Source organism: Ursus americanus, chromosome 10, assembly GCF_024610735.1.
Source record: "Ursus americanus isolate L20-20 chromosome 10, mUrsAme1.1.p, whole genome shotgun sequence".
Classification (NCBI taxonomy): Eukaryota; Metazoa; Chordata; class Mammalia; order Carnivora; family Ursidae; genus Ursus; species Ursus americanus.
Genome location: NC_142136.1, coordinates 78931749 through 79052080, shown reverse-complemented (window position 1 = coordinate 79052080; position 120332 = coordinate 78931749). Strand labels below are relative to the sequence as shown.

The window sequence follows — 120332 nt, the reverse complement described above, 5'->3', positions numbered from 1 at the left end:
ACAAATCCTAACTGATGGATATTCCGAAAACCACTGCACCAGAACTCCTCAAAACTGTAAAGGTCATGAAAAACAAGGGAAGACTGAGAAACTGTCAGATGCAATGGGGGATCCAGGGTGGAATCCTGGAATAGAAAAAAAGGATGTTAGCGAAAAAATTGGTAAATTCCAAATCAACTCTTGATTTTAATTAATAATAATTGCTTGTGATTTTTAGTTTTGATAATCTCACCATGATTATGTAAGACATAAACATTACAGGAAACTGAGTGAAGAGTATACTAACTTTTCTGCAAATTTAAAATTATTCCAGGGGCACCTGAGTGGCTCAGTCAGTTAAGAATCTGCCTTCCACTCAGGTCCTGATCCCAGGGTCCTGGGTGGAGCTCTGCATTGCAGGGAGCCTGCTTATCCCTCTCCTACTCCCCTTGTTTGTGCTCTCCCTCTCAAATAAATAAATAAATCTTAAAAAAATAAAATTATTCCAAAATAAAAAATTTGTTTAAAAAAAAAGACAATGGAGGAGAAAAGGGAAATGTTAGTAATCTTTACTGCTAAACTTTTAAGATGCTCTTAAGCCCCTGTGGAGCCTCTGGGCTCAGGGTAGGGACCCTTCTTGGGAAGTGGCCTGAGGGAGCCTCCCACAACCCTACTCCTGAAGGGTGAATTTTGTAAACATTTACTGAGCTGTACACTTAAGATTTGTTTTCTTTTCTGTGATAGTGAACATTTAATTGAGTAAGTTTAAAGATCAAATTGATTTTATTCAATGATTCCATGAATTGGGCAGCATCACATCTAGCAAATAGAAAGGAGCTCCAATGAGCTGTAGGAAAGGAAAGTTAAAGGTGGAAAGAGGATAGGAAAAGAAAGTTATTAGCAAAGAATGCATTGTTTCAGGAAAGTTTGCCTTCCTAAAGAGATCAAAAGGGGTCTGTCAAGAGGATTATCTCATTTTGCTTACCAGGCAATTCCCTGTTGTCTGGCTAAAGGTTATTCCTGGGAGGTTGAAACTACAATTAGATTAGGTATTAAACCTTTTTTTGGTAGTGTGGAATTTTGCACAAATGACTCCATTTTGGGACCACTTTCTCATTTTTAACATTTGCATGTGAACTTTCACTCTCTTTCTCTCTCTCTTTCTCTACACACACATACAAACACACATTTAAATACAACAACAACAATAACAACTTTGGGAAGGCCTGTAGTTAATGGTCTTCAAAACTCCAAACCGTGATGGCAAGAGCTCCTGTCTTAACCCAGCTCCTCTCTGAAAAGAAATTCAGGGTGGGAAATATTGTGATGCCTTCCAATCTAATCTTTTGCAAAATTGCATGACTTAGTCAATTGAGAGTTCAGAGATTGGAGTCGTCTAGAATTCTTCCTGGTCCCAGTATCCAAGGATGAGCTTGAGCAAATTGCCTGACATCATTGAAGTTCCTGACCCTCTCTTAGTAAAGCAATAAGACTAGCCCTATCTTCTGTGTTAGTTTTAGGTATCTTTCAAGGCTTGGATTTGGAGTGTTCAAAAATACACAAACATTGCCTTCAAGTGATGGGTCTATGGATGACTTATTTCTTCTTCATACTTCTGTATTTTCCAAATTTTCTTCAATTAATCACTTAACACTTAATTAGATAGATAGATAGATAGATTTTTTTTTTAAAGTAGGTCCACGCCCAGCATGGAGCCCAACACAGGGCTTAAACTCACAACCCTGAGATCAAGACCTAAGCTGAAATAAGAGTTGGCCGCTTAACCAATTGAGCCACCCAGGTGCCCCAGAAAAAAGTAATATTTGAATCCAGTTTGGTTTATGTAGATGTTCCAGGAGCTGAAGCAGGAAATATCTTCTAGTAAGTTTTCTGGTTTAGTAAAATTGGCTTGCTTTTCTTTCTTTCTTTCTATCTTTCTTTCTTTCTTTCTTTCTTTCTTTCTTTCTTTCTTTCTTTCTTTCAATTCTCCAATCTCTTTAACACGAATTCAGGTCAAAATAGTTCTCTTAGGCTATTAATACACAATTTTACCATAGGTAGAAAAGCTCATAAGCACTCACCAGCACCATACCTTGTGCATAGTTACAAACACAATTCAATAAATATGAATTGAAAAATCATAGTGTACCAGTCACTGGTGATATGACAAACAGCAATGTTCAGATCCTAATCATCCTGGACTCCTGGGATTTCATAAATGGAGGTAAATGAAAGTCTTCTCTGGAGTGTTCTGACATGCTCGCAAATCACCTAAGTCATTTTGACCCCAGCACACCCAACTTTCTGCCACCGGACCCAGTGATGCATTTGGATTGGAGGATGGTTGCAGGGCACTCTCACAAGGAGCAGTGCCCAGTAAAATGGGCTTTCTGTCCAAGTTTGCTGACAAGAAAAATATAGGAGGAAGAAGGCCAACTGTGGGTAAGAACACCTAATGTCCAGCCGCACATCTGCCAATACTGAGTATGTGGCCTGTGATCTAGAATTGAAATGGGGTTTCAAGGAGATACACTGGGACTCTGCATTCATCAGTCCCCTGGCTCCATGGCACTATAGAATTTGTGGTCCTCAGCTCAATCAAACCAAATTATGTGCTGATTAGCCCCGCTCCCTTTTTTGCCCTAATTACTAGTACTGAAATTGAAAGAAAGTGTAAGTTTTTTTTGTTGTTAAAAAAGAAAATCTAAATAAGACATAGGGCCCCTGGCTGGCTCAGTCAGTAGAGCATGTGACTTGTGCTCTCGTGGTTATGAGTTCAAGCCCCATGCTGGGTGTAGAGATTACTAAAATAAATAAAAAGGGGCGCCTGGGTGGCTCAGTCCCTTAAGCTTCTGCCTTCAGCTCAGGTTGTGATCCCAGGGTCAGGGGGGAGTCCGCTTCTCCCTCTCACACTGCCCCTCCCCCCTGCTCATGCTCTCACTCTCTCAAAGAAATACATAAATCTTTTAAAAATCGTTTAAAATAAATAAATAAACTTTATAAAAATTAATAGGACATGAAATAATATGTCATGCCCTTCCATGCCGCACCCCACATCATTTAGAATGAGAATCCTAGTGAGAAACAGACTTGGCTCTTCGGTCAAGGCAAAGCCGAGCCTAGTCCAGGACTAGGAAGCTCTTCCACTCTGCTCACTGCACCTTTGCTGTTCTTAAAAGGAAATTCTGAAACTTTCTTTATTGGGTAGGAAATAATGAGTTTTTGCATGTTTAAATTTGATTTTATTTTGCCCTCAACATCTGCTGAAAAGTGTTATCTTTCTTCAGATAGTTGAGCCCATTTCTTTTGAGGAGAGCGGTTGTGTTTTTGCCCACTATAAACATGAAACTGTCCATGCACACAAGAATGGGGAAGAGAGATGGGGCACAGCTGTGGCACGGGCAGCCTGCTGTCACTGTCCCTGTTTACAGGCCTATTTCTCACCACCCTTCCCCCTCCTGACCTCACACCTGCTCTGACTCTTTAAACCATCCACATGAAAGTGAGTCCCTCTCCTCCCCCAAGCCTCTACTACTGCTTCAGCCAGCTGTGTTGCTTATTATTTTTAAACACCTAGTATCTATTTCATAGAACTCTAAGGAGAGAATAGAAGACCAAAGTGTGCCAAACCCAATTGCTTTCTATCATGCTCAACTGTCTCTAAATGTCTAGTTAACTGATCATACCCTTAGCTTATTTTCCAGGACTATTCAGGACTCATTCTTTTAAAAATACTTTTGTTTTTGCGGGATGCCTGAGTGGCTCAGTCGGTTGAGCATCTGACTCTTGATCTCAGCTCAGGTCTTGATCTTGGGGTCTTGAGTTAGAGCCCCACATTGGGCTGGGCATGGAGCCTACTTAATAATAATAATAATAATAATAATAATAATAATAATAATAATAATAAATAAAAATACTTTTTCTTTTGCCTAAATAGGGTTTGGAAGGGAAGGGAAGTAGATTCCTATGTTCAATCCTATGTGCTGAACCAAAACCAAACCAAAAATTGTTTACTCTTAAAAACTTTGCCTCCAGCTAGATAGTGAACAGAAAACAGTGCTATTTTCCTATTAACCCCTCAATTTTTATGTAGAAGGAGTTCAAATAGATTGGCAAGAAAAACAGTCAGACTCCAGTACAAAAACAGGCAAAAAAATGTATGAGTAAATCATTCACATAAGAGAAAAAGCAAATGCAACGAACATTTTTTTTCTTTTTTTTTTATAGAGAGAGAGAAAATGAGAACGCAGTGGGGAGGGAGTGGTAGGCAAAGCAGGCTGCATGTCCATCCAGGGGCAGAACCTGACACAGATGCAGACACAGAGCTCGATCTCTTGACCCTGAGATCATGACCTGAGCAGAAATCAAGAGTTAGATGTAAACTACTGAGCCCCCCAGGCGCCCCGCAACAAACATTTTTAAATGAATCTTGCCTGTAATCTAATAAATGCAAATTAAAACAAATGAAATAGATTTTTAGTGATCAAATTTTAAAAGATTTTTAATGAAATGCTCAATATAAGGAGTTGATGAGACAGTCAGTGGTACAGTGTTTGTGCAACGGTAGATTGGTGTAACCCTTCTGGAGTGAAATGTGATACTATAAAGAAGTTCAAGTTCATACTCTTTATTTTTTTTAAAAGATTTTATTTATTTATTCAACAGAGATAGAGACAGCCAGCGAGAGAGGGAACACAAGCAGGGGGAGTGGGAGAGGAAGAAGCAGGCTCATAGCGGAGGAGCCTGATGTGGGGCTCGATCCCATGACGCCGGGATCACACCCTGAGCCGAAGGCAGATGCTTAACCGCTGTGCCACCCAGGCGCCCCTCTCTATCATATTCTTAAGCCTATAAAATTAGCAAACAATAAATCAAGCCCTGATTAGTATTACTGGACAAGTTGCATGGTGTAGATAATCTGACCATGGTTGATTTCAGGCTACAACGTGACCTCATGGAGGAGAGGCGGGAAAGGAAGCCCCGTAGCCTAGTGTTACAGAACATTTCCACCAGGCAGTTCCAACAGCAGCAAAGAGCCTCAGGGCACAGGCAACAACAAAACACAAAAATTAGGAAAGGATAAGTTTTTGAATTTTTTTTTTTTTTAATATCAAATGTCTACAACTGTTAATAATGTCCGTCTTGCCAAATGTCTTGCCAAATTCCTGAAAATGTATCCTTAGGCTTTCAGGAGCCAGTACAGGTCATTGTAAGCAGACCCCAGGCACCCTACCAAGTTTGTTCAGCTATTCTCCTGATGATATTTGTGTGTACTTTTTTCAATTTTTAGCTATTATGAATAAAACTGTTATAAACATTTTTGTAAAATTCCTTTGCCTGGATGTATGTTTTCTTTTCTTTTTTTTTTTTTTAAAGATTTTATTTATTTATTTGACAGAGAGAGAGACAGCCAGCGAGAGAGGGAACACAAGCAGGAGAAGTGGGAGAGGAAGAAGCAGGCTCATAGCAGAGGAGCCTGATGTGGGACTCGATCCCGGAACGCCGGGATCACGCCCTGAGCCGAAGGCAGGCGCTTAACCGCTGTGCCACCCAGGCGCCCCTGGATGTATGTTTTCAACTCTCTTTGGCAGATACCTACAATTTATTAGGTGATAGGACATGCGTGTGTTTAGTTTTTTAAGAAACAACCAGATCTTTTTCCAAAATGATTATATCATTTTACAGTCCAGGAAGTATATTAGATTTTTATTTATTTATAATTTAATTTTAGCCTATGTGATACATTCATATATTTCAAAAGAAAAACAAACCTTGAAAATTATTCTTCTCATCCCTGTCCCCCATTTGCTCAGGGCCCACTCTGTCCCTGGCCTAAAGGTAATCACAACTGCTAGTTTCTCGGATTTTAGAAATTAATTCTGTATTTGTTTTTTTTTTTAAAGATTTTATTTACTTATTTTTAGAGAGAGAGAGAGCGCAAGTGGCAGAGGAGTGCTTGGAGCCTGATGGGGGGCTTGATCCCAGGACCCTGAGATCATGACCTGAACCAAAACCAAGAGCCAGACACTTAACCAACTGTGCCACCCAGGCGCCCCAGAAGTTATTTCTGTATTTGTACACAAGTAAATACTAATATGTATTTTCATCTCCCCTTTTTACACAATGTTCTTTAACCCAGTTGTATTAGTTGACTAGGGCTGCCATAACAAATACCTCAGACAAAACAGCTTAGACAACAACAATTTATGTTCTCCCAGTTCTGGAGGCTAGACGTCCAAGATCATGGTGCCAGCAGGGTTAGATTCTCCGGATGTCTTTCTCTGTGGCTTGTAGATGATCACCTTCTCACTGTGTCCTCACACGGCTGTCCAGTCATCTGTGTTGTCTGTGTCCTAATCTCCTCTTCTTATAAAGACATCAATCAGATTGGATTAGGGCCTATCCCACTGACCTTATTTTAACCTAAATATTTCCTTAAAGGCCCTATCTGCGAATACAGATTCTGAAGTACTGGGGGTTAGGGCTTCCACATATGAGTTAAAAGTGGGAGAACACAATTCAGCCTATAAGAACAGTTCTATCCTTTGCTTTGTTCATTTGACAGTCTACCCTAATGATATTCCCATTTCAACATATAGAAAGGTTGCTTATTTGTTTCTTGAGTTAGAGGGTAATTTATTGTATGGAGACCAGTCAGTAAATCAGTCCCCTATTGATGGACACTAGGGTTGTTTCCAATATTTTGCTACTCACAACAATGCTGCAATGAATAAGCTTGCACCTATTTCATTTTATACCCCAGAGAGCATCTCTATAGACAAATTCCCAGGAGTGGAATTGTTGGGTCAAATGTTTCGTGTATACTTCTCACAATACATCACCAAACAGTCCTTTCTCCAGTCCAGCAGTGTGCCTGCTTCCCCACAGCCACATCAATATAGTGTACCATCAATTTTTTTGGATATGTGCCAATCAAATAGGGGGAAAATGCTATATCAAAGGTTTTAACTTGCATTTTTCTCTTAATGAGTAAGATTGAATTTTTTTATAGGATTAAGAGCTATTTACTTTCTTTTCTGTGAACTTTCATCATTGTTTTTTACTGGCTTGTAGGACTTCTTACTAACTTTTGAAATTCCTTTATGCTAGGGAGATTATCCCTTTGTCTATCACATGTGTTGGAACTATTTATTTCTTGTTAATCATCTGTCTTTTGACTATGTTCATGGTGCTTTTTGCCAAACCAATATTTTTCATAGTCATGGCTTCTGGATTTTGAGCAGGAGTTAGAAAGGCCTTCTTTAGGGCACCTGGGTGCTCAGTCGGTTAAGTGTCTGCTTTCCCCTCAGGTCATGATCCTGGCGTCCTGGAATCGAGTCCAGCATCGGGCTCCCCGTTTCTTCCTCTCCCTCTGCCCCTCCCCCCTGCTTGTGCTCCTTTGCTCTTGCTCTCTCTCAAATAAATAAATCTTAAAAAAAAAAAGGCCTTCTTTACTCCGAGATTAAAAAGGATTTTCCCCATGTTTTCTTCTTGTCCTTTTATGATTCCACTGTTACACATTTGTACCTTTTTTGATTTGGATTTCACTCTGGTATGGTGTAAGGTATGGACCCAATTTTATGTTTTTTCAGGTGGCTATATTTTCGTCCCAATAGCATTTATTGAATGATCCATCTTTATCCTTGGTGATTTCCAAAATCATTGGGGTGTATTTCTGGGTTTTCTGTTATATATCACTGGTCTGTCTATTCATGCATCAATGACACACTGCTTTATTTACTGAGGCTTTATTATTATTTTTTAAAGATTTTATTTATTTATTTGAGAGAGGAAGAGAATATGAGCAGGGCAGATGGAGAGCAAGAGGAAGAAGCCAACTCCTCGCTGAATGGGGAGCTGGTCATGGGGCTTGATCCCAGGACCGTGGGATCACAACCTGAGCTGAAGGCAGACCCTTTACCCACTGAGCCACCCAGGTGTTCCTTATTGAGGCTTTTTTTTTTTTTAAGATTTTATTTATTTGAGAGAGAGAGCAAGAGCAGGGGTTGAGGGCTAGAGGGAGAGGGAGAAGCAGACTCCCCACTGAGTGAGGAGGATTCAGGGGTCTATCCCAGAACCCTGGGATCAGGACCTGAGCTGAAGGCAGATGCTTAACCAACTGAGCCATCCAGGTGCCTCGTTAAGGCTTTTAAATATGTTTTCTTATCTAGTAACCAGCCACCACCCTATTACTCTTTATTTTCAAAGTTTTCCTGGAAGATTATTTCTTTTGATTCTTTTTGATTTTTTCCCATATGTAAATTAGAATCACTTCCTCTAGTTAAAAGTAATTATTGGTGTTTCATAGGAATTGTATTTAAATTTATAAATTAATTTAGGGAGCATTGACATCTTTTTGATGTTAAATGTACTCATCCAAGGATATGATGTTTTTCTCCATGTGTTTAAGTGTTCTTTTGTGCCATTCAGGAATTATTTAAAGTTTTATTCACATAGATCTTGTGCAATTCTTATATAAGTTTATTGCTGGCATTATATCATTATATTTATATATTCCTTGTATAATATTGATATTTTGTATAATTTAATTGTATTGTAATTTAATTTAACTGGTTAACTAGATGCATGATAGCTATATATATTTTTTTCATTTTGATTATTGCTTGTCACTGAATTCTCTTATTGTTTGTGTAGTTTTTCAGGTGATCCGACCTGTTTTTGACCTGATGCGTATGTTGGAAATAAAATTCTGTTGTGTGAAGATACTGAAATTTTGGGTTTGTTGTACTGGAGCATTTCCTAGCTATCCTGAACAGATACAAGTGATCAAAAAAAAAACAATAACAAACCAAGTATATTAGGGCAAAATTCTGTGGGGGCAGTGAAATTGAAGCAGTCAAGAGAAAAGGGAAAAATTTTTTTTGTTATAGAACTTACTCATGTATTTTAAAGTGGAAAAAGGTGGGAATTGAATCGCCATAGCGTTTATATGCTAATGGATTTTTAAAGAGTAACATAATCTTACTTAAAACTGTCAACATTTAGGGCTTCTAACTGGTTCAGTTAGTGGAGCATGCTACTCTTGATCTTGGGGTTGTAAGTTCAGCCTCACTTTGGGTGTAGATATTACTAAAAAATAAAATCTTCAGAAGCGCCTGGATGGCTTAGTGCCTTAAGCAGGCAACTCTTGATTTCTGCTCAAGTCTGGGGTTTCTGGGATCCAGCCCAGTTCAGCAGGGAGCCTACTTGAAGATGTCTCTTCCTCTCCCTCAGCCCACCCCCCCAATAAATCTTAGGAAAAAAAAAAAGTCAACATTTACAGCTTACCAGAAACCATGTCCCTTGCCACTACTTTAACCTACTCTGAGTTCTTACAGATATGCCCGGCAGTGTCTTTAGGAACTGTATGTACGGAGTGTCCCTCCATATCAGGTTATTCCTCTGCTTGGTCGTCAAGGTAAACTCCCCGGGCTTTCTGCTGAGTACAGGCCCACAGGGTTGTCCTGCTTTCTCCAGGCCCTTCCAAAGGACCCATCCCAGCCTGCATCACAGGTTCCTCCACCACTCTTCAAGGCAGACTCACTGACTCTCAGCTCAGGCAAGGAACTCGTGGGTCCTATCAATGTCACACAAGCAGCTATAGCTGTTCTGGGAAAACTAAATCCGAGAATTGCATGCACTCCGACGCCGGATGTTGGGGTTTGAATCCTGAGTGGGTTTCCTAGTAGCGTGATCTTGAAGGCTTATCAACTTCTTTGTGTTTTAATTCCCTCGTTTGCAAAATGCTTTATTACGACCTAATGAATGCAGAGCTTTGGAAACAGTGATCAGCAGAGCGAGCGCAGTGTCCTCGTTGGCGACCTGTACTTGGTGCTCTGGCTGGCGGGGCTGGGACGTGCTGTGCTGCGACCGTCCCTGGGATGTTCCAGGCCGGGCTCCCTCGCCATTCGGTCGGATAGCACTTCGACTGCGGCCACCACACCAGCCCTGGCTACGGTGCTGAGCCTTGCCCTCAGTAGTCACCATCGAGCATCACAGCCAGGACCGAGTCACAAACCACCAGCACACCCTCGTGTCTTCGTTTACACACAGATTCCTGTAGTACGGTGGCTGTTTTAAAAATACGAAATCGAAGACATATTTCTCATAAGAAATTAGTAAAACTATAATTATGTTCCAATATGTTCCTTCCATATTTCATTAGTATAAGGGCAAAAATAGCGTAAGCAGGAACAGTCCAGAGGAGTGCTTATTCCGAAAGGCGGACACAGATGTCCGGCGTTGGCCGCTCGGGTTTCTCGCCCTCACCCACCGCACGCGCCGCCCTAGGGTAGACAGATCCACCCTGGGTCGCTCGCCGCGCAGCTACCGGCAGAATCTCCATCCGGGCGCCTCTCAGTCGCCAGCGGGAGCGCGCACGCCACCACCCGAGTCTGGACGCAGCCCTCCAGTCACGTGCCCAGCGCGCCCTCGCTGCGGCGCGCGCCAGGCGGAAGTGAGGTCGGAGACTCGGTGGCCGCGCAGCGTCGGTGGGTAGCGCGGGCTGCGGAGAGGCGGGTCGGGCGGAGCGGAGCGACTGGAAGCGCGGGCCGGGGAGGCGGCGGCGGCAACGGGGGACTTTGAGGCTCAGCTCCCGCATCGGAGCAGCCCTCCGCGGCGCTCGTCCCTCGCCGAGCACCACCGCCGAGCCCACCCCGGGCCGGCGTGCGCTGGTCACCGAGGCCCAGGCCGCCGCCGCCGCGGCGCGGTGAGTGCGGGCGGGCGCCCCCGGGCGGGGGCGGGGCGGAGGGGCCGCGGCGCCCTCTCGGGCCCGGGGCTGCGCGTGGGCCGGGGTGGCGGGGTGGCGGGCTGGGGCGGAGGCGCTGCCCGGCCGGAAGTGCGGCGCTTTGTGCGGCCGGCCTGGGGCGGCGCCAAGGTCGGGCTCGCGGCTCGGGGTCGCTTGGCGGCGCGGCGGGGGGGACGGCCTATCGGTCCCCGCGGGACGAAGCCCGGCTGTGCTTTTTCCCGTGGGGCAGACCGGGCATCTGGGGGCCCGAGGGAGGCGGAGCTGGGCGCGGACCCGCGCTCGGGCAGGTGCGGTGTGGGCGGCCAGGAGCGGGAGGGGGGGGCTGCTGCCCAGGTGGCCGGGGAGAGGTGGCGTCTGCACAAGAATGTTCTCTGGAGTCTGCACAAGAATGTTCTCTGGGCCTAATTGCGGTTGGTCTTAGATCGGGTCAGGAAAACGTACGAAAAAATGGGGAAGAGGCAGGGTGTTGTTTTCTGTAACTTAGATTTAGGATTCTTGTGGTTGTAATCATTTCGAATGTGTAAACTATTCAGTTTGTCTACTCACAAAGTGAAAAATTTTCCATTTGCCTGGCAGAAGCTTAGTGTTCACCCTCCAGCTTGAAAGGCTTTTAATTTCTTCAGAAAGGACGTTTCGTGGCCCAGTCTGGGTTAACTTTGAAAAAGAGGTGTACCTTTGCAATCTGTCCACAAACGGGGTATTTTTCTTTCATAATATATGTATGTGTGCGTGTAATGGATTGTATGAGTTAATGTTTCATTCAGGTCATGCATAAAAATATTTTGGAGTGTTTTTGGCATGGAGGAAAAATTTTTAAATGAAAAATTTTGTCTTGTTCCCAAACCTTAAATTCTCATGTCATCCTTGTGTAATTTGAGATTTTCTCAACTATTACATGGAAAAGTTTAGATGAGAAGTTTTTGCTGTGGACAGTAATAAGGACACATTTTGCAACTTTGGTAAGTAAAGTAGTGGACTACTTTTGCTTTGACAGCCAGTTGGACAACTTAAGGCTTTTTTTTTTTTTAATTTGACAGAGAGAGAGACAGCCAGCGAGAGAGGGAACACAAGCAGGGGGAGTGGAAGAGGAATAAGCAGGCTCCCAGCGGAGCAGGGAGCGTGATGCGGGGCTCCATCCTAGGAGCCTGGGATCACGCCCTGAGCCAAAGGCAAACGCTTAACGACTGAGCCACCCAGGCGCCCCATAAGGCTCTTTTTCCTAATGCCGAAGCTAGTGTGTGCACATTGTGAAGATTTTTTCCCCCAGCTTTATAAATCTGGCTTGCTTTCGTCGGGGTGTTTGCATGTTACTTATATTTAGTTGTGTTTGTGAGTGAATGGAAGCTGAGGGTTGGTAGAAGTCTCCGAAGGCCTTCTGAGTTGGAGACAGCTGGCTGCCTGTGCGTTCTGCCGGGTGTTCTTGTGCAGCAGTCTAGAAATGCTGAGCAGGTAGCAGCATCCCCTCTTTGTATGTGTGAGGCAAGTGCCTGCATCTCAGGAGGAAGCACCATCTGCTGCTGTTGCTGTTACTGCCCTCTGCCCTTTTATCAGGCCCTGATATATTTGTTAGGATATTTAGTTATTATTCTGCTCTACACGTGCCTTTCAACTCATTTTCATTTTAAGGTTAGAATTATAATGCCAAAATCATTTGAATTTTTGAACATCAGGAAAATTAGTATAATGTCACAGAGGTAGAGGATTAGAATTGAAAAAAAAAAAAGAAACTTAAGTGCACTTGAAAATATTTGAAGTTTTTGTAGACTATGTAGTTAAAAAAAAATTTTTTTTTTGAGGTGGCTCCATGGCCAGGGTGGAGCCCAGCATGGGTCTTGAACCCATGATCCTGAGATCAGGACCTGAGCTGAAGTCAAGATTTGGAGGCTTAACAGACTGAGCCACCCCGGCACCCCTATAAATTACGTAGTTTAAAGGGAAATTTTTGTCTGCCAGATTTGTCTCACTTAAACACCTTCTTTTCCAAGATCAGTTGAAACACTTAAAATAGTAGTACACCAGTGTAATAGAGTAATAGTTACTTTTCTCATGTCTGTGTTCCACTTTACATCTATGTCTTTGAAGTCTCTTCAGTCCTGTGAGAAATACATGAATTTCTCCCAATAGATTGCAACCTCAGTAGTGAAGGTAGAGTTTGAGGGAGTTGAGAAGAACTTTCTCCTCTTACATGCTTTTCTTGATAATATCAGACGTTGCTGAGAATTACCAGTGTTGGTTGTACTAAAGGGTATTTTATCTTGTATATTGATGTCTTTGAGAGAAGTAAAATTTAAGCTTCTTGAAATTAGTTTTGTTGATATGAAATACTAATATAAAAGGCCTTCAAAGTTTTATATTTACGTGTGGGAACTTTCTTTAGATCATGGTATCTTTTGAAACTGGAGAAAATAATACAGTGATGGGTCTTAAATGTATTTTATTTCTGATTATTACTGGATTTTCAAATTCAGAAATTTTTGTTGTCATCTTTTTTAGAGGTAATTCTGAGATTTGTCTTTCCTGGTGCAGGTGTCAAACCATCCATAGGTATTCTGACAGTTGAGTCATTCCAGATGGGGGAAGAAAAAAAGTGGTACTCTCTGGATCTAGTATTGGAATTGGGATCCTTGGCCCACAGTAAATCAGACTGGGAAATTGGTGGTTTCTGGGTGGTCAGTGGCACTAGGATCCCAGGCAGAATGATGATGATGTGTTTTTTCCTTATATTTTGTTATGCAAACTTAAAAAGTATAATAATAGAATATATAGCCATAACCCAGTATCTCAGCATATCAGTTATTGGCCTTACACTGTAATTTCCCTTTTTTGTAAGAATACTTAAAGTTAGAGACATCATGTCATTTTTTAGCTTAGCATGTACTTCTGAAAAATGGTGTCTTTACATAACCAAAATGCTATAACCACACCTAGCAAAATTAACAGTTGTTTAATGCCATTTGATACTTAGCCCATATTCAGTTGTGTCCCTAAATCCTTAAAATATCTTTTTACAGTTTTTTTTCAATCTAAACCAAAATCCAAACAAAACTACCTAATGGTTTTTATGTCTAAATCTATTTTAATCTAGAACTGCCCTCCCTGCTCCCCACCCCCCTAATCCCCACCAGTTTTCAGACCATTGACTAACTGAAGAAACTGGGTTATTTGTCCTCTAAGATGCCCCATCTTTTGGGTTTGTCTGTTTGCTTCATGGTGTGTATTCTATTCCTCCAACTTCTTTTTCTGCAAACTAGAAGTTGGATGTATAAGATTCATTAGATTCAGGTTGTAATGTTCTTGTAGTAGTACATGTTAGGTCATGCAGAGTAATTCTGTTATATGAGCATGCACATAATGTTAAATAGTTTGCTTTCTAATGTTAAGATTGGCTGGTGGGTTCAGCTTTCATAGTCACTAATCAATAAACAGATACGTTTCAACTGTTCTGAGTTACAGTTTAAATAAATATCTCAACTTCATATATATATGCATATATATACATATATACATATATATACACATATATACACATATATACACATATACACATATATACACATATATATACATATATATACATATATATACATATATATACATATATATATTTTTAGTAAGCTCTACACCCAGTATGGGGCTTGAACTAAACTACCCTGATATAAAGAGTCACATGCTCTGACTGAGCCAATTAGGCTCCCCTCAACTTCATATTTATTGCTGTGAAAAGTTGTATTTCCTATCATAACAAAAACATTCAGAAGTTCTTCAAAAACATTCAAAAGATACATGTAAGCTACCTGTGTGCCAAGCACTGGTGAGATGCAGGAAGACAAAGCTGAACAAAGTATTTTCCCTATCCTCAAGGCTCAGAATCTTGGGGGAATCTCATTATTTGAACAAGTAACCTGAGAAGTTGGTTTTTTGTTTTGGTTTGTTTTGTTTTTTTTTTGACGTTAGTTCACCGACTTTGTCTTTGTATTACTCAGGCAAGCCCTTTTATTGGATAGGAGAGGAAACTGCAACATTTTCTTTCATCAATCTTGTTATATTTTCTCGCCTAATATTTTTAATGCATTAAGATTTTTCAGTCTCTTTAGAAATGTTATCCTCTGGGGAGGTAAAAATGCTTTTAGGAGATACAACTTCTGGGTAGTTTGGAACTTACGGTATTGAGAATTCTAATGCAATTCGTTTTTTTTTTTTTTTTTTAAGATTTTATTTATTTATTTGACAGAGAGCCAGACAGCAAGAGAGGGAACACAGGCGGGGGGAGTGGGAGAGGAAGAAGCAGGCTCCCAATGGAGGAGCCTGATGTGGGGCCCCATCCCAGGACTCTGGGATCACGCCCTGAGCCAAAGGCAGGCGCTTAACGACTGAGCCACCCAGGTGCCCCGCTAATGGAATTCTATACGCTTTTTAGTGGCAAGCGTATAGTAGAATCGTGTTATTGGTTTATACTGAGATCCTTATGGCAGGAGAGCCTTGTGGTGTTCAGTGCTTCATTTGAGTTGTTTATGGTTTTTGGCTGTTACAAATAATAAACATTTGTGTACAGATTTTTGTGTAGATGTATGTTTTCATTTCTCTTAGGTATTTACCAAGGAGTGGAATTACCAGGTCATATGGTAACTCTTGTGTTAATTTGCTGTGCTATTCATGAGTTTCATTGCCTATCAGATGACATATACTCAGCCCCACATTTAAGGGTCTCCACATGATGGTTCTGTGAAACTAAACTGTGTTTCCATGATCATCTTTGTTGATTCCCTACAAGCCCAATTGCCCAATATTCCTAAAGTACATCTTGCATTTTCTCACTTCTATGGCTTTTTGGGATTGTACTTGTTCAGAGCTTATTGGAAATACTACCTCTGTAATCACGTTTGTCCTGACTCTTCCTCGCCTCACCTGTTGAATTATTGCTCTCTCCACTCAACCCTCAGAACACTTCATTCCTTTATGGTATTTAATGTGTCTATTAATACTCTTTGCCCTGTATCACCATTATTCATGTCTTTTACCTTATAGGCCTGAGTTCTCCAATACAATAGCCATCACCTACACGATACATGTGACTGTTTAAGTTAAAGTAAAATGCAGTTCCTTGGGGCATCTGGGTGGCTCAGTCGTTAAGCGTCTGCCTTCAGCTCAGGGCGTGATCACGGCGTTCTGGGATCGAGCCCCGCATCAGGCTCCTCCGCTGGGAGCCTGCTTCTTCCTCTCCCACTCCCCCTGCTTGTGTTCCTCTCTCGCTGGCTGTCTCTCTCTCTCTGTCAAATAAATAAATAAATAAAATCTTAAAAAAAATAAAATGCAGTTCCTTCATTGTGCTGGCCACACTTCAGGTGTTCACTAGCCAGCCATTAGTGGCTACTTTACATGGATAGTTGCCATACATTTGCATCTTCACAGAAGGTTCTATTGGACAGAACTTTTCTAGATTGTAAACTTAGAAGCTTGTGACTTGCTCTTTTTGTTTTCTCTGTGGCCTTTGCATGGTGCTTTGCTTATCTTGGATTTAATTGAGAAAACTACGTTCTGGCACAGAATGGAGAAACAGAATTTTGGAAATTATATACTTTCTCAACAGATCATAGTTGAAGCTCAGAGATAGATGGATTTATGAGGGCTTCCACAATTCTTCTGTTGGAGAGCCACCAAAAATGGGTTAAAAGTACAGGATAATAGGGATTGGCAATGCCAGATGGTTGTTCTTCCTTTTTTTTTTTTTTTTTAAGTAGGCTCCATGCTGGGCGTGGAGCCCAGTGCAGGGCTTGAACTCAAGACCCTGAGATCAAGAGTCAGATGCTTAACCAACTGAGCCACCCAGGTACCCCCAGTTTGTTTATTCTTAAACTGTGTGGTAGGATATGTAATCGATTCTCCTGCTTACTTTCTGTGCCTTCCTATCCTTGTTCTCTCTCATCTCTATTGTAGACATGTGTTGTCCATGTGGTAGTCCCTGGGCACATATGACTATTTAAATTTAAGTTGAGGCTCAGTTGGAGGAGCGTGCGACTCTTGATATAGAGGTCATGAGTTCAAGCTCCACGTTGGATGTAGAGATTACTTAAATAAATAGATTTTAAAAAATAAATTTAAGTTGAGATCAGATAAAATTTAAAAACCAGATCCTGCACTAGTCACATTTTTGGGTGCTCAGTAGTTGCTTTTAGCTAATGGCTGCCATATTGGAAGGCACAGATAGCATCTTCATTGTCACAGAGAGTACTGTTGGTCAGCACTGATCTAGACTAATCTCTTAGCTGTAATTGTGGATGCCATAGTAAGTTTGGCTTAGAAGTTTTTAAAATAAAGTTAATTATATAAGTAAGAATGTCCCAATCACTGATGTTCCCGATTTATTCCTAATTTAGACTGGAACTTGTTATTAAAGGCTAGGGATGTGACTGGGTATAGGGTATTTTTTTTTATGTGTACTCAGCTGCTTGATTGTGAATATTTTAAATGAGTCAGGGAAGCTGAGACTTTGAAGTGGTTAATTTTTGCAATATGTTTTTGTAATGGAATTTGATACCTACAGTGTTCGAAGGTGCGTGTGTTTTTACAAAGTCAGCCCGTACACGCACCTGTTTTGTGCCAGATACTGTTGTTGGTGCTGCTATTTACTGCAGTAAATAGGACCAAGTCCCTGTTCCCTGTCTGCCCCAGGCTACTTTCTAGTTTGGGGTGTGGTAGGGGAGGCAGACACTAAATGAGTATATATATATGTACATTTTATTTAATTTTAATTTATTTTTAAAGTAGGTTCCAAGCTGTGCCTGGAGCCCAACATGGAGCTCAAACTCACGACTGTGAGATCAAGACATGAGCCACCCAGGTGCCCCTTTTTATTTTTAAGTAGACTTTTTTAGAGCAGTTTTAGGTTCACAGCAAAATCGAGCAGAAGGTACAGAGTTCCCAAATTACCTGTTGCCTGCTATCCCACTACCCTGTACTGTTTTTGTTTTTAAATTTAACATCCCCTTAATCCTTACTACCCCATAAATCAATGAGTGACTTACTAGGTGAGGAATAACAGAGTAGTCTTTTTTTTTTTTTAAAGATTTTATTTATTTATTTATTTGACAGAGAGAGAGAGAGAGAGACAGCCAGCGAGAGAGGAACACAAGCAGGGGGAGTGGGAGAGGAAGAAGCAGGCTCCCAGCGGAGGAGCCTGATGCGGGGCTCGATCCCAGAACGCCGTGATCACGCCCTGAGCTGAAGGCAGACGCTTAACGACTGAGCCACCCAGGCGCCCCAGGAAGACAGAGTGGTCTTAATTAAACTCACACTTTCAGAATACATTGGGTGATAGAATTCAGAGGAGCTTGCTGGAGATACTGATGGGAATCATGTATTTCTGTTGGGTAAGGGGTAAAATCATGGTTGTGGCTGTGCAAGCTCTTGAACTTTTTAGGGAGAAAAAGATGGAAGAACATTGGATGGGTTAATAGAGTTGCTGGGCTATAGCTGCTTTGTCTCTTAAAGAAAATATATACATATTTAACAAAAATTATTTAAAAAATAGAGAAAAGTGGAAAAAAACCACTAAACCTACCCCATCTAGAGATATCTCTGTTCATATTTTTATATTCTCCCAGACCTTTTCTGTTTGTGCTGGAAGTGCACATGCCTGTTCTATATGTAGGTACAGATTTGAGATCATACTGCATAATGCAGCATTGTTCTTTTCCTTTTGTTACATAACATATCAGTTGTGTTTTCAAACAGTTTAAAAAGTAGCTGTATAATATTTCATATTCTGGATCTGGTTTCCTTAACTATTCTTTGTTATAAGGACATTTAGATTGTAAGAACTGTTTTAAACAGGGACATAGAGAACACTTTTTCCCTTAGTTTCTGATGGACAAAAGACGTAAAGGGAAGCGTACAGTGTTTAGGTGGGCTTTCAGCAGGCCTTGTGGCCTTCCTTTTCTCTCCTGTGTTGGTTGGCAGCTGCACGAAATGCCTTGTTTTTAATCAACTAGAGAAGGGACTCTTGCTGCCTTCTCTTTTACGAGTGACATTAGAGAAAAACCGGAGAATAAAAGTGCTTGGCTAAATCACTTATTTTTCCTTTTTTAGTTCTTGAAATCATGAATCCTGTTTATAGCCCTGGTTCTTCTGGGGTTCCCTATGCAAATGCCAAAGGAATTGGTTATCCAGGTAAGCAACTAAATTTCTGTTTCATTATTGAACTTTAAACACTTGGTAAATTCCCATGTATCTTCAGATTGCTTTCAGTTGACAGACCTAGCTCAAAGTGATTTATACAAGGAAGAAAATGTTTTGGGTCATGGAACTGAAAAATCAAGAGCTAGGACTGGCTTTGGCCAAAGCTTGATCTGGTGGCTTTAACAGTTGGACTAGATTCTAGTTTCTACCTCCTGGGCTCAGCTTCACTTCCTCAGGATTGCCTCAGTATTGGTCACAGGTTACACTTCTCCCCATTGTGGTCTGTCTGTGGTGTTCAGGCGCCCCCCCCCCCCCCGCCCCGCCCAGCAGTACCCTGACTATGAGCCTCTTTATCTCTGCTCTACAGGAAACCCCCCAAGGGCTTCTTGTTCTCTAATCAGACCAGTCCTGGGGTGTGTTCTGATTTCACTCAGCTTCCATCCCAGGGCCAGGAAGGGGATTCTACTAATTAATTTAGACCCGAGCCACATTTCCTCCTTATTGGAATCAGCTAGTCGAACATGGGCTGTGTGGGAGGCGATAAAGCAGAATTTGGGGGAATCGGAAGGAGCTGGTTGTTTGAAAATAGCAAATGGTCATCCTAATTGGTGACATCCAACAAGGAGTAATTATTTGTAATGTTACAGTTTTATTGTGGGTTTGGATAATGTGGTGGAACAGATCATCTTAAAATCCTGTTGCTAAAGAAAGTCTCAAAAATGGAACAAAACATTTGAAAAATGTATAATTGAATTTGCGGTGGTAGTAAGCAAAGTATCTGCTGAATATGAAAGTGATTTAAAAACCAGTGCATTTGGCCATTGAGATGATGATGATGTGCCTGTTCTAGGGACATTTGCTTTTTGTGGGTTTTAATAACCCACATGGGGAGAGAAAGTGAAGCCTTAGGGCCTTATGGGTCTGGGGCTTGGAGGTGGGACCTGTCATCAATCTGGTTCCTCCAGAGTGTGATACTCCCAGGGAAGAGGTAGACTAAAAAAATCCATTTACTGGTTCCACAAGGGAATTTTGTCTCTGCTTGGGCTCTAGGAAGGGGAACTCTTTCCTAAGACTTTGTAACCAGTCAGGGATGTTGGAGGCTCTACTTTGTATTACTTGTGCTGGGGGGGTGGGGAGCAGGGGGGTCCATAATTGAGAAACTAACATAAAAAGTAGTCTGCAGCTTGCATTACCCCCAGCAGAAGACAGCAGCAAAAACAGAACTGCTGTGGAGGCACATGTTCTCATTTCAGGTTGTGTGGGTTTCCCACAAAATTCTGCCTGTTAACAATGCAAAATTATTATAAAACATGTGACTTCTTCATCAAGTAAGCATTACCAGTCAGGAAAGATTGCAGGAATAGATATTGCATCACACAAGTTTAGAATAATTGAAGATCTAAAAGAAAGAGTCAGAATATAAGAGGGGACAAGACACGGGGGAAATAAAGAACCAACTGAAACTTAAATGAAAAAGCAATGGCATTTGAACAAAATTCAGGTTAAATCAGGTAAAACACTGCTAAATGGGATGCAAAATAAGGAAAGGGGGCAATAGGAGACCAGTTAAGAAACGGAGATGTCAGAATGAGATTTGGGGAGAATTAAGAGCTCCAGCAGGACTGAATAGACAAGAAGAGGAGTGACAGAATTTAGTAATAAGACCTATTGTCTCTAAATTATCAAACACTAGTTTAAACAGAATGCCAAGTAGCTTCCTGAGACTCCTGAGTGGATCTAGAGCAAGGGAAATAGGCAAAACCCGATGGCATTAGTTTTACCTGATAGTCTTTTTAATAAAGCAACGCCTGTCATACTCCTGTTCTATGCAGGGTGTCTAATTTTATTCCAGTTGTTTGGTTGGTCAAAAGCAGGGTTCAACCTTATATGAAGGTCCAGGTGTAGTACATATTTCAGGCTTTGTGGGCCACAGTGTCTCTTTTGTAACTCCTCAGCTCTGCCTTTCCAGAACTAAAGCAGCTTAGACAATACTGAGTGTGTCTGTTTCAGTAACGCTGAAAACAGCCTCAGTAGGTTGATTCCCCGCCCCCCCCAGGCAATAACAGTGACTTTTCAAATACTTTTTTTCTGCTCCTTTCTCCTCTCCTGGGACTCCATTTATAAATAGTATTAGATCATTTTACTCTGTCTCACATCTCCTGAATCCTTTTTTGTATTCTACATTTTCTTCTGTGAGTTTTAATGTGGATATTTTATACTGATCTGCTTCCATTTCTCTAACCCTGCTAATTCTTCTGTAATTTGCTATAAAACCCATTTATTGAATCTTTTCATGTACTCCCATTTTCTTTTTTCTCCAGCATGCTTGGTTGACTGCTATCTGTGAATCACCTGTGGGTTTGTTTCTATTGTCAGTTTGTCTTTTTCTTTTGTTTTTCAACTGTGCAGTTCTGTCTCTTGGCATGCCTAATGTTTTTTCATTGAATGTAATACACAGTGTATTAAAAATTGTAGGTGGCCCAGTTGATGTCTTCCCTGTGAGGCAGATAGCATGCTGATTAGCTTTTTTTTTTTTTTAAACTGAGCTTTATTGAGATATGATTGACAAGTAAAAATTATATATATTTAGGTTGTACAATGTGGTTTTTTTGAAAGGTATATGCAATGATTTAATGTATGTATACACTGTGAAATGATTACCACAGTTGAGTATCTTCAAATACTGTCACATTTGTGGATTAGAATTTCAACACATAAATTTTGGAGGGGACACAAATATTCAGTTCATATCATGCCCCCACTCCAGTTTGTCCGTATGTTTTAATTTCTCTTTTGTTATGTAAAAGGTAATGGACACTGAGATGAAATTAGGGAAGTTGGCATTTTTGGGGAACATTTGTGAAAGGCCTAATAAAGAGGATGTAGAATCAGGTAGGGGGAGCCTCAGGACTGTGCTACACGTTGCTTAATTCTTCATGGGGGAGCTGTGAGGGAAGAATTGGAGGTTAGAGGAGGCCCTCATTAGGCAGAAGTGGCCTTTGGAGGTGCTGCTGCCAGAGGTTGTCAGCGCACATATTGCTGCTCATGGCTGAACAGGGGCGGCTTTTCTGGAATAGAAGTTCAGGTGGTGCTTTGCTTTGTCAACTCTGTATATTCTAGAAATCATTCCATGTCAGCTTACAAGGGTTTGCCTTGTTCTTTTTTATATTTGCAGAGTACTGTTGTGTAGCCCTGCGTCATAATTATGGGGTTTCCATAGTTTATTCAATTCTTTGGATAGATGTGTTGTTTGAAGTATTTTGGTATTCCAGTAATATTGTAGCTTATGTTGATTGTGGAAATTATCTTCAGGGTGGGTTCCTTGAGATGGGATTGCTGGGTCAGAGTGTAAATACATATGTAATTTTAAGATGCTTCTGATTTCCCCTCCATAGGATTTGTACTGTTTTGTATTCCTCCCAGAAGTGTGTAAGGCAATGGTTTCCCCACAGTCTTGCCAACAAAGTATGTTTTCAGCTTTTGGAGTTTTGCCAGTCTGATGTTAGAAATGAGATCAGTTTAGTGGTAGTTGGCAGTTATGTCCATGTCTTCTATTGATTGTTTTTTTTTCTATTGGGTTTTTGTTTTTGTGTGTTTTTTTAGTTTTAAGAATTATTTATATATTAAGAGTATTAAGTTTTTGTCTATATAATTTGCAAGTATTTTTTCTTAGTTTGAATTTTTTTTTTACTTAGCTTATGGTATCTTCTGTTTTGAAGTTTTTTTTTTTTTTTTAAAGATTTTATTTATTTATGTGACAGAGAGGCAGCCAGCGAGAGAGGGAACACAGCAGGCGAGTGAGAGAGGAAGAAGCAGGCTCCCAGCAGAGGAGCCCGATGTGGGACTCGATCCCGGAAAGCCGGGATCACGCCCTGAGCCGAAGGCAGACGCTTTAATGACTGCGCTACCCAGGCGCCCTGTTTTGAAGTTTTTATTTTCATGAAGTGATTAATCTCATAAAGTGGTTAGGATTTGGGATCACTTACAGTCTCTTACAAGAGAGGAGTCTGGGCAGAGTAGTTTCTAGTTTTCCATGTTTCTGTCCCAGAACGGAGCTAGACCAGATGTTGAAGGACCATAGTACTTGCTGTGAGTGGCATTTTTAGGAAGACAGTGCTGTGGCCAGAATGATTGATAGGGATAGGAAGGAACAGTGCTTCTCAGCCTTGTAGTTTGGAGCCCTGCAGGTTAGAATTTTCTAGAAAAATGAAGAAACAGAAGATGCTATAATCAGGACCAGTTAAAACAGTGTTTGTGGGGGTCCAGGGAGGTAGTTTTTTCAAGGGTTTCCATGTGGGGGTTTTGTATGGCCAAGGTGGAAGGTCAGCTATGCTGGGGCTCTGGGTCAGGGTGGTGGTGTATGTGTGGGATTTGATGGTGTGTGAGGGTGGTGTACTTCTGTGCACAGGCATAGAAGTAGCAGAGGATGTCCTGTTGCTGGTGGTTAATTATGCTGTTTTAAATACTTGTTATTTGGCTTTTCTCTCATTTTAGAGCATGTTAACTCATTGTTAGAAGGTTAGGATAGGAAGGGCCAAGCAGACATAACAGTAGTGTTCTAGGAACTCTTAGACGCAAGGTAAGTACAGAAGCAGACAATGCCCCTGGAGGATTTATTGGTAGAATTTATGGAGAGATGAGGATCTCTGAGATCCAAAATCTTTGGATTTTGAGGAAATTGTTGCAGAAGCCTACAGGATATGATCTAGGTCAATAGTATTTTAAACTTTTTTTTTTTTTTAAAGATTTTATTTATTTGACAGAGAGACAGCCAGCAAGAGAGGGAACACAAGCAGGGGGAGTGGGAGAGGAAGAAGCAGGCTCCCAGCAGAGGATCCTGATGTGGAGCTTGATCCCGTAACGCCGGGATCACGCCCTGAGCCAAAGGCAGACGCTTAACCGCTGTGCCACCCAGGTGCCCCTAAACTTCGTTTTTAACAGTGAAACCTTAGAAAAGATTTGTAAGTGATTCTTTAGTACTAAGATGAGTTAGAGCATCTCCCAGGGTGAATTTCGGGCAGGCTCCAGAGCCTGCCTTGGCCTTCTGCTGCTCATAGTTGAGGTCTCTTAAGGAAATGCTCAGGGTTCATAGAACACAGGTTGAAAATCACCTTCCTGGTCTTTTAAAAATAGCCATTTTAGGACTGTTTCAAGTGGAATCTGTCCTTGATGTCCAAAATGAAGGTATCTGGTAACTATTTGATGCCCTCACACTTTTCTAAGTAATTGGACAAGCAGGAAAATGATAACCTAGGAAGGAAACTGAAAATAGCTTCTTCTGAGGTAGGGGAGGATCAGTTTTGAGAAAGAAAAAAGCTAATTTGAAGCAGAGGATTTGTATATGAGGTGAGAACTGGGCACTTGCAAGTAGGGATTCCTTGGGAGCAGTGGGACTGAACACTTCTGTCCCTGCCCTCGAAGGAGACCCATGGAACCTATAGGACAGCTGGATCAGGAGGTGCAGCAGAGCAAGGGCATCCAAGCTGTGCTGGAGACTGCAGGGATTCTTCTAAGGCAGTTTATCCAAAATCTTCACAAATGACATCCAGACCCACAAAGATTACCTTTGGAATTCTACTCTAAACTCTATTTTGTTTTCTTATGTTATCCTACTACCCTTACGTTTTTTTTCACTTTGGTTACTCTCAATGACCACAGTACCTTAAATATCCGTAGGAGACACTTTCTCTAGGAGTCTCCCCAGCATGTCTTTTGAAGTCTCCTGTCCCATTTCAACTTTATTTACAGGTGAGGGGAAACAGGATAGAGAAGTTAACATTTTTTTCACAACTTGCTTGTGACAGTAGTAAAGACTAGGGAATGTGGGTCATTTTTATCTGAATATAAGGAAGTAGATTCTAATGCTGCAACTGTCACATGAATGGAGCATCTTAAACTGTGAACCAGACAGGTCGGGGGAAGGCCTAGGCTTGGGCCTTACAGGGATCCCTAGGCTCTGAGGAGGCCAGGAGCAGGTAACAGAGGCCCCTTTGCTGGTGGATGCCTGGTAGCCAGGATTTTGACTGTAACAGTGTCTTATTTGAGGTTTTTGTTGTATTCACGTTGAATTAGTTGTGGTTATGGTTTAGTGTTATTAAAGATTCCTCATTTATATTAATAAAAATCAGGCTGCTTGCAAGTGGGTTGTGAGATTGAATTTTTCCCATTTCCGTGTGTCGGTGCCAGTTAACAGCCCCTTCGCCACACGATTTCTTAGCATTCTTATAACCATTGCTAAGTAATAAATTATGTGATGAAAATCTACAATAAAACTGCTAGAAGTATTAGAAGTTTCCTGACTTTAGCTTAGATTTGATTTTTTTGTTCTATTTTTTGGCATTCTAACTCAGTTTTCTGCCAAATTTTTTCAATTGTAGGAAGTTCTGAGCATCTACTTAACAGGTTTAAAAGACTGATTATGTTTGTGACCCATTCCAGTTTTTTTAAATTAAAATTCAAGTTAGTTATCATATAGTATATTGTTAGTTTCAAGTTAGAGTTTAGTGATTTATTGATTGCATATAACACCCAGTGCTCATTACATCAAGTGCCCTTCTTAGTGCCCATCACCCAGTTGTCTCCCCCCCCGACTCTGTTTGTTCCCTGTAGTTAAGAGTCTCTTACAGTTTGCCTCTCTCTCTGTTTTTATCTTATTTTTGCTTTCTGTTCATTTGTTTTGTTTCTTATATTCCACATGTGAATGAAATCATTGTATTTGTCTTTCTCTGGCTGATTTATTTTGCTTAACGTAATACCCAGTGATGTTCCATGCATGTTGTTGAGAATGGCAAGATTTTATTCTTTTTCATGGCTCAGTAATAATTGTGTGTGTGTGTGTGTGCGCGCGCGCACCACATCCTCTTTATCCATTCATCTGTAAATGGACATCTGTGACCCGTCCCAATTCTGAGGAAAGGAGACAACTAGTGACAAACTGCTTAGCATGTGTAATACTGTTGGGCTCCTTAAGTCAGTCTGTGGAGTTTGATGAAGAAGTTAAGAACAGCTGGGTCTGTGGGAGCCATGGTTGTAAAATTATGTTACTCCTTCAGGTGGTAATATCCCATTGTTGTGTTTTTCTCCAGCTGGTTTCCCCATGGGCTATGCAGCCGCAGCTCCTGCCTACTCCCCCAACATGTACCCTGGAGCGAATCCTACTTTCCAGACAGGTATGCAGCCTATATGTGCAGGCTGGCAGAAGTGCTTTGTCTGCGTGGCTGGGGGAGAATGTAAAGTGGGTGGGTTTTGAGAAGTGTGGTTATAGAATTAGGATTTGGGGTTGAATTGATTACTTGGTTCATAAGTTTAGCCTTGTTGAGGAGTGTGATAAAAACTTTATTCTTGCTGCACGTAAAACTTTAGAGATTGCATTTCTGATGTTCTTCCACAACATAGATCTTTATCCTAATAATATGTTGTTACAGTTAACTAGTGCCAAGACACATGTTTATGAAATAGTGTTGATTACTAGAAACTAAAGATCATTTTGGCTAGTTAATAGGTGAAATTTCCATGTTGCTCACATTTTTAGGGATGACTGATTTCTCTCCAGTGTTATAGCACTGTGGTTATAGTTTTATTATTTTTTCTTTCAAGTGTTACATTGGTTTCAGGTGTACAACATCGTGATCCTACAAATACACTTTATGCTGTTCTTAACACAGGTGTAGCTAGGTGTCTCACCAGACAACCCTGTTACAATACCATTGACTATATTCCCTATGCTGTCCCTTTTATAGTTTTAAAACAAAGTCTTATTTCATATGCATGAGAATATTTTTAGATTTTAGATTTATAGACCATCGAAAGTTAACTTGGTTTGGGTGTGAACTTTGTAAAGAGAGTGGGACTTCCCTCTGTGAGCTTGTACTCTGGTGTGGGCTCGTTCCAGGCTTTACTCACCGACACTGGACTTTGTGATTCTCCTATAGCAGTGGTGGACCACACTGACCTGAAGTCTTGGCCTCATGGATCTGCAGGGGTGCTTCACTTTTTTCACCTTGGAACCCCTGGCCTCACCCAGTTAACTTTGACAGAAAAGGAGATAGGAATAGTGTCCTTTCCCGGAATTCTCCCTATTTTGCTAATCATAAAATTCTTCCTTCTGTGACCCTTCTGTCCCTTTTCTCCTTTTCTATTCCTACTCTGACTGCATTTGTTCAGCCTGGAGCTCACACCCAGACAAAGACCTTGGCTTGCTCCCAAGCTTTTTCTCCTGTAGTTCATGTTCCCTGCTTGCTTACACCAGAGTAATGTTCTCAGAAGAAGGTTTCCTGTGATTGTAAAGGCGAGACTCTCAACTTTAAATCTCTGGTTCTTTGCCACATTGGCCTGTTCTTTCCAGAATAGTTTTTGTTTTGTGTTTTTGCTAGCTTTTACTTACGCTCTTTCTCTCTCACCTGTCCTAGAGTACCTGCTACTTTGTTGCCTATCTTTTGGGATCAGTTATGGAAATCCCTTCCCTGGGATCAGCAATATTATGTTACTACTCACTGGATTCTTTAACAGCTAAATGGCACCGCCCATCTCCTTTTATAAAACTTCTCGGGATGTAACTTTTTAAAAGTAGTTCTCTTGAGATGTAGACGACATACAGTAAATTGTACATATTTAAAGTGTGTAGTTTGATAATTTTTGATGTAATGTGTATCACCCTCACAGTTGGGAGTGAACATAGCTCTCATCACTAAAAGTTTTCTCTTGTCCTTTTGTAATCTCCACCAGGATATGGGAAATCACTGATCTGTTTTCTGTCACTATAGATTGCCTTATTTTCTAAAATTTTGTATTAATGAATCTCATGGAATGTACTTTTTTCTTCTTTTTCTTTTTGGAGTGACTGCTTTCATTCACCGTAACTAACATCCGTGTCATAGTGTTTATCAGTAATTGGTTCCTTTTTATTGTGGGGTTCCGTTGTTTGGGAATACCACAATTTGCTTATCCATTTGCCAGTTGATGAACATATGGATTATTTGCATTTTGGAGGTGTTAAAGATGAAACTGCTGAGAATATCTCTGTACAAGTCTGAGTGGATATATGCTTCATTTCTCTTGAGTAAATACAGAGGAGGGGAGTGGCTGGGTCTCAAGGCAAGTGTATATTTAACTTTGTAAAAAATTGCCAAACTGTCTTCCAAAATGATTGTACCATTTTATGTTTCCATCCACAGTATATGAGAGTTCTAGCTCCTTTACCTCCTTGTCAATACTTGGTATAGTCGTTCTGTTTAATTTTAGCCATTCTAGGGGGGTGTGTAGTAATGTCTCATCCCAGTTTTAATTTGAACTTACCTAATGACTAATAATGCTGAGCATCTTTTCATGTGCATATTTGCCATTTGTAATGTTTTTGGTTAAGTGTGTACATCTTTACTGTATGTCAGTTTTTGAGTTTTTCTTATTCTTCAGTTTGAGACTTGTTTTACAGATACATGGTTTGCAGCTATTTTCTCCCAGTCTGTGGCTTTTTTCATTCTCTTAACAGTGTCTTTAAAAGAGCAAGATTTTTTATTTTGTAATTTATTCTATTGTTTTAAAGATTATTTGTAAGTAATCTCTACACCCAGTGTAGGGCTTGAACTTACAGCTCCAAGATCAAGAGTCGTTTGCTCTACCGACTGAGCCAGCCAGGTGCCCCAAGAGCAAGAGTTTTTAAATTTAATGATTTTCAGATCATCGTTTTGTTCATTTATGGGTCATGTGTTTGGTGTCATTTCTAAGAAATGTTTGTCTAACCCAAATCACAAAGATATTCTCCTGTTTTCTTCTAGAAGTTTTATAGTTTTAGGTTTTAGATTTGAGTCTGTTGCCCATTTTGGTTTAGTTTTTGTATATGATGGGAGGAATAGATTGAAGTTCATTTTTTTGCTTAAGAATTGTTTGTTACTCATGTTGCAGGCCACCATAAAATGGCACATTCTAGAATTTTCCGTGGTAGCTCACTTGTATTCATTTTCTTCTTGGAGTACAAGTTAACATAAAATTGTACTAAAAGCAGGGTTGCCTTGGTGGTGCAGTCAGTTAAGCGTCTGACCCTTGGTTTTGACTCAGATTGTGATCTCAGGGTTGTGGGATCAAGCCCTGCATCAAGCTCTATGCTCAACACAGGGTCTGCTTGGGATTCTCTCCTCTCCTGCTGCCTGTGTGCCCCCCCCCTCCCGTGCATGGTGCATGCTCACGTGTTCTCTCTCTCTCAAATAAATCTTTAAAGAAAAAATGTACTAAAAGATTCCAACTCTTTTTTTTTCTTTTACAAAAAGAGCCTCAGGCTTGTTTGAGTCTGGCAAAGCTGTTCTCCTTGCCCATAGTGTACAGTGCTCCCCCAAGAGGAAGTTTGGTGTTTTTAGGCCTGGTTAGCTTCCTTCTTTGGGGTGCCTTAGGCCAACCTGTAGAACCAGTGTCTTCCATCTTCTCTTGGGAGATGGGTCCTTTCTTGCTACTTTTCCAAGACTGCTCTCAAGTTGGTTTTGTAACCAAGAAGGTGGGGCAGGCAGGTGGGAGTAATGGGATTGTTGGGATTGGTGGCTGCCAAGAGGGCCTGCCTTGTTCAAAGGGGCATCTGCTGATAGATGGCAGAGAGTTGTCAACCTCCAGACTGCCCAGTATTGTCAGACCCTCTGATTTTTAGGGAAAACTGGTAATAAGGATGTATGTGAAATTTGTAAACAACAAAATAAGCTGAGAATAAAAAATGAGCTGGGAAGAGGCTGGGGATAAAGATGTGTATGAAATTTGCAAATGAGAAAATAAAAGCACTTTGAAGTTTCCATCAACGTCCGGCAGTGCTACTAGCTACCTGATTTGAGTCTGGGCTATAGGTGTGCTCCCATCTTTTTCTGGGATCTGCCCAATGTTTGATATTGTGAATTTTAAAGTTTTCCATTTCAGTGGGCCTTTCATCTTACCTGATGAGCAAGCCAGAGTTGTCAATATAAAAAAGTTAAGCAAAAAAAAGTTTGTCTCCATTTCTGCTTCTTTCTCAATCTGCCTTCTGGTTCTTTTAGCACCAGATTTGTGGACAAAGCTGATGTGTAGTACAGGTGATGTGTATTGGCTCTTTAAAGCACTTTGCCATTCCTTGTACTGCTTATTTCTTAGCTCTTCTAAGCGTGACACAGCAAGGGTTTAGAGAACCTTGTGATGAGATGTCATGGCTTTCGCTGAAAGATTCCATTACTCTGATGGAGATGTCATTCATTTCATCCTCATGAACAAGCGAAGTAGGCTGAGTACCCATGCAGCCAGAGTGGACTGTCTGTTTTTGGAATCAAAGCAATATATTGGAAAGAATTTGGGGTGTGGAGTTTGCTAGATGTGGCTCAAATCGTGACTGTCACTCCTGGGAAAGTTATCTTATTTCATTTTTGACATTTGTATAATGAATTAAGATATGCTGCCAGCTGTGTTATTTGAGGATTCTGGCAGGCAGCATGCACACAATCAGGCTCCCATGGTCCTGAGGCTGCACATTTAGGCTTCTCTTCTCCCATTTACGGTCCTCAGTATCTACAATATTTTCAATGATCACCTGAAGTCCTCAAGAAAACATTCAGTTCTTTATAATAAACTCTATTTAAGAAGTGGTTTGAACACTACATTAACATACATTTGGGGGGTATTCATCTTTGTTTCTTTTCAAATTTTAAAATTCCAGTTAACATAACAGTGTAATACTGGTTTCAGGTGTAGAATTTAGTGATTCATCACCTACTTAAAACACCTGCTGCTTCAACACAAGTGCCCTCCTTAATACCCATGAACTATTTAACCTATCCCCCCACCCCAGCACACATTTTAAAGGGAGAAAAATGTTGCTAAGAGTGGTGAAGTAGCTTCCTTGGTTGTTGCCATGCATGTCTGGGTGGAGAATAAATTGGGGAAGATTTGAATTATGTCCATGAAGTAAGACCCCAGGTTTGTTTAAAAAAAAAAAAACTTCACTTACAGCAGCCACATAGGAGAGAAAAGCCTTAAAATGTTACCAGGTTGTGGGGTCATGGGATCTGTTTCTTTTATTTAAATTAAAGGTTTACATGCACACAGTTTAAAGGTAACCTCACTCCTTCCTATCCCTGTTATTGGACCCTGTGAGCATCCTTCGGTGAATATGTGGCTATTTTCTTCTGCAACTGCCTTGTCTTCCCTGGACCTGATATCCTAGATTAAGCCTTACCCTGGGGTTGTTCTTCTCCAACATCTCAGGGATTTCTTACGTCTTTTCCTTCCATTCAAGTCCTTGTCTTTTTCTTAGTTTACCTTTTGGTTTTAGTGGAGAAACTCCTTCAGTCGTCTCCCAATAGTATGGGAGGGTCACAATTTCGAGATTTTTTCATGTCTGAAAACATTTTGTTCTGCACTCATACTTTAATAGTTTGGTTATAGAAGTCTAGGATAGCAGTTATTTCCACCCAGAATTTTGAGGACATTGCTTAATTGTTTTCCAGCTTCCATTGTTGCTGCTGAGAATTGTGATACCTTGCTGATGCTTGACTGACTGTAACCTGGGTTTCTTTTTGGTAATCTGTAGTATTTTTGTCTACAATGTTTTGAAATTTCTTGATGCTGTGTCTTGGTGCAGGTCTTTCCTTCTCGCCTACATTTTATGTTCTGAATTTTCTTTTTTCTTTTTAAATATTTTTAAAATGTATTTTTTCTAAGTTTTTATTTATTTAAGTAATCTCTATACCCAACACAGGGCTTGAACTCATGACCCCGAGATCAAGAGTTTCACACTCCTCGGACTGAGCGAGCCAGGTGCCCCTACTGTTCTGAATTTTCTAAATATCTTTTATGATGAGAAACTTACATTAAATCTTGTGTGGTATGCAGTACTTTTGGAAGAAATTATCTATTTGGATATAAAAAGCTTTTGGCACCTCACAGTTAGCAGTCTAAGAACAGTGGCCTTATGCATGAATTTTTCCCTGAGAAGTTAGCTAGTGGTGACTGACTTTTGGTAAGAGGGAAAGGAGAAAGGTTCTAATCATTTTGTTGTCTGGGTTGCATTGGTATGGATGGTCTTTAGGAAAGGATAGTCTGGAAAGCTGTTACTGTATTTAAAAGACTTTGCAGTGAATGTACTTTGTGTGTGTATGTGTGTTTTAATTTCATTTATTTATTTGAAAGAGAGTGTGTGAGAGAGCATGAGTGGGGGGAGGTGGACTCCGCACTGACCAGGGAGCCTAATGTGGGGCTCGATTTCACGACCTGAGATTAGGAGGATAACCTGAGCCGAAGGCTGACCCTTAACCACCTGAGCCACCCAGGCACCTCTGTATTTGGTTTTATATTGTGAGGGGTTGACAAGTCTAAAAAGTATTTTAGAGAGGCCATGTCAGTTTTGGATACTATGAAAGGTGTGTGTGTTTGTATTTTCGGTTTCCTGTTGAGGTTCTGTGTGATACGTTGAAGCTAATGCTATATAAAACAAAAGAAGGAAGATGCCTGGCACATACTCAGTTTTAACTGGGGGACATGTTTGTTGTCCTTGAAACTGATTTTGTCTTGAGTGTTGGTTAGAAAGTATCTGTACAAGAAAACAAAGTAAATTTTCTGGTTAGTATTAGGACATAACTCACAGTTACAAAAATATGCAGAATGATAGCATATTAGAAATCATTGCTGGGGCACCTGGGTGGCACAGTCCGTTGAGCGTCCAGCTCTTGGTTTCTGTGCACATCATCATCTCGGGATCATAAGGTGGAGGCCCGGGTTGGGCTCTGTACTCAGCACAGAGTCTGCTTAAGATTCTCGCTGCTTCTCCCTCTGTCCTTCCCCCTCATACTCCCTCTCTCTCTCTCTCTCTCAAATAAATAAATACATCTTATAAAAAAATCATTGCTGTCATTAGTAGAAATAGTAGGTGACCGTTTTTCCAACATTTTTATTGTGAAATTTTTCGGTATACAGAGAAACTGAAAAAAAAGTTCACAGTGCCAAGATTCCACAATTAAACTTTTTTTTTTTTTTTAAGAGTGTATGCGAGAGTGGGGTGGGGAGGGAGAGAGAGAATCTTAAGCAGGCTCCATGCCTAGTGCAGGGCCCCACACAGGGCTCAATGTCACGACCTTGAGCACATGACCTGAGCTGAAATCAAGAGTCAGATACTTAACCGACTGAGCAACCCCAGCACCCCACCATTAAACCTTTAAAAGTCTTTTATTTTTTTAGTTTTATTTAAGTAATTTTTACCCCCCATGTGGGGCTTGGACTCTTGATCCCAAGCTCAGGAGTCATATGGTACACCGACAGCCAGGCAGGCACTCCTAAAATCAACTTTGAAAATTAACATTTTACTTGTATCACATGTGTATCCCTCCCTCTACCTGCAGTGCATCTTGTTTTTTGATGTGTTTCAGAGTAAGTTGGGACATTAATACACTTCACCCCATGTAGTCCAGTGTACATATCATTAGTATTTGCAGTACTAATTTTGTTTTCTTTTAGGTGAAATTTCCATATAAGATGCATACATTTTAAGTGTACCATTCGGTTGCATTCTGACAGGTGCATATACATAGACGTGGAGTCATATCATCATCAGCAAAGCATACATATGAGGCAGGTGTTACAAGATACCTTTAGATGATTAAGAGACCTAGGGCCAACTGGAGGGATTTCTGCAGCAGTAGGCCTCGGGCCTCCATTAGAAATGAACGGCATTGTAGGTTGACTATTCATTGGTTGTGAGTGAAGGACTTCACCTTTTTTAGTGGGTGTGGTTGGTTAAAGCAGTGCTTCTGAATCAGAATCTCTCTGTGGAGGGCTGTATGCCTAGGTCTTCCTTGTTTTGGTTTTATACTGTATTTCCGGAAGCTTGTTCAGGTTGGCAGCTTCCATTTTGTATGCAGTCCAAGCTCCACGCTCTTTCTGCAGTTTGAATAGTGACAAAATGGTCTTGGACTTTCTTATTAAGAATAGTGATAGGCTTTTAAAGGCTTTGTTTTCTCCACTTTTTTCTCCAGGTCATGAATTAATTGCTTGTGTGTTTTCACTTCTTCAGGAAGCTGCTGCTTTTTCTAAATCAGTTTATCAGTTTGGGATCCGTGAGATGCTGGTGCATGATTGGCATACTTGTGACCAGTCATGGTGATGGAAGCACTGCAACTGAGCAGAGTGGCTATTTGTTGTTTTTACTTACAGTTAACATAACAGTTAAAATGAACTTCAGAATAATATAGTAAAACCTGGGAAGATCTTTTTACTCTTCAAACAGAAAGCAGCTGAGCCTGGGAGTTGCCTGGTTTGGGCAAAGGAGTCAGGACTCACAGCCAGATCTGGGGTTGTACCCGCGCTGCTACCTATGACTGTGTGACATTTTGGGCAATAGTATCTTTGCATCTTTGTAATGTATGCCATGCAGGGCATTTTGGGGAGTGAACCTACATAACAGTTGTAAGAAGGACCTCTAGGACTGACTTGATCCTTGTAGAAAAGGGGGATTTTTTCTTGTGGCTTAGAAAAAGCATCATTGAAAACGGGTGCAGAGAGGGAGGCAAGATGGTGGAAGAGTAGGGGACCTCGTTTCCTCTGGTCCTTTGAATTTAGCTAGATAACTATCAAATCATTCTGAACACCTGTGAATTCAGCCTGACATGTAAAAAGAATTGGTGGAATTCTACAAAGAGAAAAATGACCACTTTTTGCAAGGTGTAGAAGTTGTGGAGAAGTGAATCTGAGGGGATATAGTGGAAGATGATAAATGGTGGGGGGAGGGAGCCTCCATAAGCTGTCTACCGGAAAGTTATATAGCAGCAGAGTGCAGAATCGGAATTTGTAGAAGTTTGCTTCTGTGAGGGACGTCCCTTCCTGAAAGGTGCTCAGGTTGGCAAAGTGGGGCAGAATCCTAGGTGGGACAGTGTGGTCTCAGGATCCATGGGGTCAGAAGGAATGGAGATGCTTGAGCCGGCAGAATTCCCAAGCACTGGAGGGGGGAGACCTGCTACGGTCAGCGAGCCCGGGAGTGGGCTCTCAGCTTGGTTTATCATTAACTGCGAACCGGGACTGGATCGGGCGACTGCTCTCCATGTGGGTGCCCTGCAAGTGGCAAGGAACCCTCCTTCCACCTCCTGTGAGGATCTGCACAGGTGTGTACCACAGGAGTCTGTAGAGTTTGGGGCACACAGAATTGAACACTGCTTTTCCCTGAGGGTTTACTGAAGAGAGAGGACAGTGATCTTTCAGCTCTGGGGCTGGAGATGGGGTGTGGCCATTTTTATTTTCATCCTTTAAAGCAGCAGGGAAAACCTTCAGGGAACAAAAGCCACTTAGAACAATCTGAAGCAGCTTACCTGACTGAGCCCATCCACCTTGTAAGGGGCGGTACAACTCCACCCAGGCAAAGACACCTGAGAATCAGCTCAGCAGGCCCCTCCCCCAGGAGGCCAGCTGGGACTTAAGGGGGAATACCAAGTTTACCAAGCACACAAAACTGCAAAACTCCAGCACTAGGGGGAGATAGCATTATAAATAGAATTTGAGGTTTCTTTCTCATGATTCTTTTATCCTTCAGTTTAAAATTTTCTTTTTTTTTCTTTTCAGTTTCTTATTTTATCATCTCTTTTTAAGTTTTTTTTTTGAACTTTCTTTTTTACATTTACATTTTATATTCTTCATTTTTGGCTTCCTTTCACTGTATTCAATTTTATTTTTATATATACATATCTAAGTTTTGCTTTCTTTACAAATTTGGGCTTTAGTGTCCTCTAACAGACCAAAATACACCTAGGACCAAGTGGATCACCCTGTTTTGTCCATCTGGGAGATTATATTCTCTCTTTTTTTTCCTTTTTTTTTTCTTTCTTTTTTTTTTTGGTTTCTAACCTCTTTGGATTTGTCTGGTGTGTATCTTGCTTGGGTCATGGTTGATATTTTTGATCTTGTTCTCTTATTTATTCTTCTCTGAGCAAAATGTGTAGAAAGAGGAATTCAAAACAAAGGAAAGAACCAGAGGTAGTACTCTCAGCCACAGATGTAATTCGATATGGACATAAAATGTCAGAGCTGGAATTCAGGATAACTGTTATAAACTGGGGCATGAAAAAAAGCATAAAAGACTCTAGAAAATCTCTTAGAGCAGAAATAAAATCTAATCAGGCTGAATTTAAAAATAGTTTAACTGAGATGCAGTCTAAAATCGATGCTCTGACTGCTAGGGTAAATGAGGCAGAAGAGAGAGTTAGTGACTTAGAAGACAAGATGATGGAAAGGAGAGAAGATGAGGAAAAGAGAGAAAAACAACTAAATGGACCATGAGGGGAGACTTCAAGAAATCAGCGATACCATAAAGTGAAACAATATTAGAATCCCAGAAGAGGAGAGAGGGACAGAAGGTACGTTTGAGAAAATCATAGCTGACAACTTCCCCAATCTGGGGAAGGAAACAGGTATTCAAATCCAAGAGGTAGAGAGAACACCCCTCAAAATGAGTAAAAATAGGTCAACACCCCAACATATAATAGTGAAGCTTGCAAATTTCAGAGATAAAGAGAAAATCCTGAAAGCAGCTTGAGGCAAGAGCGCCTTAACTTACAATGGTAGAAACATTAGACTGGCAGCAGACCTATCCACAGAGGCATGGCATGAGAGAAACATGCAGCCAACAATACTTTTATCCAGCAAGGCTGCCATTCAGAATGGAAGGAGAGATAAAGAGCTTCCAGGACAAACAAACTAAAAGAATTTGTGATCACTCAACTAGCCCTGCAAGAAATACTAAAGGGTATCCTGTAAGCAATGAGGGAGCCCAAAAGTAAAAAAAAAGTAACCAGAAGGAAAACAGAGACAGTCTACAGAAACAGGGACTTTACAGGTAATATATTGGCACTAAATTCGTATCTTTCAGTAGTTACTCTGGATGTAAATGGGCTAAATGCTCCAATCAGAAGACACAGGGTATCAGATTGGATAAAAAAGCAAGACCCATCCATAAGCTGAGACTCATTTTAGACCTAAAGACACTTCCAGATTGAAAGTGAGGGGGTGGAGAACGATTTACCATGCTAATGGACCTCAAAAGAAAGCTGGGGTAACAATCCTAATATCAGACAAATTAGATTTTAAACCAAAGGCTGTAGTAGGGATGAAGAGGGACACCGTATCATACTTAAGGGGTCTATCCAACAAGAAGATCTAACAATTATAAATATTTATCCTCCTAACTTGGGAGCAGCCAGTTATATAAACCAATTAAAGAAACACATTGACAATAATACAGTAATACTAGGGGACTTCAACACCCCACTGACAGCAATGGACAGATCATCTAAGCAGAAGATCGATAAGGAAACAAGGGAAACATTATTATTTCAAATAATGAAATCAAAGAAATAGATCGACAATAATACAATAATAGTAGGGGACTTTAACACCCCTCTCATTGCAATGGACAGATCTTCTAAGCAGATGAATAAAGAAACAAGGGCTTTGAATGACACTGTGAAGGTCCACCAGATGGACCTCACAGATATATACAGAGCATTCTATCCTAAAGGAACAGAATAGACATTCTTCTCAAGTCCCCATGGAACATTCTCCAGAATAGATCACATACTGGGTCACAAATCAAGTTTCAGCTGGTACCAAAAGACGGGTTATTCCCTGCATATTTTCAGACCACAGTGCCATGAAACTTGAAGTCAACCACAAGAAGAAATGTGGATGGAGCATAAATACATGGAGGTTAAAGAACGTCCCACTAAAGAATGAATGGATCAACCAGAAAATTGAAGAATTAAAATATACATAGAAGCAAATGAAAATGAAAACACAACAGTCCAAAACCTTTGGGATGCAGCAAAGGTGGTCTTAAGTGGGAAGGCCTTCCTCAAGAAACAAGAAAAGTTTCCAATACACAACCTAACCTTACACCTAAAGGAGCTGGAAAAAGAACAGCAAATAAGGCCTAAATCCATCAGGAGAAGAGAAATAATAAAGAACAGAACAGAAATCAATGATACAGAAATGAAAAAAAAAAAAAAGCAAAAACAAAAAACAGAAGAGATCAGTGAAACTAGAGTCTGGTTCTTTGAAAGGATTAGTAAGATCGATAAATCCCTAGCCAGACTTATCAAAAAGAAAAGAGAAGGGACCCAGATTAATGAAATCATGAATGAAAGAGGGGAGATCACGACCAATGCCTTGGGTCACTAATCAGGTCTCAGGTGGTACCAAAAGATTGGGATTATTCCCTGCATATTTTCAGACCACAGTTCTTTGGAACTTGAACTCAGTCACAAAAGGAAATTTGGAAGGAACTCAGAACACTTCGAAGTTAAAGAGCATCCTACTAAAGAACGAATGGGTTGACCAGGAAATTAAGAATTTTAAAAATTCATGGAAACAAATGAAAATAACACAACTGTTCAAAACCTTTGGGATGCAGCAAAGGCAGTCAGTCCTAAGAGGGAATACAAGCTGTTCTCAAAAAATTAGAAAAGTCTCAAATACACATGCTGACCTTACACCTAAAGGAGCTGGATAAGTAACAGCAAATAATACCTAAACCAGGCACGAGAAGAGAAATAATAAAGATTAGAGCAGAAATCAATGAAATAGAAACCAAAGGAACAGTTAAACAGATCAATGAAACTAGAAGCTGGCTCTAGAATTACTAAGATCAGTAAACCCCTAGCCAAACTTATCAAAAAGAAAAGAGAAAGGATCCAAATTAATAAAATCATGAATAACAGAGGAGATATCATGACCAACACCGAGGAAATACAGTTTTAAGAACATATTATGAACAACTATATGCCAACACATTAGGCAATCGAAGAAATGGATTCATTCATAGAAACACAAATTACCAAAACTGAAGCACAAAGAGATAAGAAAACCTGAACAGACCCATAACCAGCAAAGGAATTGAATCAATAATTTCAAAAGTGTCCCAACAAACAAGAGTCCAGGGCTGGATGGCTCCCCAGGGGAATTCTACCAAACATTTTAAGAAAAATTGATACCTGTTTTTCTGAAACTTCCAAAAAATAGGGATGGAAGGAACTTCCATACCTGGCCTCTATGAGGCCAGAATTACCTTGATCCTAAAACCAAAGACCCCCACTAAAAAGGAGAATTACAGACCAATATCCCCAATGAACATGGATGCCACAGTTCTCACCAAGATACTAGCCAGTAGGATTCGGTATACATTAAAAGGTTTATTCACCACGACCAAGTAGGATTTATTCCTGGGATACAAGGGTGGTTCAACATTAGCAAATCTATCGATGTGATATACATCACATCAATAAAAGGAAGGACAAGAGCCATGTGATCCTCTCAATTGATGCAGAGAAAGCATTTGACAAAATACAGCATCCTTTCTTGATTAAAGCTCTCCACAATGTAGGGAAAGAGGGAACATACCTCAGTATCATAAAATCCTTCTGCGAAAAGCCCACTGGGAAATCCTTCTCGATGGGGAAAAATTCAGAGCTTTCCCCCTGAGGTCAGGAACACGACAGTGATGCCCACTCTCACCACTGTTGTAGTACTAGAATTCCTAGCCACAGCAATCAGACAACAAAAAGAAATAAAAAGCATTCAAATGGCAAAGAAGTCAAACACTCACTCTTCCAAGATGACATGACACTTGATGTGGGAAACCCAAAAGACTCCACCCCAAAATTGGTGGAACTCATGGAAATTCAGCAACGTGGCAGGATATAAAATCAATGCACAGAAATCAGTTGCATTTTTATACACTAACAATGAGGCAGAAGAAAGAAGTTAAAGAATCAGTCCCATTTACAATTGCACCAAAACCCTACGATATCTAGGAATAAACCTAACCAAAGAGGTAAACGATCTGTATTGAAAAATCTACGGAACACTTGTGAAAGAAATTGAGGAAGACACAAAGATATGGAAGAACATTCCATGCTCATGGATTGGAAGAAAAATATTGTTAAAATGTCTGTGCTACCCAGAGCAGTCTTCTCATTCAGTGCAATGCCTATCAAAATACCATCGACATTTTTCAGAGTTGGAACAAATAGCCGTAAAATTTGTATGGAACTAGAAAAGACCCTGAATAGCTGGAGGGATGTTGAAAAAGAAAACCAAAATTGGTGGCCTCACAATCCAGACTTCAGGCTATATTACAAACCTGTGATTATCAAGACAGTATGGTACTGTCAGAAAAACAGACACATAGGGGTGCCTGGGTAGCACAGTTGTTAAGTGTCTGCCTTTGGCTCAGGGCGTGATCCCGGCATTCCGGGATCGAGTCCCACATCAGGTTCCTCCGCTGGGAGCCTGCTTCTTCCTCTCCCACTCCCCTGCTGTGTTCCCTCTCTCGCTGGCTGTCTCTCTGTCACATAAATAAATAAAATCTTAAAAAAAAAAAAAAAAGAAAAACAGACACATAGATCAGTGGAATACAATAGAGAACCCAGAAATGGACCCTCAAAGCAATGGACAACTAATCTTTGATAAAGCAGAATAGAATAGCCAGTGGCAAAAGGACAGTCTCTTCAATAAATGGTGCTGGGAAAATTGGACAGTCACATGTAGAAGAATGAAACTGGACCATTTTCTTACACCATACACAGACATAAACTGAAAATGGATGAAGACCTAAATGGGAGATGGGAATTCCTCAAAATCGTAGAGGAGAGCACAGACAGCATCCTGTTCAACCTCGGCTGCAGCAACTTCTTGCTAGACACATCTCCTAAGGCAAGGGAAGCAGAAGCAAAAATAAACTATTTGATCAAGTGAAAAAGCTTGCACAGCAAAGGAAACTTGACAAAACTAAAAGGCAGCCTACGGAATGGGAGAAGGTATTTGCAAATTACATAATCAGATAATGGGCTAGTATCCAAGATCTATAAAGAACTTTTCAAACTTAGCACCCTAAAAACAAATAATCCAGTCAAGAAATGGGCAGAAGACATGAATAGACATTTTTCCAAAGAAGACATACACATGAAACAGACACATGAAAAAATGCTCAGCGTCACTCAGCATCAGGAAATACGAATCAAAACCACAATGATCACACCAGTCAGAATGGCCAAACTTAACAAGACAGGAAACAACAGATGGCAAGGTCATCCCTTTTATATTGTTGGTTCTTTTGCAAGCTGGTACAGTCACTCTGGAAAACAGTATGGAGATTCCTCAAGAAGTTAAAAATACAGTTATCCTACATCTCATCAATTGCACTACTAGGTATTTACCCCAAAGATACAAATGTAGTGATCTGAAGGGGCACCTGCACACCTCAGTGTTTATAATAGCAGCAGTGTCCAGAGTAGTGAATCTGTGGAAAGAGCTGAGATGTCCATTGACGGATGATGAATGGATAAAGATGTTACACACACACACACACACACGACTATTACTCAGCCATCAGAAAAGATGAATACTTATAATTTAATTACATGGATGTGCATGGAGCTGGAGGGTATTATGCTGAGCTAAATAAGTCAATTAGAGAAAGATGTTTATATGGTTTCACTCATGTGGAATATAAGAAACAGCACAGAGGATCATAGGGGAAAGGAGGGAAAAGTGAATGGGAAGTCTTCAGAGAGGGACAAAAAATGTGAGAGACTCTTAACTATAGGAACAAACTGAGGGTTGCTGGAGGGGAGGTGGACAGGGAGATGGATAATTGGGTGATGGGCATTAAGGGAGGGCACGTGATGTGATGAGCACTGGGTGTTATAATGTAACTGATGAATTATTGAACACTACATCTGAAACTAATGATGTACTATACTTTGGCTAATAGAATTACTTAAGTAAGTATATAAGTAAGAAAATATATAGGTAAGGAAATAAAATAAAACTGGTGTATTTCGGGGCACCTGGGTGGCTCAATCGGTTAAGCATCTAACTCTTGATTTTGGCTCAGGTCATGATCTCAGGGTCATGAGATCAAGCCCTTCATTGTTGGCCTCCACCCCTTAGCGGGAGTGTGCTTGAGATTCTCCCTCTGCCCCTCGTCCCCAATAAAGAAATAAATCTTAAATTCCTGGGAGTCATTCATTCTCTTTCTCTCCTTTAAATTAAAAACAAAATATATGTACACTTCTAACCACAGTCTGATAATGTAAATGTTTCTAATTTTAATTTTTTAATACTCAGCTTGTTTTTGTTTTTTAATTTGAGAGAGAGTGTGCATGTGTGAGCTGGGTCTGGGGGGCAGAGGGAGAATGACAGAATCTCAAACGTACTCCCCAGTGCGCGCAGAACCCAACATAGGGCTTGATCTCAGGACCCTGAGATCGTGACCTGAGCCGGAATCAACAATCAGACGCCCAAGTGAGTGACCCATGTGCACCACTCAGCTTATTTTTTAAACTTGAGGTATAATTTGTACACAAACACCCATGTATTAAGTGTTCAGTTAGATTTTGACAATTGTATGTACTCATGTAATCACACCTGAAAGAAAATACCAAGCACTTTGATCATCCCAGATGCTTTTGTTCTGCCTTCTCCAAACTACCCCTCCCATTTCTCCCTCCGTAGGTGTATTTATATGCTATGTACTGAAAATAAAATCATACAGTGTGTGCTCTCCTGTGTGTCTGTTGTCTTTTAATTGTTCAGCATGGTTTGAGATTTGTGTTTTTTCCTTTTGATACTTAGTTTTTTTTATTTGGATGTATCATAATTTATCCATTTTCCTTTTGATGAACATTTGAATTATTTCCCAATTTCTGACTATTATGAATAAATTTTGTGAACAGTTTTTATAAGTCCTGTTGTGGATGTGTGTTTTCATTCTTCTAGGGCAGATACCTGAACGTGAATTGCTGGGTCCTATGGGAAGTATTTCTCTAGCTTTATGAGAAGTTGTACTATTTGACACTTCCATGAACTAAGTGTGAGTGAGCCCTTGTCTTGTAAAGAATGAGAAATAGTTTCTCAGACACTTTTTTTAAAATTTTTTGACGATTTATTTTAGAGAGAGGTTGGGGGAGGGGCAGAAGGAGAGGTAGAGAATCTTCAAGCAGACTCTCCCCTGAGTGAGGATCCTGAAGCGGGGCTCAGTCTCATGACCCTGAGATCATGACCTGAGCCAAAACCAAGAGTTGGACGCTTAACTGATTGTGCCACCCAGGAGCCCCTCTCACTTTTAGAAAGCAGTTTTATTGAGGTCTTTTGTGGTTCCACATACAAGTTTTAGGATTGTTTGTTCTAATTCTGTGAAAAACACTACTGGTATTTTGATAGGAATTGCATTGAATCTGTGTATAGCTTTTGGTAGTGTGGACATTTTGATGATATTCTTCCAGTTCATGAGTGTGGTGTATCTTTCTGTTTGTGGTGTTTTCAGTTTTTTTCCATCGGTTCTCAGAGCACAGGTCTTCCACCTCCTTGGTTAAATTTATTCCTAGGTATCTTATTCTTTTTGGTACAGTTGTAAATGGGACTGTTTTCTTAATTTCTCTTCTGCTACTTTGTTATTAGTGTGTAGAAACGCAACAAGTTACTGTATATTCGTGTACTATAGTTTTATTAAATTTATTTAATAGTTTTTTTGATGGAGTCTTTAGAGTTTTCAGTGTGTAGTGTCGTGGCATCTGCAGATAGAGACAGTTTTACTTCCTCCTTACCATTTTGGATGCCTTTATTCTTGTCTGACTGCTGTGGCTAGAACTTCCAGTACCAAGTTGAATAACAGTGGTGAGAGTGGACATCCTTGTCTTGTTCCTGACCTTAGAGGAGAAGCTCTGGGTTTTTCACAGCCATTGGCTTCTTTGTTTCAGGTTACACTCCTGGCACACCTTACAAAGTGTCCTGTTCCCCCACCAGCGGGGCAGTGCCACCATACTCCTCCTCCCCCAACCCCTACCAGACCGCTGTGTACCCTGTGCGAAGTGCCTACCCCCAGCAGAGCCCCTATGCGCAGGTATGCCTGGGGTGTGCTGTGGGTCTTACAGCGGTGCTCATGGGCACTGTGCATATGGGAAGGGTTGGTTCTGTCTGGGCTCTGATCCATGGGGTGTGGAGCCCTGTGGCAGTTGTCTCTCCTCTTTTCCACAGCAAGGCACGTACTACACACAGCCCCTGTATGCAGCACCCCCTCACGTCATCCACCACACCACAGTGGTGCAGCCCAATGGCATGCCGGCGACGGTGTACCCTGCTCCCATCCCTCCACCTAGAGGCAACGGCGTCACCATGGGCATGGTGGCTGGGACCACTATGGCCATGTCAGCAGGTGAGTCCTTGACCCTGGGTTGCCTGTTTTACAGTGGCATGAGAGCCGGGGGAAGGGAGAGCTCACTAAGTCTTTGACCCTTGGTTTGATTTTTCATGGCTCAAGTTGTATGGAAGGACATACTCTTCAGGAAAGGAACAGCATATGATCTTTTTCTTTCCCTTCCCTTCATTTCCTCCTCTTCTCCTTTCAGTTGAGAGGAGTCTGGGTCTGGGGTTTAGAGTGACAAGCCAAGAACCAAGTACCATTCCAGTGGGCATGACTGGATAGTGATCTCTGTATTTGACGGGTGAGCTGAGCCCTTGGCAGTAGGGCCGAGGAGTGGCCAGTCCCCACCATGAGCATACCAAGCTTGAGCAGAAGGGGATTACTTTGTGTCTAGGTGAGCTTGCCCTCCCGGTACCTCCCTTTAGTGTGGGCTGCCTTTGTAGGGCAAGTTGTGTGAATGTTGGTGTTTGCATAAATCTAAGAAGACTGGCTTTGTGTTATTAGTCATAACAGCTACTTGTAGAAATCCTTGGCATTGATCGACTTTATTTCCCAAGGCTTCCCTTGGTCAGAAAAATAAATCTCAGAGACATGAGACTCCTGGGTAGGATGTGCACATCTTCTTGGAACTGTGGAGCCCCTGGGGACTTGATGTAACGTCTAGGGATTGGGTTACCTAAGGTGGGCATGAGTTGTCTGTGGCTGGGCGGCCAGGCACACAAGATACACTTGCTTGCCCTTGGTTATGGGTTTTTTTTTTTTTTTTTTAACTTCAACATAGGGAGATTGTGCCAGAGAGAAAGGTGTGTGTTTTCTGCCCAGAGTCTCCATTGTAATTGGGTTTGTCATACTTACCTGTGAAGGGACAGAAACTGCATGTTTGAGGCATGTGGAGGGAGGGATGGCAGGCTGTGGGCTGGTTGTGGGCAGGGAGATGGAAAGTGAAGAGAAGCAAGGTGAGGCAATTAGGTTTGAGATTCTGCTTATCTACAGATGGGCTCAGGGAGTTGCTGAGTTTTCTGTAGTTAAAAGGGAAATATATTTATCTTTGTGTACTCAGAAGCTCATGTAGTTTGAAATCTTCCCTTTCTTCAATTTATTACTATCTTAACCATTTTTAACTGTATATAGTTTAGTAGTGTTAAATAAGTATATTCACATTTTTGTAAAACAGATCTCCAGAACTTTTTCACCTTGCAAAACTGAAGGTCTGCTCATTAAATAACAACTCCCCTTATCCCCTGGGCCCCCCACCCCCAGCCTAGCCCCTGGCTACCACTATTTACTTTGTCAATTTGACTACTCAAGATACTTCATATAAGTGGAATCCTTTTGGAGGTATCTTTTTGTGACTGGCTTATTTTACCTAACATCCTCAAGGTTCATCCATGTTGTAGCATGTAACAAATTTCCTTCCTTTTTAAGGCTGAATAATAATTTTTTTATTTTGTCAATTATCATCTGATTTCCAAAAATCATTGAGTATGCTCTTGTGAAGGGAAGGCACGAAGTCTTTTACAGACATTATCATATGAGCTTGCTGTGATCATACGACTTTGAGTTGTGTATGATCAGAGTTCTCATGGCACTATAGGTCAAGGCTACCCCTCTTCCTGTGTACCTCCTTCCTTTCAATGCATGCCAGGTCAGAGCCCTCTCGTCAGGCAGCATGGAGCTGTGTGGTGACACAGGTTAGCCTTGTGTGTGGGTGGTGCTGCCTGCCACTAAGACAGCTGCTCTTTCTTCCAGGTACCCTGCTGACCGCCCACTCCCCAACTCCTGTTGCCCCCCACCCAGTCACTGTGCCCACGTATCGGGCCCCAGGAACACCCACCTACAGCTACGTGCCCCCTCAGTGGTGATCACCCTGCAAATGTAAGTGACCGGTGAAACCTGTGTCGGCTCTTGACTAAAGTGCATTTTTTTTCGGTACAGAATGACAGATCTAACATATTTTAAGCACTAAGGAGAAAAATGCTACCTGTTAATCCAAGAGCAGTGTGGTATTTAAATTTTTGTTCTTTATTGGGACCCTAGAAAGTAGAAGAAGGAAGGAAACCATTGAGTACTTGCTGTGTACACTATAGACTTTGTTCCTTTCCTGTTGCATGCTCTAATCTCCCACTGCCTTCTGCAGGAAATAGGATTCTAGTTGTAACTGGAAGTCACCCTGAGTACCAGGGGAACCAGGAGCAGTGGTCTTTCCTGCTGCTGCCCTTTCTGGTTGTAGTGGATTTTGTCCTCCTTAAGTTGAATGAAACACCTCTCTTTTGGAGCAGCGGTGCCAGAGGCACTCTTTGTTGACTGTGTGTCTTTCTCCCCCCTGCCAGGTTTGAGGATGGAGCTGTGCAGTCACATCATGGAGGTTCCACAGCTGGTGCTGCAGGCCTCGCGCCTCCAACCCGGACTTTCTTCTTAATGCTCTCTACACTTAGCTAAACACTACTATGGCCCGGCCCAGCAGGTCCCAGCGCCATTAGTCTCCAACTAACTCTGTGGGTTGGTCTTAAAGCAAATCCTGTTTTGTGGGCTGCCTGGCAATTTTTTAGCTAACTGTAATGATAAAAAGGGAGTATTAATCTATTCTGAATCATATCTAGTTGAATGCATGTTTAAAAAAAACAAACACAAAAACAAAGCTTGCTCAATCTACCTGCAGTGACTGATGCAAAACCATCATATGCAAAACCCAAAGGAATGGAAAAGCATTTTATAACTTGTATCACTAATGCACTGTTGTAATGTATGCAGAGTCTTAAAGTTATAAGTGTTAAAGTGAATTTCTTCATAGAGTATCTGAAATCCCTTAGATGATGATTCTTCAGCCTTTGGGGTTGAGGCGGGTTGCCGATTGGTAATGTGGACTTGGAGTTTTCAGCCAACTGTTTTTTTCACGCTGACTGCATGGCGCGGGGAGAGAGTTGCGGGGACAGGGAGAGTGCAGGGAGGGCCACCATTGCCTGGGACGCAGCCAGCTTACTGGGCATCCCTTTCTTGCTGTTTACTCTCACGGGGCATTGTAGTGTGGACGTTCTTAAAGATCATCATGAAAGTGTAGAGTTGTGTGGCCAGTATAGTTAGGGGCAAGAGGTGGTTTATGTATCAGCAAAGCAATTTCTCTGCCATCTAAGTTTTCATTACAAGCTTCTTACAGATAGAGATGAGGTTTTCTGTATCTTTACTGGAGAAGTCCTATGTAGAACTAAATTATTTTCCTGGGATGGAAGATATGTGAAGGAGAAACAGCCACACTAGGAGGTATTGGCTTCTTTATTTAGCTTAGAAAACCATTCCTTCCCCCCCGCCCAAGAAATGTTTCAGTCCACTGAAAACCTATGTAGGCATTGCTGTTCTCACCCCCCCCCCCAAGAGAAGGGCAAAGATTTCAGCTGTTATGAAGAAAGTTGTATATTTAAGAACTATTAAAAGGGAACAAAACTGTATTTGAAGTTGTTTCTTGTAGAGAGGCAGGTCTGTGGCTGTGTTTGGGCCCATCCACCTGATCGGGGCTTGTCATCTGAGACCATTTGGAGGCTGCTCTTGGAGATGGGTCTGTGGAGGTGTGAGGGAGGGGCTGGTGCCTCTTGTCTGTGAGTCTTGTCTGCCATGTCTTGTGCTGAGGGCTCTTAGCACAAAGCAGGTATGGACAGCAAAGGGCCAGGCAGCATCAGAATGCATTTGCCTGCCAGGACTTATTCAGAAAGGATTTTGTGTTTAAAGTCTGAATATTGTACATAAGAAATGAAGAGGAGTTTTTTGCCTAAATGTGCCCAACTTGTATCGATGTGAGTGTGTCTGTTCAGAGAGGGGGTGGGAGGGTGAGGGTTTTGTTCCCTTTCAGCAGTCTGTCAGGTGGGGGTGGGGTATGCTCCTGTTCACCCCATCACTGTTTCAAGTGTTGTGGGCTTTGGTTGGGGAGGGGACCCTTCCCCTACATCTCTGGCAGCTAGGTTAGGGCTCTGGCACTGGTTTGGCATTCGGCCCCATTTGGTGAGTGGAACACCTGACCCCTGAGCCTTTGGTAACCTTATTTTTTATAGTAAGTACCCCATAATTTTTCTCACATTTTATTTTATAAGAAGTTCAGGAATATTTTTGCATGGATCATTGTAAACAGAAGGTTCCTTATTCCTAATGTCTGTTAACATAGTGTGCTTACTGATAAGTACTTTAAATTGCTTCATTAGCACTTAACCCATGTGTGTGTTTGTCAGTGTGTGTGTGTGTGTGTGTGTGAGAGTGTGTGTGTGTGAGAGAGAGAGAGAGAGCGCGCCATTTACTCGAGGCACATGGTTTGTGTCCACTTCTTCAACTCTTTGTTGGTAATTCCATCTGTGTAGTAGATGGTTTGTAATAAATATCTGACAGGTTCTGAGGGTTCCAGGGCTGAACTGACCAAGTAAAAGAAAGTCAGTTTCCCCAGTTTAGTGTTATAGATTAGGAGAAAATACGATTTTAATGTATGCTTTAGAAAAGCCCTAAACATCAAAATGGGCATGCGCACATGTGCGCGCACACACACACACACACACACACACACACACACACACACAAACTACGTGTGAGGGGTGGAGTCATTTGAATTGAGCAGAAAGATAGTTATATAGGATGCTTCACTGGGCTTGCTTGAGACATGGCACACACAGGGTGAGCGTTTTCACAAGCGCTGAATTAAATGAGGTTTTTGAGAACAAGAAGGGCAGGTTGCATTTTGCCCCCATTTATATCAGCTTCATGAACACTTTCCCCCTTATAATTTTTTAAATCTTTTTTCCCTTTTGTGAAGGTGAGTTGGGAGACTTTATCAGATACTTTAGCATAATGGAATACATCTCTGGAAATCTTTTCAGTTTTGAACCTGTCGGCATCAGCGGTCAAACATGGTAATGAAAAGTAGATCTTGTCTAGCAGGTAAGAATCTGGACACACGAATAGTAGCAAAACTATCATAGGTTGTAATTTTAACAGCATTTAATTCCAGTAAAATTAATTAAGGAATAGACTTCTGTTTCATAATTTGATATCCCAGGCATAATAGTGGAACATTCAGAGAAACTTTCCTTTTCTTTTTGTATGTGACATTCCTGAGAGTCTTTCAGCTGAATTATGGTTCTTTTAGAAGTGGAGATAGGCAAACGAAGGACCTAATTCCTCTAAACATGAACGTCATCATGGGTATTAAAAAAAAATTGTTCTACAGTAGGCCTCCCTGCTGAGATTTAGGAGTCTATTTTTCTGCTTATGGAAATTTGTTTGGATCTGGGCCAGGTGACTTGAGTGTTTAGTGATGAGTGTTGGTCTCATCAGCTTGCTGACTCTGTGAAGTAAGGCCAGCATCAGGGCCAGGGCCATTCATGGTGATAGACACGGAGGCAAGGCGCTTCCAGAATCTTATGTCTCATGTTAAATCTTTTTGGAACATTCTTGTTGGTATGGTTATTAGCCCTACCAGTGGCTATACTGTGACTCTGTTTCTTGAGTGCTATGCAAATGTAGTATTTACAGGAGATGAGGGAGGCTTTGAGCCTTGGGCTGGGCACCTGGTTGGTGAGCATCTTGCCCTTTCCACGCTGTGCATACAGTGCCTTCCTCCATCTAGTGGCACCATCACTTCTATAATGAGAGGAAATACATTCTTAAGGCACTTTGGATATGCTGATATCTGGCCATGGGTTTCTGTGAGTGTGTCTGCCATTTGGTGGTGAAAAGGTGGCACACACCAACCACATCAATATTGGGGCCTACTTCAAAAAGGAAATCCAGACTTCTTCACCAGTTCTTGTAAACTGTTGGAAACAGTATTTCTCTGACTGGTTGGGCCACCTTCTCCCTGTCTGGCAGCTAATGGCTGGATGCCCCAGTCATTGCCAACCTGAGTATTTCCCAGACAGGACAGGATGCCTGTCTGACCCCTCAGCAGGCTCACGGGCAGTTTTAAGGATGAGTGGCTTGAGGGTGTGGGGCAGCTTCTGGTTCTTCTCTCTGGTGCTTTTTAAGGGTGAGTGGGGGTCTATACAGAGGAGTGTGGTTAGCCTGGGGGAAGGGCATACTGCTTAGCTCTTCTCTTTAGCACATCTCAGATGTTTGTGTGTGTTTTTCCCTGAGCTGTTTATTACTCAGCCTGAGCTTTCTGAAGGTACATCAGACTTTTTTGAATAGACTCGCAGATGACCTGCAGAGGAGGGCCTGATCTTTTTGGGTAGAAAGTCACGAAGTTGATATTACGTGTTTCAGATGATTTGTCATCCTTCCTCCCCTCTCCCCCCACCACCTTGCAGCCCCCCATTCATTTGAAGAACAGAAAACCATAGGGGTAACCTTATTTGGATCCCCAGGACTAAAGTTTACTTACTTGGGACAGGGAGACCGAGGAGAGGCAGTTGTCTGTTCAGGAAGCCCGCAGAGGGCTTCAGGAGACCTGCGCTCCCAGGGCTGGTGTGTTGGAGATGACAGGTGTCTCGTTTAGCCTCCTGAGCCTTGTCAGTCTCCCATGGGTCCTCGTTCACACTAGTGGTCAGTAAAATAGTTGGGCTCTGCTGCACTCCTGTCAGGGTTGCTGTGATGGAGGAGAGGCCCCAAGGAGCCACATGGGTTGTGACTGACTAAGAAATGGTTCCTTTTTTTTTTTTTTTTGTAATGATTTTTTAAAATACTGTTTTTTTTTTTTGTTTTTTGTTTTTTTTTTTTTTTTAGACTGTTCTCTTGGTACTTTTTTAAAGCTTAAGTCAGCATTGTCTTCCAGTGTTAAAGGCATCCCTCACCTCTGCATTGAACTTACGGTGTCAATCAATACAAAGGAATGGAACATCCATCCTGAGCCAGTTCCATTATGTGGAAATTCATACTATTTTAATTTTTTATGCAATCTGATGAGTAGATGGAGCTCAGATTTAAAATTCTTAAAAGCACGTTTATTGTAACAAGAATTGTTATGTATTAATACTGCAGTTTTCAATAAAGATTGACTTGTGTTGCATATTGTGATTTTTATTTTTTTCCCTGTGGGTTTTATCTCGAGGTGGCGTGGCATGGCCTGCCTGGGAGGTGATGTAGCTTCTTTCAAGTTAGGAAATCCAGGGTTTGGGGGCAGAGGGCCTTGTGGTGCTTAGCCCCAGTGACCTTGTGTGGCACTGACATCACAGTGTGTAAGGGTGTGTGGAGGCAGCAGGTTGTGGGGACTATTTCCCCTGGGGGAAGGGGAGGACAGCTGGCCCTGTTCCTCTTCTCCTGGTCCTTTGGCCTGGGTCCTCATGGGAGGACTCATTCTCCATTTCACCGAAGAGGATGCTAAGACCCAGAAAGATTGCAGACTTTATGTCCCCCAAATTCACATTTGCCAACTTCAGCTAAACATCAACTCTGGGAGCTGGCAGCCAGGGAGGCTTCCAGGCCTGAATGGGTTGGAGGAGCTGAACCAGCTGTATCCCACACCAGGACAGTTCCCAGGCCATACACTGTCCTCCCAGCTCCTTCTGAGCCTCTGAAGTACTTCCCCTGTCATCTTTGCTTCTGTCCACCAAAGCTCTGAGGGCATGGTCTGCAAATAAGTGAACTCCCACTGCACTGGGTGATGCTGGGCTCATCCTTCCTGTTGAAGGAAAGGCCCAGGGCAGAGCCAGGTGTAAGAGTACAGGAAGGATGGTGTATGCAAAGAAAATACACAGACACAAATGGAAAAACAAGGGCTGGCAGCCAGGTTACTTTTCTTAAGTTTCTTTATGAAATTAAATGTGGTTTCTGGCTTGGAGAAGGTATAGTGCAAGAGTGACTGACTGTACATGCTGCTGAATGCTCGTGGGCCAGAGGGGCAGCTCAGTGTTCCACACCAAGTCAGGTCCTGGGTGTGCTCATGGGGGACCCTTCTCAGCAGGACGTGGGCTTCCCTCTAACTCACATGCCCACCGGCCTCTGGGTTGGTGGGTCAGTCCTGGATGCTGGGCCACAGAATTTAGTCCTTATGGCTTCTCACACTCACTTAGGGTAAGGCAGTCTTTCTGTGTCACTAATAATTCTTTTTCCCCACTGTTAGAAAAGCAGCACAATCCAAACAAAAAAATGGACCAGGTTCTGGAGTCAACCCACAGCTACACGTGGACTGGTCACAAACCCTGACAGAAGTATACAGTGACTATGGTTTTGTTTTCTTTCCACTATAAACAAACACATCACAAGTGAGGAAGGGTGTCCAGCAGCCAGGAGTGTCTAGAGGGGCTGGGAGGCAAAAATGAGTGGGGCTCTGGGCCATTTTTGTGCACAGAATTCTGGTTCCCACCTTTCAGGGATGCAAGCTGCCTGGCATCTCCAGCTGGGGACTGGGGGCCTGAGGGACAATTGGGGGGCAGAGGGCCACAGAGCCCAACTTTGCAGGAGCTAAAGGCAGATGGTCTCCTGCCCAGAGGAAACAGGAGGAGGGATGATCAGATGTCCAGAGAAGAGGGTTCAGAGCGGCCAGTCTTCTCATACATATTGGCCTGGCCGGTGGCTCTGAGCTGTGGCTCCCAGGAGGCCCCATAGAGGTCCAGAGGGTGGCGGGAGCTCACCGCTGTGGGACCCTGCCCCTCCGGTTGGTGTCTTCAGTGCACCAGTTGGGAAGAATCCATGAATGGCGTGCCAAGCAGCTCCCTCACTCAGCCCATAACTTCAGTGTGCGTGACAGGCAGAGGAGGCCACATGCGGTGGGCCTCGGGGAGAAAAAGCTGGAGGCCCATTGGTGGGGCAGGTCCAGACAGTACTGTTGGATGGGGAGCTGGCTCATTTGCGGAAGGGCGCCAGCCGGCTAATGCTGTGCCAGAAGGTGGACGGCTTCCGCTTGGGCTCTGCCAGTACCAAGACCTGTTGCTGGGGCAGGCTGGCGGGCAGTGCCGGGTGCTTCTGGCGTGCCAGGTAGTAGGGCCGGCTGAGGGCTGGGCAGAAGAAAGCAGGGTTCATAGGTGCCTAGGGAGCCAGGTGGCACAGGGCAGAGTGGCAGCCTTTGCTCAGTAGAGGGGTGGAATGGGGCCTGTCCCGTGGGAGGGAACTTCCTTCCTATGGGGCCCACCACACCCAGTGGCCTGGGCCACCCTCTAGCCTGCAGAGATCGTGTGGGGCCCTGGAGCTCCTCCATGGAACAGGCTCCATGTCAGGAGCCTAACATCTCTGTAGGAATGGGGATATGAGCTCCTTGCCAGGTGATCGTACACGGCCTGCCAGAAGTCCTGCCTGGGGAGGTGCACTGCCATTAATGCTACTGCTCTGGGGTACGCAAGGGAATTGAGAGCAAAATCCACACACCCACTAAAGCTTTGTTACCAGTGGCTTCTTAACACCAGTCTTTGGGAACAAACACCTGCAAAGGGCAGTGGGCAGCAGACGGCCCCAGGTGCTAGCTGGCTTTGCTTTGGGGGGGGGGGGGTCAGAGAAGATTTTGATCATGCCTAGGGCCAGGCTGCTATGGGAGGAAGTAGGGTACCATCTGCTTACCTTTGGGCTTCCCAGTGGCCTGCTGCTTGCTGGCGTTCAGCATGGCCTGCTTCCTCTGCAGCTCAGTGATAGAGAAGCCTGGTAGGGAGGGCCACAAATGAGACCTCTGCTTTGAGGACTTGGCTGCCTTTCCACCTCCCCTTGCTCCCCAGCCAATGTTCCTCTTGTCCTGTGCCTCCTGGCACCTGTGTGGTCCTCTGTGTACCCTGCACCTCCCCCAGGGCCTAGGGTCCCATCATGCTGCAGATGCTCAGCATCCTGCCCAGCCAGCCTGCCTTGGGAGCCAGGCAGAGGAGATGCGCAAGGGCCCTCCCCACAGCCTTGCCCTATCCCATCTCTCACCCTGACCCAGTGTCCTTTCTCTCCACTACGGCTTTCCCAGACCAAGAGCCAATCTGATCACGCTCAGCGTGATGCCCAGAGGCTCATGGAGAGGAGAGGAATGCAGTGGGGAGGTGCCTTTCTTATGTTAGGGTGGGGGAGGCTTCTCAAAGCCAGTGCCCAAATCCTGCTTGAGTGTTTTGTGCTGGAAAGGGGCCTCATCAGGTCTGCAACTGAGCAGAGGGCCCCCACCTTATGAAGTGTGCATGCATATGTGTTTTAAAAGCAAACCCCCAATAGGCCAGGAGACCCATGCCCTGGGGCCTTGCCAAAAGCTGAGGCCCTTGGGCTGTGGGACATGTTGTCCCACAGTCTCAAGGTTCTCCTGACCCTGCGTTCAGGGGTTAGGAGGGCTGAGAGGCCCCCACAGTGGAGCAAGGCTGATGGGGTCTCGCACCTGTCTCCTGGTCCAGCCGCACCTGCTCCCTCTCCCTGGTGAAGGCCTTGAGCCAGCGCTGTTTCTGCTCAGGCTTCCTGGCACAAAGCAGGTGACTCTCTCCCGTGGTGCCGCAGAGCAGCCGGAAAGCATTCTTGACGCTCACGTGGAGGTCTCTGTCTTTTCCATCCTCAAGATCCACCACCTCCAGTCCATCCATATCCACTCGGCCCTTATAGTACAGCACATCCCGGCGGAGAAGGTCCTGCCAGAGACTCTCTGAGCTCCTGGCCTGTCCTGCTTGTGGGGTCCCTCCCAGGTCTCTGAACCACTCTCCTGACCATGTTTATGCCTCACCCTGCGCTCTGCGAGTGGCTCCTCACCCCTTTCCCAGCACATGGTGAGCTCATGAGGGCAGAGTGAGTGTGGTGTGGCCCACAGCTGTGTGCAGAACCCATGACAGAGGAGCCTTGCTCCTTCAGTGAACAGTTACTGATTTGCCTGGACAGTCTTTAGGGTACCCACAGTCTCATGGGGAGGCAGCCATGGAAACTGGCCCAGGACCCATCCTGCATGACAGAGAAGAGTACCAGGGCCAGTGGCCAGGCATACTTCCTGGACGGGGTCACTTGGGCATGTGTTGAGAGGAGTAGAAGCTAACAGCAAAGAAGAGGCCGTAGGAGCAAGGACCCCAGGGCTCAGGGGGAGCTGAGGTTTGCAGGAACACAGGGGTGGCTTTGGAAGCAAGCAGGGGCTAGGTCAGGGGGCTCTGGTCAGACTGTGAGGGCCACCCCGATGGTCCTTGGGCTATTGGACTCCCTCTGCCGAGAATCACCCTCATCCCGGCCCTAGAGGCCTGCCCAGGAAAGGGGCCTGCGCCACTTAAGTTCCCCAGGAAAAGGAGCCGCCTGTGTGTGGTTCCTTTTCTTTGGCAGCTGCTCCCAGCCCTCAGCTTCACCCCCTCCGCTCCTGCTCTAAATGGCTCATCCAGCAGTGCACAGCAACTCTGTTACCTTCTTGCAGTAGATGAGCTGGTGGTCAAAGAGAAAAAACATCCTCTGCTGGCTCTTGGCTTGTGGCTGTGTAACACGAGTCAGCTCCCCCGAGTAGATGAGTTCTGAGCTCCTGACCAGGAGATCTTCCCCCTGGGGAGCCCCAAGGAGACCTGTGAGCTGAGTGCACCCAACGTTGGAAGCCCTTTCCACTGCACTGCTCCTGCTTCCATCATGGGTTGGGTGCGCTCCCCACTGGCCTGGCCTGCCTGTGGCCCCCACTGGCAAGTAGCAAGTAGCAGGCCACTGAGGGAGGGGTTGCTCTTGAAGCTCAAGGAAGCGGTGGGGGCTGCTGGGGTTGGGGTTGAAAAAGTCGTCTGACCTACAAGTTGGTTGTCTCTGCAAAATGGGGTCCCGTGGCAGACAGTGGTATGTGCACTTGAAATGTGGTAGTCCCTGCTGAGATGTCATGTAAGTAAAATAACACCAATTTTGAAGTATAAATAAAATAAAGAATGTGAAATATTTCACTAATGATTTTATGTTGAGTACACACTGAAATGATACTTTGGATATACTGAGTTAAATAAGACATTATTAAAATTAATTTCACTTGCTTTTTTTTCTGTTTTCAGATGGCTACTAGAACACATACAATTACTTACGTGGCTCCCATGATATTTCGATCAGTGCTGCACTCGAGAGTAATTACACCTGGCTAGAAGTCACCTGTGAACCTTGTCTTCTAGGGGCTAAGGAAGTTTTCCCAGCTAAATGTACTTAGTACCTGAAGCCCCATCATCAGACTTCAAACTTTCAGGCTAAGCCCTGCCCCCTTCCGGTTCCTCCTGGGAACTGCAAACCACAGCCAGGAGCTGTTCCGTTTGGGGTAAGTGAGTTTGTAGGGGTCCTTAGCCAGGGCGGTGCCTCAGAACCAGCCACCAGGAAAATAAAAAACCCCGAACAAAACAAACTACATTGCTCAGCCCCACCACCAGAGATTCTTAATTCCCTATTTCTAGGGTGGGGCCCAAGAATCTGTATTTTCATAACATTTTATGGCTAGTGGGTGGAGGTGAGAGAACACCCCATTTGTTCAGGCCTCCGGTTGCTTTAGAAGGCAAGAGGTATATGCTTCTGCATGGAACCTGGGGCTCTGACCCATGGCAATCAGTTTTTGGCCGTGCTGTGGCAGGCCTGAACCTTTCTGTTGGGAGGAGTCCCAATAGTTACTAAAACTTGGGGCTGGCCTGTCCTCCTGCTGGGCTGGCCGGCTGCCCTAGGAGCGACATCCTATCTCACACATGCCCTATACTCTTGACCAGGAAAGGGGCCACCAGGCCTGCAGCTCAGTGCTCGGGTGGGTGGGCCTGGGCAGAGGACCAGCTTTCTTACCACTAGTTCCTGTTCACCAGCTCCCAAGAGCATGGCTACCTGCTTTAGCTCCTTCCTAGATTTTCCAGGGGCAGAGCCCCATGGTATTTTCTGGGGTGCGGGACTCTCACCTCCCAGTCCTCTATGGAGCTCTGCCAGTGAGCAATCTTGTCGATGTTTTCAAGCCTCCGTTTCCGTTCATTGATAAGCCGGGCCACATTCTTCATGGCATGTAAGGCTGCTTCCACATCCTTGAAATCCCTGGGGCAGAAGAGAGACCGAAGAAGGCTGCACTACAGACAGCAGAGTGGGCCCCCTGTGGAGCTGCTTCCCTCTGGGGCTCTGCCCTTGGCCAGTTGTTCACTTGTCAACGCACACCTGGCTGGGCGCAGCAGAACTAAATATCCCATTTTTGTCCTCTTCCCTCATGACAACAACAGCATGTGACAGCGGGGACTGTCAGCCAGTGCCTATAGCAGTTCCCACACACTACCAGGACTCAACAAACCGGCCAAACCGGGCAGGAAGAGCCTCGAGCGGCCGGCCCTCCCTCCCCAGCGGCCTCCTACCTGTGCTGGGGGTGTGTGTACTTGAGCAGCTCGGCCAGCTGCAGAGGGTACTTGCAGATCTTCTGCACCGGCGTCAGCAGGAACCCATCCAGCGAGATGTCTATCATCTTCTGCAGCAGCCGGCAGGCCTCAAAGAAGTACACGTACTTGCTGAGCTTGGTGAGCCGGGACAGCTCCACACAGGCATTGGGGTGGTTGTTGCAGTACTCTGAGTAGATCTGGAAGTCCGCTTGCTGGGGGCACAGCTGGAGGTGAGGATGGTGACCCCTGTCCCTCAGGCCACCCAGGCAACTCAGGCACAGCATCAGGAGGGAGCGGGGGCCTCTGCACTTCCTTCAGAGCTGGGCTCAGAGGGCCCAAGTTCTCTCTACCTACTTCACCGGGCACACACTGTGTAGAACTAGGCACAGGGATGTGAGGGATCTGAAAACGCAGGCAGGTGTGGGCCCTGTCACCACCCAGCTTTCGCAGCAGGGCCCTCAGCAGATATTCTGACTGTGTGTCTGGTGTTTTGGATGAAATCAATGATGCTAATAAGGAAGTGTTATCAAGGCCAAAAATCAGAGGGAGAAGGAGAGAGAGAGAGGAGAGGAGAGAGGGGGAGGGACAGGGAGAAAGAGAGGGAGAAAAGGAGTGAAGAAGAAGGAGGGAAAGAGGGAGAGGAGAAAGATTAAGAGAGATTAAATGGATGCCGGGGTCTATGACTATGTCCCCCGATTGTTTTCATCCTCAGCCCAGTGTCTTGCTTCTCCTTCACAAAGCTCTGGCTTCGTATCTGAAACATAGCCACGGCCACTTTGTTCAACACAATGTGACAGATATAACCACGTTGTGTGTGTATTGTACAGGGCACTCATGATGCCTTTTATTTTATTTTTTTTAAGTTTCAACTACCTAGAGCTAGAGAAAGCCTGGGTATGCTCTATACTGACTAGGACTTCATGGACTTAGGTGGGAAAGGAGGGTAATGGCAGTTGGCTGCCTGGTGGGTTGCTGGGGTGGTTACACTGGGTAATACCGATAAAGTGCCCCCCCCCCCCCCATCACAACTTTGCCTCCTGCAAATCACATACTCACTCAGGTGCTCTGACCACCAGTTCCTGCTCAGGGAGTCTAAGGTCTCCCTTTCCAGTTCTCCTCCTGCCACTGGAGTGGGAGGTTCCAGGGCCCTTCCAACACTGGGAAGGAACCCACATTGTCCTTCATGGGCTGGCCTTGGCATCTTCTGCTCAACCCCACATGATTGCCACAGGAGAGGGATAGTAACAAGTGCCTTTCCTACCAGGCAAGGCGAGAAGGAGTCCACCTAGCCCAGGGCAATCCCATGAACCTTGGCTAAATGCCAGCTGGCATTTAGAGTGGAAGCCAGCACTGTATAGTCCACAAATTCCACAAATTTTCTCACTGTGTGAGGAAGCCCAGAATCTGTTATGATCAGCTCAGAGGATGCTCAACAGGTATCCAGCCCAGCCCTGTCTTCTGTTTACTCTAGCCCAAGCAAATCTTTTCAGGCAGATGCCCAGGCACCCCTGCTCCAAGGAGCTTTCTCTGACTCGATCTGCCTCCCAGACACGGAGAGACACTGCCGAAACAGTGTGGGAGCGTGAGGGCAGTTGGATAGTAGGGGTGTGGTGCCTGGAAGCTTCTGGGAAAAGAGCAGCAGGCTGCCTGGGCCGTAACCTGCAGGGTCGACTTCTGAGAGGAGGCAGGCATGGGAGACAAGGTCAAAGGGAGGCTAATGCGCTGCGGCCAGGGTGTGTGTGTGCAGCGGGGTGCGGACTCCCAGCAGACCTGGGCAGGGCAGGGGGCCTGCCTGGTGGGGAGACAATATGAGTGGTCCCGGGAGCCGTCCCGGGCGCGGGGTGTGCTCACGTGCTCCAGGAAGCAGGCGCCCAGCTCGCTCAGGTGGGGGCGCTCCCTGTTGAACCTCTGCTCCAGCGCCTTCACAAACGCCTTCTGGCACCGGTAGATGTCCTCGATGTTCCCGAAGATGGTGCGCAGCTGCTCTTCGCTGAACATGTCGGCGCGCTTGCGACACTGCCTGATGTAGCCCTGCGGCCCTCGGCCCGTCAGGTCTCTCTCCGGACCCCGCCGCCCCACCCTCCGCACCCTCGCCAGGCTCACCTCGCAGATGTCGCGCAGGTGCTTGATGTAGTCCCGCTCGGTGCTGAGGATCTCGTTGATGACGTTGGTCCGCATCTGGTCTTTGCTGCTCTGCGCCTCGGCCCTTCCATCCTGGGCCCCGCCGTCCCCCGCCCGCAAAGCCTCCTCGTCGGCGGGCTCGTCCTGGTTCACCCGCAGCTGCAGGCAGCGCGCGGCTGGTCAGCGCCCCTCAGGTCAGCCCCCGCCGAGGGTCAGCGCCCCGCGACCGGCACGCGGCGGCACCGGGGAACTGAGGCTCGGAGGACGTGTAGACACGGCAGCCCCTTTCCCCCAACACGCGAGACAACGCCTGCCCCCTCTGAAGGTGCCCACTCCCCCTTCTCTCCCTTCTCCTCTGCTGGTTCTGGACTCAGTGCTGGGAGCGGAGCAGACGCTTCTTCTCTTAGGGTTCAGAACCAGCGCCTGCTTACGCCGGGCCTGCCCTCTAGGGGCTGTGACGGGAGTGCATGGCTGACGGGGCCTTTCTGGCTCTGACTTGTGAGTAGGACAGGCTGGAGGTGGAGGGTGGGCAGTTTGTCCACGGGGTTTGGGGCAGGAGAAGCAATGAACCCCACCATCGGGGATACTCCTCCCCACTGCCCTCTGCCTGGCCTCTGCGAGGGTATCATGATTCCTTCCTTGGAGACCAAAGGCTGCCACAGATAGGCTCTGGGTCCCCCTCCTGTGATCTCTTGTGCTAACGACTTGGTTCGTCCATGCCTCAGTTTTCTCAGGTGTAAGTGGCTGTTCCCTGCTCCCAGGGCATTGTGAAAGTTATAATTGAGATGCCCCTCCAAATTTTCCGCAAGGGGTTTAGTAAATGCCTGGTGCTGAGTTGATTGTGGTGATGGAATTCTAACATGCAGATTCCCCCTGGAGGAATCCGGACACCATCATTTCTGACCCGCTCCTTTCTGGACACTGAGGGTACCCTGAAGGAAGGGATGGGAGCAGGCAGGAGTTGGTGATGGCTCTGCAGGAGGAGGAAGGCTATGTCACAACTCTGTGGCTGGCCTTCTTGACACCTTGCTCCCCATGCCCAACCCGCAGCCTTGCTGTCCCAGCACAGCCCTGAGGGTGGGGGAAGGTGGGGGGCTGGGTGAGTCCATACCCAGCACCTCAGACCCCAGAGCAGTTTCAGGTCTGCACTTCAGAGCAGAGCCAGTTGGCTCCTTATGGGCATAGGAGAAGCACAGGCTGGTGCCATACCCGCACAAAGCTGGCTGGAAACCAGCCCTCGCCATCGGCAACACGACCCCACCACCACTCTCTGTTGGTGGCATCCATTACTTCGATGACATCCCCAGCTTTGAAGCCCAGTTCCTGGTCATCCATGGTGACATGGTCCCAGAGTGCTTCTGCACAGACCACACTGCCATCACTGATGAGCTGTGGAGAGAGCCACAGATAGCAGGTCAGTGGGGAAGGCTATTGTGGACCTCCCCACGGGGTAGGGTGCTCCTGCCCTCTGCCCTTCATCCTTCAGCAGCCCTGTAAAGAGGGGGTCCTAACTCATGTTACCGAGGAGTGAACTGAGGCTCCATCTGAGCCAGTCATTCTTCAGGGGACAGGACTCTGCCTGGGGCATGTCTAGACTGGAAGGGCTCATGATGACACCTGCAGTGAACTTGACCGCTAGAATCCTGGTGAGCCACAGAATCTGAGAGGCAAGTGTGTTGCTCACTCCCCTGCACAGGGCACACCTTCCTCTCACCCCACTGGACCAGTGATTCAATTATTAGTATCCGCTTTATTTACCGTCTCTGCTCTGCTCTGTGATGCTGGGGGTGAGTACAGCAAGCGGCATTTCTTCTGTGCCAGCTGCCCCATTAGGTTCTCCTAATGTGGCATTGGAGGGGACCACAGTCTGGAGGGAGAAGGGGCTTACTCCCTCCTACTGGCTTCTTGTGGACTTGCATTACCTGTGACGTCACCTGGCAAGCAACAGTGCCACTCCTCCCAGGTACGAGGGGCAGGGCCACCCAGCCATCACAGTAGCTGGATCTGGTTTGCAGTGTTTTTTGACCACTTGCAGAAGCAGTCTCATGCCCCCCCCCCTCCCCACCAGCACTAGCTGAGCAGTACCTAGCCTCAGACTTCTAGGTCCCAAGGCCCGCAGGATCCTCAGCTTTAATTATTTCAACCTCTCTCCTTTATTCCCTAGCTCTAGGAGAGGTAGGTACATCTTGCAGCTGCCATCTCTGTAATAGATACCTCAGGATTGTTCTTGTGCACTTGGTTATGGAGTCAAGCACTTTATACCTGGCTCACAATGCCTTATAGTAATTTCTCTCTGCTGAAATAATTTGGTGTGTTTCCTTCCTCCCACATGGTCATGGACCTCACACCAGGAGGGATGCTCCCCTGCCGTTAGAGGCAGGGGGATGGGACTCCCTCCCTCCCTCCATGCCCCAGGCAGTCCTTGTGCTTAGAGCTCCATTTCTGGTTGGGCTGAAGCCTGCTTTCCTGTAATGTAGGCTCAGTTTCTGCTGCATGAATAATGAATGGCTCTGGGGCTCAGGACAAGAGGAGGGGTAGGTTGGGGGCTACACAAGAGGTGAGATTCATGCCTCTCTCTGCTGGGACCAAGTGTTAGCTCTGCAGGGTGGCTCTATGGCAGTCAAGGCCTCAGAGCATCACCAGTCAGGCCTTCTGCACCAGCTATTTCCTCTTCTGAGCTGCTTGGCTCTGTCCCCACACGTGAGAATGAATCCTTCCTTGGCTTCAGGTCCAGTGGGGCCTTCTCTGGGTGCTCCCAGCGCAGTATGTATGCTGTTCCTCGGACTGAAATGGGAACCAGAGCGGGGCTGCAGCAGGATGGTCTGGATCTCCCCCTGAGAGTTCCAGTAGCTAGGAGGTCTCCCCTGGGCCCTGAATGGGCAGGGTGAAGGGTGGTGTAGGCCACCTGGGTACCAGAGCCCACTCAGGCTGGAACCTTCCTCCAGGGTAGGGCCTGAGCAAGCACATTCAGAAACCTCCAGTTCATATTTTCCGGGGATGAAACCTGCTCTACACCCTGATGAAACTACTCCTCCGAATGATCCACAGCTGACGTGTAAGCCTACTCTCACATGCAACAGCCATTCCGGGCCTGCAGATTCCTGACGCCTACCCAGGGTTCCTGGGCACCAAGCACTGGGTTATTCCTGGGGGGCTGATGCCTCCTCGAGGGGCCATTGAACTCACCCCAGCTAAAAAGACCTACTACGGCATGTCCTCTTCTGCAGGAGGGCCTGGCCCCCAGGATCAAGACCTCCTGGCTGCAATATGAACAAGATGAGACAAGAGGACTCAGTGAGGCCACATGAAAGTGCCTGCGGTACCTAGGGAACAGTACTAGACTAGGCAGCCCAGAGCTGGCCCACTCCGCACGAGCAGGCTACATCCCCTAGCCTTGGAGGATCTTGCCTGAGACAAGGAGGAAGCAGAGTGCTCAAGGGTGGTGTGGGTGAGCCAGTGAGAATGTGGGCTGCAGGTAATTGTCCTCTTTCAGGGACAGTAATCACAGCTGAGCAGATGCATCAGGACAGAAGATGGGTGTGAATAAGGGTGAGTGTGAGCATAAGGACAGAAGGTGTGTATGACCTCAGGCAAGTGTGTGCATCACAATGGAGGGAATGTATGACTACAGGCTATTTGGGTAGTTTTGATCCTTGAGAGGTGGGTGTCCTGAGACTCCCCCTTCCTGCACACACCCCGACATGCTCCTGCCAACACACTTTTATACACTCGCTAAGGGGATGCTACGCTTTGATCTCCTGCGAACAGTATGCCGCACTGCAGGTGAATACTGTCCACCCTCAGTTCACATGGGTTGCACATGCAGGTCTCCAGGACAGCGTGGAAGCTGCCTTTCGCTGATGGAGCCCAGGCAGGCAAGACGTAATGCAGACATACTTCATACAGCCCAGCTTCCCACCATTTCCCTGCCCAGGTTGTTCCGTACTAATATTAACCAGGTCAGGTGTCTCCTCCTAACCCCGGGTTCTCTCAAATGAGCCCTGAGCAAAAGCCCCTCTTGTATGGGCCAGTGCCTCTTCCTGCGGCTTTCCTCCGGCAGCCCTTGCAGAGAGGTACGGCTCCACACAGGTGGTTTCCTATATAGCCGCAGGGGAAGGGCTCTAGATATGGGACAAAGAGGTAGGGCTTCCCAGAGAGACCATGGTTCCTGACACCTTTATGGACAAGCCCCCACACCTGCCTTGTCCAGTCATCCAGAAGCCCTTGTTGGTAGTGGGCGTGGTCATCTTTGCCACCTAGTACTTGTCCTAGTACCTTGCTGTGCACAGGAGGTACTGGACAGACACACAACCATGAGCAATTCCCCCGATCTCCCTGTGCTTTGGTCCCAACCGATGCCCACAGTAACAACGTGCTCTCCCTGGGCCACAGCAGCTCCTCTATAGATTTACAAATGTGAGGCACTCTGCCAGCTTATAGCAATGACATTATTTATGTGATGTCACCGAGACAAAATGTAGCTCCAAGAGGTCAGAGATGAATTCTACCTCCAGGACAGCCCAGAGACCACCAGGGCTCACACTGGGTGGGTTTCTGGGCAGAGGCCCTTCCTGATGCTTGCTGTCAGCGACACAGCTGCACCAGATTCAAGTCCAGCAGACTGAGGGGCAAGGGTTACAGGCTCTTTCTTGGCCTAGCAGTGGGGAGCAGAAGCTGGCTCTGAGACATGGACTATTTACGTGGAGGCAGTTGGGAGAACTGTCCCCGTGGAGGGACAGGGGGCAGGATCCACTCTTGTACCTTAGAGATTTCGATGGGCTTCAGGAAGCCAGGCTTTGCCTCAAAGTTCCCCCTGATGACCACCCACCACCTTTTCCATCCTGCCCCATCTCCTCCTCTCTCTCACATATGCAGGCTGGTGGAGGATTCCAATCAGTCTGGGAAGAAACATGGCTCAGCTTCTTTGGGCTCCTGCACAGCAGGGGATGGGGGGGAACAATGCCCACCTATGAGGGGGTGCAGGAGGGGCTCTGCCTGTAGTGGGGGCACGTTGACTGAGAGGACTAAGACCTAAAATGGGAAAAGCAACTGCGGATGACATGTGAAGAGGAGCCCACTCATCTTCCCAGACATTTTTCAACCCACACAGAAACGCATGTCCAGTTCCGCTCACACGGCAGTCACATGTACAGTTTTCAGACAGCCAGAGAGCCGTGGCCACAGCTGCATCCGCATCCTCAGTTATACATACAGACGCGCCATTTTAGAGAAACACACGCACGCACACACACACACACACACACACACACACACACACCACGGCACAAAGGACACATGGAAAGACCCTGTGGCACAAGTGTCATTACGCTCCTGAGGCACCTGCAGGGCCGCATCCCCAGGGGGGCGCACACATAGACCGGGCCTTGGCACATGGGGCTGTTAGAGGAGGCCTGCCCTGGTGGCGCGCGGTGCGGGACTCATGGGGGCCAGACGGGGCCAGCCGCACCTCGGGCCACTGCGGGCTGGGAGCCGCAGCAGGCAACGAGGAGGACAGGGCTGAAAGGGAAGACGCGCGGCGGCCGACGGAGCCCAACGCGGGCGCCACTCACCCCTGCGCGGTTCCCCGCGGCGCCCTGCCCGGGCGGTCAGCGGAAGGCCAGCAGGAATATCAGCACGACGTTGATGAGGACCAGAAACGCCAGCACGGCAAAGACCACCACGCGCTGGGCGCCGGGGGGCAGGTTGCAGCGTAGCAAGGCGCGCAGGGCGCTCCCGGGCGCCGCGGGGCGTCGCCGGGACTGCGGGGCCCTGGCCATGGCGCCCGGCCTCCCGGCTCCGTGCGGCCCGGAGATCCCGCCGCGATAGGGCGGGAGCGGGGCGGCCGGGAGCGCCCGGAGGGGGGCGGAGCCGCCTGCTCTCGCCAGGCCCGGGGCTTCTCCGGCTCAGCCCGCGACGTGCGCGCGGCGTCTCTCAGGCTCCGCAGCCCTAGCAACCGGGCGGCCGCAGGGGCGGGGGAGCCAGGGCGGGAGGGGTGAGGAGGCTTGGGCTTGCGCGGCGCTCTGCCCTTGGCGCTTCCCAGGGTGTGTGTCCGGGGAACCTCAACGCCCAGTCGGCGGTTCGGGCACACGCCGGCCAGGCCCAGAGGACCGCGGTGGCGCTCCGGGCGGGGTGCGCGGGTGGGAGGGGGCGCGCCGGGGTGCCGGGGGTCTTCGCAGGTACCGGCGCAGCGCGGCCCTGAAGATGGGCCGGGTGTCTGATTCCTAACAGCAAGAGCTGTCTTGGCCTCCACTTGAGAGGAGTAAATGCAGCTCTGAAAGGTCAGGTGATTTGCTCACTCATAAAATCTCATGGGTATACAGGGATGGTGGAATCGGAATTTGAACTCAGGACAGACTGAGGTCATCCTCACTGAGGTGCTCGCTCCGTTCAGGTCCTGCCTCAGGAGCTTTCCTTACTGACCCATCAGAGCAGCATTTTGTTCCTGTGGGAAAGCAGCCGGCTTATTCATCTGCTATTCCCAGCTCCTCCCATATTTATTGAGGTATAAGTGACAAACAAAAATCGTATGTATTTAAGGTGTACAACTTGGTATTTTGAACATTGTGAAATAATCACCACAGTCAGGCTAATTACCGTATCTATCACCTCACACAGTTACCATTTGTGTGTGTGTGGTGACAACACTTAAGATCTATCCTCTTAGCACATTTCAAGTGCACGACACAGTATTAACTATGGTCACCATGCTGCACATTAGATCTCCAGAACTTACTCATCTTGCAAGACAGACACTTCGTATCCTTTTGTCTGATATTTCCCCATTTCTCCCTCCCCCAGCTCCATACAATCATCCTTCTTTTCTCTGCTTCTAGGAGTTTGACTTTTAGACTATACATATAAGTAAGATCATGCATTTTTCATCTTTCTCTGTCTGGCTTATTTCACTTAGCATAATATCCTCCAGGTTCATGGCAGACTTTCCTTTTTTAAGGTTGAGTAATATTCCATGGTATATACACCACATTTTCCTTGTTCATTCATCCATCAACAGGCACTTACGTTGCTTTCATGTCTTTCCTACTGTGAATAGTGCCGCAATGAAGATGGTAATGCAGATATCTCTTTGAGATCCTGATCTCATTTCTTTTGGAACACCCGGAAATAGGATTGCTGGATCAAATAATAATTCTATTTTAAATTTTTTGAGGAACTTCCATACTGTTTTCCATACTGGCTGTACCAATCTGTATTCCTACCAACAGTTTATAAGGGTTTCCTTTTCTCCACATTGTCACCAACACTTATCTTTTGTCTTTTTAATAATAGGCATTCTAAGAGATGTGAAGTGATACCTTATTGTGGTTTTGATTTGCATTTCCGTGATGATTAAAGATGTTGAACCATATATCTGTCCATATATATATATATCTGTTGGCCATTTGTGTATCTTCTTTTGATAAATGTCTATTCAGGTCCTTTGTCCATTTTTAAAATGAGTTATTTGGTTTTTTTGCTATTGAGTTGTATGAGTTACTTATATATTTTGAATATTAATCCTTTATCAGATATATGGTTTGCAAATATATTCTCCCATTCCACAGGTTGCCTTTTCACTCTGTTGACAGTTTCCTTCAGTGTATAGGAGCTTATAGTTTGCTGTAGTCCCACTTACCTATTTTTGCTTTTGTTACCTGTGCTTTTGGTATCATATCAAAACAAAACAAAACAAAACAAAACAAAACAAACAAACAAAAAAAAAAACCATTGCCCGGACCAGTGTCAAGAAACTTTTCCTTGTGTTCTTCTAGTAGTTTTATGGTTTCAGGTTTTTGGTTTAAGTCTTTAATCCATTTTGAGTTGATTTTTGTGTATGTTGTGAGGTAAGGGCTCAGTTTCATTCTTCTGCATGTGGTTCAGCAGCTTTTAAAAAAACCCTATGTCAGGGCTACCTCGGTGGCTCAGTTGGTTGGGCATCTGCCTTCGGCTCGGTTCATGATCCCAGGGTCCTGGGATCGAGCCCCATGTCAGGCTCCCTGCTCAGCAGGGAGTCTGCTTCTCCCTCTCCCTCTGCCCCTCCCTTTGCTTGTGTGCCCTCTCTCTCTCAAATAAATAAAATCTTAAAAAACAAACAAACAAACAAACCCTATGTCAGCTATGCAGGAGTTCCCACTGTCTTCCTGACAGAGGCTGCAAACTTAACACTGTAGGGTTTGAAGCTCATGTGCAGGTGTCTGTCAGTCCATCCAAAACAGTGAGCTCTGTCACAGTCACCATGCCATCAGATGGCAGCTGAGGGGGCCGAGGAGACTTAAAAGCAGGTTGGAAGTGAGTAGAGATTTCCAGGCTCCATGTTCCACACTGTGCCTCCTGGGGCAGGAGTCATGGAATATGTGCACAGGTGGGTGTTCACATGTGGGTGAACATGTGTGGGTCAGTAGCACATGCATGTGAGTGAGTACAAATGAGTGCACTGAGGACATCCTGCTGAACACCCTAAGCAGAGGCTGGGATGTGTGTGCCAGGGGAGGGTCAGGATTATGTCCAGAGAGGCCGGCTGCCTTCCTCAGATCAGAAAGTTCAGCCTGGTCCCATCTGTGTGGTTGTGGGGAAAAGTCTTCTTTCTCTATGTCTTCAGTTCTTCAGGAAACTAGGCTCAAGATTTCCTCCCTCAAGCTCTCAGGAGGATGGTGGGGGAACAGAAGGCATCATAGGCTCCCTGCCGCCCGAAATCCCAGGGCTTCTCTGGTAAGACTATGACTTGCCCTCATAGGGCGTGGCTCGGAAGCCCTGACTTTGGGCCGATGCTTTATTGTGTCCCTGTGGTTCCAGAGCCATTGGACACCATAGAAGAAGGGGCAGAAAGAAGTTCTGGGAACCCACTGGTCGGTGCAGGGCTGAGTGCTGCGGGTCTATGGCACTCCACCTGCTGCGGTGCTGGCCCTGGGGGCATGTTTTAAGGCTTCATCCAAGGCCCAGTTCTGGTGTAAGACCTCCCCTGTAGCTGACCAGCCTGGGGCAGGAGAACCTCTGAACCTCTGAACGTGGGCTGGTACCAAGACCTAAAAGATGCCCTCTGCCCTGCCCAGGGACACCCAGACTTTAACTCCTGGTGAAATGGGTGTGCAGCAGTGAACACAGTGGTGACGTCCTTTCTGTATATGTTTTATGACCAAAAAGCAAACCCAGTAAAGCGACAGCAAAGGCCTTGGCCCTTGAGGGGTTCAAGCCAGGGAGGGGAGGGTAAGTGCAGGTGGCAGCAGGGAGTGGCCCATCCAGGCTGCCAAGGTGGCAGGATTGGCAGGGAGCTGAAGGAGGAGCACAGGTGTCTGGGCAGACGGGGGCTAAGCCCCCAGTCCCGTGTCTTGGGGAGGGAAGAGGAAAGCTGCTCTGGGTATGCTGGCCACTGGAGAACTTGCGGTTCTGGCCCTGGGGTCCGCAAGCTGTTGCCGCTCCTCCTCATGGGAGTTAAATGCAGTCGTTGTCCAACAACAGGGCTTGCAAGAGGTAGCTGGGACACTGGCCAGTATCAGGCTCTTCCCTTGGGCTGGTGCAAGAAGGGGCGCAAGAGCCAGGTCAGGCCTTGGGATGGACACCCAGGGTCACAGGTACTGGGGAAGACAGAAACACCTGGAGAGAAGGTCAGACTAGCTCCATGGATGGGGTGGTCACAGGCTGGCCTGGCGTCCTGCAGTGTCCTCTTAGGGTTCCACACAGAATTTCTGGGTGCTTAAGGATGGCAAGACTGTTTTCTATCCTCGGGTGACCCTATGGTCTGGTGGGCCAGGACAGTCCCACTTCCCACCTGGCCTGCTGGCTCCTTTTCTTAAGACCCAGGGTAGAGGATGAGATTTATGCCTGTCTTTCCTCTAGTTCAAACTTCATCTCTTCTCAGCAGGAGGATCCAGGACTGTCCCCGGGCCAGCCCTTGCCCTCCTGGAGCAGGGACACCAGAACACTTGAATGCACAGGTGCTTGGAGTAGACCTGGACACAACAAGGTGCTCAGGGCCATGCAGGTAGTGGGCAGAACTGGGAGGAAGACCAGCTCCACACATGTGCCCTCCTTTAGTGCAGCTGGGACCTGGCCCATAGGGGAGACACTGCCATCCACAGCGTAGTGGGGTGGGTGTCAGAAGACCCCAGGCCTCTGAGTCAGGAGCCATGCCCTCCCCTCCTCTGGTCCCATCTCACAATTTGGCGGGGAGGGGGGTGGGTAGCTGGGTAGAAATGAAAAGAGAACATCTTCCAAAGACACCTCCTCCTTTTAGCCCTCAACTCCAGAAAATATGCTTGGGCTAAGGATACCCTCAGTCTTGACTGCAGGGATAACTGCCCAGCCCAGCAAGGCATGCTCAGAACCTTGTGAGGCAGGGAGAGGCCGGGAAGAGGGTGAGGAATCGGGCAGATAGGCCCAGGCCTGGGTCATGGGCATCTGGACAAGGCACTAGAAGGGACAATGCTGAAGAAAGAAAGGGACACTTCTAGGCACTGAAGCGAACTCCTGTAGCAGGGTCTGGACAATCATGAGGTGCCAGGCATGTGTGAGATGCAGGGAATACAGAAAGAACATGATACTGTGTCCTTTCTCTGTTTGGCAGGACACACACATGCCCTGCCGGCCCCCTGCCCCCGACAGTCCTGTATCCCAGGGCCTGGGACATCACCTGACACCAATTAAATACTCATTAGATATGTGACATACATGCAACATACACATCCACACATCACACTCAGAACCTTCTTGCGCATGCAGATGTGGGGACATGCACTCACTTCTGTACCCAGAATTACAAAAGTGCTTCGCTGTTCTCCCCTGCATCTACTGCTCTGTGGACCAGATGGTTTGAGCTCCCTTCTGCTTGGAAATTGAGATGTGGTCTCTCCTTCTGAAGTCAATACAAACAAGAAAGTGTCACAATTTAGAACATGATACTCACATGTGTCTAAAAAATACAAGTGAATGTGTGATTTTAGAGCAAGATAAATATTCTTTAGTGTGGACTTTTCTTTGACATCCGTTGCTTCTATAATCTCTAAGTGTGAGACTCACGTTGACCCTAGCCAATCTTGCCATACATGTGAGCCGGCAGTGAGTGTTAGAGGGTTCAGGGAATGCACAGTGGGACTTTGCTGCTCTTGGAAGGCCAAGTGAACTAGCCTGTTATTGGAGAATCATCTTTTATAGCTCTTCAGTTTCTGATAAAGGGGGTCTATATAATGCTACCAAAAAATCATAATGGGTGCCTGCCTTTCCTGAGTCCCCTGTACACCTGTACATGTGACCCTCCTATAGCTGGCCGTGGGACTCAGATGCCACATCCACTCCACAAGAGGAAACTGAGGCCCTGAGAAGGGAATGACTTGCCACATGTCCCCCACTAGCCAGTGGCAGGATGGGGGGAAGATGCAGGGCTGTCAGCCTCTAAACCTCATAAAGAAGAGCAGCCTGATGGACACTGACCAAGTCAGGAGCCCAGCCTCCAACTGGCATTAGCTCGCTGCATCCCTAGAGAGGGGCTCCTTGGTCTGGCTGCCCTCCTCCAGGATGTGACACACGTCCTTCCCCACAGAAGTATGTCCAGGAAAGACAAGTACCCTAGAAAGCACTGAGTGCTCTAAACGTAAGAAACAACATTACCACCCTGTCCATCAGGAGCCCCCAAATACCAAGAAAGACCTTCAAACCAAATAGGAAACAAATTCTCTAAGCGTCCAAAATAGGTGCTATCCAATTCATAATCCAAATTACCTTCATTTCCCTCATAAAGGTGCCTTCTGTCAGAGCCTATTTGTTCTTTTAGAGTAGTCCTGGCTCTTGGTTTCCCTCATCCAAAGCATCTTAGAATGAAAAATTTGTCAAGGGCCTCAGAAGGCACCACCTCACCAGGTCAGCAAGATGTGACAGACCAGAATTTCACTGTCAGGTAGGACACATGCAGCTATGAAAAACAGACACAAGAACTCTAACAACGCAGCACCAATGGCCACATACCTTTTCAGAGTCCCCAAAAACTGTATGTGAGTATTCCCTGTTTGTTATCATCCTCATTGCTGGAAATTTACTGAGAACCCACCACATGCCAGGTAACCTCATGGCCATCCTATTTTACAGTTAAGTAAACTAGCGTTCAGAGGGTTTACCTGCTTGGAGCTCCATGCCTGGCCCCAGGCAGGGAGGAAATCCCATGCAGGTCTGGGAGGCCCCAGTGCTGGGATTCTACCCCCTGCACCATGCTGCTCCCCACCAGGGCTGGGGCCCAACACAGAGGAGGGAAGCCCGAGACATCGAGGAAAAGCAAAACCATTATCTGTGAATTCTGCTTAAAATGACATAATTTTAGAACATCTTCCATTCAAAACAGCTGATGAGAAGTACTTAAAGAAGGGCTTTATGTATTGGAAAAGTCAACTTACTTGGATATGTGTTATTTAACACACCATAGATTTTTAATAAAGCATTATTTAATGACTGTTTTAAATCATTATTCAGATCTGGGCCTGAGAGAAGAGTTCGTCCACCATCTATAGTTTGTACCGCTCTGTTGAGTAGGTGATGAGGACAGCATACTCCTTGAGGGTTTCTGAGAAGCCCACCAGCCCATTCATTCACTCATACTGTTCGTAAATTGATCCCCTTCTGGGGTGCTGCAAGATCCTGGGTGGTGAGATTCTGGTTTTGATGAGGCAGAAATACACAGTAGCTTATGACCAGGAAGAGAATGCAGTGTTATGGATGTGGGTTATAGACCACATTATGTCTAGGGCCCCCCTACTTGCTGAATTAAGTAAAGAAGAGGGGGAGAAAATAAATAGGAGTACAAGTCAGAAAAAGAGAGGAGTCAAGGTCTCAGAATGTCTCTGTACTTGGAGAGTGCAAAAGGAGTCCTTGGTATGGGAACCAGTTTTGCCTACAGGAAGTACCTCACTAATTTCTTCTGTTCTGGTAGGAACAGCACACAAACAAACAAGCAAACAAACAAACTTGCACATGGTTGTGATAGCAATCACAGCGCTTTTTGAGCTCTTGGAGTCAATAGGAGAGAAATCAGTTTTCACCTGCCTTGCTTCTCACCCTGCCCAGACAACTTCTTGGAGGGATGGGGGGCTAAGCTCTGGCCTCCATTCTACCAAGCAGAGCATGTTCCATCCAGGATGGCTTACAGGGGCTATTATAGGGAAGGACAAACCAGCACTCTTTCATCATAGGTCCTGGGTCATGCCTGCCATTCTGGGTTCCTGTAGGCCACGAGGGCAGAGGGGCAGATCCTCTAATTGGGTAAGCTCTGCTGGTGGACATCACATCCTAAATTGAGAGCCACAGGCTGAAACTGTGCTGCGTACACGTGGGGGCCACTGCCATCTGCTTACAACACAGAGACTGTGGACATCTAGGCCTGTGCAAACATGCTGGACTCACCCTGACATCCAGGCCATCTGTTCCAGCCCCGTCCCTTCATCCATGCAGCCTTTACCCTACCTCATTGATGGCCAGCTGCTCACCACCCCCTCCAGGGTGGCTGTAGTGGTGGCTGGAGCTGTGCATGTCCTCGTACAGGTCCTCCTCACTCCCCGCCTCATCAGCACGGATGGCTGTGTCCAGAACTCCATCAGGGATAGCTGGAAGGAGAGACACCAGCTGGCAAAGAGGAGCTGAGGAAGGGGGACAGGCAGAGAAGGAGATGAACATTTTCAGGATAAGTGCTCCGTCTTTGAGAAGAGGGAGAAGAACTGGGAACTAGTTTCTCAAACTATTTTTGCTGCAAAAACACGGTCTGGTTGAAAGAGTGCGCAGGTTAACTTTCGCCCCATCGCTGTTAGTCACCCACCTTTCAATCCCCACCATCTCCTTAAGTAAGGAAACAGAAATATCTGCCAGAGCATGATGCTTGAGTCCCCTCCAGCTGAATTCAATTCAAAGCCATCTACCAACGGGCCAGGTATGGTAGAAGGCCCTTAAGAATGCTGCACGGTGCACTGGGTGTTATACGCAAATAATGAATCATGGAACTTTACATCAAAAACTAGGGATGTACTGTATGGTGACTAACATAACATAATAAAAATATTAAAAAAAGAATACTGCTAACAATTTATTATGAAATATATATGTGTCTAAAGAAATACACAGTATATACATTTAAGTATATATACACTTAAGTATAGTTTGGAAATTAATAAAATGAACTTAAGAAAAATACAAGAACCTTAGAATTCAACCACCTGCATGCCATACTCCAACTGTATTCCCCTCTCTTTCCTTTAGAGCTATCCATTATTTCTATAAATCACACCCATGCTGTGTTTTAGCATTTATTTCTGTTGAGTCTTGCATTGTTTGACCTTATATAAATGGGACCATCCAGTAGCATTTCTGCTTTGGCTGGCTTTTTATTTACTTATTATTTTTTTACACTCAACTGCTTGTGTAGCTGTGATTGATTCATTCTCACTGTTGCACAGTCTTGCATTTTATGAACATGTCAAATTTTACATATCCATTGCACTGCTGGAGAGCAGTGGGTGCTTTTCTGTGTTGCTGCTGGTATGAATGATGGTACTGCAAACATACCTACATGCCTCCCGGGCACATGTTCCAGAGTTTCCCCTTGGACAGTGGTTCTTAGCCTCTTTTTCATTTCTACCCCCGAAAGAGCCTTTTCTACATTGTTTTCCTAATCGTCCCAATGAAACTTAAGTACCACAAATATACCGTATATTTGTTATGTTCCATGGCTCTTTAGAAGGCCACAAACCATTGTCATGCCTAAGATTTTTGCCCCCTTGGCAAAATCATTACCCCTGGTGTGAATTGACGCTCTAGGGGCGTAGGACCCAGGTGTGGCATCCCTGGGTCCTAGGTATGCCAAAGCTACTCTATTACTTAAGATTTCTGACAGTGGGGTGCTGGAGTGGCTCGTGGGTTAAGCGACCGACTCTTGGATTCAGCTTAGGTTGTGATCTTAGGGTTATGAGACCAAGCCCCACCTCAGGCTCTGTACTCTGTATGGAGTCTGCTTAAGACTCTCTTTCCCTCTCCCCTGCCCTAGTCCCCCATGTGCACGAGCACAAGCTCTCTCTTAAAAAAAAAAAAAGATTTCCAACAGTATGTATAAATTCCCACCACACCACATCCTAGTCAGTTCTAAGGATTGGCATTGTCAGGCATTGTTGACAGGCTGATGGGTATGGAATGGAATCTTATCGTGGTTTGAATTTACATTTCTCTGATCGCTAATAATCACTAATGAGGTAAACAACTTGTCTATGCTTATAAGCCATTGGTATTTCCTTTAATGTGAAAAATCTGTATCTTTTGAGCTATTGGTCTTTAATGTAATCAATAATGTAAACAATATATTTCTATGTATGTGTGTATATACATACACTGTCCCAATTCTGTATACTAAATCTTTGTTGCCCACTTGTATCACAAGTATCATCTCCCACTTTGTAGCTTGTCCCATCTCTTTAAGGTGCTTTTGATGAACAGAAGTTCTTAATTTTCATATAGACAAATTTATCAATCATGTCCTGTTTGGTTTATATTTTTTGTGCTCAGGAAACTCTTCCCTACCTCAAAGTTACAAAGATACTCTCCTATGTTATCCTTCAATGTTTTATAGTTTTTCTTTTGACATTAAGTTTTTATTGCACTTGGGAATGATTTTTGTGTATTATGTAGGTTGAAATCTGTGGTATTATGTTTTTTAATAAGAAATATATATTTCTTATTATTATTCTTATTTTTAATAAGAAATATATATTTCTTGGGGGTGCCTGGGTGGCTCAGTCGTTAAGCGTCTGCCTTCGACTCAGGGTGTGATCCCAGGACCTGGGATCAAGCCCCACATCGGGCTCCTCCTCTGCTATGAGCCTGCTTCTTCCTCTCCCACTCCCCCTGCTTGTGTTCCCTTTCTCACTGGTTGTCTCTCTCTCTGTCAAATAAATAAATAAAATCTTAAAAAAAAAAAAGAAATACATATTTGGTCTTTGACCCTTTCCAGGCACAGAGCTCCTAAAACTCTTGGGATGTCCTATGATAAGAGTGATAAAGGTTTCTTTTGTTATGTTAATGACGACTTTTTGAAAGCCCCTAGGTAACGCAGGGATGGGGCTACCCCCCAACCCACTCTAGGGAGGGGAGAGGGGCTGGATCAATAACGAGTGGCCAATGATTTAGTCAATCATGCCTACATAATGAAGCCTCCATAAAAACCCTAAGGACAGTGTTTGGAGAACTTTTTGGTTGGTAAACACATGGAAATTTGTGGAGAGTGGTGCACCTGGAGAGGGCATGGAAGCTCTGTGACCCTTCCTGCCTACCTTGCCCGTGTATCTCTTCCATCTGGTTGTTCCTGAGTTCTATCCTTTTGTAATAAATTGGTACTCTAGTCGGTAAAATGTTTCTCTGAGTTCTGTGAGCCACTCTAGCAAATTAATTGAACCCAAGGTGGGAATTTGTTGGAACCTCCAATCTATTGCCTGTGGATCAGAAGCACCTTGGGCTTGTGACTAGTTCCTGAAGTGGGAGAACAAGGGAGGTCTTGCAGGACTGGGCCCTTGACCTGTGGGATCTGATGCTATCTCCAGGTGGAGAGTGTGAGAATTGAGCTGAATTGTAGGACAACTTGCCGGTGTCTGAGAAATTGCTTGGTGATGGGAACACACATGAGAATGGGATCCAGAACCTTTAGAATCCAATTTTATTATTTTTTTATTTTATTTTTTTTCTGTAAGGATAAGCAATTTTCTCAGCACCATTTATAGAATAGGTAGTCCTTTCATATGGATCCACAATGTCTTCTCTGGCCTTAAATTGAGTTCTGGACTCTATTCTTGGGGGAGGCAGAGTAATGGTCTCCAAAAGATGTCAAAGTCCTAATACCTGGAGTCCATGAATGTTATTTTACATGACAAAAAGGACTTAAGATTGCAGACAGAATTAAGTCTGCAAATCAGCTGACGTCAAAATAGGGGGTTATCCTACATTCCCTGGGTGGGCCAAACATAGGTGAAAATACTAACTTTGAAGACTCATCTCAAGCATTACCTCCTCTGAGCAACTCTTATCTAACATCATCACTCCAAGGACTGACATCAGTTTCTATCTCACTACCAAGGTGCTTTGTACAGTAAGTGTCATGGCACTTATCTTACGTCCCCTATACCTTGCACTGTGACCATCTCCCCAAAGGCAGTAACCATGTCTTATTCATTGATGTAGACTTCAGGAAGTGTTAAAGAAATGAATGAGTAAAGAGATGGATGGGAGCATGGTGGACAGAGGGATGACTGAACAGATGAATAAAAAAATGGAGAGATGAATAAGTGAATATAGGGAGGCCTGGAGGATGATGGCAAGTAATGGAAGGCAGAACCTGTAAGACCTGGCAGAGCCAATGCCTGGAATACAAAAAGCTTCATGCATGTGGCTGACTATGGACACAGAAGCATGGGACTTGATGAGAGCAGCACTGTGTCCCTGAAACTGACTGGAGAAGCCCTCTGCTCCAGCCTGGAAGCAATGGTCTGAGCCCAGCTTGAGGGCAGGAGCTAAGAGCCCTGTCTCTGACCCACACAGTCAAGAGTCCCAAGGAACCCTCATCATTTTTATTTCATTTATGTTTTTAAACTGTTATTATAGAAAGTTCTAAATAAGTACAAAGGGAGAGAATGAATCTTGTACACCCATTATCCAGCTTCAGCAATTTTCAACACAAGGGCAATTTATTTCATCATCCATATTCTCTCCCCCCCAGATCCTAGATATGACATAATTCCATCTGTAAAAACTGTAGTATATATTTATAAGAGATGAAGACTTGGTCTTTATTAAAAAAGTAGCTGCAATACACATCTAAAACAAACTATAATCCACCAGAGGTTGTCTTAGTGGCATACCTTCTCCTCTAGGGCATTAAAAAAGCTTTTTAGGGGCACCTGGGTGGCACAGTTGGTTAAGTGACTAACTCTTGGTTTTTTGCTGGGGTTGTGATCTCAGAGTCCTGAGATTGAGTCCTGCATGGGGCTTTGCACTCAGCACAGAGTCTGCTTGGGGTTCTCTCTCCCTCCTTCTGCCCCTCCTTCCTCCAAAATAGATAGATAAATCTTAAAAAACAACTTTTTATTTTGAAATAACTATAGAATATAGGGAATTGTAACTGTAGTGCAGAGACCCTGTGTACCCTTCACCCACTGGTTACAGCTTATGGAATTCTAATATACCACAGACTGGAAAATGATCTTGGTACAATGTGCGTATATGGTTCTACATTTTATCATCGGTGTAGATTTGTGTAACCACCACAGCAACCAGTATGTAAGCTCTGGAGGATAGCTTTTTCACTCAGCCAAATGCCCTTGAGATCCATCCAAGTTCTTGTATTTATACCTCATTCTTTTTTATTGTTTACTAGTATTCCATGCAATGGATATGCAAGTTTGTTCAACTGTTCAACCCACTGACAAGCATCCAAGTGCTTTCTAATTTCAGGCTGTTATAAATAAAGGTACTATGAGCATTTGTGTACAGGTTTTTGGGTGGACCTAAATTCTCATTTCTCTGGGATAAATACAGTTGCCCAAGGGTATAATTGCTGGGTCATATGGCAGTTAATGTTCAGTTTTCTAAGAAACTGCCAAACTGTTTCCTAGAGTAGTTGTACCATTTTACATTCTCTCACTTAACAATTGTGTTTCTCAGAATCCTCACCTGCATTTGGTATTGTCACACTTTTATCTATTTTTTAAAGATTTATTCATTTATTCGAGAGAGAGAGAGAAAGTGGGGGGGAGGGGCAGAAGAAGAGGAAGAGAGAGACTCTCAAGCAGACACCCTGCTAAGCTTTGAGCTCCCAAAGCAGGGCTCAATCATCACCTGAGCTGAAACGAAGAGTTGCACGCTCAACTGACTGAGCCATCCAGGTGCCCTGTTAACAATGTTATATTTTAGACATTTTGATAGGTGTATAGTGATATTGCATCGTGGTCTTAATTTGCATTTCCCAAAGGGCAGGTGCTGTTGAACATTTTTTCATGTGCTTATTTGTCATCCATATATCTTTTTTTTTTTTTAAAGATTTTATTTATTTATTCGACAGAGATAGAGACAGCCAGCGAGAGAGGGAACACAAGCAGGGGGAGTGGGAGAGGAAGAAGCAGGCTCATAGCGGAGGAGCCTGATGTGGGGCTCGATCCCACAATGCCGGGATCACGCCCTGAGCCGAAGGCAGATGCCCAACCACTGAGCCACCCAGGCGCCCCCCATATATCTTTTTTGGTGATGTATTTCTTCATTCCCCCCCTTTTCTAATTAGGTTGTTTATTGTTTTGATGTTGAGATTTGAAAATTCTTTAAAAATATTTTTTTATTAAGTACACTCTACCCCCAATGTGGGGCTCAAACTCATGAGATCAAGAGTTGCATGCTCTACCAACTGAGCCAGCCAGGTACACCTGAAATTTTTTTTTTAATTTTTAAATTTAAAACTTAAGAATTTTCAAAAGATATTATTTTTAGGGGTGCCTGGGTGGCGCAGTTGTTAAGCATCTGCCTTTGGCTCAGGGCGTGATCCCAGCGTTCTGGGATCGAGCCCCACATCAGGCTCCTCTGCTAGGAGCCTGCTTCTTCCTCTCCCACTCCCCCTGCTTGTGTTCCCTCTCTCGCTGGCTGTTTCTGTCAAATAAATAAATAAAATCTTAAAAAAATTGAAAGATATTATTTTTAAGTAATCTCTGCACCCAATGCGGGACTCAAACTCATCACTCTAAGAATAATACTGGCTGAGCTAGCCAGGTACCTCTGAAAATTCTTTATATATTCTAGCTATGAGTCCTTTGTCAGATATGTGATTTGCAAATATTTTCTCTTAGTCTGCAGCTTATTTTTTAATCCTCTTAACAAGGATTTTCATGAGCAAAAATTTAAAATTTTGATAAGTTCGATTTATTGATTTTTCCTTTTATGGGTCATGTCTTTGGGATCATGTCTAAGAACCCATCACCAAACCCTAGTTCCAAGATTTTCACTTATATTTTCTCCTAAAAGCCTTATACTTTCACCTTTTACACGTAAACCTATGATCCATTTTGAGTTGTGTGTTTTTTTTCTCTTTTATTTTTGGTCAACTGTTGTACCCTAGATATACTAGATGATATGGACAAATTCTTAGGAGCACACATCTACCAAAAATGACTCAAGAAAAAACAGAAAATCTGAATATGCCTAAAATTAGTAAGGAGATTGAAGCAGTAGTCTAAAACTACCCAACAAAATAAAGCCCAAGATTAAATGGCTTCACTAGTGAATTCTACTAAACATGTGAATAAGAATTGGCATCAATCTTTCTCAATCTCTTCCAATAACTGAGTAAGAGAGAATACTTCCTAACTCACTAAAGCAGACAAAACACTTCAAGAAAACTACAGACAAATATCCTTTAGGAACATAGATGCAAAAATCCTCAACAAAGGATTAGTAAGCTGAATTCAATAAGTAAACTACAAGTAAACTGAATTCAACAGCATATCAAAAGGATTATATATTTTTACCTACTAGGATTTATTTTTGGAATACAAGAATGGCCCAACATATGAAAATTGTTCAATGCAATATACAACATTAATAGAATGAAGGGGAAAATTACATGATTAACTCAATTGATGCAAAGAAAGCACCGACAAAATTCAACTCTCTTTCATGATAAAAAACACTCAACACGGGATGCCTGGGTGGCTCAGTCGTTAAGCGTCTGCCTTCAGCTCAGGGCGTGATCCCAAAGTACTGGGATCAAGCCCCTCATCGGGCTCCCTGCTATGCTGGGAGCTGCTTCTTCCTCTCCCACTCCTCCTGCTTGTGTTCCCTCTCTTGCTGGCTGTCTCTGTCTCTCTGTCAAATAAATAAATAAAATCTTGGAAAAAACCCAACAAACTAGGAATAAAAAAATGCCCTCAACATTGTAAAGGCCAAATGTGAAAAAGCCATAGCTAATATATTCAATGGTGAGAAACTGAAAGCTCTTCCTTTAAGATGAGGAATAAGACAAGGATGCCCACTTTCACCACTTCTATTCAAAACAGTATTGGAGATCCTAGCAAGAGCAATTAGGCAAGAAAAAGAAAAAAAAAGGGATCTAAAATGGAAAGGAAGAAGTTATTTCTGTTCAGAGATGACATGATCTTACACGTAGAAAACCATGAAGCATCCACAGTAAATCAAGGCTAATAAATAAATTCAGCAAAGTTGCAGAGTACAAATCAACACATAAGAATCAGTTTTATTTCTATATACTTGCAATGAACAATTTGAAAAGGAAAAAATTTAATTGCAATATAGTCATATTGGAATTAATAAAAATACTTAGGAATAAGTTGAACCAAGTAGGCAAAAATTGTGTACACTGAAAATTACAAAACCTGCTGAAAGATATTACAGAAAACTTGATAAATGGAAAGACATTCCGTGTTCATGAAATGGTAGATTTAATACTATTAAGATGACATTACTACCCAAAGTAATCTACAGATTCAATGTAACCCCCACCAAAATCCCAATGGCATTTTTACAGAAAAGGAAAAACTTATCCTAAAATTCATATGGAATCTAAGGTCACCAAAATTGCCAAAATTATCTTGAATTGCCAAAATTATCTTGAAACAAAAAATCCAAAATTAAGTTGGAGGACTCACATTTCCTGATTTCAAAGCTTACTACAAAGCCACAGTAATCAAAACAGTGTAGTACTATCCTCAGGATAGACATGTAGACCAATAGAATAAAATAGAGATCCCAGAGATAAACTGTCATACATATGGTATTTGATTTTTGACAAAGATGCCAAGACAGTCAGTGGGGGAAAAGACAGTCTTTTCAACAAATAGTGTTGGGAAACTAGATATCCACATTCAAAAGAATGAAGCTGGATCTTTACCTTACACCATATACTCAAAATGGATCAAAGACCTAAACATAAGAATGAAAACTGAAAACTATAAGACTCTTAGAAGAAAACAAAAGAAAGACTTTATGACATTGGATGGGGAAATGGTTTCTTGCATATGACACCAAAAGTATGGGCAACAAAAAAATAGATAAACTGGAATACATAAAAATTTGAAGGTATTGTGCATCAATGGATAGTTTCAAGACAGTTAAAAGGCAACCCAGAGAATGGGAGAAAATAATGCAAATCATGGATCTGATAAAAGATTAATATCCAAAATATGTAAAGAACTGTTACAATTCAAGAACAAGAACAACAACAACAAGCTGAATAAAAAATAGGCAAAGGTCTCGGATAGATATTTCTTCAAAGAAGATATACAAATGGCCAATAAATACATAAAAGGATGCTCAACATTACTGATGATTAGGAAAATACTAATCGAAACCATAGTGATATACCACTTCACACCTTTAGGATAGGCCATTATTAAAACAAACACAAAAAACCAAAAACATGGAAATAACAAGCACTGAGGAGGCTTGGAGGGACTAGGACCCTCAGGCACTGCTGGCAGGAATATAAACAGTACAGCTGCTGCAGGCGATAGTTTGGCAGGTCCTCAAAAGGCGAAACATAGAATTACCATATGATTTAACAATTCCACTTCTAGGTATGTGCCCAAGAGAAGTAACATCGGGGAATCAAAAAGATACTTTTACACCAATCTTCATAGTAGCATTATTTACAATAGCCCAAAGTTGGAAACAACTCAAAAGTCCATGATTCATTATTTGCGTATAACACCCAGTGCACCATGCAATATGTGCCCTCCTTACTACCCATCACCAGTCTATCCCATTCCCCCACTCCCCTCCCCTCTGAAGCCCTCAGTTTGTTTCTCAGAGTCCATAGTCTCCCATGCTTCACTGTCCCTTCTGATTACCCCCCCTTTCTTTATCCCTTTCTTCCCCTACCGATCTTCCTAGTTCTTATGTTCCATAGATGAGAGAAATCATATGATAAGTGTCTTTCTCTGCTTGACTTATTTCACTTAGCATTATCTCCTCCAGTGCCATCCATGTTGCAGCAAATGTTGAGAACTCGTTCTTTCTGATAGCTGAGTAATATTCCAGTGTATATATGGACCACAACTTCTTAATCCAGTCATCTGTTGAAGGGAATCTCGGCTCCTTCCACGATTTAGCTATTGTGGACAATGCTGCTATGAACATTGGGGTGCATATGGCCCTTCTCTTCACTATGTCTGTATCTTTGGGGTAAATACCCAGTAGTGCAATGGCTGGGTCATAGGGTAGCTCAACAACTTCCTTCTTTTAGTGTGTAAGCTGCTTAAGTTAAATATGACAGGACAATCTCATGTATCTAAAAGATGTCTCTGCATTAACATTTAAAGAAGAATTAATAACAATCTTTTCAAACTCTTCCAAAAAACTGAAGAGGTGGGAACACTTCCAAACTCATTTTATAAGTCCGTAATTACCCTGGTGCTAAGGCCAAAGACACAACACGAAAAGGAAACTACAGACGAATAATGCTGTTGAACATTGATGCAAAAGTCATCAACATAATACTAGAAAAACCAAATTCAACAGCATATTAGAAGAATCATACACCATGACCAAGTAGGATTTATCCCTGGGATGCAAGGATGGCTCAAAATACAATAATCAATGAATGTGATACGCCACATTAACAAAAAAAGGATGAAAATCACATGATCATTTCAATAGATGCAGAAAAAGTATTTGACAAAATTAAATTTCTGTTCATGATAAAAAATTTCAACAGGGGCGCCTGGGTGGCTCAGTCGTTAGTCTGGCTTCGGCTCAGGGCGTGATCCCGGCGTTATGGGATCGAGCCCCACATCAGGCTCCTCCACTATGAGCCTGCTTCTTCCTCTCCCACTCCCTCTGCTGTGTTCCCTCTCTCGCTGGCTGTCTCTATCTCTGTCAAATAAATAAATAAATAATCTTAAAAAAAAATTTCAACAAACTAGAAACAGGAGGACCTCCACAAAATAAGAGCCATGTACAAAGATCCCCTAGCTGACATCATATTCAATGGTGAAAATCTGAAAGCTTTTCCTCTAACATCAGGGTAAGGCAAGGATGCCCACTCTCACCATGTCTATTCAGTACAGTACTGGAAGTTCTAGCTAGAGTAATTAGGAAAAAAAAATGCATCCAAATTGGAAAGGAAGTACAATTGTTGTTGTTTGCAGATGACATGATCTTATACATAGAAAACCCTAAAGAGTCTATATTTAAAAACTGTTAGAACTAATAAATGAATTCAGTAAAGTTGAAATCAAGTACAAGAATCAGTTGTATTTCTATACACTAACATAAATGATTGAAAAGAAAAGGAAGGGGCACCTGGGTGGCTCAGTCTGTTAAGCATCTGCCTTTAGCTCAAGTTATGATCCCCGGATCCTGGGACTGAGCCTCACAATGGGCTCCCTGCTCAGTGGAGAGCTTGCTTCTCCCTCTCCCTCTGCTGCTCCCCCTGTTTGTGCTCTGTCAAATAAAATCTTTAAAAAAATAAATAAAAAATAAAAAGAGAAGGTGAAAAAAGAAAAAAAAAATTAAAAAAGAAAAGAAAAACAATTTCATTTAAAATAGCACCAAGAAGAATAAAATACTTAGAAATGAGCCTAACTAAGGAGATGAAAGACTTGTCTATTGAAGACTACAAAACACTGAAGAAAGAAATTAAAGAAGACACAAACAAATGGAAAGATGTCCTGTGTTCATGGATTAGAACTCTTAATACTGTTGAAATGTTCATAATACCCAAAGTGATCTTCAGATCAATGTAATCTCTATCAAAATCCAAAAGGCATTTTTTTAGAAATAGAAAAAAAACCAATTGCATAATTCATATGGAAGCACAAAAGACCACAAACAACCAAATCAGTCCTGAGAAAGAAGAACAAAGGTGGAAGCATCACGCTTCCTGATTTTAAACTATATTATAAAGCTATAGTAATTAAAACAATATGGTACTGGCATAAAGAGACATATAGACCAATGCAGCAGGATAGGGAACCTGGAAATACATCCATGCATATATGGTCAACTGATCTTTGGCAAGGATGCCAAGAATACACAATGATTAAAAGACAGTCTCCTCAACAGATGGAGTTGGGAAAACTGGGTATCTCTATATGAAGGAATGAAACTGGACCTTTATCTTACACCTAATACAAAAGTCAACTCACAATGGATTAGAGACTTAAATGTAAGACCCGAAACTGTAAAACTCCTAGAAGAAAACAAAAGGGAAAAGCTTGTGATACTTACTTTGGCAATGATTTAATGAGTATGACAAAAAACAGGCAACAAAAACAGACAAGTGGGACTACACCAAGCTAAAAAGCTACTGCTCAGCAAATTAAACCATTAACAGGGTAAAATGGTAACCTATGGAATGGGCGAAAGTATTTGCAAACCATATTATCTGATAAGAGGTTAATCTCCAAAATATACAAGGAACTCCTATAACTCAGTAGCAGAAAATCTAATAATCCAATTAAAAAATGGGCTTGGGCACCTGGGTGGTGCATTCAGTTGAGTGTCTGACTCTTGGTTTTGGCTAGGGTCATGATCTCAGGGTCATGGGATTGAGCCCTGCATCAGGCTCCATGCTTAGCATGGAGTCTGCTTGAGTTTCTCTCTCCTTTCCCTCTGCCCCTCCCTGCCGCACTCACTTGTGTTCTCTCTCTAAAATAAATAAATCAATCTCTAAAAAAATGGGTTAAAGACATGAATAGACATTTTTCCAAGGAAGACATGCAAATGGCCAACAGGTAATAAAAAGATGCCCAACATCACTAATCATCAGAGAAATACAAATAAAAACAACCATGAGATATCACTTCACACCTGTCAGGATGGCTAGTATAAAAAAAACAGAAGACAAGTATTGGAGAGGATGTGGAGAAATTGGAACCCGTGTATACTCTTGGCAGAAACACAAAATGCTGCAGCCATTATGGAAAGGATGCAGGTTCCTCAAAAAATTAAAAAAAGAACTATCGTATGATCTAGCAATCATAAATCTGAGTATTTATCCAAAAGAACTAAAATCAGGATCTCAAAGACATATTAGCATTCTCATGTTCATTTCAGCACTGTTCAGAATAGCCAAAATGTGGAAACAACTTCAATGTCCAACAAGAGAATGGATAAAGACAATGTGGTACATACATAAAATGGAATACTATTCAGTATTAAAAAAGAACGAAATTTTGCAATATGCAACATGGATGAAACTTGAGCACATTATGCTAAGTGAAACAAACCAGTTGCAGAAAGATAAATATTGCATGATCCACTTACAGGAGGAATAAAAAATAACTAAATTCATAGAATCAAAGAATGGAATGGTAGTTGCCAGTAGCCGGGAAGGGGGTAGTGGAAATGGTGGTTACTAATAAATGGGCACAAAGTATCAGTTAAGCAAGATAATAAGCTCTAGAGATTTGCTCCACAGCATTTTACCTATAGTCAATAATAATTTATTGCTCACTTAAAAATTTGCTTAGAGGGTATATCTCACGTTAAATGTTCTTAGTAAAATGAAATAAAATTTTGTGAGGTCCTTAAAGAAGGTGAGGCCATGCATGTAAAGCTTTAATGTTCAGCTTGTGGACACTGAGCATGCCAATACCAGCTCCAGGTTGAGCTAACTTTTCAAATATTGCTGTCTTCACATGCACAATGGAGCCTTCAGTATAGCTGGGTTTTACCGTCAATGGTCATTCTAGCTGACCTCTTTGGAAGATCTGCACCTCTTTTCAGTTTAGATCAAACATTCTTATGGACTTTCTTCAGCCTATTACAAAAAAAAAAAAGACCCTCCCTAACATATAGTTACACATTTTAAATAACAAATATAAATAAATATATTGCTAGATTGGAGAGACCTAAAGGAGCTTATGTTTTATACTAATCTTGATGATCATTTCTCTATAAATGCTATTGTGGGTGTTCTTATGCTTCTGTCTTCTGAGGCTGATGATTTTTCAATTTTATCATTTAATATTTGAAAATGTTGTTTATCATTAGTCCCAGGTAACTGCTGAGGTGAATCCTTTTGCAGTGATAATGGTTATTTGAATCAGATTGATTTTTCCTGGATCTTGAAGATGTAGTTTGTATATAAACCTCTCACATTCTACATGTAAATGAAATATTGGTAGACTTCATTTCCATTGTCTGTCCACAGAGTCAAGTGTAGAGTGTTCTTGCAATATGCTTTGACTTTTGCTGTATGAATAAGTGGTTTCACAATGAAAGTTGTTTTCCACTCTCTGCTCTGAAGTCTATGGCTGTGTAATTGTGAGCATGAACTATCTTCTGCTTGCCACAGCCACCCCTGGTTTCACATTCGGATATTGGGCATTTTTGCACTGCAGTCATTGTAACAGTTTCCCACGGGTGGTTGAATATGTGCTCTGAAGCCTACATTGTCATGTGCCCATGACTTGCTCTGTCAGGACAGTGCTAGGCAATGGTGAGGTAGCACCTGCCCCTGCCCCTGCCCCTAAAGGTGGGGGAGCACTGCTCCCTCCCAGAGGCTTCACATCCTCTGGTTCTCTAGTCTGGAGATTTGTCTTCAACTCATGGCACATAAACCCAACCTGGTTGGCTCTTCTGCCTGGAGGTCTGATAGAATCTCAAAGTTCATGTGCCCCAAGCAGAGCTCCTGACCACCCACCCAAACCTGCCTAGCTCAGAGGCGTCCCTGTACCAACAGCTGACAACTGCGTTCTTTCAGTTGCTCAGAATGAAAGTCTTGGAGTTCTCTTTGACTCTTTTCTCTTACAATTCACATCCAAATCTATCAGCTTTGCTTTTGCTTTATTCCCCAGAATCCAACCATTTCTCATCCCTCCACCACTAACCCCTGGTGCAGGTTACATCACTGCCCCCTCCTCCTCTGAGTGACCCAACAGCCTCCTGGCTGTTTCCCTGTTTGTTGTTTCCTGTGTCCTCTACACCGCAGCCAAAGTGTTCCTTGGTAAAATACAATCAGATCACATCACTCCTCTACCTAAGACATGCAAATGCTCCCCTTTATTTTCCAGTAAGAGTCAAATCTATCACGGTGCCAATGGCTTGTGTCCTGTCTGGCCTCATTTCCTCTCTCTACCCCGCCCCTCCACTCCTGTTCCCCTGGGCTCCAGACCAATCTGAGGATTAACTAGTTTTGATGGAAGCTACCAGGAACCGCTAATGTGGACATTAATAGCATGTACCGCCGGCCAAAGTAGTTGATACAGAGAGAGGCAGATGTTTAACATCCTGACATTTGAGGCTCAAGTCATAAATTTTGTTGGAATCATTGAGACTTCCTAGAAATTCCATTTTTCCTCTCCTCTGTACCATCTCTTTTCCTATCAATCCTGACACTGCCTATTCAAATAATCATATTCTTTCAGACAGATAAAATAAATTTGCTCAAGGCTACTTTTCTCTCATTGTCAAAATATTTCCCATAAAAATCCTGGCCGTGGGCTTGAACACTGAAACCTAGAATAATTGGGGGTGGGGTAAAGGGGTCAAAGTCGGGATAAAGAGAGCTTAAAGAACAGATGTGCTAACATGCTTGGACTATTTTGTTTTATTATCAAGAAAGTGTAACTGAAACCTTTCAGACTCAGATTTAACAAATATTTCACTTATTTCTCTGTCACATTGTCTTCATTTTATACAAGAGAAATACTGTAGCCTGGAGAGGCTTTACCAGGTCACAGAGAAAACGCACACAAACTTGAGTCCTATGGCTTCAAGACTGACACTCATACTTCTGGACTACCAATTTATCCAGCTCTTGTCTTTTTCTTTTTCTGAAGACCTGTCCAGAATTAACTTAAAGACACTGTCCATTTTGGATCTGCTTTTATTATTTTTAAAAATATTTATATTTATTTGAGAGAGAGATTGAGATAGCGTGCACATGTATATGAGTGGGGTGGGGAGGAAGGAGGGAGATGGCCAGAGGGAGAGGGAGAAAAAACAGACTCCCTGCTGAGCACAGAGTCAGATGCCTGGTGGGGCTCAATCTCATGACCCCTAAGATCATGAAAATGAAATCAAGAGTGGGATGCTTAACTGACTGAGCCACCCAGGTGCTCCTGGATCTGCTTTTAAAACACAAACATGAATGAATTTGATTTCTGGAATGGAAAAGTCCCCTGAAATATGATAAAATGTAGGGCTCTGTAAGGATGTTAACTTCCATTTATTATATGCCAAGTGTGCAAATAAGTTAATCTCAGTTACAACACTAACACTGTGACTCACTCCTCAATTATTCTACTTAGAGGTGTTTAAGGTCAAGCAAAACTTATTATCCTGTGTCAGACAATGTTAAAATATCTTCCTCAACTACTCAATAAATAAGATATTTTTATTCTAAGGGCTTCCAGTTAATAGTGGAATAACTACTATCAGAAAAACTCTCCCATGGATAATTATACCCCCTGGAAAAAATGTAAAAGTCAATAGTCTTATGGCCCTGGACAATGACCCAAAGCAGGAAGAAACTGGAGGTGAGAAAAACAGAACACTACTGGGTTAAGTTTCCTGCTCTTCTAGTTTTTTGCCTTAGGTCAGGGTCCAAGAGCTGGCTAAAACTCAGGTAGGAACCTGCAGTCATAGTCTCAGTGATGGAAGAATCAGAAAACAGAATTCAGGTTGATCATAGAAGCTGGAAGGAAGAAGACCATCCCAGAAAGGAGACAGTTGCAAAGGGACAGCTACAAATAATTTCTGGGTAGAACTCTGCCCAAATCGCTGACTCCTGAGCTGGGAAGGTATGGGAAAGATGAAGAAATCTAGCTAAGGCTAAAAAACTGAGCAAGAATGTGAAGTTCTAATTCAGTCACCTTAATTTCCTGCTAAAAGAAAAACCCCCACAATACTCTTTAAAGAAACAGATTACAGAGACTCTACAACTTATCATTCAATGACCAATATACAATCCAAATTTATTAGATACTTGAAGAAAAGGAAAATGTGACTGATTCTCAAGAGAAAAGTCAGTCAATGGAAACGAATACTTAAATGATTCAGATGTCAGACTTCACAAATAAGTTATTGTGACAGTGCTCAGAAATATACCGAAAAACATGTTTCTAGGGGGAATGAAGCATGAGAGACTATGGACTCTGGGAAACAAACTGAGAGCTTCAGAGGGGAGGGGTTAGGGGAATGGGATAGGCTGGTGATGGGTAGTAAGGAGGGCACATATTGCATGGTGCACTGGGTGTTATACGCAACTAATGAATCATCGAACTTTACATCAAAAAAATTAAAAAAAAAGAAAAACATGTTTCTAATCAATGAAGAAATAAAAATTGGCAAAGAAATGGAAATTATAACAAGGAATCAAATGGAAATTCTAGAACTGGAAAATATAGTACCTTCAATAAAAATATTCACTGGATAGGCTTACAGCACATTGGAGATACTGGAAGAAAAAGTCAGTGAATTTGAAGATGGACCAGAGAAATGATACAATCTGAAAAAGAGATTTAAAAATGTTGGACATCACCAGCCTATCCCATTCCCCCACCCTCTCCCCTCTGAAGCCCTCAGTTTGTTTCTCAGAGTCCATACGCAACTAATGAATCATGGAACTTTACATCAAAAACCAGGGATGTACTGTATGGTGACTAACATAATATAATAAAAAATATTATTATAATAAAAAAATAAAAAATAAAAAAGTTGGACAATAATGAACAGCACCTAATGGCGTGTGAGACAATATCAAATGAAGAGAGAGTGAATGGGGCAGAAAAAAACCTTAAGAAATCACAGCCAAACATGTCACAAATTTGGTAAAAGATGTAAATGTACAGATCAAGGACATCAGTGATCCCCAGGCAGTATAAATAGGAACACAATTAGACAGACCCTAGTTGAATGACAGTTGACTTCTCATCATGAGGACAGAGATGTGTAACAATATCTTTGAACTGCTGAGGGTAGGGGAAGCTGTCAACTCAGAATTCTGTATCAGCAAAAATGTCTTTCAAGAATAAAAGTGATATTAAAAAAAGAATAAAAATGATAAAATTTTGAAAGAAAAAAGAATAAAAGTGATACAAAGACATCTTCAGAAAAATAAAAACTAAGATAATTAGTAACAAGCAGATCATTACTGCAAGAAATACTAAGTTCCTTAGCTTGAGGTGAGATAACAGATGAAAACTCTCATCTTCAAGGAGGAATGCCAAGCACCAGAAGTGGTAAAAACTGAGCAGACACAACACACTACTTAAAAAAGCAAAACAAACAAAAAACTTCTTTAAAATAAAAGCAAAAGTTATGACACTATATTATGGGGTTTATAGTGTATGTAGATGAATGTATACAGCAGCCCTGTTACGAAAGATGAGAAAGAGATGAATGAGGCTGTGTAATTGCAAGGTTCTTAGATTTTACATGAAGTGTTATGATGTTACTCTTGGTAGACTGTGAAAAGTTGAAGATATAGACGATAATCTCTTGAGCCACCATTATAAAATAATGCAAAGGCAGTTAAGATGGTGGAGGAGTAGGGGTCCCCTTTTTCAGCTGGTCCCCTGAGTCAAGCTGGATACGTACCAGACCATCCTGAAAACCCACGGAATCAGCCTGAGATGCAGGAATATACATCTGGATCTCTACAAATGAACATCTCCAGCGCTGAGTATTGAGGTACGAAGCAGGGAGCCCTGATTCCGCACACAGAAATCGGAAGATAAATGGAAGGGGGAGGGAGCGCCATGCTCGGGCGCCAGGAAGCGGTAGCCACCTGCACTGGGGAGCGGGCTGGACTCGCAGACCGGCACACGCGGACCGGCACCTGTGAGAAAGTGGACTGAGACCGTGATCCTGGGAATGCACGTGTGACCAGACTGAAAGCTGGAGCTCTGGAGCACACACTCGAACTAGACTGAAACCGAGAGCTTGGGAGTGCGCGCGCAACCAGACTGAAAACTGGCACTCCGGAGTGTGCGGGAACCACACTGAAACAGAGAGCTCGGGAGCGCACGCAGGAACCAGAGGCGGCCAGCAGTGTTAGAAACACAAAGGACGGTGATGTGCCGGCCCTGGAAGTGAGGGCTGGGACACCAGCTGTGGGGTGCACAACCCGGGACCCTGCAGGGTTTTTAGCAGCACCAACAGAAACAGAGTTAAAGTGGCCAAGAGAGCTCAGTGGAGAGCAGACTGCGATCTCTCGGTTCTGAGACAGAGGCTAGGATTCAGGCACTGTTGCTCTGACTCTCAGAAGAGCCACAGAAAACCACCAGGGAAAGCCACCAGAGAACAAAAGCCCAGAAATACCGGCTCACATCGTGCCTATCCCCTTCCTCCCTCGCAGGGGACAAGACTACTCCACCCAAACAGGGTTGCCTGAATATCAGCGCGGCAGGCCCCTTCCCCAGAAGGCAGGCTGAAAAATCATGAAGCCCATATCCCTAAGATCCCTATAAAACAAGAGCACACTGCCTGGGTCCTGGTCAATAATTTGGACCCCGTGCAACCCCACAACTTCTCCTCATCAGAATGATGAGAAGGAGAAATCCCCCCCAGCAAAGAAATGATACACAGTCTGTGGCCTCTGCCACAGAACTGATGGATATAACCAAATTATCAAAAAGGGAGCTCAGAGTAACAATGGTCAAGATGATGTGTAGACTTGAAAAAAATTAATGAAAATATTAATGAGAATATAGAATCTCTAAGGGCGGAAATGAGAGTGAATCTGGCAGAAATTAAAAATTCTATGAGCCAAATGCAGTCAAAACTAGATGCTCTGATGGCCAAAGTAAATGAGGCAGAAGAACGAATTAGTGAATAGGAAGATGGGATGGTAGAAGAGAACGTTAAAACAGAAACTTGGCTCAATAAACTCCAATCTCAAGAAGGTTGGTTACGGGAGATTACTGACTCAATGAAACGTTCCAATGTCAGAATCATCGGCATCCCCAACGGGGTGGAGAAAGAGAGAGGTCTAGAAGAGATATTTGAAAAAATTGTAGCTGAGAACTTCCCTAATCTAGCAAAGGAAACAGGCATTCATGTCCAAGAGGCAGAGAGGACCCCTCCCAAGTTCAACCACGACAAACCTATGCCAGTCACGTCATAGTGCAATTCGCAAATATTAGATCCAAGGATACAGTATTGAAAGTGACCAGGGCGAAGAAATTTCTCACGTACAGAGGCAAAAATATCAGAATTACATCAGACCTGTCTACACAGACCTGGAATGAGAGAAAGGGTTGGCAGGGCATTTTTAAAGCTCTTTCAGAGAAAAACATGCAGCCAAGGATCCTTTATCCAGCAAGGCTGTCATTCAGAATTGATGGAGAGATAAGGACCTTCCAGGATCGCCAAACACTGACCAATTTTGTAACCATGAAACCAGCCCTACAGAAGATATTAAGGGGGGTTCTATAAAAGTAAAAAGGCCCCAAGAGTGATACAGAACAGAAATTTACAATCTATAGAAACAAAGACTTCACAGGCAACATGACATCATTAAAATCATATCTCTCAATAATCACTGTCAATGTGAATGGCCTAAATGCTCCCATAAAATGCCACAGGGTTGCAGATTGGATAAAAAGACATGACCCATCCATTTGCTGTCTACAAGAGACTCATGTTGAACCTAAAGATACATCCAGACTGAAAGTGAAGGGATGGAAAACCATTTTTTCCTGCAAAAGAACCTCAAAAGAAAGCTGCAGTAGCAATTCTCACATCAGACAGATTATTTCAAACTAAAGACTGTAGTTAGAGATACAGAAGGACACTATATTATTCTTAAAGGATGTATCCAACAAGTGGATATGACAATTATAAATATCTATGCACCCAACAGGGGAGCAGCAAGATACACAAGCCAACTCTTAACCAGAAAAGAGACATATAGATAAAAATACGTTAATAGTAGGGGACCTCAACACTCCAGTATCAGCAATAGACAGATCACCTAAGCAGAAAATCAACAAAGAAACAAGAGCGTTGAATGACACACTGGACCAGATGGACCTCATAGATATATATAGAACACAACACCCCAGAAAAACAGAATATTCATTCTTTTCGAATGCACATGGAATGTTCTCCAGAATAGACCATATACTGGATCACAAAACAGGTCTCAACTGATACCAAAAGACTGAGATTATTCCCTGCATATTCTCAGACCACAATGCTTTGAAATTGGAACTCAATCACAAAGAAAAATTTGGAAGAAACTCAAACACTTGGAAACTAACAACCATCCTGCTCAAGAAGGATTGGATAAACCAGGAAACTACAAAAACAATTTAAATAATTTATGGAGACCAACGAGAATGAAAACACAACGGTCCAAAACCTCTGGGACACTGCAAAGGCAGTCCTAAGGGGAAAACACATAGCCATTCAAGCCTCACTCAAAAGAATAGAAAAATCTAAAATACAGTTTTTATATTCTCACCTCAAGAAGCTGGAGCTGGAACAGAAGAACAGGCCTAACCCACACATAAGAAGGCAGGTGATCAAGATTAGAGCAGCGATCAATGAATTCGAAACCAGGAGCACAGTAGAGCAGATCAACGGAACTAGAAGCTGGTTCTTTGAAAGAATAAATAAGATCAATAAGCAACTGGCCAGACTTATTCAAAAGAATAGAGAAGGACCCAAATTAATAAAATTATGAATGAAAGGGGAGAGATCACGACCAACACCACTGAAATAGGAAGGATCATTAGAAACTTTTATCAACAGGTTTATGCCAATAAATTAAACAACCTGGAAGAAATGGATGCCTTCCTGGAAACCCATAAACTACCAAGACTGAAACAGGAAGAAATTGATTATTTAAACAGAGCGATTAATTATGAAGAGATTGAGGCAGTGATCAAAAACCTCTCAAAAAACAAGACTCCAGGGCTTGATGGATTCCCTGGGGAATTCTACTAACCATTCAAAGAAGAAATAATACCTATTCTCCGGAAGCTGTTTCAAAAAATAGAAACAGAAGGAAAACTACCAAACTCATCCTATGAGGCCAGTATTACCTTGATCCCCAAACCAGGCAAAGGCCCTATCAAAAAGGAGAATTACAGACCGATATCCCTGATGAATATGGATGCCAAAATTCTCAACAAGATCCCAGCTAATAGGATCCAACAGTACATTAAAAGGATTATCCATCATGACCAAGTGGGATTCATCCCTGGGATGCAAGGGTGGTTCAACATTCACAAATCAATCAATGTGATAGATCGTATCAACAAGAAAAGAGTCAAGAACCATATGATCCTCTCAATAGATGCAGAAAAAGCATTTGACAAAATACAGCATCATTCCTGATTAAAACCCTTCAGAGTGTAGGGATAAAGAGTACATTCCTCAATTTCATAAAAACCATCAATGAAAAGCCTACAGCCAATATCATTCTCAATGGGGAAAAGCTGAATGCATTTCCCTTAAGATCAGGAACACAACAAGGATGCTCACTCTCACCATTACTATTCAACATAGTACTAGAAGTCCTTGCAACAGCAATCAGAAAACAAAAAGTGGTAAAAGGTATCCAAATTGGCAAAGAAGTCAAACTGTCTCTCTTCACAAATGACATGATACTCTATATGGAAAACCCAAAAGAATCCACCCCCAAATTACTAGAAGCTAATTCAGTGATGTGGCAGGATACAAAATCAATGCACAGAAATCAGTTGCATTTCTATACACGAACAATGAGACTCACTAAAGAGAAATTAGGAAATCCATTCCACTTACAAGAGCACCAAAAATCATACGTTATCTTGCAATTAACTTAACCAGAGAAGTAAAGGATCTATATTCTAGGAACTACAAATCACTCTTGAAAGACATTGAAGAAGACACTAAAAGATGGAAAAATATTCCATGCTCATGGATCAGAAGAATTAACATAGTTAAAATGTCCATGCTACCCAGAGCAATCTACACTTTCAATGCTATCCCGATCAAAATACCAATGACATTTTTCATAGAACTGGAACAAACAGCCCTTAAATTTGTGTGGAACAAGAAAAGGCCCCGAATCGCCAAGGAATTGTTGAAAAGGAAAAACAAAGGTGGGCGCATCACATTGCCAGATTTCGAGCTGTACTACAAAGCTGTGATCACAAAGACAGCATGGTACTGGCACAAAAATAGACACATAGACCAATGGAACAGAACAGGGAACCCAGAAATGGACCCTCAGCTCTTTGGGTAACTAATCTTTGACAAAGCAGGGAAAAACATCCAGTGGAAAAAATACAGTCTCTTCAATAAATGGTGCTCGGAATATTGGACAGCTACATGCAAAAGAATGAAACGTGACCACTCTCTCACACCATACACAAAGATAAACTCCAAATGGATGAAAGACTGCGATGTGAGACAGGAATCCTTCAAAATCCTAGAGGAGAACATAGGCAGCAACCTCTACGACATCGGCCACAGCAAATTTTTCATGACACATCTCCAAAGGCAAGAGAAACAAAAGAAAAAATGAACTTGTGGGACTTCATCAAGATCAAAAGCTTCTGCACAGCCAAGGAAACAGTCAAAAAAACTAAGAGGCAGCCCACGGAATGGGAGATGATATTTGCAAATGATGTTACAGATAAAAGACTTGTATCCAAGATCTACAAAAAACTTCTCAAACTCAATACACAGGAAACAAATAAACAAATCAAAAAATGGGCAGAAGATATGAACAGACACTTTTCCAATGAAGACATACAAATGGCTAATAGACACATGAAAAAATGTTCAACATCATTAGCCATCAGGGAAATTCAAATCGAAACCACATTGAGATACCACCTTACACCAGTTAGAATGGCAAAAATGGAGAAGGCAGGAAACAACAAATGTAGGAGAAAATGTGGAGAAAGGGGATCCTTCCTACAGTGTTGGTGGGAATGCAAGTTGGTACAGCCACTTTGGAAATCAGTGTGGAGGTCCCCTAAAAAGTTAAAAATTGAGCTACCCTATGATCCAGCCATTGCACTACTGGGTATTTACCCCAAAGATACAGACATAGTGAAGAGAAGGGCCATATGCACCCCAATGTTCATAGCAGCTCTGTCCACAATAGGTAAATCGTGGAAAGAGTCAAGATGCCCTTCAACAGATGACTGGATTAAGAAGTTGTGGTCCATATATACAGTGCATTATTATTCAGCTATCAAAAAGAATGATTTCTGAACATTTGCTGCACCATGGACGGCGCTGGAGGAAATAATGCTAAGTGAAACAAGTCAAGCAGAGAAAGACAATTATCATATGGTTTCATTCATTTATGGAACGTATGAAGTAGGAAGATTGGTAGGAGAAGAAAAGGAGGAAGACAGGAGGCGGTAAACAGAAGGGGGAATGAACCGTAGATACTATGGACTCTGGAAACAAACTGAGGGCTTCAGAGGGGAGAGAGGTGGGGGAATGGGATAGGCTGGTGATGGGTATTAAGGAGGTCATGTATTGCATGGTACACTGGGTGTTATACACAAGAAATGAATCATGGAGCTTTACATAAAAAGCTAGGGATGTACTGTATGGTGACTAACATAATATAGTAAAAAAATATTAAATAAAATTAAAACAAAAACAAAAACAAAAACAAAAAAACAAAAAAGAAATCAACGAGTCCCAAGTCATGAGAAGTTTTAGAAAAAAAAAGATGGGGTATGAAATTGGCAAAAGGTTAAATCAGAAGTTTAAAGTCAGTTTAAAGCCTTGAAGAAGTTGGTTTAATTGTCAATGCGTTTGAAATTGCTACTTGTACAGGAGGAAGTTATGATATCCAGTATGCAGTAATACATAAGATCTTTGCATAGTTATGTAAAGCACAGTATTATCAATATGATAGATCTGATCGGATCAAACTTCCTAGATTTTCAAATTCAAATGACAAGAAATTTTACTCTAAGAATGCAATTTTCAATTTTATAAATGTGATTCAGCGACAAAAATGGCATTTCATTAAAAAAATCAACTCTGAAGTAATTTTTTTTGAAGATTTTATTTATTTATTTATTTGACACACAGAGAGAGAGAGAGAGAGAGAGAGCGAGCACAGTAGGGTAGTGGCAGGCAGAGGGAGAGGGAGAAGTGGGCTCCCCAATGAGGAGGGAGTGGATGCAGGGCTTGAACCCAGGACCCTGGAACCATGACCTGAGCCAAAGGCAGATGGTTAACTGACTGAGCCACCCAGGCGCCCCAGAAGTAAGTCTTGATGAAAAGTTTCAGTGCCCTGAAGGAAGTGGGTGGGGGGATGGGTTAGTAGGTGATGGGGATTAAGGAGTATACTTGCTGTGATGAGCACTGGGTGATGTATGTATGGCATTACTGAATCACTCACTATATTATACACTGGAATCTAATACTACACTGTATGTTAACTAACTGGAATTTAAATAAAACCCTAAAAAATAAATAAAATAAAATAAAATAAAATAATGCAAAGGAATAGTGCCAAACCAATAATAAATAAAATGGTATTTGATAAAAGGAATCAATTAACCCCAAAGAAGGAGTGGAATGAGTAATACAGTAGGTATATGATTACCTTTGTAAAGAAACTGCCAAACTGTTTTCCAAAGTAGTTATACCTATTGACCGATTTTTGAGACCGTAACTAAGTTAGATGTGGCCCTTTTTCACACAATGCAGAATCTGGTCTGTTAATTTCTTTTTTAGAGCTTTTGCTCCATTCTAATGAGTATGTCTTTTAATTTTCTAATGTTATGTGGTGTCATAAAACAGACTGGGAAGTATTTACTCCTCTATTAATCTCTGGAAGAGTTTATATGAGATTGCTATTATTTCTTCCTTAAAAGTTTGGTAGAATTCAGTAGTGAAGCCACCTACTCCAGTTTTCTTTTATGAGAAGGTTTTCTTTTCTTTTTTTTTTTTTTTTAAAGATTTTATTTATTTATTCGACAGAGATAGAGACAGCCAGCGAGAGAGGGAACACAAGCAGGGGGAGTGGGAGAGGAAGAAGCAGGCTCCCAGCAGAGGAGCCTGATGCGGGGCTCGATCCCGGAACGCCGGGATCACGCCCTGAGCCGAAGGCAGACGCCCAACGACTGAGCCACCCAGGCGCCCATGAGAAGGTTTTCTAATTATGAATTTAATTTCTTTTTTAGATATAAAACTCTTCAGAAATTCTGTTTCTTCTTGGTTACGTTTGATAAGTTCGTTTTTCTAGGCATTTCAAAGTTTCAAGTTTATTTCAAGTTATAATGTTGCTCAAAATATGGTCCTAGGAATTTTGAAATGTCTGTACAATCTGTAATGAGTCCTTTCCGCATTTTCACATCGGTAATTTGCGCCTTCTCTCTTTTTTACCCCCTTTGATCATTCTCGCTAAGGGTTATCAGTTTAAGACTTTAAGAAATTAATTATTAGACTTTTCAAAGGAACAACTTTTGTTTTTGTTTTTCTTCTTTATCATAGGTTTGTTTACATTTAATTAGTTTCTTCTCTCATATTTAGTACTCCCTGCCTTCTATTTAACTTTGAGTTTAACTTGCTCTTCTTCTTCTAACTGACGGAACACATTTGGAATACTATGTTTGCCACTTGGCAACATTCTTCCAGGGGGAACTCTCATAAATATGAGCATATCTGGTAGAAAGTAACTAGGGCAATGGTATGTCTATAAATATCAGGAACAGTTATAAGTTACTATTGATGGTGCTCCTGGCAAAGGGAAGAGGAGGCAGGGAGATGAGGTAGATTTCAGGCTTCTGAAGATCTGTCACTTAAGAAACATAAAACTTTATTTGAATTACCTTAAGTCATGAGCAAGAATGAAAAGCTACAGGAAGGCTGATTTTGGCCCAGCATAAGGATGAAGCCTTTTCCAAAGCAGTCAAATTTTCCAAAATTAAAACTAATGTGCTCAATCAGGGAAGAGGGGAGTGATACCTGATAGGAGGAATAACGAAGGGGTTCTTGCCCGTGGTTAATGATTAAACTGGGATGGGTTTAGCCATTTGTGATATTATTCTCCTAAGCTGAAGACTAGCCTTAGTTCCCTGCATGTTCCATGCTTGTTCCACCAGTATTGTTAAAAATAAAACCACAGGCCCAAAATGGAGGCACTTATGTTAAGGGCCCCACATCAGCAATTGAGACTTAATATCTAACCCATCTGCAATTTCAGCTCCTCCTTCTCCCAGGAATGTAATCTTTAAGCTTTAAATCAACATGAATTTCCTGGTCAGCACTAGGAAATTTACTGATAGACCCCTTCCGTGGCCCTCGGGAGGGTGACCTTGCCTAAAACGATGGATTTTTTTGCTAGTAATTTCCCTTTTTCTGTTCCCTCTCTACCTTTAAAAACTTTTCCTTTTCTGCAGCTTGACAGAGCTCCTTTCTATTTGCTGGATGGGATGCTGCCCAATTATAATGGTTTTATAAAGCCAGTGTGATCTTTTAAATTACTCGGTTGAGTGTTTGTTATTTAACAGTATAAATAAATGTAAACAGTGTCACCAAATAGAAGAGGGGACCCCTGGACAGGCTCTTGCAGCCAGAGCATTTCCAGTAGAGCCCAGGGTGTACCCTATCTTCTTAGAAGGAAAGGGAGGCAAGGATAGAGCAAGTCAAGGTGGGCCGAACACAGATTTTTTTTTTTAAATCAGTTTCTGTTCTACTCCCATCCTGCCATGTCCCATTACCAGCCAGAACTCTAGGACACCTCATTAAAAAAAAAACACACACACACAAAAAACCTCCTGCACATAAAATTGTGATTGCAGATGAATGGAAGAAGGAAAGTCTTTACAAAAGGGTTCATCACAAGATTCCTTTCAATGGTAGGCAACCCACTTCCACCTCCAGCACATTTACACAGTTCAGCTTTCCTTTCTTTTCTCTTATTATGAAACAGATAGGTTCTCATTGAAAACAATTTTCAACAGTAGCTAAATAGTGGAAGACTGCTCACCACACTCTCTGTATAAAACAATATCAATAATTTGACATATATCTTTATAGATCCATAATCTGTACACACGCATGTACATACATGTCAAGATTCAGCTTTTCAAAATTTAACATATACAGATAAATATGTAAGTGATTTTTTTATTATTTTTTATTATACGCTTTTTTAATAATAATTTTTTATTATGTTATGTCACCATTAAACATCCCTAGTTTTTGATGTAAAGTTCCATGACTCATTACTTGACTATAACACCCAGTGCACCATGCAATATGTGCCCTCCTTAATACCCATCACCAGCCTATCCCAGTCCCCCATCCCCCTCCCCTCTGAAGCCCTCAGTTTGTTTCTCATAGTCCATAGTCTCTCATGCTTCATTCCCTCTTCTGATTACCCCCTCTTCTTTATCCCTTTCTTCTCCTACAGATCTTCCTAGTTCTTATGTTCCATAGATGAGAGAAACCATATGATAGTTGTCTTTCTCTGCTTGACTTATTTCACTTAGCATTATCTCCTCCAGTGCCGTCCATGTTGCAGCAAATGTTGAGAAATCGTTCTTTTTGATAGCTGAGTAATATTCCATTGTATATATGGACCACAACTTCTTAATCCAGTCATCTGTTGAAGGGCATCTCAGTTCCTTCCACAATTTAGCTATTGTGGACAATGCAGCTATGAACATTGGGGTGCATATGGCCCTTCTCTTCACTATGTCTGTATCATTGGGTAAATGCCCAGTAGTGCAATGGCTGGGTCATAGAGTAGCTCAATTTTTAACTTTTTGAGGGACCTCCACACTGTTTTCCAGAGTGGCTGTACCAACTTGCATTCCCACCAACAATGTAGGAGGGATCCCCTTTCTCCACATCCTCTCCAACAATTGTTGTTTCTTGCCTTGTCAAGTTTGCCATTCTAACTGGAGTAAGGTGGTATCTTAGTGTGGTTTTGATATGAATTACCCTGATGGCTAATGATTTTGAACATTTTTTCATGTGTCTGTTAGCCATTTGTATGTCTTCATTGGAAAAGTGTCTGTTCATATCCTCTGCCCATTTTTCAATTTGTTTTTTTGTTTCCTGTGTATTGAGTTTGAGAAGTTCTTTGTAGATCTTGGATAGCAGTCTTTTATCTGTAGTGTCATTTGCAAATATATTCTCCCATTCCATGGGCTGCCTCTTAGTTTTTTTGACTGTTTCCTTGGCTGTGCAGAAGCTTTTGATCTTGATGAAGTCCCACAAGTTCATTTTTTCTTTTGTTTCTCTTGCCTTTGGAGATGTGTCATGAAAAAAAGTTGCTTTGGCAGATGTCGAAGAGGTTGCTGCCTATGTTCTCCTCTAGGGTTTTGATGGGTTCCTGTCTCACATTGAGGTCTTTCATCCACTTGGAGTTTATTTTTGTGTGTGGTGCGAGAGAGTGGTCAGGTTTCATTCTTTTGCATATAGCTGTCCAATTTTCCCAGCACCATTTAAAAAAGAGACTGTCTTTTTTCCACTGGATGACTTTTCCTGCCCTGTCAAAGATTAGTTGCCCAAAGAGCCAAGGGTCCATTTCTGGGTTCCCTGTTCTGTTCCATTGGTCTATGTATCTGTTTTTGTGCCAGTACCATGCTGTCTTTTTGATCACAACTTTGTAGTATAGCTTGAAATGTGGCAATGTGATGCGCCCACCTTTGTTTTTCCTTTTCAACAATTCCTTGGCGATTCGGGGCCTTTTCTGGTTCCATACAGATTTAAGGGCTATTTGTTCCAGCTCTTTGAAGGTATTTTGATCGGGATAGCATTGAAAGTGTAGATTGCTCTGGGTAGCATGGACATTTTAACTATGTTAATTCTTCTGATCCATGAGCATGGAATATTTTTCCATCTTTTAGTGTCTTCTTCAATGTCTTTCAAGAGTGATTTGTAGTTCCTAGAATATAGATCCTTTACTTCTCTGGTTAAGTTAATTGCGAGATAACGTATGATTTTTGGTGCTCTTGTAAATGGAATGGATTTCCTAATTTCTCTTTAGTGAGTCTCATTGTTTGTGTATAGAAATGCAACTGATTTCTGTGCATTGATTTTGTATCCCGCCACATTACTGAATTGCTCTATAACTTCTAATAGTTTGGGCATGGATTCTTTTGGGTTTTCCATATAGAGTATCATGTCATCTGCGAAGAGAGACAGTTTGACTTCTTCTTTGCCGATTTGGATACCTTTTACCCTTTTTGTTGCCTGATTGCTGTTGCAAGGACTTCTAGTACTATGTTGAATAATAGTGGCGAGAGTGGGCATCCTTGTGGTGTTTCTGATCTTAAGGGAAAGGCTTCCAGCTTTTCCCCATTGAGAATGATATTGGCTGTAGGCTTTTCATAGATGGTTTTTATGAGATTGAGGAATGTACTCTTTATCCCTACACTCTGAAGGGTTTTAATCAGGAAAGGATGCTGTATTTTGTCAAATGCTTTTTCTGCATCAACTGAGAAGATCATATGGTTCTTGACTCTTTTCTTGTTGATATCATGTATCACGTTGATCAATTTGCGAATGTTGAACCACCCTTGCATCCCAGGGATGAATCCCACTTGGTCATGATGGATAATCCTTTTAATGTACTGTCGGATCCTATTAGCTGGGATCTTGTTGAGAATTTTGGCATCCATATTCATCAGGGATATCGGTCTGTAATTCTCCTTTTTGATAGGGCCTTTGCCTGGTTTGGGGATCAAGGTAATACTGGCATCATACAACGAGTTTGGTAGTTTTCCTTCTGTTTCTATTTTTTGAAACAGCTTCCGGAGAATAGGTATTATTTCTTCTTTGAATGTTCAGTAGAATTCCCCGGGGAATCCATCAAGCCCTGGAGTCTTGTTTTTTGGGAGGTTTTTGATCACTGCTTCAATCTCTTCATAATTAATTGCTCTGTTTAAAAAATCAATTTCTTCCTGTTTCAGTCTTGGTAGTTTATGGGTTTCCAGGAAGGCATCCATTTCTTCCAGGTTGTTTAATTTATTGGCATAAACCTGTTGATAAAAGTTTCTAATGATCCTTCCTATTTCAGTGGTGTTGGTCGTGATCTCTCCCCTTTCATTCATAATTTTATTAATTTGGGTCCTTCTCTATTCTTTTGAATAAGTCTGGCCAGTTGCTTATTGATCTTATTTATTCTTTCAAAGAACCAGCTTCTAGTTCCATTGATCTGCTCTACTGTGCTCCTGGTTTCGAATTCATTGATTGCTGCTCTAATCTTAATCACCTGCCTTCTTGTGTGTGGGTTAGGCCTGTTCTTCTGTTCTAGCTCCAGCTTCTTGAGGTGAGAATATAAAGACTGCATTTTAGATTATTCTATTCTTTTGAGTGAGGCTTGGATGGTATGTATTTTCCCCTAAGGACTGCCTTTGCAGTGTCCCATAGGTTTTGGTCCGATGTGTTTTCATTTTCATTGTTCTTCAAAAATTGTTTAATCTCATTTTAATTTCCTGGTTTACCCAATCATTCTTGAGCAGGATGGTTGTTAGTTTCCAAGTGTTTGAGTTTCTTCCAATTTTTTCCTTTAATTGAGTTCTAGTTTCAAAGCATTGTGGTCTGAGAATATGCAGGGAATAATCTTAGTCTTTTGGTATCGGTTGAGACCTGTTTTGTGACCCAGTATATGCTCTGTTCTGGAGAAAGTTCCGTGTGAATTCGAAAAGAATGAGTATTCTGTTTTTCTGGGGTGTTGTGTTCTATATATATCTATGAGGTCCATCTGGTCCAGTATGTCATTCAAAGCTCTTGCTTCTTTGTTGATTTTCTGATCTGTCTACTGTTTAGAGCGGAGTGATCTGTCTACTGTTTAGAGCGGAGTGTTGAGGTCCCCTACCAGTAACATAGTATTATCTATATGTCTCTTTATTCTGGTTAACAGTTGGCTTGTGTATCTAACTGCTGTCCTGTTGGGGGCATAGATATTTATAATTGTTATATCCACTTGTTGGATACATCCTTTAAGAATAATATAGTGTCCTTCTGTATCTCTAACTACAGTCTTTAGTTTAAAATCTTATCTGTCTGATATGAGAATTGCTACCCAAGCTTTCTTTTGAGGTCCATTGGCATGAAAAATGGTTTTCCATCCCTTCACTTTCAGTCTGGATGTATCTTTAGGTTCAACATGAGTCTCTTGTAGACAGCAAATGGATGGGTCATGTCTTTTTATCCAATCTGCAACCCTGTGGCATTTTATGGGAGCATTTAGGCCATTTCCATTGAGAGTGATTATTGAGAGATATGATTTTAATGAGGTCATGTTGCCTGTGAAGTCTTTGTTTCTATAGATTGTAAATTTCTGTTCTGTATCACTCTTGGGGTCCTTTTGCTTTTATAGACCCCCTCTTAATATCTCATGTAGGGCTGGTTTGGTGGTCATGAATTCCTTCAGTTTCTGCCGATCTTGGAAGGTCCGTATCTCTCCATCAATTCTGAATGATAGCCTTGCTGGATAAAGGATCGTTGGCTGCATGTTTTTCTCAGAGAGATGTTTGAAAATACCCTGCCAACCCTTCCTGGCCTGCCAGGTCTCTGTAGACAGGTCTGACGTTATTCTGATATTCTTCCCCCTTTATGTCAGGATTTTCTTCCCCCTGGCCACTTTCAATACTGTATCATTGGATCTAATATTTGCCAAATGCACTATGACGTGACGTGGTATAGGTCTGTTCTGATTGATCTTGGGAGGGGTCCTCTCTGCCTCTTTGACATGAATGCTTGTTTCCTTTGCCACATTAGGGAAGTTTTCAGCTACAATTTGTTCAAATATCTCTTCTAGACCTCTCTCTTTCTCCACCCCGTTGGGGATGCCGATGATTCTGACATTGGAACGTTTCATTGAGTCAGTAATCTCCCGTAATCTACATTCTTGAGATTGGATTTTTTTGAGCTAAATTTCCGTTTTTACTTTCTCTTCTACCATCCCATCTTCCAATTCACTAATTAGTTCTTCTGCCTCATTTACCCTGGATGTCAGAGCATCTAGTTTTGACTGCATTTGATTCATAGCATTTTTAATTTCTGCCAGATTCACTTACATTTCTGCCCTTAGAGATTCTATATTCTCGTTAATATTTTTGTTAATATTTTTTCAAGCCTACACATCGTCTTGACCATTGTTACTCTCTGAACTCCATTTGTGACAATTTGGTTATATCCATATCCATTATTTCTGTGGCAGAGGCCACAGACTCTGTATTTTTTCTGTGTTGGGGTGGGATTTCTCCTCCTTGTCATTCTGTTGAGGAGAGGTTGCAGGGTTGCCCAGAGCCCAAATTACTGAGCAGGACCCAGGCAGTGTGCTCTTGTTTTATAGGGACCTTAGGGATGTGGGCTTCTTGATTTTTCAGTCTGCCTTCTGGGGGAGGGGCCTGCTGCGCTGATACTCAGGCAACCCTGTTTGGGTAGAGTCTCCCTGTCCCCTGCAAGGAGGGATGAGGATGAGCATTGTGTGAGCTGGTATTTCCAGGCTTTTGTTCTCTGGAGGCTTTCCCTGGCAGTTTTCTGTGGCTCTTCTGTGAGTCAGAGCAGCAGTGGCCATATCCTAGCCTCTGTCTCAGAACAGAGCGATCACAGTCTGCTCTCCACTGAGCTCTCCTAGACACTTTAACTCTGCTTCTGTCCGTGCTGCTGAAGCCCTGCAGCGTCCTGGGTTGTGCGCCCCACAGCCGGTGTCCCAGCCCTCACTTCCAGGACCCATACGTCTCTGTCCTTTGTGCTTCTAACACCGCCAGCCACTCCCAGTTCCCTCGCGGACTCCCAAGCTCCCTGTTTCATTGTGGCTCAAGTGTGCTCTGGAGCTCTGATTTTCAGTTTAGCCAAGCACGCATTCCCGGGCTCACGGTCTCAGCCTGCTTTCTCACGGGTGCCAGTCTGTGAGTCTGGCCCACTCCCCAGTGCAGGTGGCTACACTTCCCGGCGCCAGAGCACGGTGGCTCCCTCCCCCTTCCGTTTATCTTCCGATATCTGTGCGCGGTTTCACGGCTCCCCACTGCGTACCTCAATACTCAGCACTGGATATGTTCATTTGTAGAGATCCAGATGTATCTTCCTGTGTCTCAGGCTGATTTTGTGGGTGTTCAGTATGTTCTGGTAGCTATCCAGCTTGATTCAGGGGACCAGCTGAGAATGGGCTCCCCTACTCCTCCGCCATCTTTTCCCTTATTCGCATTCACTACTTCTTAAATGACAGGCATTATGCCAGGAACTTTACATCAGTTATCTTGTTTAATTCTCATAACAACCCAGGCAGTGGAGTTTATCATCCGCATTTTAAAGCTGAGAAAGTGGAGGTGAAGAAAGATAAAGTGATTTTCCTAGTAAGTGCTTAGTTCACACTTGAACCCAGGACTGTCTTGATTAAATTCTCATGCACCCTCTACTGTTCGGACTACCTGTTTTTTAAAGACTACAAGAAGTATTGTTCCTTTATTGTGCCCTCCCAACCAATCTTCTGGTGCAGAAATTTGGTCCCCCAAACAGAGAAAACTTTAAGTTATATAAACCAGACATAATCTAAACAGTCTCAACAAATGACAGCACCTTAATGTTTTATTAGACGGATCCTATAACTCCTTTCTAATGCACGTGACCATGACTTGTGAAATAGAACCTTTCAGTCTTTCAGAAGCTAACCTGCTAACCTGTGAGGATACAATTTTCCCTCCTCCTTAATTTCAAAGCTCCCCAGGCCAGTCTCAGGTCACAAGTATTTCAAACTGCTGACAAGGCAGTTCTCAAATGGGACATGGACTCTTAATTTGTAACTGTACAGAAAGAGAACCTGGATGTGCCCCCAGTTTTTATTTTGAAAATTGCAAACCTTGAAGTATGCTGCTTCACCTAGATTCACTACATGTTTACACTTGCCCCTTTTGCCTTATCTAGTTGTTTTTTTTAACTGAGATGTAAATGACTCATAACGTCAAGTTCAATTTAAAGTACACAGCACGTCGATTTGATACATTTATATATTGTAATATGATTACCATCCTATAGCAGCATTAGCTAACACCTGTAGTCAGGCACATAATTATTTCTTTTTTGTGGCAAGAACAATTAGACTAGTCTCATAGCAACTTCTAAGTTTATAATACAGTATTGTTGACTATAATCACTCTACTGTGCATCACATCTCCAGAACTTATTTAGCTACTAGTTGCAAGTTTTTACACTTTTTAAAAATTTTTTTATTTGAGAGAGAGAGAGTGAGCATGAGCAGGGGGAGGGGGAGGGGCAGCGGGAGAGGGAGAAGCTGACTCCGCATTGAGCAGAGAGCCTGAAGAGGGAACAAGGGGCTTGTGAAGTGGTTCAATCCCAGGACCCCGGGATCATGACCTAAGCCAAAGGCAGATGCTTAACTGACTGAGCCACCCAGGCGCTCTGCAAGTTTGCGCCTTTAAACAACACCTGTCTAGGTCTTTCTCTTTTTCCATACGTACATTTTCCTCCCACACATGTTTTATGTCACATACTTCATTTTGTGCTAAATCATTTAAAAGTAAGTTGTGGCCATGGTGACACTTCACCTTTCAAAGCATCAGCATGTATTTCCTAGGAAAGACATTCTCCTACATGATCACAATACCATTATCAAATATTAGAAAATTAACATTAGTTCGATAGTATCATCTAACCTAAAGCTCACATTAAGGCTCCCAATTTTCCCCAAAAGAAACAAGTTTTCATAAGTAGTTTCTGTCTCTATTGTATCTCAGTGCCCACGGCAATACCTTAATAACAATTTGATGAAATGAATGAACCTAACACTTGAGGTCAGGTGGGGTATCAGGTATTAGGTATCAGGAAAGGCCACAATGTTTACACTCTGCATTTGATTGTTACATCTCCTTAGTTTCATCTAACTCAGAAAAGTAGGCCTACTTTAGTTTGGAACACCTACTTCTGTGTAACTGGCCTCACAATATTCTAAACTTTTTCTTCATTCCACTTATCACAAACAGCAGCACCTGGCTACCTCCAGTATTGTGACAGATTCCATGGCTGTCCTGTTTGTTGCTATACTCTTAGTTCCAGCAGAGTGACTGGAGAACAGAAAATGCTCAATATTTGTTGAATAAACGAGTGAACTGAACTAAGTAGAATTTTTAGATTAATTTAGGGAAGAGATGATGTTTTACTTTATGATACTTAAAAAGAAGTTTTCTAATTTCCAAGTTTTGTTTCAGTAGCATTTTAAAAGCTTCTTCCTAAAGCTCCATCACATTTCTTTTCAAGATACAAAGGTATCTTTTAATTTTGGTTAGAAATATATGTGACGTCCTTTCTTGCATTATTCTTGTTACTATGTTAAAAAACCTGTTGATTTAAAAAAAAGATTTATCCGTTTTTAGAGAGAGAGACCGAGAGAGGGAGAGCACAGTGAGGAGGGGCAAAAGGAGAGAGAGAGAGAATCCCAAGCAGACTCCGAGCTTAGCCTTATGTGGGCCTTGATCCCACAACCCTGAGATCACCACTGCAGCCAAAACCAAGAGTTGGAGGCTCAACAGACTGTGCCACTCAGGCATCCTCCCAAAACTGTTGATTTTTAAATATATTACTAATTTTGCCTTTTATGTTGGAAATATAATTCTGTGCACCAATTTTGTGACCAATTACATTACTGAATCTGTTTGCATCTAATAATCTAATTCTCTTTGGTTTTCCAGGAGTAAATAATAATCTTCAATAATCTTCAGATCTTCTACCTTTGCCTCCTCTTTTCTAAATTGTATTACTTTGATTTATTTTCTTATTTTACTGCAGGTATCAGTACCTCCAGAATAATAACAAAAATTTTTGAGTCTTCATTATGTATTAGAAACTCAGTTAGCCCTTTCTTATAATCTTACTTAACTCAAACAAACCTCTAGGTGGGCACTGTTATCTCGGTTTAAAGAAACCGAGGCACAGAGCATTTAGGTTAACCTGCCCAAGGTCACATAGCCAAAGAAATGCTGAAGCTGGGATTCAAATCCAGCCATTCTAACTCCAAAACCTATGCCCCCAAACCTGATTTTAGACCAGAATATAAAATCCATGCTTTCAACCAAAAATACTCTAACTAAGCCTTTTTTTATAGAATAATACTACTCATGCTGCATACGGTGCAGCTCAGGACTAGATTATGTCTCTCAGAAAGGCAAAGTCCTCTCCACGTTTTAGGGGTTGCTTTGCTCATGGCTGTGCCTCTCGACTTGAGGATCCCCCTGCCTTCTGTGGCCCCATCTGAGGCAGCAAGAAGTGAGGAACATTCATCCCAGCCCACCGCTAACCACAATAAAATCCTAAGCCACTACCCACTCTTTGTGCCAGCTCTTCCAGACATGCTGGGAGTCTACCCTGCTCTCCCAGAAAGCCCCCTTATGTAAGCAACAAGACTGTTCATAATCTTGGTGTTTATGTGCTGTCATCAGGTTCAACACCTACCCCAGGTTTTGGGACACTGAGCAGGGAGCTGATCCCGCCCTCCACCAGGTAACCATAAAACAATATGCAAGCTATATGCTAACACTGGACTAAATAAAAACATGAAGATGTTGTTACCCGAAGGTATCAGTTGAAATGTGTGCCTCCTGGGTACAGGTCATTCTTCATTCTCACATTAGTACGGAGATCTAGGCCTGGACTCTCTAAGGAGATGGTGGGACACAGGACACTGCACACACCTAGGAGTTGGTTGAGGTGGCAGGTCCATGTGGCCCCAATACACATGCCAGGGAGATAGGGTCTGAGACATGGCCCTGGAAGGACTACCAATACCAGCTCTGGAGGCATGACCAGGAAGGCTTAGCTCTGCCGCTGAGTGAGCTTTGTCAACCCGTTTCCCTCCCTGAGCCTTTCTTTTTGTTTTGAGGAGAAAAGACAATCATGGAATGGAAACGCTTCGAATGTAGTTTAAACACTAAAGGGTATCTTGATTCCAAAGGTGTGCCCAGATCTCACACTACACTGGACCCAGGCTCCTCCCTTTCTTGTCTCTCCCAGAGTCAGGGCCAGACAACCAGGGGCATTGGGAGGCTCTGTGGGGTGAAACTCCCCTCCTATGATGCCCCCCCAAGAGGGCCTTTGGCTGTTGAAAACTTTGGGTTTAAAAAAGTCCTACTTCAACAAAAACTCCATGTGAAGGATCCCTGAATAACTATTTTCAAATCATTATTGTCCGGTTATCCTACTTACGTTCTTTCTGATTAAGCCCATCAGTTCCACAAAAGCCTATTTTCCAGAAGACAGATCCGAAAACCATCAGTTGATGGACATGTAACTGCTTAGGTTTGGATTTCTAGGCTAGGTCGTCGGATATTATTTTCTCCTCAACGTTTCTGCATTTTAGCAGCATTCTAGCAAGTGCTGTCATGTACTATCCAATGCAAGGCAGACTGCTGGCTAAGTCAGAGTTCAGAAAAAATTATCTCAATCTTAACATCAGCGTCACTTGAGTCTCTGAGACAGGGCAGAGCCTTGCAAGTGGCTGGGCTGTCGTCTTTCTTGGGGACCCAGTAAGAAATCTTTTAGATTTTTTTCAGCCATCTGCCCTCAGGCCACTTGTCCTAGTGCTTCTGGGGACTCAGTGAACCATACACACATTCCCATCAGTCAGTGTTTACTGAGTGTCCTGCTTTGACCAGAACTCTGCTCAGAGAAGAGAATTCTCTGCAGAGATTACTGGAGAAATTTTAAGAGATAGTGCTCATGCTCACGAAGGAAGAAAATAAAACTGACATTTACTGAGAGGTTTTGATGCATCAGGAATTTTCATACAAATCATTTCACTTACTACAAAGACAGGATGACACAGGAATCACCACTGTTTTATAAATAAGGAACTGAGTGAGGCTCAGAACAGTTGTGATTTGAAGTAAGTGAGAAGGTGTGGATGTGAAGTCTGGCTATATCCAGAGCAAACTACTTTCCACTGAGAAACCAAGGTGAATGCAGGCAATAGTCAAGCAAATGCAGTGGAACTGGAGGCATTCCCATGCACAGACACTAAGGGAGACATGCGGGCTGGAGGATATTTCCAAGAACAAGAGACACTGGCTCTGGACCTTACATATGATTGGGATTTTATATAGGCAGAGGATGGGTCAAGGCATTCATTTGGGCAGAATCAGGAGTGGGAGAAGCTCTGGATTGTCTGGAAGGCTGTGAGGGGCCCTGGACCACTGTTGAAGAAAGGTTTGTTTGGAGAACTTTGGAAAGATGAAGACAGAGAAGGTTGCTAGAAGTACAAATAGCTCCAAATACTAATGGAATTAGCCCTTTTGATAATAAATACTTTTGGCTCCAGATTTCAATACGGGCTTTGGAGTCACACAACTGGGTCCGAAGAGAAAAGAGTCAGTAGAACCAGTAAGGTAGGGGCGCCTGGATGGCACAGCGGTTAAGCGTCTGCCTTCGGCTCAGGGCGTGATCCCAGTGTTCTGGGATTGAGCCCCACATCAGGCTCCTCCACTGTGAGCCTGCTTCTTCCTCTCCCACTCCCCCTGCTTGTGTTGCGTCTCTCGCTGGCTTTCTCTATCTCTGTCAAATAAATAAAATCTTTAAAAAAAAAAAAGAACCAGTAAGGTAACATACAGACATTCCTGAACTACAGCCATGTGCCTAATACTCTTATGATCTATGGAAGATGGGACAGTCTGCCTAATGAAACTACCGATGCATGACACACAATGAGGCAACAATGCAAAACATGTCAACCAAGCTGGAAATAGAAAGAACAGGCAATGACAGTCTTGTCACTGTCCACGATACACATCAATAACTGACCACAACACTCTGCCTGAGAAGTTGTCTAGGCCTAGTAGGAATGTTACAGCTGATGGTCTCCGCTCACCGTGGGGGCAAATGAGTAATCCAGAAAGGAGCAAAGAAAGACAGATATGGGCTAGCATGGCCAGGGAAAGGTAGGTTTGGAGAGAGAGAGAGAGAGAATGGGGAAGGAACTCAGAATGCACAAGTGCAGACACATGAACAAGAACAAGCACACTGGTACTGCAGAATCTATTTTAGACAGAGCAGCAGACATGTGTGAGGATCAGAGGAAGGGCCCCCCCTGTGGGAAGGTCCACTCAGACCCTCAGAGAAAGCCACAGAAGGCAGGCAGAAGTGACTCTGAATCTTGTTCACCTCCCGGCCCACAGAGAACTGGTAACACCTGTGCCTGTTCACCCCCTGGGGAAAGAGACAGTACTGCTACATATAGACAGAATGCGGATCTCAGAGAAGACGTGGGCACAGCAGAGTGAGCCTGGTCCCTCCTTTGCACGTACTCTGGATTGCTCTGCCCTTCCTGCCTTGTAGTAGTACACGTATCTGCAATGTCTCAGCAATGGCCTAACCAGTCGCTCCAAGATTAGATTTCAAATGGCTCAACCTAAGGCTGGGAAGACTGTCCTAGTTTGTTCGTTCCCTCCACCCTAGGACTGACTCCTTCAGTTGTTAGCTAAAGCCCCTCGGCAGCTTTTCTCCCATGGAGGCATGTCTCCCATATCCTGCCCTGTGCAGTGAGGCTTTTAAAATTTTAGCTCTTATATTTAGGTGCATGATGCATGTTGAGCTAATTTTTGAATACGGTATGAGGTACGGGCCCAATTATATTGTTTTGCGTGTGGATGTCCAGTTATCTCAGCACTATTTCTTGAAAGACTATTCCTTCATCCAGGGAATGGTCCTAGCACACTGTTGAAAATTAATTGGGCATAGACATATATGATCTCTGTGTGGACTGTCAGGTTGATTCCACTGACCTATATGTGTATCTTATACCAGTACTACACTGCCTTGATTCCTGTAGCTTTGTACTATGTTTTGAAATTGGGAACTAGGAGTTCTCTAACTTCGTTCTTTTTCAAGGTTGTTTGGCTATTCTGGTTCCCTTGCAATTCCATATCAATTAATTTTAAGAGCATCTTTCAATTTCTGCAAAAAAGGCAGTTGGGATTTTGATAGGCATGGCATTGAATCTGTTGATCATGGGATGTCTTTCCATCTAGATAGGTCTTTAATTTATTTCAGTTATGTTTTACAGTTTTCAGTGTATAAGTCTTGCACTGTTTTTGTTAAATTTATTCCTTAAAGTTTTCTTTTTGATGCTATTATAAATGGAACTGATTTCTTAATTTCAACTTCAAATTGTGCAGTGCTAAAGGATAAAAATAAAACTCATTCTGTGTGTGATCTTGTATCCTGGAATTCATTTATTAGCTTTAATTTTGTGTGTGTGTGCTTGTGTGTGTATTCTTTCAAATTTTGATATAAAAGATGATGTCATCTGTGGATAGAGATAGTTGTACTTCCTCCTTTCCAATGTAGGTGCCTTTTGTATCTTTTTCTTGTCCATTTGCTCTGGCTAGGACCTCTAGTACAATGCTGAATGGAAGTGGTAAATGTGAACCTCCTTACCTTGCTCCTGACCTTGGGGGAAAGCTTTCAGTCTTTCACCATTAAGAAGGATGTTAGCTGTGGCTTTTTCTTTTCTTTTCTTTTCTTTCTTTATGTTTAAAAAGATTTTATTTATTTATTTGACAGGGAGAGAGAGAGAGAGAAAGAGAGAGAGAGAGAGAGAGAGAGAGCACAACAGGGGAGCAGCAGGCAGAGGGAGAGGGGAGGGAGGAGAAGGTTTCCCACTAAGTGGGGAGCGTGATGAGGGACTCGATCCCAGGACCCTGAGATCATGACCTGAGCCAAAGGCAGACACTTAACCGACTGAGTCACCCAGGCACCCCAGCCGTGGCTTTTTCATTTGTCCCCTGGGATATCTTCTGGGACTCCCCAGACTCGTGAGATTCCTCCTTTCTCAATGTCTATAGCACCCAGCACTTCTGTCTACAGCAATACTAACATCACCCTCTGCAATCATTCCTGGTAATGTATGCTTCCCTGCCCTTTTTACTGGTCTGGGTTCTCTACTAGGGTAAACTTTCTGTAAAGGCCAGGAACTTCTTGTTCCAACTGTATCTCACCACCTGGCACAAGGCCTAACACACACTGGGTACCCATACATCTTGAGCAAATGTCTGACTCAGACCATTCCAGCTATCAGACATGGGTCCCAGGGGCTCTCCTTTAGCAGGCATCCTTTAGGTCTGCGGCTTCATGTGAGGCTCCGAGGGGAAGGCCTCGCTCCAGCCCTTTGTTCTGGTTACACAAGGCTCTCACTAGTGGTCTCTGCTTTTCTCTGGGCCATCTTCAAACACTGTGTTCAGAAGTAGAAGTGAGACTGGCCAGGTCCTGAAGAATGAGCCATCCACCCAAGGAAAGTCTGGAACTCAGTCGTGGCCAAGGATGACAACATTGGGAACATCTGGGAGGTGTGGAGTGAGGGGGCCCGATGGCAACAGGTCCTCACTGACTCTAGAGCACGGCCTGTGGCAAGTCCTACAGAACTGTCAGAACCCCAATCTGATGCCTGCATGTGTCAGTGTCTGTGCTAAGACAAGTGCACACTGGCTCAGTCAGGATCCGCTAAGCCCCGCGACTGCTGCCAGCTGTGAACACAGGTCCTTCATGGGGGAACCTTTTCCACTAATCTGGCTACACAATGGTTTGCATTGTCAGGCAGTGTTCGTTTTCAGTCCTGGGCAGACTGGCAGGCCCAAGCATGGAGGATGCCTGTCATGCCCACTCAGACTCTTGGCCCGGTGGCACAAGACAACTGCACTGGTTCCTTATTTACCTCCTCCCATGCTGTCCACACCCCAAAATGCAGGTACTGGGATTCTGCCCTTGGCCTTCTCCCGTTCTCTTTCTTCCTCCCCTTTATCCTTTCACTCGTGTTTGTGGTTTCAAACATCTCCCCTGATCCATGAGTAGCTTCATACATGCCCTCCTTCTCCCGAGCACTGCTGCTCTGACGTTTTCTGGGCAGGCCCTGTGTCTCTGCTCAGGTCATTGCCTCTGGTTGAAGAGGCTGCCAGCAGGTACCTGCTCATCTTTTAGGGGCCTTCTGTACCATCCCTTTCCTTTCTTTCCTTTTTTTTTTGAAGTAGGCTTCACACCCGGTGTGTAGCCCAACAGAGGGCTTGAACTCACAACCCTGAGATCAAGACCTGAGCTGAGATCAAGAGTCGGACGTTTAAGTGACTGAACCAGTCAGGTGCCCCTTTACCATCCCTTTCTGATGCTTCAACCACTACTGACTCCCTGGATCTCCAGCTCCCTCCTCTCTGGATACAGAGACCTGCGCATGACAGTCCTTGCATGAATGCTCTGAGGACTTCATCGTCCGGGTCTTTTGATGGTCGATGCAGGAGGTAGAACAGCAAATGGTCACAGCTGCTGTTATTATTACTTATTACTACAAACACTGCTGGACATCTGGGAGCAGGGGATCTCTCTGCTTGTTGCTCTCTGGTCCCCATGTCCCGTATCCTAGTCTTGCACAAAGTAAGGGTGCCCAAAATATGTTCAGTGAATGCAGTAATTAGAAGCCAGGCTTGTTTATTCATTAAAACAGTTCCCACAGGTGACTATTTACAGAACTATAGAGCTGAGGTCTCATTCTATGACCTTAAAAGTATAAACCACTAGGTTGGAAACCTTGTATAGGAGGCAGACCAATAGCTCATTTAGACTGTACATTCCATTTATGAAGGCTGATGTTACAAGGAGCAGTTAGCTTTCTTCCCCACAGTTTTTTCCCTTTTAAATAGACTATTTTTAAGAGCAGTTTTAGATTCACAGCAACAGCAAAACTCAGCAGAAAGTACAGTGAGTTCCTATACACCCCCTGCCCCCTGCAGCCTCCTCTATCAAGGTTTTGTACCAGAATGTGTGTTTGTTATCCACAGCTTTTTAAGTGCCTGATTCCAGGGATAAGGAGAAATGAAGTTGGATGGATTTAGAAGTATAATTAGAACTTTATAGAAGGAATAGCTCCCAAATGGGTCTTAAAAAATTATCTTGAGCATTAAAAAATTTTAATTATGAAACATTTTAAACTCTGTAAGCTCCATGAGGGTAGGGCAACATGTGTACCTTGTTCACTGTTCTATTCTAAGCATCCAGAACAAAGCCTGAAGCTAGTAGGTGCTCAGTAAATATTTTTTGAATATTTACTAAACATACAGAAAAGTATAGAAAATAAAACGGAAAAATCTTATTTTTTTAAAGATTTTATTTATTGGACAGAGAGAGACACAGTGAGAGAGGGAACACCAGCGGGGGAGTGGGAGAGGGACAAGCAGGTTTACCTCTGAGCAGGGAGCCCGATGTGGGGCTCTATCCCAGGACCCTGGGATCATGACCTGAGCCGAAGGCAGATGCTTAACGACTGAGCCACCCAGGCGCCCCAAAATGGAAAAATCTTCTATGCAGCCATCACAGAGATTAAACAAGTGGTAATTAACATTTTTCTATATTTTCTGCTGATCTCCCAAAATATTATGGGTGCATCTGAAGCCCCACCCTTCATGCGAACTCATCTTCCTCTCCTGAAGTATATCTCTGTACTTAAAATTATCCTGTATTCTCACGCATTTTCTATAATCTGATTAAATATGTATATATCCAAAGGGATTGTTATATTACTAATACTAAATATATACATATCCAAAGATAAACTATTATGGATTTTATTATTTGTGTTTTATACACTGACATAAATACTACCATACTGCATGTATCCTTCTGAAGCCTGCTTCTTCTGTGTTCCTTGGTTATAACCAAACCTTGAAACACCAACCAACACACGGCTGTCCCCTCATGCATATATTGATGAGTTTATCTAGGATACACAGAAAATTATCTTCAACTTTACTAGATATTGACAAATCACTCTCCAAAGTACCTGTATAAATTTATACTCCCACCAGCAACTTATAAGAATTCCTGACACTGTACATCCTCACCAATATTTGGCGTTCACACTTAAAATGTCTGCCAATTTTTTGTTGCTTCTTTTGATGATCAGTGAAGCTGAGCACTTGTTCATATATTTATTGATTATTCTAGTTCCGCTTCTGAGAATTGCCTATTCATACCATACACCCATTGTATGTTGTTGTCTGTCTTCCTTTTATCTATTTTTAGAAGTTCTTTATACATTTTTTACACTAATCCTTTGTCACTTACAAGATACTGTAAATATCTTTCTTATTCTATCAACGTGGTTTACTTCCTAGTCTGAAAAGTCAAATTGTCTAGATGGTCCTTTGAAGCATAGTTTTATATTTTAATGTTATTAGATTTATTACTTTGTTTCCTTTATGTTAGGGCTTCTTTTTTGGCTTTGACTTACTCTAACCATTTTATTTTATTTTATTTTATTTTATTTTATTTTATTTTGTTTTAAAAAATTTTGTTTACTTATTTATTTACTTACTTATTTATAAAGATTTTAATGTATTTATTTGACAGAGAGAGAGATCACGAGCAGGGGTAGCGGCAGGCAGAGGGAGAGAGAGAAGCAGGCTCTCTGCAGAGCCGGGAGCCAGACACAGGGCTTGATCTCAGGACTCCAGGATCACCTGAGCTGAAGGCAGATGCTTAACCAACTGAACCACTCAGGTGTCCCTTTATTTAGTTAAAAAAGATTTTATTTATGTATTTATTTTTGAGAGAGAGAGAGAAAAAGTACATTTGTGTGAAAGTATGGGGGGAGGGGCAGAGGGAGAGAGGGTCTCAAGCAGACTCCCTGCTGTGGTCCAATCCAGGACACCCAGATCATGACCATAACCAAAACCAAGAACTGGATGCTGAACCGACTGAACCACCCAAGTGCGCCTTTCTCTATTTTGAGGCATATATCTTTCCTTCTAGGTTTGGCTACAGTTTCAGTTTGCCATTCAATTCTAAATCTGAAAACCTAGATAAAATAAATTCTGAAAAAGTACATTTAATGGTAAAAATGTATATAAAATGGTAAAATTGGCATAAAAGAAAATTTGAACAAAGGCTTAAGAAATTAAAATAGTAGTATAAAAGAAAAAAAACCTTCCTACTCCAAGTTCCATGGACCAGATTTTTTTTTTAAAGTAGGATCTCTTACCAGCATGGAGCCCAGCACAGGGCTTGAACTCATGACTCTGAGATCAAGACCTGACCTGAGATCAAGAGTCAGATGCTTAACTGACTGAGCCACCCAGGCACCCTAGACCAGATTAGAGGCTATCAATCTTCTAAAGAACAGTTCATTCATATCTTACACAAGTTGTTCTAGAAAACAGAAAAAGAACAAAAACTGCTCAACTTGAGGGTAGAATAACTATGATTCAAACCCAAATAACAGAATACAACAACAACAACAAATAAGGTTCAGATCTCCTTTATGAAAGTAGATGCAAAAACTTTAAATAAAATATTAGCTAACCAAACACAACAGTCCATTAAAAGTAATGCATCATGGTTAATCCAGAAAAGCAAGGATGGTTCCACATGAGATAATCTATTGATAAAATTCACCAAATCATAGACAAAAAAGAGAAATAATTGAAAAGATATCTCAATTAATTCTGAAAGAACATATTAAAATGTTTAATGCTTACTTATACAAAAACACTTCTAGCAAAATTGAAATAAAAAATTACTTGTTTCACATTTTTATTAAAATTTAAAAAATATTTTATTATGGAAAATTCCAAATACGTGTAGTTCTATAATGCAACATATGCATTCCTAAAAATCACTGATATGTAAAATCATACAATAAAAACCACAGAATTTTGGGAAAAATAGGGTTGGGGGATAAAACTCAAAAATCTGGTTAGTAAGACATTAAAAAAATAGGAATTTATTTAAAGTGAAAAGAAATGAAAAAAGAGGAAAAAGTAGAATGTCAATAGCTAGTGCTGGGGAAACTGGATTATTATATAAAGAAAAATGAAACTGGATCCTTATCAACACATTATACAAAAGTGGGTTCCAGATGATTTAAAAACTTAATTAATGGTAAAAATATAAAATTAAAAGCTCATAATACAGAAGAAACAAGACAATAAATGACTTTTTAAATAGTAGTGCAAAGCACAAGTCATAAATAGCAATATTGATCAATTTAGACATTATGAATAGGATGACAGCTAAATGACAGACTGAGAAGATATTTGCAATATCTGTATCTCACAAAAGATATTATTTAAAAACCAAAGGAACTCTTGAAAATCAATGAGAAAAAAAACAGAAATCCAATAGAAAAATTAACCTGAAAAATGCAAATTAAATTTCTGATATCATTTTATTTCCATTAGACTTGATGGAAATTACGGAGCTGGAACATTGCAGGTTTTGGTGACAGTGTGGCGATAGTGCTGGTGGAAAGTATACTGACGCAATCATCCTGGATTGAGGACAAGTCACCCGGAAGCTCTTAATTAAAAGAAATACAGGTATTCCCAATGTTCTGGCAATCTCTTCCCGGATAGATGTTGCCCCAAATTCCCACACAGTTTATAAGGAAACACAATGTAAATATTTTTTTGTAGTACTAATTGTGGAATAGTTGAAGGCAATCTGGGTGTTTATCACTGGAATAACAGGTAAAATGCAGTAGACGCTCATCACAGACTACAGTGAGAATCAAAGGACTAAACATATACACAGCAACAGAGGCAGATCTTAAAAATATGATAAGGGAATTCTGTTTCAGGTAATGGCAGACTATTATTCAAACAATCCACTTATGGGGAGCAATTAGAAAAACTAGACACAATATGAAACATACGTGCATCAAGACATGCAAAGGTGATTAAGATATGAACAATAAGGTCAAGATCCAGAGGAAAATAGGTTAAACCAAAGAAGCCTAGTGTTTATGGCTTCATTTCCCTGGGGAAGTGGGGTACTGATTCCTGATAAAACAGAGGAATGGCTGACAGTCTAGAAAACCTCAAGGGGCTAGAGGGGGAGGAAATGGATTCAAGGGCCTTCAGAAGGGTAAGAGGATGTCTATCTTCATGTTGGAACTTTGTAGGACTATATCCTAGGAGTGTGGATAGGTTATAAATAGATAGGCCCTTGCAGGACTTTGATGAGCTTTAAATAATTTGAAACTGGACCAAGGTAACTCTAATTGCTAGTGCCTAGACTTACTTGGCAGAGGCAAATA

General features: G+C 43.1%; 3 protein-coding genes across 6 annotated transcripts; 1 reads left to right on the top strand and 2 right to left on the bottom strand.

The window, feature by feature from the left end:
• Positions 1 to 10447: 10447 nt before the first annotated feature.
• FAM168B (family with sequence similarity 168 member B) lies at positions 10448 to 51051 on the top strand. Of its 4 annotated transcripts, none has more exons than XM_045797165.2 (7): positions 10448 to 10469; positions 18812 to 18892; positions 25987 to 26070; positions 43633 to 43775; positions 43910 to 44087; positions 45825 to 45950; positions 46406 to 51051. In XM_045797165.2, exons 2-6 carry the CDS (start codon positions 18823 to 18825, stop codon positions 45935 to 45937), a joined length of 588 nt encoding a protein of 195 aa, XP_045653121.1. In that variant the 5' UTR covers positions 10448 to 10469; positions 18812 to 18822; the 3' UTR covers positions 45938 to 45950; positions 46406 to 51051. The 4 variants fall into 4 exon arrangements, with proteins under 4 accessions (XP_045653121.1, XP_045653120.1, XP_045653125.1 ...); XM_045797164.2 differs by lacking the exon at positions 10448 to 10469 and adding an exon at positions 10476 to 10687; XM_045797169.2 differs by lacking the exon at positions 10448 to 10469 and adding an exon at positions 10900 to 11013.
• Positions 51052 to 51772: 721 nt separating this feature from the next.
• On the bottom strand, positions 51773 to 72950 carry LOC123792007 (rho guanine nucleotide exchange factor 4). The gene is made up of 10 exons (XM_045797163.2): positions 72806 to 72950; positions 60578 to 60757; positions 59351 to 59527; positions 59099 to 59278; positions 57227 to 57459; positions 56789 to 56918; positions 55305 to 55436; positions 54313 to 54556; positions 53535 to 53612; positions 51773 to 52978 (listed from the first exon to the last, which is right to left on the bottom strand). The coding sequence occupies exons 1-10, from the start codon at positions 72869 to 72871 to the stop codon at positions 52827 to 52829; spliced, it is 1572 nt and encodes a 523-aa protein (XP_045653119.1). The 5' UTR covers positions 72872 to 72950; the 3' UTR covers positions 51773 to 52826.
• On the bottom strand, positions 64975 to 65148 carry SMIM39 (small integral membrane protein 39). Its single transcript, XM_087865252.1, has one exon. It carries the CDS (start codon positions 65143 to 65145, stop codon positions 64975 to 64977), a length of 171 nt encoding a protein of 56 aa, XP_087721378.1. The 5' UTR covers positions 65146 to 65148.
• Positions 72951 to 120332: the final 47382 nt, after the last annotated feature.

Coding starts and splice junctions, on each gene's coding strand:
- FAM168B (XM_045797165.2), top strand. CDS start 18,823: ATGAATCCTGTTTATAGCCCTGGTTCTTCTGGGGTTCCCTATGCAAAT. Junction 18,893..25,986: donor CAAAGGAATTGGTTATCCAG/GTAAGCAACTAA, acceptor GTTTTTCTCCAG/CTGGTTTCCCCATGGGCTAT. Junction 26,071..43,632: donor GAATCCTACTTTCCAGACAG/GTATGCAGCCTA, acceptor TCTTTGTTTCAG/GTTACACTCCTGGCACACCT.
- SMIM39 (XM_087865252.1), bottom strand. CDS start 65,145: ATGGCCAGGGCCCCGCAGTCCCGGCGACGCCCCGCGGCGCCCGGGAGC.
- LOC123792007 (XM_045797163.2), bottom strand. CDS start 72,871: ATGCACAGCTCCAGCCACCACTACAGCCACCCTGGAGGGGGTGGTGAG. Junction 59,528..60,577: donor TTCCAGCCAGCTTTGTGCGG/GTATGGCACCAG, acceptor CGCTGCCTGCAG/CTGCGGGTGAACCAGGACGA. Junction 53,613..54,312: donor GCGGCTGGACCAGGAGACAG/GTGCGAGACCCC, acceptor CCTCCCTACCAG/GCTTCTCTATCACTGAGCTG.